This window comes from Hibiscus syriacus, unplaced genomic scaffold (assembly GCF_006381635.1).
Source record: "Hibiscus syriacus cultivar Baekdansim isolate YM2019G1 unplaced genomic scaffold, ASM638163v2 tig00003041_pilon, whole genome shotgun sequence".
In the NCBI taxonomy this organism is placed as follows: domain Eukaryota; kingdom Viridiplantae; phylum Streptophyta; class Magnoliopsida; order Malvales; family Malvaceae; genus Hibiscus; species Hibiscus syriacus.
This window is the reverse complement of record NW_024061960.1, coordinates 3,149,206-3,293,384: the sequence shown is the minus strand read 5'-3', so window position 1 is coordinate 3,293,384 and position 144,179 is coordinate 3,149,206. Positions and strand designations below refer to the sequence as shown.

Here is a 144,179-nt window from a genome sequence, read left to right as displayed (position 1 = left end):
TAATATTCTTACAAAATAACAGAACATTTGGACTTATATTAAGGAAATACAAAAATATACTGTTGAATTATGTTTCATTATAACAAATTTGAAGAAAAATGTTTTTATGAATAGTACTATACTGTATGAATAGTACAATGAACAGTACCGATGCTAAAAATTTCCCAGAATTCTTCAGAGGTATCGATACCCTACTACAGTGTACCGATACCATGCTACAGTAATTCCGACCAACTTATATCAACTCGTAAAATTTAAACTTTCTTTACTATACAGTTACCATTTACATAAATACGTTTAAAACATTACAAAACTCAATCATATGATTTTACAAAACTGATTAGAGCATATCGGATTCAAATCTTTATTTACATGCCAACCACAATTAGTATTACAAAATACATATTATTCCATTCTTTTCTGATCTGGTCTTTGGAAAGGAGAAACTGACATGTCTTGCTTAACTTTACTCTTTCTTCTTCTCGGAACCTAAGTGTGAAACAATCACACGCTAAGTCGTTGACTTAGTGAGGCATATAATAAAGAATTTCTATAATTATAAACAATTCATACTTTAATATCATACAAAAGTATATATCCTTTCATATAACCAATACACACATATACATATATCATTAACATGCTAATAAGTACTTATATTATTATCAATAATTCTTTTTTTATTATATAAGCATATACTGAACATTTCTATACTCACCATCGAACATCCATATCATTTCACAACAGAGCACACATAGTATTATATCAAGCTATTTATTATCTCTAAAGCCCATGTACACTTATGAGAACTCCAGGTGTGTGAGTACTTTGAGGTTGTACAAACATATGCTGTCACCACAGCTCGTATAATAATTTGTCCATATGTACCAAAGAAAATAGGTAATTTGTCCATATGTCCCGAAGAACATAGGTAATCATGTCCATATGTCCCGAACGACATAGGTAATCCTGTTCATATATCCCGAAAGACATAGGTAATCCTGTCCATATGTCCCGAAAGACATAGGTAACCCTCGACTCTTGGCATGCGAACTATACCCCTAGCTCTCATATCACATAACATGGGCACTATCATTATGATTCATATATATCTTCTTTTTTGTCACATACCACATGTATGTATAACCATCCATCTCATATCATATAACATATATCACATATTGCATATTCATGTAGATCATGTCACATTCTCATGTGGTCACATAAATCATATCACATATCTGATATATTGTTCTCATTTCTTCAAATAAATCTTATAACATATAACTCCTCATCACATAACTTATATAACAGTTTCATATATGCACATAGTTCAGTTTTATATATCTTATATCACACGTTCATATAATCCCTTATGTCCATATTACATATCTTAACTTATATCATATTATCATGTGTTCACTCATATCATGGACACTTAATATGTATTATATAAACATATATTCTCATTGCATTCTATAATTCAATCTTATTTATTTTCTTCAATTCTCCTTAAATCATATGACTCTATTATTTATATAAGTTGCTATCATTTCTCATGCATTCATTTTCATCATATTCTACTGTTATTACATATTTTCTCATAACCATATATTCACATAAGCCACATGTCACATACAAGAACATATCCACTCATATAATCAAGCATACATACATTTCATGTCATTCACATACTTATAATCGAGACTTCATTCACTATAACTATCGGAAATAGACTTATCACAAGTCCAATTTCCATATAATTCTATAAAAATAAGATGCACTCACCTTGACACTTTATATATATCCAAATCCACTTCTATGATAAGATGCACTCACCTTGACACTTTATATATATCCAAATCCAATTCTTTGATAAGATACACTCACCTTGACACTTTATATATATCAAAATCCATTTCTATGATTTATCTCTTTGGATTGATCCTAACTTTGCAGCCGGTTCAGAACTTTCTTGTGCTCAATATCTACATAAGCATGATTTCCAACACAATTATCAGAAGCCTAAACCTTATAACTTGATGTTAATAACTTAAGCTAATTTAATGAACCAAAAATTCACTTTTTCCTTTAGGGGGTATCGATACACTCCTTAAGGTATCGGTACCCTTATTGTATTCTGTGATTTTTCGTTCAAGAGGGAATCGGTGCACATACATAGGGTACCGATACACTCTACCCAAAATGACTTTTTCACCCGAAAATTCATCAACTCGTCACTGAATTTCCTCATACAAAGCTTCTTTAATACCACTAAACTCAACTACAACCATTTTAAATAACTTCTATCATTCCCACACCTTATTATCTCCCATACTTCATTCAAATTCTTAAAGCTAAGAATCATACCAAATTTTCCATATTATCCAAACTTAATTCTAACACTTATACTTCTTATTCACACCTATGACAAGTCAAATTTCATCTCAAAGTCTTTTATTAACTCTTTTTCAGAAGTTCCCTTAAAAACCTCTTCTCTTTAATCTTTCATAACTTCTTAATCTTTTGATTTTAAGACAACTTAAGCTTTCTTTAAGCTTAAGTATTACCTAAGGATCCAAACCCCTACTTAAAATCAATAAACAATTAAGAAATCAGAAAACTCACATTTGCTTGGCTCTCTCTCAATATGAAAAAGAATAAGAAGAAGGAAGAGATTTTTGGAGAAATCTCTCAACCTTATCCCCTTATATATCATTATCTTATCATTTCAAAGTCAAATAACTATTTTGCCCTTCAATTCCTTTAAAAATTACTAACAACACTTCAGGAAATATTTTCAAATAAGTCATTAAACTATTTAACTTTTCTACTTTAATCACCAAATTCAAAAGTTTTACAATTTAGTCACTAACCCGCAATTTGGGATGTTACACAGTTTCATCATCATCTCACATCAAACAGTAAATGGGAGACCCAAATCAAAAAGAAATAATCAAATCTTAAATCTACCATAATCCCAAAAATTCAGGGAATTCAAAGTTCTGGTTCTCCTCACTTAACCCACACACTAACCGAACATCATTACCCTGCCATGGTTTTCACCAAACACACAAGTATAAGAGAAAAAGAATGAGAGAGATTCGAGGGATATTTTAAAAGAAAATTGAAAGGACAAAACGGAGAGATGTTGGAAAAGGAGGGGTAATCTGGAAGAGGAAAAAATGAAAAAACATAGAAAAAAACACAATAAAAATAAAAAGGAAAATAAAGAAACAGAGAAAAGAAAAGAGATAATATGAGACTTACCTCATTTTGATGGTCGTTAGAGAGGCCCTAGTCCGCCAGGAAGCTCAAACGTTGACGAGATCTAAGTGATCGAGAGGTATAATCCTAGATCTAGGGTTTTTCATTGGGGTTTTGGAGAAAATGACTTTATTTCAAGGTTTAGGGAAGAAAAGGGGGTACTCTGAAGTGTTTGGTTAGTTTCCGGCCACAGAGAACGACGGTCGGTGGCGGCAATAGCTGGTGATCTCCCATATCGGAGAAGAGAATTTTGAGAGAAAATGAAATCTCTCTCTCTCTCTATTTGGTTTAGAGTGAAATGAAAGTGGGGGAAGGCCTTGATTTGGCCATGTAGTGTATGTATATATATAACTCAAAACGAAGTCGTTTTCCTTTAACCCTTACCCATATTTTTGATATTTTAGGGGATAATAGCACCCTAGTTCCCTCATGTTTGTAACTTCTTTATTTCAGTTATGAAATAAACATGTTAATGTTGTGTTTGATCCTTTGTATCTTATACAAGTTTTTTTAGTCACTCTTTATTATCATAGTATTATGGGATATTTACTAGGAAATGATCTATGATTTTGTAGTATTTGTCTCTAGTCATTATATGATGTTTTTTATTTTCTGTTTTGAGCTTCTAATTTTATATAATTTATGCTTTGGTCACTTTAATAAGTAATATTGTTTACTTTAGTTTATTTGCATGTTTGGTCCTCACTCGAGATTATTATGCTTCTGATTTGGCCCTATTACTTTACGTGTGTGTTACAATTTGGTCACTTTGAGCTACTGACTTTTATTTATTTTAATTTCTATCTGGTAACTTTAACTATGTTCATTTTAGTCCTGAATGATTGAAGTTGGTTTATTTACGATTGTAGTACTCATATTGTAAAATATTCGCAATGGTTGCCTTTATTTATTGTTGATTGTGTAGTTTAATTCCTAAAATCACTATTCTTTATTATCTTGATCCATTATTTACATATTTTTTAATTTCTTGCTATTTATAATATTTTCAAATAATATTTTACTCAAGGAATTTATAGAAACGCGTCTTAACTGACAATGAGTGTGTTTCCAAGAATTGTTTGAATAAAATAATACATTTTACATTCAAATGAATTTGTTTTTTAATATAATTAATATATATTTTGGGCAATATTATTTTGCATGGGGAATTCATGGAAATACCCTCTTAACAAATAAGGAAGGTATTTCAAGAATTGTTCGTGCGAAATAACAACCCTTATATTTTTTCTAAAAATGATTATAATTTAAATGTATATTTGAATTCGTCAATTTCAATATTTAGATGACGTATAATCATTTAGGTACCGATTTCGGACATTGTGGGGGTGTTAATCCTTCCCCACACGTAATCGACTCCCTAACCCTTTTCTAAAACGAATTTCTGGCAAATGCAACAAGGAATTGACCCTAAAAATAACTATTCCTTGAACAATTCTTGAAAAACCGACAATGTCTTGGTATACTGGAAAGTGAAAATATGGTCCATCTGTAAGTTGTCCAGCTCCTACGCGCATCTGGGTACTGCATCATCTTCAAAGCGTCTACTTTGTCTCATACTATCAGAAATCTTTCGAGCTGGTTCTTGATCTTCAACTATTGCCTTCAGTGTCGAATGATCTTGAATCTAACTTGTTACCTCAGCAGCTATACGTCTCGCTTCTCAGCAGGTAAACTCTCTCTTGAAGTTACTCAATCTACGAATAGCATCTTCGAAATTCTACCGATCCCAGAGAAAGGCATTGTTGTGGGTATTGTTTTTAAAGAACCTTCTAAACGATCAATTATTTAAGGGATCGATACATTTGAAGGATATGTCATGTCCATACAAAAATGCAACAAGAGAAGACAAAAGGAAATCATTGTTAGTAGAAACAAAAAGAATCAAGTCAGTTTGAATGATTAGTTAAAGAAATGTAATCTTAGCAACAATAACTAAATTCGACTCAAATTTCAGACTGAAACATAAAGCATACAAAGAAATTAATAGTCCTAACCACAGGCGTTCTAGTTCTCCTAGGTTATCCACATGGCACTAGCGGGGTAGGTTCACTAAATTCTCTACATGAGGCTGGGTTCTAGAAAAGGTTCATGAGCCATATTTATAACCTATTAAGGTTGACTCTAATTCTAGCCCATTATAGACTTGCAAATCGGATTCGGCTTAAGGGGTCACACCACTAAAAGCATGCCTCGGATCTGATATTCGAGTAGGAAACTTAGGATGCTTTCCAAAGATACTTTATCAGACCCACACAAGGAAGCCCAACGCTCCTCGTGAGGTGTTACGTTTCTATAACATCGCAAAAACCAAGTAGCGACTAAATTGTAAGATTATGAAACATTAGGTCTAATTTTAAAAAATTAGAAAAGTTTAAGGACTTAAAGTGATATATCTGGTTATTGGATTAAATAGTAAAAATGGAAGAAATGAAGGGTATTATGGTCTTTTAGTATAAAAGATATTTTATCTTCTTTATTAAGAGATAAGCACGTGGGATTTGGGAGAGTTATCTAGAAGCTATTTCTTCTTGTCTTCTTCTTCTTCCCGTTAGCTTCATTTCAAATGTGAGTTGAATTGTAGCTGTTTATTTTTTAAAATTTTAAGTTGGTTCTTGTTCTTTGGGTGTTATATAAGCTTAAGGAAAGCTTATATAAGATATAATCAACAAGAGGAGAGAATTAGAAAGGAATTTGAAAAAAGGGTGTAGAAGTGAATTGTTGATATGATGTTGTTTTTGAAGTTTTGTTGATAAATTTGACTTTTCATAAGTAGGAATAAGAAGTCTAATACATTAGAAATAAGTTTAGATCATGTTGAAAGTTTAGTAAAATTCTTAATTTCAAGAGTTATGGTGAAATATTGAAGAGGATGATGTGTTATAGTGATAAAAGATGGTTTAAGTATATGTACTTAAGTTTAATAGCATGAAGAGAGTGGTATAAGTGGAGTTTAGGTAAAATGGTGATAAATTTCAAGTTATTGAAGTAGAATCTGGGTTGGTAGTATTGGTATTGGTTGAGTAAGTATCGATACTACAAGGATATATTAAGTGATAACTATGTGTGGGTATCGATACTACATGAATAATATCGATACCATAAGGCAAAAGTTTGTAAAATCTTCATGGGGTATCGATACTGAAGTGATAGTATCAGTACCATGGGTATCGATACCAATGTGGAAGTATCGGTACCATTCTTGTGATGAAATTACAGAATCAAGGAAAGGTATCGACACCGTGTTAGGGTATCAATACTACAAGTATTGAGGTATCAATACTATGCTTGTAGTACCGATACTACTTAAGTTAGAATTTAGAAATTAGTGCACTGATTAGTTTGCATTAGTAAGAATCTTTTCGAGTAATTCGAATTCTGATATTTATTGAATTGTATATTCGTGTACATATCGATTGAAACCAAAGTATAGATAAGTCAGCTAAGTAAGAGTTGTCGAGAGAGAGATAAGAGATTGATATTGAATAGTGAGACCAAGGTAAATACATGATATTATGTATAGGTTATTTTATGGAATTAAGACTTGCAATAAGTCTAATTCCTATATTAAATTACATGAGTACATTAATACAAGTATGCTATTAAGATGGTGCTTATGTGTATATGAGTATATGCATATATATATATATATATATATATATATATATGTTAAGTGCATTTCTATACATGATTTACATGAATACATGTTATGTGATATGATATATATGACTATGAGCTATGAGAATGTTATATGATCTACACAAGGATAAGTTATGAGACTACATGTAAAATGAAATGAGTCATATGAGTACATGTATATGTGATGAATTGGTTGACTATGTGAATATATGTCTATGAGAATACATAAGAACAAGATATAAGCCATAGTGACATGTGAATGTGAATCATATGAAAATGTGTTATTTTTAAGTGATCTATGTGCTTATATGAATATGTGAAATGACATAAATGATAATGCTCATGTTATGTTATATTAGAGCTAGGGGTAGTTGATATGCCAAGAGTATAGGGTTCTATGTGGTCCTTTGGGATATATATGTAATCTTTTAGAATATATATGTGGTTCTTTGGGACACATATTTGGTTCTTTGGAATATATATGTGGTCCTTAATGAGATTTCTATGTGGTCATTTGGGACATATATGTGGTCCTTCGGGACATTTCTACGTGGTCCTTCGGGACAATTTTATATGCCCATAGTGGGAATTTATACGAGTTGTGGTGATAACATATGTGCACAACCTCAATGTACTCACATTCTTTAGTTCTCAGAAGTATACATGGGCTAATAAAGAGATAAAAACAAATATATTGTATATGATGTATATGCTTTGTTATGTGAAATGTGTTATAGGATTTATGTATTATTGTGTGTATTGTTTGTGTAAATGAGTCATATGATGGTTAAGAATGATATTAGAAGAATATATGATTATAAGGACTAATGATAAGAGTGTTAATAATGATAAGGATAGTATATGTACATATAAGCATTTTGTTATAGGAAATGTACATGCATTGTTAAGTAGTTATAATTGATATTATTCGTTTACATGTCTCACTAAGTCTGTGACTTAGCGTGTGAGTGTTTCACACGTAGGATCCGAGAAGCATTAAAGAGAAGATAGGTAGCAGAGACAGCTTAACATCATCGGAGATCAAATCAGAAGAAATTTATCAGTATGTTTCTTTGTTGTAATATATAACGTTGGCATGTACCTAAATGATGAAATTGTATAAGCTCTAATTAGTTTTTGTAAACTTTTTGATTTGATGCATGTAAATTATTCAATATGTTTAAAGTAAGTCTAAAATTTTCTTCTATTTTTATATAAGTAAATAATTTGAAAGGTCGATGTGACATCTCAGACTCGTATCCGAGTCAGATACTGGTTGGGGTATTATATTTAATGGTATCAGAGCTAAGGGTTAGCCGATTCTAGGCTTAAACCGAAGTCAAAAATGTTTTAAAGAGTATGTATTCCAATAAAAAGTGAAAGCTTCTGATCTGATAGAGTAATGAGTATGTTGTCTTCTAATAGAGTTATATGGTTATGTCTTAGATGTCTAATCGTGAGAGTTCCTGAAGTGAAAAAATAAGTGATATACCTGAAGGTAGTTACAATTCACCTGCCCTGTCAAGACAGGGTGAAGAGCGAACACCTCTGGTAGTACCTGTACAAGATCAATGGTTGTTTTTCAGGATGTTAAACGCTATCCTGATGCGTTTTCAACCTCCTGCTCCCTCAACTCCTATAGTGAATATAGCTAATGAATTGAAAGGTTTAGGAACACCCGAGTTCAAGGGTAAAGCTGATGAAGGTCATGTTGTTGCGGACCTATGGTTGAACGATGTTAAGATAATGTTAGATGGAATCCACTATTCTGAAGTAGAGAAATTAGATGGAATAGTTTTATTGTTGCGGGGTAAAGCTAGAGTAAGGTGGAAAAATGTCACCATAAGATTGAGAAGTGATCAAATGACATGGTCATTCTTTTTAGAAGAATTCAAGAACAAGTTTACAAGTTTATTAGGCAAATGAAGCAAGAATTTATAAATTTGAAACAAGAGGATTATACGGTGTATGAATATGAATGAGAGTTTAATAAGTTGAGTCATTTTGTTGCTGAGCTTATTCTGACTAAAAAGGATGTATATGATTTGTTCGTGGAGGGCTTGCGCCCTAGACTGAAAGAGTTGTGGTTGGCTTTGAATCTGTCATTGTTTCAAGAGGTGGTCAATCGAGCTAAAGCTCTAAAGAGAGAGCTCAGAATGAGAGGTTTGGAGAGTAGAAAATTTAGATGTCTAAGAGAGTTGGTGCTTCGTCGAGTTCAGCACCCTCAAAGAGAAGTAGAGATTCTAATTCTCAACCTCATAATATGTCTGAGTCAGTTGCCTATTATGCAAAAAGATCAAATCTAAGTCAATCAAGACAATGTTCACATTGTGGAAAGAATCATACAGGAGTATGTCGAGTGGTTTTAGGAGCCTGCTTTAGATGTGGTGATATAGGATATTTTATTTGAGATTGTCCGTTTATTATTGATGAAACTGTACAAAACGAAAACGGTCTGTTACGGTTATGGTATCTCAGAGAAGTAGAGGTAGAGGTGGTGGAAGAAATCAATCTGAGTCATCCACTCAACAGGATATATATACAACTGCACAAGTTTATAATTTAAGGACCGACGAAGATTTTGAGGATCCAGAGATTATTGCAGGTAATTTTCAATAATGGGTTAAAATAGTTGTGGTTTTGATAGACTCGGGATTAGTATAGTTATACACTAGTGGAAAATTAGTATGAGGATTGAAAGTTTTGATTTGAAGCAATAAGCAATAAGTTAATAGAGACTAAACAGTAGTGCATGGTTCTCGGGTGAATATGTTATGTTGAATTTGTATGTGTTATGAGAAATTATTCTGAAATATATAAGGAGCTTAGATGATTATTAATGAGTAAAAGTATAAAACAAGATTTTGTGCAAGTAATGGTGACTATCAGGGTTATATGTATTAAGCTTCGAATGAGGACTACATATGCGTAAAAGGTTAGTAATGAGAGTAACCTAGGATTGGTATAGTGTTATACATAAATGATTGGTCCATCTCTCTGTGAAGTGAAAATTTGAGGAAGAATTTTCTTAAAAGGGGGGAGATTTGTAACATCCCAAAAACCAAGTAGTGACTAAATTGTAAGATTTTGAAACTTTAGGTTAATTTTGAAAAATTAGAAAAGTTCAGGGACTTAAAGTGAAATATTTGGTTATTGGATTAAATAGTAAAAATTGAAGGAATAAAGGGTATTATAGTCTTTTCAGTTTAAAGGATATTTTATCTCTTTTATTAAGAGATAAACATGTGGGATTTGGGAGAGTTATCTAGAAGCTATTTCCTCTTGTCTTCTTCTTCCTGTTAGTTTCATTTCAAAGGTGAGTTGAATTGTAGTTGTTTATTTCTTGAAATTTTAAGTTGGTTCTTGTTCTTTGGGTGTTATATAAGCTTAAGGAAAGCTTATATAAGATTTAAACAACAAGAGAAGAGAATCAAAAAGGAATTTGTAAAAAGGATGTAGAAGTGAATTGTTGATATGATGTAGTTTTTGAAGTTTTGTTGATAAAATTGACGTGTCATAAGTAGGAATAAGAAGTATAAAGTATTAGAAATAAGTTTAGAACATGTTGAAAGTTTAGTAAAATTCTTAATTTCAAGAGATATGGTGAAATATTGAAGAGGATGATGTGAATTGCCTGTCCAGCTTAGTTGGTAGAGCACAAGGCTCTTAACCTTGGGGTCGTGGGATCGTGTCCCATGGTGGGCAATTCATAATTCGGAGGTCTTCCACGGAAGCTGCTCTCAACTTGGTGTGGGGGGTAGCCTACTATCCTACCCTCCCCTTTACCCCATTACATATGGTAATAAGGGTCAGCTAATTTTTTTTATTGAAGAGGATGATGTGTTATAGTGATAAAAGATGGTTTAAGTACATGTAATTGAGTTTAATGACATGAAGGGAGTAGTATAAGTGGAGTTTAGGTAAAGTAGTGATAAATTTTGGGTTATTTAAGTAGAATCTGGGTTGGTAGTATCGGTACTGGTAAGTACCGATACTACAAGGCAATATTAAGTGATAATTATGTGTGGGTATCGATATTGCATGAATAGTATCGATACCCTAAGGCAAAAGTTTATAAAATCTTCATGGGGTATCGATACTGAAGCGATAGTATCGGTACCATGGGTATCGATACCAATGTTGAATTATCGATACCATTCTTGTGATGAAATTACAGAATTAAGGAAATGTATCGATACCGCGAGAGGACGTCGATACTACAAGTATAGAGGTTTCAGTACTATGCTTGTAGTACCGATACTACTTAAGTTGGAATTTAGAAATTAGTACTTTGATTAGTTTACATTAGTAAGAATCTTTTTGAGCAATTCGAATCTCGGTATTTATTGAATTGTATATTCGTGTAGATATCGATAGAAAGCAAAGTCTGGACAAGTCGGCTAAGTAAGAGTTATTGAGAGAGAGATAAGAGATTGGTATTGACTAGTGAGACCAAGGTGAGTATATGATATTATGTATAGGATATTTTATGGAATTAAAACTTTCGATGAGTCAAATTCCTATATTATATTACACGAGTACATTAATACAAGCATGATGTTAAGATGATGCTTATGTGTATATGAGTTTATGCATATGTCTATATGTTAAGTGCATTTCTATACATGATTTACATGAATACGTGTTATGTTATATATGATATATATGACTATGAGCTATGAGAATGTTATATGATCTACACAAGGATAAGTTATAAGACTACATGTGAAATGAAATGAGTCATATGAGTACATGTATATGTGATGAATTGGTTAACTATGTGAATATATTTCTATGAGAAGACATAAGAACAAGATATAAGCCATGTGACATGTGAATGTGAATCATATGAAAATGTGCTACGTGTAAGTGATCTATGTGCTTATATGAATATGTGAAATGATATAAATGATAATGCCCATGTTATGTGATATGAGAACTAAGGGGTATAATTGGTATGCCAAGAGTCGAGGGTTCTATGTGGTCCTTCGGGACATATATGCAGTTCTTTGAGACACATATTTGGTTCTTTGGAATATATATGTGGTCCTTAAGGAGATTTCTATATGGTCATTCGGGACATATATGTGGTCCTTTGGGACATTTCTACGTGGTCCTTTGGGACATTTCTACGTGGTCCTTTGGGAAAATTTTATATGCCCCTAGTGGGAATTTATACGAGCTGTGGTGACAACATATGTGCACAACCTCAATGTACTCACATATCTTTAGTTATCAGAAGTATACATGGGCTAATAAAGAGATAAAAACAAATACACTGTATATGATGTATATGCTTTGTTATGTGAAATGTGTTACAGGATTTATGTAATATTGTGTGTGTTGTTTGTGTAAATGAGTCATATGATGGTTAAGAATGCTAGTATAAGAATATATGATTATAAGGACTAATGATAAGAGTGTTAATAATGATAAGGATGGTATATGTACATATAAACATTTTGTTATAGGAAATGTGCATGCATTGTTAAGTAGTTATGGTTGATATATTATTAGTTTAAGTGTCTCACTAAGTCTATGACTTAGCGTGTGAGTGTTTCACACGTAGGATCTGAGAAGTATCAAAGAGAATATAGATAGCGGAGACAGCATAACATCATCTTAGATCAGATCAGAAGAAATTTATTAGTATGTTTATTTGTTGTAATATATAACGTTGGCAAGTGCCTAAATGATTAAATTGTATAAGCTCTGACCAGTTTTTGTAAACTTTTTGATTTGATGTATGTAAATTATTAAGTATGTTTAAAGTAAGTCCGAATTTTTCCTCTATTTTATATAAGTAAATGATTTGAAAGGTCGATGTGACATCTCAAACTCGTATCCGGGTCGAATACGGGTTGAGGTGTTACATTTTCTCCCTACTTAGGTAAATCGGGTTTGAGATCGGGTCAAATTATGAAGGTTAAAGAACCTAGAGGCACAAACCTAGAAGTGTATGTTCTAATATTAACACTATTTGATTTTTATCAATTATTGAATCGAATAACCGAGATGGTCCCTCGAGCATTTACGTGAGGCCTGACTCAAATTATTCCCTCTAGCTAAAAATGGAGGCTCTGTTTAACCTATATAATGACTAAAAGAATAAGGAACTAAATCAATAAATTTTAAAGTTGAGGACTAAAACTAAACTAAAAACCTAATTTTTATCTAAATTATTAAACCTAAAGTATTTTTTTAGAAAATATTAATTATTAATAAATTTTAAAAGTCGAGTAATTGATTCAAGTAATCGGGCATCTTATGCGAAAACTATACTTGAATTGCTCTCTAATTAAACTAGAATGTCATCCTAATTTCTAAGTTCGATTCGGGTGTTAATATAATCTAAAAACTAAATCTAATGACTTAAACTATGAGATAATCAAAACGATTAATAAACTTAATTTTAAAAAAATTAAAATAACAATGACAAAAAAATTAATAAAACAAAACATAATGATAAAAAGTGTGATAAACCAGAAAAGGGTCCAGTGACCAAAACGTGTAAACACGACAAACATAGGGGGACTAAAAATGAGAATAACCCAAAAAGTAATAGACACTCAAGAAAATGGGGAAATTACAGAAACGATCCCCTCAGGTTACTGTGTTGTAAAAACACGCTAAAGGTGAGGAACCACATCATGATTTCCCCCGAAAATATTTTATAAATACAATTTTTTTGTTTTTTCTATATTTTTCACTTTTCTCGTTTTTAAATTTTTTTAGAGAAATCTGGCCAACGCCAATGGTCGTTCCTCCTCTGGTCGCTGCGTCACGGCCATCATCGATGGCCACCAAATTTCACGAGGATTCCCATCTGGAAGTCACGATCTCGAATTTGGCTGCGGTTTTGCGAGATCTGGCATCTATCGTCAAAAAAATGGTCGGCAACCATTTGGGTTCTTTGCTCAAGATCTCGTCATCGAACCATTCGATCGCCTTGGGTCTGGAGTATGTCGTTCTCCTCACCACTGCACACATACTCACTGTTCGAATATTGGAAATGAAGCCCCAAACGCCGACGAAGCTCCGACTGAAGTTAACCTCTTTAATCTTTTTTTTTTTGTATTTTCAAAAGCTAAAAGGTTTTTTTCTCTTTTTTTCAGTTTCAAAAGGTAAAAAAACTTTTTTATATGGTTTTTCGAATCTGTAAATAATATATATATATATATATATATATATATATATATATTATATATATATATGCTTGCTTGAATGCTTGTGTATTGCTTTGAAACAAAGTTACAGTAGTGTTTTTTTCTTGACTGCCAAGAGAGATTACAAATTTTGCTTGGCGTTTTATACCTATTACAAGAAAAATTGAAATGATAAATATCTTGTTTTTTCCTTGTTGTCTCTGATGTAGTGGAGTGTTGGTGATGGCTTGATGGTGGAGTGGAGCAACAGTTCTTCTTGTATTGGGGGCGGCCAACAACATAAGCTGAATGGGGGATTAGGCGGCTACCTGGTATTGGGTAGGGAAATGGTGGCCACGGGTTGGGGGAATTGGGCGGCTGCTAAGGTTGTTTAGATTCGGGTCGGGTTTGGGCCCCGGGTCGAGTTTTGGGTTAGGTTCTGAGTAGTTGGGCTTAAGGCCCGTTGGTTGGATTGGTTGAAATGGAAAAATGTGCTTACAATAAATTATAAACGAAATTGATCAAATTAAATTTAGTTTAATTTTCTTTTGAGCTTAAATAATAACATTCAATCAAAAATTGAACTGAGTTTTGAGCAATGAGTTCCAATTGCTACCCTAAAAGAAACCGTTGAACTGTTTAATATCGGAAGCTAAAGTAATAATAAATAGACAATTGGGCCACAATAAGATCAACTCACCCGTTTAGGATCTTATAAGCAAAACCAAATTGGACCATTCAGTATGATTTATCCATCAGTACGAGACCCGACCCGGCTTACGTTATTGTTTCCCTTTTAGGCAGGTGCATTTTTGGAGTTGACAAACGGAAATTTAGATCAAGCGCCAAGAATCTAAGACTAAGAGAGAAGAAGAGATGAAGATCTTTTGTTGGGTCTGTTTAGTGTTTGTAATTGTTAGTGTCGGTGCTTTTTCTGAAGAACTCCAGCTAAGCTCTCCTCTTGTTGTTTTCCAGGTTCTTTCTTTTTTTCCTTGTCACTTCATTTTCCCCTATATGTATCTTAACCCCACCAATTCCAATATTTTCTTTCCCTTTTCGTTTGTATGAATTGGGTCAATTTTTTTTCATCACTTGTGTTTTATATACTGTGAATTATGTAATAAGTGGGATTTTCTTGTTGTTGATGACAGTAGTTGAAATGTATCTAATTTGTGAGTTGGTTTGATGCTTTTTTGAAGAATTATTCGTTGTAATGCCGACAAATTATGGAGATATTGAATTTGGATTTTACTCAAGTGTTGCACCCAAAACTGTTGATCACATTTTTAAGCTTGTGCGTCTTGGTTGCTAAAACACCAATCACTTCTTCAGAGTAAGTGTTAAAACTTGAAAAGAAAAAAAAGAAGAATGGATTTCGGAATTTGGTTGCTTAGTCGGTTAATTAATTAATGTGATTTTAAGATGTGGGTGAGGATAATATTATTACTTTTAAATTCTTGTAGGTTGATAAGGGCTTTGTAGCCCAAGTGGCAGATGTTGCAGGCGGACGATCAGCTCCCATGAATGAGGAGCAAAGAAGGGAAGCTGAAAAGACGATTGTTGGGGAATTTAGTGATGTAAAACATGTGAGAGGTATTCTTTCTATGGGGAGGTAAAAAGACCTTACTAGTTTCAATGTTCATGTTTAATTTAATTTTATATGTTTTTCTATGTATTTATATGTCATCGAGTTCTGCTTTGGTGTAGATATTCTGATCCAGACAGTGCACAATCCTCATTTTCAATACTTCTTGGAGATGCCCCTCATCTTGATGGGCAGGTATTCCAGTCACACTTGCTGAGCATCATTGCAATGATTATTATGATGATTATTTCTGAATCTTATATGACATATAGCGTACATATTACATATTATTTCTGTCTATCTTTTCAGTATGCAATATTTGGTAAGGTTACGAAAGGAGATGATACTTTGAGAAAGCTTGAGGAACTTCCTACCCGAAGAGAGGGGATCTGTGTAATGGTATAAATATGATAGACTTTCTGTTTTCCTTTGTAATGCAATAGAAAATTCAGGATGTCTTTCCAGGGTTGATCCATCAGTTTCCGTGATGGTTAGGTATCCTTGTTTCACCTTTATGGCACCGTTCCGTTCATTCTCGTAAAGCGGGAATTTGCCTCTTTTTATTTTATTTTCAAATAATCCATAAAAGGGGGAAAATAAAAAGATAAAGTAAGAGGGGAGACACTAACATGAGCAAAGTACTGTTCAAATCAGGAACTGGCAGTTACATACGTATATGACTCTCACATTGATGTATAGAGCTCAATTTAGCTAGTTTAGTGATCAGTTATAATCTTCTTATTCAGCACTCATACACAAAAATCTGTTCTGTCATTGTTTATTCCTTTGTAAATGTAACCGTAAATTATATCTTAAAAGTTTACCTTTGTTATAATCCTCTATCCAATTAGTCTGATAGGAATTTAGAATGCAAGAAATGCTTATTTCAATTTGTGGCTGATTTTAATCCATGTTCTCTGGTGTGAAATATAATTTACTTTTGTTTATCTTTTCCAGCCTATGGAGCGCATCACAATTCATTCATCCTACTATTACGGTGAGAATTAAGTAGCCTCTTGTGGCATTTTGTGGCTGATTAGTTTATGGTACATTCATGCTTTTACTCATTGCTGCAAGATTTCCATGCAATAATTCCTTACAGTAACATAAACTAATCCATGGAAAAAAAATTATTAACTACTGCATTTGGAAAATATGAGAACTTTAGTTTTACATGATATTGTCAAGCTAGTGATATATTCTATTGACAAATTTTGATCACCATATTGCATTAAAAAGTTTGAGCACTTTAGCTTTCCAGGATATTGTCAAACAGGTGATATGGTACAGTTATCTGGTTGTTTTTAAAAAATGTGCAATTTGTAAATCTGTTCTGCAGCATTGACAAGATATTAGGCTCACTAATCTACAAAAAAATCACTAAGCTCAGTCTGTTATTACACCAAAATCACTATGCTCGGTTCATTATTTTCCCATTTTATACTTTGACTAGGTATGAAATCTATTATTACACCATCCAGTTGTTACCTGCGCTTGGAAGGAACCAAACATCTGCTGTTTACAAAATAATATTGTAGCATAAGATAAACCATTATGAGATCTTCTACCAATCCACTATCTTTCTCCCATTGATCCCTTTATTAGCTAAAGAAAACACAATTACATGCTTCTGGGAAAAACAATATTTGGATGCTAATTTTTGAGATTGGTTCTAGAGAAACGGACAAAGTTGTGGGCCTTCTTGAAATAGCTAAAGAACATAGTTCTTGGACTTTTTTTGTTAATGAAAAAAGATAAATTCTTAAGAGATCAACATGGTTCCATTTGAGAGTTAAAGCTAAAGTGAATATTGAAAAGGCTTGTAGTGTAATCGAGTTTTCTATTTTGAGCAATCTTGAACTTCCTTGGACATTTAGACAAAAGGAAAAAACTTCTTTGGATGATGGCTAGTTTTGTGACTGGTATAATTGGATGACCTACATAATGAGTTTTACACCTCAGCCATATAGAATTTAAATGCACATACAAAATAGTTTACTTTTCACCTGCTTACGAAGTACTTAGTTCAAAGATTTAGAGATAGGCATGATGCATTTTTATATTACACTAGTTTAAATAGTAGTAATCTTTGGGATCCAAGGGTCTATGGCTAGAAGATTCATTATTATTAAATATTAATGTTTACCTACACCTAGAAGAATCATAACACCAGGAAATTTCTTAACCTACACCTAGAAGAATTGGTGTTTATTTCGCTAAATTCAAACCTCGACAGTCCTTTTGGAGAAAGTCCTCGACAGGTGTTCTTCGCAAGTCCGGGATGGAAGATGTTTCGAGGAAGAATCATTATAAAGTTGAAGGTGTTATAGATGAGGAAAAACTTCATGTGTTGAGCAATTGTCTAGTGGGGTGGTGCAAGGACTTTGTCAAAATTGGTCATCTCGCCAGAAAAATATAAGCGAAGGGCCTCATTGGCTTCACCTTAATGAGAGCTGCTGATAATGCGATTTTAATGATTTTCGAAGACAATGTTTCATTGAGAAGCGTGAAGAACGATAAATCAAAGATTCTCGCAGAGTGGTTCTCCATAGTCGAAGCTTGGTCAGAGAGTTTGGTAATGGAGTGTCGTCGAGTATGGTTAGTTTGCGAGGGTGTTCCTTTTCACGCATGGAATTGGGATACTTTCAAGAACATTGTTGATAAGTGGGTTTTATTACTAGCTATCGACGAAAGTTGTCAGTCTCCATCATCCTTTGATCGGGCAAAAATTCAAGTCCTCACAAAGGCTGATGCGAGAATTGATGCGATGGTGGAATTGAAGGTTGCTGACAACTTCTTCAAGGTCATAGTGCATGAGATAGAACCTTCATTCAAACCAAACTCTTGGGCTCCTGAAGAAGACTAGTCTCATTAGATCTAATCTCTTCAATTGTGGTTGTTTTAGTCTATATGGTTGTAGGTGTTGCTTTTAATTTGTATTATGTTCTGTTTTTTCCTACTGCTGGTGGTAATTAGAAGTAAGGTGATTGACTGTGGCTTTGGATGAGGTCATATGAGGTTAAGGTGTTTGTTGTAATGGTTATCACCATGAGAGGATATTCCGTGGTATCTTTTGTATCGGGTATTTATCAATAATATTGAGGTACTCTTTTCTTCCTTCCAATGTTCGTTAACATACCTTTAGTATGTGAACAAATACGAAGGGAGTTTTTAATGAGACCTCCAACTTCTATCAAAATAAAGAAGAATCATAACACCAGGAAATTTCTTAACCTAGTTATTCTTTGTATCTAACATGTGAAACTTTCATTTTCAACCTAGAGTATGTGGATTCTGGAAGTAAAATGTATTACCTGGAATCAACAATTCATATGCATGCATGACTTGAGTTCTTGAATGCAAAAATTTATGAGTCTCACATGATAACTAGGGTTCCAAAACCAGGTTAAAATTCTTGTAAAAAAGGCCTCTCAATGCATGAGGCTCTCGCGTTGTTGGATTTGGAATTTCCAGTTCTTGGAGGTTGGCTCACAACCTGAGCCTGTCACTTCTAGGATCACAATCCTGTAACCTCACTTATGCACCAAGGTTTACTCTCCTGGTTAGACTTTTCGGTTTGTGTAACAATCTTGTAACCTTACTTTTGTAGCAAAGGGTCACTCTTTGGACCTCGTGGCTTGTGTAACAAGATCTGAAGGTTAAATAGTATCTTTCTTAGCTAGGCTTCATTGACCATCCTCATTTTGGTCCATTCTTCCCATGGTGTAATCAAAGGTTGGAAGGAACTCTCTCCAGAAAGTTGGATAGAGTGCTAGCCAACCCCATTGGTATGAGGCATTCCCAACCTCCAAAGTCTCTTTTCTAACTCGTGGTATGTTGGATTATTGTTCGAGTTTACTCAAGTCTGAAGAGTTCTCTCCTCCCAAGCCATGGTTGATCAAGTCTGAAGAGTTTACTCAAGTCAGAAAGTTTGAAGTTGGTCGCAGAAGCTTGGACATCGCCTATAAGAGAACCCCCAACGAGTAGGTTTCTATTTATGAAATAAGGCTGGTCCTTAGTTAAAGGGTCGATGAAATAATAAAATCCTAAAATTTCTATTAAAATATCTTAAAGAGATATGGGCCTTTCTCTAGCGAGTCATAATGTTTTAGTCTCCCTTTGATGAGTTGAATTATGTATTACAATAAATCATAACATAGAGTGACCTGGGAAGTTATTTTCCATTCAAAAGGCTGGGGGATGCCTAGAACTGAGGAATTTTCAGCTTTGGGATAAGATTTGTTTATTAGGAATATATAACTTGTCTCCCTAGCAGGCTTTCTATGGGTAATATGGGTAGAGAAGTCTATTTTAAAAGGAAGAAACATCCTCCAAGCGAGGATGCAGTTTGTTCTTAAGGGTATTTAGAAATTGGAAGTGTTCCTTCCCCATACCTATACAGGGGACAAGACTACAAGGGTGCTGGAATGGAACCCACTAGAATTCAGCAGCAATGCGGAACACTTAGCAGCACAAGTAGAAGAAAGGAATTTGGCATAAAAGGTAGGAAAGTTTGTAATTTCTCAAGGAAGTGACAAGAAACGAGAGAAAATATTAAAGAAGCAAAGCTATTGATGAATCTGATTGCTTTACTCTATTCCCCACTGTACATAATTGGGTATATATATATCAAGCAACTTCAGCTGTAAAGTGTAATCAGCTAAGTGCTATTAACAGCATAACCAATTTACAACAAGCTGACTAATTACAATTGCACGTATTAAATGGTATAATGCTCAGCTGTCAGTTTTAATGATTAACATAAACTGATATGGAGTTGGTTTAATGTTCCACAAGACTCCTTTTTTTTTTCTTGGCTTGCACTTTTAGACAGATTGCCTACTAGAAGCAAACATCAAGGCTAGGGTCTCTCTACTCCTATTGAGTGTCTACTTTGTGGATCTAGCATTAAGAAAAGGGACTATATGTTTCCCTCGAGTGTTCCATTTTTAGCCAGCATTTGCATATGATATTTCAAGCTTGTGAGAAAGGCCATAATCTCCAAATCTGGAAGGTTGAATTAGCATGGCTGATTGAGAATATTACGAGCAAATCCCTGATGTTAATTATCCTCAAATTGGATTGGAAATCCTATGATATTTTGTTTAGCAAGAAAGGAATTCTCGATTACATGGGAAGCAGGGCAGGCAGGTTACTGATTTGTTTAGGCTGACTAAAACTACAATACTTGATAGACTCTTTACTCAGAGTAAACTCCGACTAGTTCCTAATCAGATCAATAAAGCTTTACTTATAAAAACAATAGAGAAGATTAGAATACAACTTGCCAATGGAGAATGATGCTACAAGTTAATGAGGCCTGGTCATAGTGTTATTTCTGCTCAAGTTTGACATGGAAATGAGAATATCATTGATTAGGAAATTCTTTGGTTACTCATTTTTAATGTTGCTGTTATTGTAATTGATTTTAGATACCGAGTTGGAGATCTGCGAAAAGGAAAGGGGTATCTTGAAGAGAAGGCTTGCTGCATCTGCTGTTGAAATTGAACGACAGGTAAGGTGTTTAGGAGTATTCATTGCTGTGTTATTAAAACCAGCACCATTTGATTTTCTGTCGGTAAGGTTTGACTAATATTGTGCCGGTGTAGCGAATGAAATGCTTCCCTTGAACGTCTAAACAACGGCTGGATCGGAAAAGGAAATGGCTAAGACCTTGCTATTGTAAAAAGTCAGAGACAGCATTACAGATACCAATTCTGGTAGAAATTTGTTGACCAGAAAGGTGTTCTATACTTTGTACCTAGCCCGTTTGAAAAGAATGAAAGAAAAATGTATCTTGACCTGAATTCCTATGGTTTTGATTTTAATTGATCTTGTGCTGAGGGCATGGCTTTGTGAGAAATAATAATTGTTGTTGACCTACTGAAGTTGTGTCACCATCAATAATACTATTATGAGGGATTATGTAGGTTCCTGGAAATCGAAACCCTAATCTTCATTTGTTTCTTCAATAAACTCTGCATATTTTTCTTACATGAATATGGTTTTGTGCGTCTCCTCTATTGTTTTAAAACAGTCGGGTATTTATGTTATAACAAAAATTGAGATATTTTAAAAGAATAAAATTTCATGATTTTAGAGACATCATAATAATTCTGTTTACAAGTCATTATATACGAGTTGACGAGTCGAATTTATGTGAACAAAAACTAGTTTAATATTCAGGGTAAAGTGTACAAATAATCTATTGATTATAGAGTGTTATTTTGTTGAGTCTTCTGATTATTAAAAATTATAAAATGGTCTTTTGACTATAAGGTGTTGCTTTGTTGAGTCATCAACTACTAAGAGTTATAAAATAGGCATTCGCCTATTTATATATTTCAAACTCATCATTTTCTGTTAAAAAATTAATGACAGTATGAGTTGTACGTTAACCTGCTAAAAGAGATATGCTAAAATATAATCTCGGAATCTCACACAATTATCATATATCAGTCAACATGTTAACATCTAGCTTAGACAACTGCCATTTTTTTTACAATAAAAGATAAGTTTGGAACATATAAATAGTTGGGTGACTATTTTGTAATTTTTAATAGTCGATAGACTCAACAAAACAACATCATATAATTAGAAGATCATTTTATAACTTTTAATAGTTGGGAGAATCAACAAAACAACGTCCTATAGTCGGGAGACCATCTATGTGCTTTTACCCCTGATATTTATATAATGTTTTTATTTTATTGAATATTTTTAGAACTTAGTAATAATAAACAGTTTAATATTTTTAAATTTAACTAGGATAAAAATGTTTTAATCACTAAAAGTTATTTTTAGTTTATTTTAAAAAATTTAAAATCTTTTGAACTGTTTTTAATTATTTTAAAATCACTTACCTTGATTTTTGTACTCTTGCTATTTTTAATCACTACTACTATAAATATCAACTCTCGTTTTGATTCTAAACATATTAAAATTGAGATCGGTTCTCTCACTTGTTCTCTTTCACTCTTTTGTGTTTGTTGAGTATTCGTATCGAAAATTATTGTTGATTCTGAACTCCATTTTTATAACAAAGGAGTTTCTGCTATCCACACTATCGATACACATGGCCGTTCTTGCCATTATTGTCGAGATGCTGTTCGTGCACTAACACAATTGATATCCATGTAATTATAATATTTGAATTACTGCTAAAACAAGTTTTACCATTACATAATGTCGAAACAAGTATGCATTGTATCAAATAACTTTGTTTCACTATTAATTTTTGCTTGTAGTAATAATAAGAAATGAGTTGTTTTAAAGTGAGATAAAATATTAGTCTATTAACATTGTTTGTCTTATGCGGTTGGAGTAATATCAAAATGATTATAGCTCAATTTATGTCAATCTCATGAAATAGGTTTATATGAGTAATAACACGTCTTTAGTTAATTTGTTGAGCACTGTAACATTTTGTCCCCACCGCGTTAAGTTTGTAAAGATGATAAGGTTAAGTAAAATTCTTATTCAAGTTCATAACCTTCATAGATGGTATATTGACATGTAGAATATAATTGATGACTTGACCTAAATTACTGTAAAGTGAGGATTTTTTTATGAGATTCATGACCTAAATTTGTAAGGATGGTAAGGTTAAGTGAAAATCTTCTCTTCTGTTATTGTGAGGTTGTGTAGAGAATTTGGTAAAGATGGTGTTTACATTGGAATACCAATATCGTCCTCCCAGATAATGTGAAAGATTTACTCTTTATATGATTAAATCGCTTTCAAACCAATATGGAAGATGATGTTCTTCGGTATAATTATCGACGTGTAATTTACCCAAACCATAACCAGATAAATATGTGGGTGGATCTACTACAATATGGGGGATGTATGATTGAGTTTGGGTATATAATTTTGAGACTCACTTTCACTCAATTAACCGTTTATGTCTTCTCCCTGCCACTTTTCAATTAATTAACTGAAAAAAAAACACTACATGTGCTGTCTCCTCCTGTTTTGAGAGATCAAACTCAACTTTTCCCTTGTTTGACAAATTTGGATTCCCTTGTCCCCATTGATGTATCCTTAGAATATACATTACCCCATTTCTTCATCCTTCATCACATTTCTTAGAAGCAAAAAATACTGTGAAATCCAAAATGAAAAACAAGTTAAGCTAATTTACTAACTTATCATGAATATGTTTCAGCTAAGAAGCATGGGACGGCAAAGGAGGCCCATTTCAAGTACTTGATACGTTTCTGGTACGGGGACGGTTCGGGGGTTGGGGTACGTATCGGGGACGTGCCATAGTGGCAGGGTACGACTGACCAAATTGGGGGATGATCAAAGCTTATCCGGAGATGTTTCGGGGACATCCCCAAGGGTAATTTTGACTGCAACACGACCCATGACGACGACGGATGAGAGCCAATTGACGGCGAGGGTTGGGGTCGCAACATGGAAGCTTTTGGACGATGACTGGTGACCTACTTACCTTAGATCAGTAAGAACGGCGACGGAGTGACGATTGTGGTCGAGCGTTCGTGAAACAACAAAGGAAGAAGGGAAAACGAAGGAAGAAGAAGGAAAAGAAATAGGGGAGGCGCGTCTGAATGTTAGAATAAAGGTAGAGATTTGTGATTATAATAAAAATGGAATAATCTCATAGATAGTCCTCAAATATTATATGTTTACTGAAAATGTTACATAATTTACAATAATTACAATTTGGTCAGAAAAATAATTTAGGAATTTTACTGTTTTAAACTTAATATTGTGGTTTGAATCTTGATATTTGACTTTATTTATGATTTTTTATATATATTTATAATTTTAAAATTATTTTATATGTTGTACCCTTGATGTTCCCGTACCCTATAATTTTAAAAATTGTCGTTTCCCGTCCCCGTATCCGTATCAGTGCAAGATAGGGTTTTAGATTGCTGTCTCATCTTGAAAAGAACGACAGAGGAAACTGAACCACATGGTTCTAATTTCCAATAATATATATATATTGCACATTTTTAAAGTAGAAAGGTTGTTGCAGTCTTAGGATGCATAAGTTGAAGCCCTTGAAGATTGATGTCTGAATTGAACATCCTCGCATGGTTAAATTGTAAAGAGGAAATGGCTAGAGGTTTGGTTTTCACATATGAATATGGACCACATCCATGGCGATTTGGGTCAGTTTCAAGGGGGTTGACTGTTATCAGACAACAAAGCTAACAGTCACATGAATAATATAGACTATGGAGCAAAACATTCACATTTTAATGTCTGGTTATGGTGTCCACATCTTTTACTTTTTTTTGGGGGGAGTTTTTTTTGGGGGGAGTACAGGTGTAAATGAACTGGCCTTGATCGAATAATGTTATGTTCTTTTGTTAATTTTTAAAAGTGTTCATGTTTATGTTTTGTTAGTCTTCGTCTTCATTTTCGTGTTCATTTATTTATTTTTGAAGGTGTTTGTGTTCAGTTTATTTAGCATTCGTAAATATGTTCATTTAACGTTCATGAACATGTTCATTTATATACTCATCAACGTGTTCATTTAATGTTTGCAAGCATGTCTGTTGCACACTCTTTTCTTACTCTTTTATTTGCCATTCGAAGAAAAATGATGAAACTATGCCACTAGTCTTTAAGATCTTTAGAATTCACAGTTTGAACTCCAATGTTCACATTGTATTCAATTTAGTCCTTATCTTCACCAATATTTAAAATGTAAAAAAAATTAAAAGAAAAAAAGAGAACCGGGTAAACGAACTTGTTCGTGAACATAAACGAACCAAACACACATTTGTTCATGTTATTTCATTTATTAAATGAACATAAAAATTTTGTTCATACTCATTTATTTAACTTAACAATGAAGATATATGAACATTATAAGAACAATTCATAAAGAGTTCATCTAATACTATGTTTATTTGTACCCTTAGAGAAAGATACATTGTTAAAAAGATTTAAATTAAATTCATTAAACTTATATAAAAATGTATATTTAATTCATAATCTTGGTATTTTATGCTTAGGTTATTGTCGTAACCGTCTTTCGGTTGGGTCACGGAATTGGGCTTCGACTTAGGAAAATGTGGATTGGAGTCGCCACCGATCATTTATTTAAAAATAAATGGGTTGATCGGATACCCTATTTCTTACCTGATCTGCGTCTTACCAGAGATGTGTCGGATTCGGGAGTCGGTTACAGTCAAGGAAGGGCTAGCACCCTTGAACTGCCCTTTCGGTACTGTGTAATTTCCAGTTGTCTTTAATTAAAAATTGAAAGTTAAATTAAAAGTAAAATATTGATCCAAATTGCTTACCACTGATTGTTTGAAGTTCTCTCAAAAAGCCAAGGAAGGGTTAGGTAATGAAAGTAATAAAATAGAAAATAAGGCGAACAAACGAATAATATAAAAAAACAATGTATACAAAAAAAGAAAGAATGAAATATGACTAAATATAAAAAAATATGCAAAGGAAAAAAAACGAAAATACAATAAAGAAAAAGAAGAAATATAATAAAATAAATGGATAAAAAAATACACATAATAAAATAAAATATAAAGCAATGAAAATGAAAAAAAGAAAAAATATGCGTATATACATATAATAAAAAACAGTTATAATAGTAAAATAGTATGCAATAATAATGATGAAATAATAAATAAAATATATATATATATGTAGAATATAAAAATACATAAAGATATATAGAAATAAAAAGTAAAAAAAAATAGTAATACATATGCGTATATAATAATAAAAAATATAATAATAGCATAAATAAAAAATAATAATAATAGTAAAAGTAAAAGGGGAAATAAATAAAATAAAAATGGAATAAATAATTAATTAATGAAACAAGAAATATATATATTAAGTATTAAAAGGAAAAAATATCAATAATAGGTAAAATGAATATATATAGATATATATATATATATATATACATACATAAATACAAAAAAAAATGTTAATAGAAATATAATTATAAGATAAAATGAGTAAGGTTGGTAAATAATAAAAAATACATATATAACGTATAAAATTATAAGATGTAGTAGCTAGATAAAGAGAGAAAAAAAGTTAATTAAAATAATATATGTATTAACACTAAGTATAGAAAATATATAGAAAATACGTATATATATCTATATAATTACATGATATGAATAAATAAAAAGGTTAGTATAAGTATTAAATTGAATCAAAAACAAGTTAAGTGGCTAAATTGAAAGAAAATCAGAATTAGAGACCAATTCAAAAGCAAATTCGGGGTCAAAATAACTCTTTAAAAGCAGCGAGGGACCAAAAGGGTAGTTTACCCCATTTTCTTTAAAAACACGCAGGTTCTGGGGCGTATATGTGTCAAAATCTGGGTTTAAAATTTTATTTCTTTCCTTCTCTCCAAACAGAACGCCCTTTCACTTCTTCTCTCCCTTTTCTCTGGTTTGTTCTTGAATTTCAAGAACAGGGGCCGTGAGTTTCCAGAAACCGGCCATCAACCGCCGCAAGCCGCCTCACCGCCGCCGTCGAACGGCGACGGCCACCGTTCATCGGCGGCAAAATCACGAAAATATTTAGTTTTCCAGGAGCTTTTCTCCTCCTCGTTTTGAAAATCAAGTTGGTTTTTCAAAAAAGGCCTCGGGTTTTCGTAGATCTACAAAAATAATCTCGAACGAAAACGCCTTTTCATCGGCAAAAATCTTCTCTATTTGCTTCCTTTCGACTCAAAACAACACGGACGATAAAACTGACATGCGAAGGATCAAGCGAACGAAAAGGTAAACAACAATATACCTTGCTTTTATTTCTTATTTCCAAATGTTGTACAAATGTTCCGACTTTCTTTGTGCTTGCTATGGTAACTTTATGCGTGTGTTTGTAGTTTTTGTGTAATTTGTGTTCTATATTCTGTATCCCCCCAAATGCTTGGGTTTACACTTATTTATAACAAAAGAAAATCCTATTTTTAGACTCCTAGTTAAATTAGAACTCTAATGTGTTTGGGTTGTTGATGTGTTTCACATATGCATGCCGTTGGTGAGGGCCGAGAAATCTGACGTTATTGAGAGACGTGCGGCCGTGGGAGGTTGAAGGGGGCGTGAGGCGCGGCTGGAACCTTGGCTAGGGTTTGGAGGCTACCCGGATACCTTTGCTGTGGACCGTTGGATCTCACCTAGATCCAACGGTCACTATTGCTGGCGGCTGGAACAAGAGTGGAATGAGCTAGGGTTCTGGGGACCCCTAATCTGTTACGTGTTTTGGACCTGGGTTGGACCAGGATCTTCTGTTGGGCTTTGTAGTTCCTTGGGCCTGTAAAATAAATAAATATATTATTATAAGGTCGAAATAAAGCGTCTACAGCTGCCCCTCTTTGTTCATTGTTGTGTAACGAAAATAGAGCAAAGATTAAGAGACGCAAATTTCGGCCATATCGAATACTCTCTGTCGTAGAGTTAAAATTCAATATTGAAACTGGTTTAAATCACAAAATGACTCCCTCGTCGTGAGGTTGAGTTGAACTGGAAACTTCTGAGCACGATATCCTTCGTCGTGAAGTTGAAATCGAACTCAAAGCTTTTGGCAAGTGGCTCCTAGATCATCTTCTGGCTCAAGATACTTTGTCATGATGATGAAACTCGACTTGAAGACTTCGGTGTTGATGTGTCACAGATGACTCATTCGTCCTGAAGTTAGGTCAACCTGTTAGGGTACGATACCCTTCGTTGTGAAGTTGTATATGTATATGGCCCCTCCGTTGTGAAGCTGAGCCTGAGAATTGGATATCCTTCGTCGGGAAGTTGAAATCCAAGTATTGTTCCGAGCCCAATATCCTTCGTTGTGAAGTTGAAATTGGCTCTGAATTTGAGAAATGTTTGTTGACAACCAGCGGTCCCTTCGTCGTGAAGTTGAACTTGCGTTGTCTGGAGTCCAATATCTTTTGTTGTGAAGTTGAAATTGGCTCTGAATTTGAGAAATGTTTGTTGACAACCAGCGGTCCCTTCGTCGTGAAGTTGAACTTGCGTTGTCTGGAGTCCAATATCCTTCGTTGTGAAGTTGAAATTGGCTCTGAATTTGAGAAATGTTTGTTGACAACCAGCGGTCCCTTCGTCGTGAAGTTGAACTTGCGTTGTCTGGAGTCCAATATCCTTCGTTGTGAAGTTGAAATTGGCTCTGAATTTGAGAAATGTTTGTTGACAACCAGCGGTCCCTTCGTCATGAAGTTGAACTTGCGTTGTCTGGAGTCCAATATCCTTCGTTGTGAAGTTGAAATTGGCTCTGAATTTGAGAAATGTTTGTTGACAACCAGCGGTCCCTTCGTCGTGAAGTTGAACTTGCGTTGTCTGGAGTCCAATATCCTTCGTTGTGAAGTTGAAATTGGCTCTGAATTTGAAATGTTTGTTGACAACCAGCGGTCCCTTCGTCGTGAAGTTGAACTTGCGTTGTCTGGAGTCCAATATCCTTCGTTGTGAAGTTAAATTGGCTCTGAATTTGAGAAATGTTTGTTGACAACCAGCGGTCCCTTCGTCGTGAAGTTGAACTTGCGTTGTCTGGAGTCCAATATCCTTCGTTGTGAAGTTGAAATTGGCTCTGAATTTGAGAAATGTTTGTTGACAACCAGCGGTCCTTTCGTCGTGAAGTTGAACTTGCGTTGTCGGGAGTCCAATATCCTTCGTTGTGAAGTTGAAATTGGCTCTGAATTTGAGAAATGTTTGTTGACAACCAGCGGTCCCTTCGTCGTGAAGTTGAACTTGCGTTGTCGGGAGTCCAATGTCCTTCGTTGTGAAGTTGAAATTGGCTCTGGGTAAAACCTGCAAAGATGTGCCTATATGCGATGGTATGGATGTCATGCTCTTAGGTATGCCTAAAAATGTATGGGCAACATATGTTATTCTGGGCTCTGGAGAAAAATCTTGATTTCTGGTGGCCTGTCGTTGTTGACTCTTGATTTTGAAAGCTTGAAGTTCCGATCTCTGATCTTGAATTCTTCAAATGTCTGAATCTGATGTGCACATTCTGGTTTTTTTTTTTTTTTTTTTTTGGAGATGCTCCTCAACCATCTCAAGCATGTGCATGAGCCTTGATCGGATTCTGGGTACCTGTATTTTTCAATGAATCTTTGTACAGTAATATGCAATTATCTTTCATAAAAATAAATAAACCATTAGGTTTCAATCTAATTCAAGATGCTCGAAAGGAATTGGAGGAAATATGGTCTTTATTCATAAGGGAGGAGAAGAACAAATAATACATGGCAAACATTCTAGAAGACGAATACACAATGATGTGTAAATGAATGTCTTAGATCTCGATAACGTGGGCATTTCTGAGCTGAAAAGTCGTTTGGTGACTTTGAATGCAGCCTTTGCCAAAGGATCTTTGAAAATGCGACAACGTTTGGGAGGGTGCAACATTTCTCCGATTTGTTGAGTTCGTAGAAGATTCATGTGCCGGGATGTTTCCACCGTTAATATCCAAATCGCCCTTTCCGGGTTTTCAACTTGGACCCATCCTTGGTTGCAAGACGCCCTTTGCGGGTTTTCATCTTGAACCCACCTTATTTTCTCTTCTTTTTTCCTCTTTTTTCTTTTTTCAATTTAGGGTGCCCTTTCGGGTTTTCACCCTAAACGTTCTTTTTTTTTTTTTCAACTTAGGACGACCTCTCGGGTTTTCATCCTAAGCGAAGTATTTCTTGACTGCGTCCGAGTTAATGGGATGTGGCAGCTCAGGTCCGTCCATTTCAGCCAGGATAAGGGCTCCTCCGGAGAAAGCCTTCTTCACGACATAAGGTCCTTCCCAATTTGGCGTCCACTTTCCTCGGAAATCTTTCTAGACTGGCCAAATTCTTTTTAGCACTAGATCCCCTTCACGGAATATTCTCGGGCGCACCTTTTTGTCGTGTGCTCGGATCATTCGTTTCTGATAGATTTGACCATGATGAATGGCTTTCAGTCTTTTTTCATCTATCAGATTAAGCTGATCATATCTGGATTGTGCCCACTCTGCATCATCTAGTTTGACTTCTGACAAGACCCTGAGAGACGGAATCTCGACTTCAATGGGTAGCACTGCTTCCATTCCATAGGCTAGTGAAAATGGAGTTGCCCCAGTCGATGTACGTACCGAGGTTCGATAAGCGAACAAAGCAAAAGGCAACTTCTCATGCCAGTCTTTGTAGGTTTCAGTTGTTTTCTCCACTATCTTCTTAATATTTTTGTTTGCTGCTTCTACTACTCCGTTCATCTTTGGTCTGTAAGCAGTGGAATTGTGATGTTTTATGTTGAACTATTCGCAAGCAGCACTCATCATCTTGTTGTTCAAGTTTGTTGCGTTATCGGTGATAATCCTTTCGGGTAGACCATACCGACATATAATTTCTTTCTTTAGAAACTTGCAAATAGTGGATTGAGTGACACTGGCGTATGACGCAGCCTCTACCCATTTCGTGAAATAGTCAATTGCTACGAGAATGAAACGGTGACCATTCGAAGCCTTCGGATGAATTTGCCCGATAACGTCCATGCCCCACACAGAAAAAGGCCATGGTGACGTCATTACATGAAGCGGATGGGGTGGAACATTTATCTTGTCTCCATAAATCTGACATTTATGACATCTCCTAGCATAGTTGATGCAATCGCTTTCTAGTGTGGACCAAAAATATCCGCATCTCATTATTTGTCTTGACATCATATGCCCATTTGCATGTGCTCCACAAACTCCATCATGTATTTCTTCCACTATCATTTTTGCCTCTTCAGCATCGACGCACCTTAGCAGAACTTGGTTATGGCTTTTCTTGTATAAAACCTCTCTGTCAAGGACGTATCCAGCTGCCAACCTTCTAAGGGTTCTCTTCTCGATTTCAGTGGTTTTTTCTGGATAACTCCGATGCTTGATATACTGCAGAATATCGTAGTACCAAGGCTTAGTGTCTTTCACTCCTTCAATTTGGTAACAATGAGCTGGGTACTCATACGACTGCATGTTAATTGGCATCATTTCAGACTCCCCGCCAGCCTTGAATGTGGCTGCCAAGGTAGCTAAAGCGTCAGCCATTTGATTTTCTTCTCTAGGCACGTAGTGAAAGGTGACTTCGTCGAACTCTTCGAGTAGATCCAGCACTAGTCTCCGGTACTCTAACAGTTTTATATCCTTAGTTTCCCATTCTCCTCGGAGCTGATAGATTACTAAGGCTGAGTCTCCATACACCCGCAAATTCTTTATATTTTGTCCCAGTGCAGCCCGAATTCCCAAGACACAGGCTTCATATTCTGCCATGTTATTGGTACAATCAAAGTTCAGTCTGGTAAACGGGTAGTGACTCCCTTCTGGGGAGACTAGGATTGCCCCGATGCCATGTCCTAGTGCATTTGATGCCCCATCGAAGTGCATTCTCCAGGAACTGTCCGCTGAAGTGCTTGCTTCCTCTAAAGATACGGCCATTAAGTCTTCGTCTGGGAAATCAAAGTCCAGCGACTCATAGCTCTCATCAGTTCTGCTTGCCAAAAAATCGGATATGGCACTGCCTTTTACCGCTTTTTGGCTCACGTATTCGATGTCAAATTCAGACAAAAGCATCTGCCATCGGGCTAACCTTCCGGATAGAGCAGGTACACCCATCATGTATTTTAGTGGGTCTAACTTGGAAATCAGCCAAGTGGTGTGATACAACATGTATTGTCGAAGTCTTTTTGTAGCCCATATCAGAGCACAACAAACCTTCTCAATAGGAGGATATCGGACCTCGCAATCGGTGAACTTCTTGCTTAAGTAGTAGATGGCTCTTTCCTTCCAGACTCATCGTGTTGACCCAGAACACACCCCATGGAGTTCTCGAATATGGAGAGATACAAAAACAGAGGTTTTCCTGGGATAGGGGACATCAGGACAGGAGTGTGAGACAAGTACTCTTTTACCTTCTCAAATGCAATCTGACAGTTTTTATCCCATGCTCCAGGGCTATTCTTTCGGAGGAGACGAAAGATGGGGTCATATTTGTCGGTTAACTGAGAGATGAACCGAGCTATGTAGTTTAGTCTGCCCAGAAAACCTCGGACTTCTTTTTGGGTTCGTGGTGGAGGTAGATTCTGGATAGCCTTAACCTTATCAGGATCGACCTGTATGCCTCTCCTGACTATAAAGCCTAGTAGTTTTCCAGATGTTACCCCGAAGGTACACTTGCTAGGGTTTAGTCTCAGTTGGAACTTTCTCAATCTCTGGAAGAGCTTCCTCAGATTCTTGACATGTTCATTCTCGGTCTGTGCCTTGACAATCATGTCGTCGACATAAACCTCGATTTCTTTGTGCATCATGTCGTGGAACGGGGTCACCATAGCTCTCTGATATGTTGCCCCAGCATTCTTTAATCCGAAAGGCATCACTTTGTAACAGAAAGTTCCCCACATTGTGACGAAAGTGGTCTTCTCCATGTCTTCGGGATGCATCTTGATCTGATTGTACCCCGAAAATCCATCCATGAATGAAAAGTAGGCGTTCCCGGCCGTATTGTCCACCAGAGTGTCTATGTGTGGCAGAGGAAAGTTGCTTGGGACTGGCCTTATTAAGGTCCCGGTAATCGACACACATGCGTACTTTCCCGTCCTTCTTCGGCACAGGCACTATGTTGGCCACCCACTCAGGGTATTTGGCCACTTGGAGAAAACCGGCGTCAAATTGCTTCTTGACTTCTTCCTTGATCTTAAGGAGCATTTCTGGTCGCATTCTTCTCAGTTTTTGCTGCACAGGTTTGAATTCTGGTTTGATTGGCAGTTTGTGAACTACCATATCTGTGTCTAGTCCCGGCATGTCTTGATACGACCAAGCAAACACATCTTCGTACTCCTGAAGTAAGGCTATCAGGTTTTTTCTTGCTTCAGTCGAAAGAGTTGTGCCGATTTTAACCTCCTTTCGATCTTCCTCAGTGCCCAAATTTAATATTTCGATCGCCTCCTCATGTGGCAGTATTTGCTTTTCTTCTTTTTCTATCATTCTCAACAATTCGGTAGGCAAGTTGTATTCTTCTTCATTATCGCATTCTTCAAATTCCCCAAGACAAATGGTTGATTCAAAATCCACCTCCGGATCAGGATCATTAGTGCCCCCATTATCGTTATATGGGAACCTGAAAGGAGGAAAATGTGCATGTGTGAGAGGATAATATCCCACACGGAACGGTCAAGAACTAACTTTGAGAGTAACTGGAAATGAAGTACTGGAATGAAGGAGATAGAGAATGAATTCAAAATAAAAGAAAAGTTTGTTTGCCATGGAAAAGAAAATGCATCTTTATTAAACTTAAACAAAATATTTATTCACCCTTACAAAAGATCACCTATTGCCCCGGGTATAGGCAAATAGGGATAGTTCGAATATTACTCTGAAAGATTCTTGTAAACCACAGGTAGTTCTTCCACCGACCAACTGCTAGGCACGAACCCATGTGGCAGAAGGCATATCCCGGATCTATCTCCGTTGTCAACATCTTCTGTGGTCACGGCATTAACGTTCAGATCTTCCAGAGCCGTTTCTAACTCGGATGTGGTGGTCTCAAACACATAACCACCTGACTTGAATGTTCTGAAAAGCGGCGGGAATGTCATGGGCTTCCTTTGAAATTCGTTCCCAGTCAATCTGGTCAATCTTCTCTCCCGGTTCTTTTGGATCTCCTTTCTCTTTTCATGATAACTGGGCTGAAAACCGAGCCCAAATTGGTCTAATTTTGAGATAGGAATGACAGGATTGATCATCCCTTGCAAATATTTCCCAAAACCTCTCCCGGTTCTGGCGCCTCGGCCTAGGGTTTGCTTGATCTCCATCCTTGTGCATTTGGAGAGTCGAGGTCTTGGGATTCTCTTTCCTTCTGCCACAAATGTGGCATTCATAAACTCCAAGGAGCGGAACGAACATTCTACCACTTCCTCGTCTACTTCGATGTATGGAGCCTCCGTGGTCACGCTTGCCACGATATCTTCCTCAGCGTTGATAATTACCAAGGCCCCGTCAATGACAAATTTAACTTTCTGGTGCAACGTGGAGGGTACTGCACCTGCTTGATGAATCCACGGCCTTCCCAAAAGACAGCTATAGGACGGCATGATATCCATCACAAGGAACTCAACATCATAGGTGGCTGGTCCGATGGTCAATGGTACCTCAATCTTTCCGATTACCTCTCTTTTGGTCCCATCAAATGCTCGGACCACATTCTGACAAGCTCTCATATGAGAGGTATCTATTGGTAGCCTCTTCAATGTAATCAAAGGCATCACGTTCAAGGCTGAACCATTATCGATTAAGACACTTGGTAAAGCGTGCCCCTTACAGTAGGTAGTAATGTTACGCCTTCGTTCGGCCTCTTCCTCCTGATGGAATCTCATTATCTGAAAACGAGATGAGATTATCAGCTTGAATATTGTTCACCAGTCGATCCATCTTGCTGACTGGTATGTCTTGTGGCACGAACGTTTGATTAAGGACATTCAACAACGTTTCTCGGTGTGCTTCCGAGCTTAAAAATAGTGCTAGCATTGAAGTACGTGTAGGTAAGTTGTGGAGCTGTTCTACAATGTTGTACTCGCTGTGCTTCAAGATCTTGAGGAACTCTTTAGCTTCTTCCTCCTTTATAGGTTCATTGACGACTAGCACATCTTCTTTGAATGGCTCCAGTGGTCTTTGCCCCACTTTACTATTACCTCCTCCGGAAGTGCTCACCTGACACTCGTACTTCCATGGCACTTGCCGATTGTCCTTATATTGAAAAGGCCGCGGTGCGGAGATTACCACCTTGGCTGGTGTTGTCACTGTCATGCTTGCCTTAGGGGTAATTATCAAAGGACTACCCCTACCAAATTTTCTATCTGATGATTCTCCGGTGGCACAAACATCTGCTTCCCAAGAATCTTGAATTTCTTCGTAAAATTCCAACTCCTTTCGATCCATCATGAGCTGGACTAACAATCTGAACTCTGGGCAATCTTGCACTTTATGCCCTTCTTTGTTGTGGTAACAACAATGGTTACCATCTTCATTTCTATCGTATCTGAATATGGTGCAAGAAATCCTGCCTTTACCATTTGGCTCCATACCCAAGCCAAAGGAGATTTAATTTCTGAAACCCTTGATTTAATTCTCCTTCCCCCTTCAGTAGTAATGGCATTAATTCCTGTCTCCTGATGATTGGGCAAGGGATTCTGGGCGACATTTGGTGCTCCGGAGTTGAAAGTGATCCAATTCTTGTTTCTCATCCGTTGCACAAGTCTCTTGAATGCGAGACAACTTTCAATCGAATGCCCCTGCACACCGCCATGATATTCGCAGTGAGCGCTCTCGTCATACCATTTCGGGTAAGGGGGATTTATTGGATTCATAGGATAAGGCGACACTGCATGAGTGTCGAAGAGCTGTTGGTATAGTTCTTTATACGTCATGGGGATGGGATCAAACTGCTTCCTTTCCCTTTCTCTTCTTGGTTCCCTCTGGTTCTGTCTAGAAGTACCGGATGGTACAGCTGCTGTGGAATTTGAGCTTGAGATCGTAACCCCCTTGTTGACGTTGTAGGTGTTCACATTGTTGATCTCTCGCTCCTTGTTTTTCATGGGAGGCTTTTTACTGGAGTCTCCTCCTCAATCTTTCCTTGTTTAATGGCCAACTCGATCATTTCGCCAGCCATGACTAAATCTGAAAAACTCCCCGACGTGATTGCTACCAAATGCCCGAAGTAAGGTGCCCTCAGGGTCTGTACAAACAGCTTTCTAGTTTCCTTTTCATCCAAAGGTGGATGAACTTGCACAGATAAATCCCTCCATCTCTGTGCGTACTGTCGGAAACTCTCATTGTGTTTCTTCTCTAGGCTTTGTAACATGACCCGGTCTGGTCTCATATCGTTGATATGCTTATACTGCTCCAAGAAAGACTTGGCTAAGTCTTTCCACGTCTTGATATGAGTTCGGCTAAGCTGGTTGTACCACCGAATAGCTGAACCGGACAGGCTCTCCTGAAAACAATGGATCAGGAGTTGGTCATTCCCGCCATATCTTGTCATCTTTCGACAGAACATAGTGATATGGGCTGAAAGGCAACTGTTCCCGTCGAACTTCTCAAACTCAGGAATTTTAAACTTTGGTGGAAGCACCAAGTCTGGAACTAGGCTCAGCTCCATTGCGTCCACTCCATAATAATCATGGTCTCCCTGGACCATCTTTATTTGATCTTCTAATATTTTTATCTTTTCTTCCATCTTTTTGGCTTTATCTTCCTCGTCAAAGTATGGGACCTTATAATCATCCGGATGATCATCAGGGATGATTGTAGAAGTTTGTATCTTCACAGCAGGTGCAACTTTCGCTTTGGTAGCGAATGAGTCCCCGGGTAGTGCTGCTTTCCCTTTAGTAGCAGATGCGTCCCCGGGTAATATTCCGGGTGAGAGAACCACTTGCGGGGTTGGTGGTATGGCCACGACAACTTGGCTACGATTTGGTCGACCAAGGACTCCTGATTTTCTTGATGGATTCAAGAGTACTTTCACTGTTCTGAGCCATCTTATCTTCTAGTTCCTTTTGAAGTCTTGCCATGTGCTCTTCGATTTTCTCCATTCTGGCTTCCATTTGTCTCTTTTGCTCGAGTATTGTGCGGGATGTGTATCTGATGCTTGTGGTGGTAAGCTCGGTGTCTGAGACATGTTCTGTTAGTTAATACGAATGTAAAAACATGGAAAAAACATGAAATATAAAATGCAAGAGATGCAATGCATGATGTATGCAATTGGAGGCATTGATCCAGAAACGTGTTCATTATATATAACCCTTGTTCAGACAAAAATGTCTTATCTTTTAAGAGACATAAAAAAAACAGATTAAAGGTACATTTGGACTAAATCCTCTAGACCCCGAACAGCTTCCAGTAGGTTGACAAGTCTTCTGCCTTCATCTGTCACTGGTTGAATGCCTTGTCGAACCACACCAGTTTCCTTGCTAGGTGTGAAGATGACGGGCTGCTTTTTGTACTTGATCAGGAAATCGGATGGTTGCGTCTCGGGCCCTCACCCTTCGCTGTGCTGTTCCCAACGGAAAACGCCATTGTAATCCTCGTCGAAGGGCACCATCTGAAGCTCGTTTGCTTGCCTGTTGAACCCATCTACAATAGCTTCTAACTCAGCTATCGTCTTGCATCTTCTATGCTGTTTCTCTAAGTCAGCTACCCGAACTCTCAAGCGCTGGTTCTGATATTGACTATCTGCCAAGCGTCTTTGGGCAGTCTTCGTTTGTTCTTTCCAAGCTCTCTCATCAGGCCCTCGAACTTCCTCTTTAGGTTATGAGCTTCGTCTTTCCAGTATTCAGAGGTTACCTTCAACTTGGAGTTATCTTTGACCTTATCTTGATACCCTTTCTCAAGTCTTCGAGCTCAAAACGGACTCTTTTTTGTTCTTTTTCCAGTTTTTCTGCCGATCTTTCTGAGAGTCAGCATCAAGCTTCCACTGATAACGTTCAGCTTCAAGTTCCTTTATCTTTGCTTCAGCTCATTATTCCGGCTTCAAACTCGGTTTTGGCTATCTCGAGTTCAGAAGGGACATGCCTGAGATGTTCTTCCATGGTTCGGGTGTCATCACAGTCTGGCACAGGGATATTGTCATTCTTCTCATCTGCCACTCCACATAATCCGGAGAGCATGCTTCTGGCCGCTGCAACATCCATCCGGAATACTTTCCTCCACGAATCGGCTACTTCTTTGATCATCTTCTTATAGTTGTCGCCGTGATACTCAAACTCTGACCTAGCTAACCCGCATGTTGCTGGAACAAACTGGCGTGCTCCATACTATCTAAGTGCTAATAGCGGAGCATACCCGACTGCTCCCCAAAGTCCAAGTAAGGTCACAGTGTCGGAGTCACCACATCGAAAAAGAACATCACTGAGGAATAACCAAGGGGCTCTCCAGACAATATCTCGGTCTTGAAGATGCGTAAAGACCTTCATCCATTTTTCTTTCGAGGCGCCTTCATGCCATTTTAAGGTTATAAATTCACCTAGAGGTGAATAGGTGGTGCTGAAACGGCGGTAGGCAACCCCGTCAGTCTTCCAGAAGTGGCTGTGAATCCAGACTTGAAGGAGCTGAATGCACCCGGTGAATCTTCCTCCGCCAGTTCTTCGGCAATGATTGAGAGATCGAAAGGTCTCACCAAGATGGCTGGTGCTGGATTGACTCTTCTCGAGAGTTGTTCGAATAGCTCCACTACGGTGGCATCGATGTATCCCAAGGTCTTTGGGAATAAATTAGACCATACAGACCTAATGCAAACAGGTCTATTGTCTTCCACTCATCGGGATGGTGCTTCATTAGTTGTTTGATATGAAGCCAAGCGATTCCTTCTCCACTACCCTACATCGAGCTCGGTCAGTTACCCATTTTTCATCAACTCCGGCAACCTTAGCTAGTGCATTTTTGAAAGGTTGACTTTTAATGTGCTTAAGGTAGGCCCGCTCGAGTTTGATGTTTTCACAATGCAGCAGTGTAGTGTATTCTTCTATGGTGGGCACCATGTCTTCCCGGTTAAAGGTGAAGCAACTGTATCTCGGGTTCCAGAATTGAACCAAGGCTCTAATTAAGGGCTCATCAATCTTAACATGAAGCAGTGCAACATCACCGTACCGTTGGCTGAACTTCTGTTTCACCTCATTCTTCCAACTGTCCCAGATGTCCCGGAGCTCTTGTATGTCATTCTGCTTTAGGCTGATTGAGGCGTAGCTAACCAGCTCTGACACATAGCTGTCTTGAAGACTGTCTCCCTTTTCCTTCTGAGTCTTCTCGGACCATAGTCGTACCTCAGGGTTTTTAATCTCTTGTATTACAACACCTTTATCCATTAATTCAGATTATTTTGTGCGTAATGAACGTCTTTTTAGGGATCAATGGCCTCTTGTTATGATGCAAATGCTAAAACAAACACAAAGGCAAACAGTTAGTAAAATAAAAATAAATGGAAATAAATAAAAACAACAAGAAATAAATGGCAATAAAAACATAAGGAAAAACAAATGGTTAGGAAAGAATTGTCTTAGGTTTTGGAATGTGGTTTTGGGGTAGGCTCTATTTCTTCGAAGTCTCCTGGTTTAGGTTCTAAAAACGGTACCCGAGTTCTCCTTGCTGGTGCCCCCTTGGGCTTACCAGACCCTTAGTCCTAAACCCATCACAGGCTTGTGTGGACTAAGTTAAACTCGAGGGGACACATTCCCTTATGTCTATGCGGAGAATAAATTCACGACAAACATAAGGTATATCCCGAAGGCTACTTGCTAGGCATATGCGGTGAAAATTCACACGAATGCGTCGCTTTCACCCCCCACTTAAGGGTTCGGAGCTCGGGTATAGAGCCTTTGAATGAAAAAGTTTGGAAGACTGAAATCATTAGAAAACGGTCAGTCCAACTATTTACTCGAAAAAATATAACCAAAAGTAAGTAATAAGGATCGAAATATTACCTTAAAGTTCAAACTTACCCTTTTCATTAAAAAGACAACTGGAAATTACCTTAGCCTGACTCACTTACCTGTGTCCCCAGCGGAGTCGCCAAGCTGTCGTAACCGTCTTTCGGTTGGGTCACGGAATTGGGCTTCGACTTAGGAAAATGTGGATTGGAGTCGCCACCGATCATTTATTTAAAAATAAATGGGTTGATCGGATACCCTATTCTTACCTGATCTGCGTCTTACCAGAGATGTGTCGGATTCGGGAGTCGGTTACAGTCAAGGAAGGGCTAGCACCCTTGAACTGCCCTTTCGGTACTGTGTAATTTCCAGTTGTCTTTAATTAAGAAAATTGAAAGTTAAATTAAAAGGTAAAATATTGATCCAAATTGCTTATCACTGATTGTTTGAAGTTCTCTCAAAAAGCCAAGGAAAGGGTTAGGTAATGAAAGTAATAAAATACAAAAATAAGGCGAACAAACGAAAATATAAAAAAAACAATGTATACAAAAAAGAAAGAATGAAATATGACTAAATATAAAATAAAATATGCAAAAAAAAAAAAACGAAAATACAAATAAAGAAAAAGAAGAAATATAATAAAATATAAATGGATAAAAAATACACATAATAAAATAAAATAAAGCAATGAAAATGAAAAAAAGAAAATATGCGTAATATACATATAATAAAAACAACAGTTATAATAGTAAAAATAGTAATGCAATAATAATGATGAAAATAATAAATAAAATATATATATATATGTAGAATATAAAAAATACATAAAAGATATATAGAAATAAAAAGTAAAAAAAAATGAGTAATACATATGCGTATATAATAATAAAAAATATAATATAATAGCATAAATAAATAAATAATAATAATAGTAAAAAGTAAAAGGGGAAATAAATAAAATAAAAATGGAATAAATAATTAATTAATGAAACAAGAAATATATATTAAAGTATTAAAAAGGAAAATATCAATAATAGGTAAAATGAATATATATATATATATATATATATATATATGTATATACATAAATACAAAAAAAAATGTTAATAGAAATATAATTATAAGATAAAATGAGTAAGGTTGGTAAATAATAAAAAATACATATATAAACGTAAAATTATAAGATGTAGCTAGATAAAGAGAGAAAAAAAGTTAATTAAAATAATATATATGTATTAACACTAAGTATATAGATGAAATATATAGAAAATACGTATATATATCTAATTACATGATATGGAATAAATAAAAGGTTAGTATAAGTATAAATTGAATCAAAAACAAGTTAAGTGGCTAAATTGAAAGAAAATCAGAATTAGAGACCAATTCAAAAGCAAATTCGGGGTCAAAATAACTCTTTAAAGCAGCGAGGGACCAAAAGGGTAGTTTCCCCATTTTCTTTAAAAACACGCAGGTTCTGGGGCGTATGTGTCAAAATCTGGTACATGATATGGAATAAATAAAAAAGGTTAGTATAAGTAGTAAATTGAATCAAAACAAGTTAAGTGGCTAATTGAAAGAAAAATCAGAATTAGAGACCAATTCAAAAGCAATTCGGTCAAAATAACTTTAAAGCAGCGAGGGCCCAAAAGGGTAGTTTACCCCATTTTCTTTAAAAACACGCAGGTTCTGGGCGTATATGTCAAAATCTGGGTTTAAAATTTTATTTCTTTCTCTCCTCCAAACAGAACGCCCTTTCTTTCTCTCCTTTTCTCTGGTTTGTTCTTGAATTTCAAGAACAGGGGCCGTGAGTTTCCAGAAATCGGCCATCAACCGCCGCAAGCCGCCTCACCGCCGCCGTCGAACGGCGACGGCCACCGTTCATCGGCTGCAAAATCACGAAAATATTTAGTTTTCCAGGAGCTTTTCTCCTCCTCGTTTTGAAAATCAAGTTGGTTTTTCAAAAAAGGCCTCGGGTTTTCGTAGATCTACAAAAATAATCTCGAACGAAAACGCCTTTTCATCGGCAAAAATCTTCTCTATTTGCTTCCTTTCGACTCAAAACAACACGATGGACGATAAAACTGACATGCGAAGGATCAAGCGAACGAAAAGGTAAACAACAATATACCTTGCTTTTATTTCTTATTTCCAAATGTTGTACAAATGTTCCGACTTTCTTTGTGCTTGCTATGGTAACTTTATGCGTGTGTTCGTAGTTTTTGTGTAATTTGTGTTCTGTATTCTGTATCCCCCCAAATGCTTGGGTTTACACTTATTTATAACAAAGGAAAATCCTATTTTTAGACTCCTAGTTAAATTAGAACTCTAATGTGTTTGGGTTGTTGTGTGTTTCACATATGCATGCCGTGGTGAGGCCGAAATCTGACGTTATTGAGAGACGTGCGCCGTGGGAGGTTGAAGGGGGCGTGAGCGCGGCTGGAACCTTGGCTAGGTTGGAGGCTACCCGGATACCTTTGCTGTGGACCGTTGGATCTCACCTAGATCCAACGGTCACTATTGCTGGCGGCTGGAACAAGAGTGGAATGAGCTAGGGTTCTGGGGACCCCTAATCTGTTACGTGTTTTGGACCTGGGTTGGACCAGGATCTTCTGTTGGGCTTTGTAGTTCCTTGGGCCTGTAAAATAAATAAATATATTATTATAAGGTCGAAATAAAGCGTCTACAGTTATATTGACGTATGAAAAGAGAACTATCGAGACGGGTTTATATTTTGAGGACTAGGAAAAAAAGAAATAAATAAAATAGGATTAGGAGGGTGAAAGGTGGTGGTGTATGTGATTGAGGTCATGGACGAATATAAAATTTTATGTTAGAGAAGAATGAACTTATAAAATTTTAAAGATAAAAGAAGATTATCAATAAAAACTATACATAAGAAAATCTAAAAATATAAGAAAATTTTAAAAGATACGACTACACCCATCCGTCTTCTCGTTGCATCCTGCTTGAGTTTGTCTGGGGTTTGAACAACATCAAATGGTCAGCCGTCTGGGCAGCAAATGGCTAGTGTCGTGGCTTTGTCAATTGTGATACATATTCATTGCCCAACATGCCTCCCTCCCTCTTCTATTATTATTCACTCCTTATATCCATTAATTCAAATTTTTAGTAAAATCCTATTATTTTCCATAATTTATTACTAATATTTTCATTTCCATCTATTATCTTTTAAAATGTTATTTATTATTCATGCCCTTTCAAAAAAATTACCATCCATCATTTTCTATCAGTCAATTGTTAAAGGTTTTATTAGAAGTTGTTGTTGAACAGAATTATGAATTTTTCTCATTCTCAATATTAGTATAGCCCATAATATAATGAAAATGTCATTACCAACAATAACGATTAAAATATAGTCCAAATTTCAAAATCAAATTATAGAAAATTAATAAGGAAAAAAGTTTAGAAATTAAGAAAAAAACTGCAAAGTTTAAAATCTGTTTATCCCAATTTATAACAATTGATTAAAAAAAGATGACACGATTTTTTTTAAGAATTATGATCGGGGACAAACGTAAGATTTAATGTCATGGGTGTAAATCTTTAAGAAGTTATATTAAAAAATTAAAGGGGTGTGAAATTACATAATTTCAATAGCTCGAAATTAGATCATAAATAAAAATGCAAAGAAAATACTTAAATTATATGAAACTTTGAAATTTTTAAGAGGTGCAACTGTCCCCAACACTCCCTCGATCCATTTCTAGTTGTGCTTGATTAAGAACGGATGTATAATTTTATATTTGGGGGACAAGATTCTAAAACTTTAAACGAACTTATAAAATTCTAGGAGGTAAAGATATATTTTTAATAAAATAATCCACAGAAAAAAATTTAAAACATATCGTAATTTTAAATTTCCAGGGGAGCGATTGGCTCACCCGCCCCTCAGTACATACCTGTGCTTGATAAACATCAATTTTGAAAGATAATGGATGAAAAATGAAACATTAGTAATAAGCTGTGAATGAGAAATACTATTTTAAAAAATAATTGATGAAAATGAACTTTAGTAATGAATAATAGACAATAAACGAATTTTACTTTTTTGAATAGGAAAATGTGAAAGTTTGGTTACATGATTTCACGTGTAAAATTATTGACATTGATTCTAGCCAAACTTTTTCCAAATGATTATTATTTAATTTGAACATAAAACTTCCATTAACTTAATAATTTAGTATGTTTCTTTACATTAAGCAATTAATAATGCAGTGGGTAAGTATTTTTTAATATTATGACATAATTATAAGATAGTATTTGTTCACAGACTTTTAATAATTTGATAATGAACGTTCATACTCATGTATACTCTATGCTCGAACCCAAAACTTTGAGAAATAACAATAAATCTCTTAATCATTGAGTTCATTTGATTCGTGCCGTGGTTAAGATTTGTTTGAGAAGTTGGGGGTAGAATTTAGTCCTTACCTTGATGGCTGCCGATTTTGATGCAGAAAGTTTTGGTTTGGGAAGTAGGATTTTTCAACGAAAGCACATGGAACACTACGATTACTTCCCACGCAAAAACACAAATTTAGGACGACTCCGTCATTCATTAACAAACTAATGCTTTCACCTCATCTCATATTTTCTTAATGCATGCTGTTCTCAAAGGTGAGCTACGTCGTTTCCCACGACTTCTTTTCAAAACACGAGAATAACAATGTACTGACAGTCAAATAGTTATTAATTGATATTTTTTATCAACGGAGTATGATTTTACGTTAAGAAAATAAATTTATAAAATTTCAAGGAAGAGCGAACCTATAAAATTTTAGGAAAGAACGAAAATAGATTTTTAATTAAAAATATAAAAATATATCTAAAATTTTATTTTCTTGTTAAAAATATAGTATGATCTACTGTTGCAATATTGATGCTTTTTTACTATATATTGATTTCTATCGTGGAGAATCCCATAAATTACATTATTGAAGGATCTTATTAAAGTTTTTTTTTCCTTTTAGAGAATCCTATTGAAGGTTTTTAATTATGTGTTAGGGTGATTTTTAACTCCATGGAAAGTTGACCTTGTCAAAACCCAAGAATAAATTGTTTACCATAGCTAAAAGAATATGTTTTGCAGTGGTAGGTACATATGTATTTGAGGATTAACATTGAAATCTGAAATTTTTTTATTTAGTTAGGGATGGACACGTGGTTTTTTGTTAGAGGGGGCAAGCTTATAAAATTTTAAAGGGGAGACGAATTTATAAGATTTTAGGGGAAAAACATATTTTTCACTTAACATACAAAGAAAATATCTAAATCATATAGGAATTTAAAAATTTTAGGGGGCAACCGCCGCTACTCACCCCTTCTAGTTCCATCCCTTATTTTAGTGAAGGTACCCACATTGAGATTTTGTTTGTGTCCACCTCATTCAAAAATTTTATGTTATTAGCAATGTTATTAAAACCGGACCGGACCGGTCGGTTCGACCGGTTGAACCGTGAACCGGTGGCATGTCCGGTCCGATTAACTCCCAAAACCGGATTAGCACAGAACCGGCTGAAAACCAGGAAAATCGGGGTGAACCAGCTAAAAACCAGTTTGAACCGCCGGTTCACTTTTTTTCTTTAAAAAAAAATTAAACCAAACGACGTCGTTTGTTCAACAAGCCGAGTCAAATTCGAGTATTGTTGAGCTCAACTCGAACTCGAAAACTTTAAAAGTAAGCTCAACTCGACTCAAAAACTCACGAGCTAAAAATTATCAACTCAAAATATAATATTAAAACTTGAAATCGAAAAGGCTCGAACTCAAAAAAAAATTTAGAAGTTCGATTGAAGCCTAAAATTTGAGCTCAATTGAAGCGAAAGAATAGTTTGCTTTGTGCTCACCAAAAGGCTCCATGATTTTGAATGTCAAATTACCTCTATTATTTATAGAAGTAGTTGGGATGCTCTTCTATGTTTCTTAGCCATATGGGATTGTTTTGTTCTCATATTTTTACTCTTTAAACTTTTGGGATACTCTTCTATGTTTCTTAGCCATGTGGGATTGTTTTTTTTAAACAATTAGACCAAATGACATCATTTGTTATAATTTTTTTAAGCCCCAATTTTATTTTTTTGATTATAGTTATATAATTATATTTATTATTAATATGTTTTACCTTAAATATTATGTTGTTGTTGATTTGAATCATTTTGTTTCACTTGATTTTATGGTTTTTCATTTATACATGTTATGACTTGTGATATTTTTATACCTTTTAATATTGTAAACTTAAAAAAAGTGTTACATATATATTAATATTGCTTTGAATATATAAAATTAAAAATATATATTATTTTATATAAAATCCAGTTCAACCGCGATTGAACCCGATTGAACCAGTGAACCAGTACCTTCACCGGTTTAATGTCCGGTCCGATTTTAAAAACATTGGTTATTAGCATATATGTGCTCACAAGGGCGTATCTAGGCCTAGGTTATTGCCCATTCCATGCCAAAAAAGGGTAAATTACTTATTTAGTTATCCACTTATTATTTAGTTTTTATTTTGGTCTTCCAAATATTATTTTTTTTAATTCACACTTAATGTTACGTTTTGGTTATATTTTGATCACTCATTTTAAAAATATTAGCGGCGATGTTGATGTGTCATAATAAGATAATGTCACATCATGATTGAAGAATAATTAAAAAAATATCATGTTAACATCAATGTTAATTTTTTAATGGTAGGTGGTCAACATAGAACCAAAATGTAAGGTTATATATGATTTCGGGGGAAAATAGTTGAGCGACTAAAACATAAATTAAGTAAAATTTCAAGCCGAATTTAAATTTATAAAGTTCAAATATTTGAAAATGAAAATAATGTCGTTTTGGTCTTTAGCTAAGCAATTTGATTATTTTTGTTTTGGTTCTTAATTCTCTTTTTTCTTTTCAGTTTATCATTCGTTTTAAGTATTTTTTACGATATTTTAATTACATGCTCCTCAAAGATGTAAAAAGATAGGGTAAATTATCTATTTGATCACACACCTATTACTTAGTTTCTATTTTGGTCACCAAATTATTTTTTTTCAAAATCACACCTAATGTTACATTTTGGTTTTATTTTGGTCATACGCCATTAAAAGATTAACGGTGATGTTGACATGTCACCATAAGATAATACCACATCATCATTTCAAAATAATTTTAAAATGTCATGTCGGCATTATAGTCAATTTTTTAACGATGAGTGACCAAAATAGAAACAAAATATAAAATTATGTATGATTTCAAAAATAATAATAGTTTAATGACCAAAATAGAAACTAAAAAATAGGTGGGTGGCCAATAGGTAGTTTACCCTATAATATGTGTAACTTCACTTCCTCTTTTTGACTATAGATTTTTTCTTTTCTCAATTTAATCCATTGTTTAATTCAATTTGATCCTTTGATTGTGACTCTTTGTAAATTATTTCTTCTCATTAATTCTTTGCCTCTTTTATACTCTCATCAATATATTGTCCTCAAAATCTCTTCTTTAAATAATTATATTATAAATGTATTATATAATTTTAAATTTAATTGATTTATCAAAATAATATCATAAATCTTACACATGTGAAAAAATATTTAAAAAATATATTTTTATATTGTATATGGTTATAAAGACTGGTTTAAATTGAAATCAATCGATATCATAATATTATAAATAGTTATATTCAAATTTAAATAAAAACTTTAAAAATATATTTGATTTTACTCAATTTTTGTCAACACGATTTTATTAAAAAAATTAAATAAAATTTAAATAATAATATAATATTAATAAATTTCAATAATTTATTTATTTTTAAATTTGACTCAGATTGCATTTTTTGAAAGATGTACATAATATCACATGCATGGATTATGAGAGGAGACGTGGCAAATAGTGACCAAAATTACGGGGGATGGGAGGATTGAGTGGATCGTAGAACGTGACTCACAGAGCGGTCAACAAAGTCGCTACCATGCCCTTACCTTCCCCGATTAGGCTACCTCTTTTCCCTATTCCTTTTTTTTTTTCCGACTTTCAGACCCCAACGACTTACCACTAATATTGTAAACAAATCTAATCGAGTTATTTACGATATATCTTATCTCATTTATAATCCTATCCATCACGTTAATTCATTCTCCTCTAATTATATATCCTTTTATTTTCTGAGATTTTAGTATTTTATAATTATATGGGTCTTAATTGCATTTGAATTCGGATATAATTAAACATTTAATTAAAAGTAAAATTCTTACAATATTATTTTTTCCATCCATAAAATTTACATATAAAAATTTGATCAAGGTATATTAAACCCCTTAATCTTTACCATTTAACTCAATAAATGTTGATCACTATCTCAGCCGAATAGGAAAAAAAATCAATTAAGGAAGGAAGATTTTGTTTTTCAATGAAATTGAAAAATTTTGAAAAACAAATAACGATATTAATGTATTATCTGATAAATTAAGTTTTAAATATTAAAATGTTAAATTTAAATGATAAATTTATTTAATATTTTACTTAAAACTAAATAGGGATAGAATTAGGTTATTTTATAAATATAAATTTAAAGCATAATATGATTTTAAGAAATAAAAAAATTAAAAATATTCTTCATTAATTGACAAATAAGTCTCTAATTTTTTACTGAAAATTTATAATTTTGAAATATTAAATTATTGAAATTAATATTGTTTTAGTAAATTAATTTTTAATAGGTTATTAAACATATTCTTAACGAAGTTGAACTCTGAAAGGAGAGAACAATAATATTTTTTTGAATAAGGGAGGAGTTATTGGGATTAAACTTAAGATTTGATATTATTTAAAATTTAAATGATATTCTTTATCAGCATACCATAGAATTAATCAACTAAAGAAATATTTATATATAAAAATATAGTATATTTCAAATATAAATAAGTGCATAACGCTGGCTTGCACGGCAAATAGACTGAAAGGAGGGCCTCGTAGTTGGGTGATTATATGGAGCAGATCACATCTTGCCCTTAACTCGCTTGCTTTTGCCTACTACCCCAGTTTGGGGACATTTTTGGCAAGGACAGTATGGCATACATTTCTCAATTTCCCTTTTTGTTAGACATAATTTCAATCATGTTGCATTCTAACCCTAAAACTATTGGCACGTTTGCTTGTCTTTATTTTTTAATAGATTGAAATAAACTACTAGATAATATATGTTCATAAATTTTTCTTAATTATTGATAACGCATACACTCTGCAAATGTAACAGCTCGACCCGATACATCAAGAAAGAACAACACTCTTTTTAACCAATGAAAGTCGCTCAATGAATTCACATTTAATTATCTTTAAAATAATATAACAAATCATTTATTATATAAGTATTTGTTAAGGATGTAAGTAATTTGATGAAATAATGGTAAAAAGAGGAATTTGTTTTCATAGCAAAATCTAGTTTTCAATGGAAATGGTATCTTATCTTATTCTTACCCTCCAATCTCTAAATGACTGGCGGTGAAAATCATATCAAGTGGACGAATTTTCTTTCCTTTTCTTGTTTCCCCTTCTTCGGTGCATGCACACTTAAAATAGCCAACCCTATTTAAGAAGCAGCATAACCCACGTAGTCTTCCAAGCACTTCTCTTTTCTATTTATTCTTAACCCTATTCCCGTCCCCATTCCCATTTTTCATAGGTTTTGTCTGCTGACAACTCCATCAAGAGTTGCATATATCCTCAGTTTAAACACAATGTCAGGCAGAAGATCACGTTCCAAGCAGTCAAGTGTTTCCAGGATCACCGACGATCAGATCGCCGATCTTGTTTCCAAGCTGCAACAGCTTATCCCCGAGCTTCGTCGACGCCGCTTCAACAAGGTGCCAATCACCACCACCACCACTCTTTCTACATTCTTCTCCTTCTTCCCACTTCCCCTCTATTTCTCTCTCTTTCTTTCTACATTTGAAATTCAAAAAATAATAAAATAATGAATAATATTAAAAATAAATCCTTTCTTTTGTGAGGACTGGGTTCACTTTCGTAGATAAGTCTTGCATATCCCAAAGCCTCATATCTAGGAAACAAGTTGAAGGTGTGGGACTCAACCTGTTCCTTTTTAGAACGTCATGTAATCTACAGCCCATCACACTCAAATATATCATCGAAAACTTAATTTAATTTCATGTTCCAAAAAATCTCATTACGGGCTTAGCTTAATCATTCTTTTTTTAATTTTATATTCAGGTATCATCTTCCAAGGTCTTACAGGAGACTTGCAACTATATCAGGAGCTTACATAGAGAAGTGGACGACCTAAGCGACCGGTTATCCCAGCTGTTAGCTTCCACAGACAGCGATAGCGACCAAGCAGCCATTATCAGAAGTTTACTTATGTAATACTAATAATATTCAGCCTTCAGCACAGCACCTTCGGTTTTTACTTAAAAATATTTCCATGTCTAAGGATTTGATGCTGTTTCATCAGTAGTAGTAATGCAGATTGCAGAGAACAAGGATATGATTCTTGTCATCTACAGACTTTGTATATTATTCAAGTCTATTTAAATAATAATTAAGCACGATCAGTGCTTTATTTCCTTGAACAAAGAGAGAAATTTGTTATATTTTGAAGAATATGTTGGTTCAATGAACATGGGAATTGGCAAAGTTTCAAAGTACGTTGTGTTTTTGTGTTAATGGAGGACTGTTTAGATATTGAGAAGTGGTGGAGCCAGAAAGGTCAGCCTCAAAAGGCTGACGGGAGTCGCTGACACGTGATTTTGCGGCACACCAAATTCTGCTCCAGCGTCCTATGCCATTATCGATAACCATTCTTTTCGACTAGTTTTGCATTTTGAACCCGTGAATTCGTCATACTTGGTTTTCAACATATTTAATTTATTTGGACAAAATCAGCCGTCAAATTTATTTTCTAAAAAATAAATACAGAAAGAAACGATAAGGGTTATTGTCAGACATCTGGAACCGAAAAATATTTAAAACGATATCAATATAAAATAATACATACGAGATATAAGATTTAACGTGATTTGGTCTTATTTATTTCTACTAATGAGAACAATAATAATTCACTATAGATATATAGATATAATCTCATGTATCTTAAAATTCTGTACCTATATCGAAATATGAAATATCTCAAATCACTCTTTCAATATCTTTACAACATAAATCTCAAAAGTTACAGAGATCACAAAAATATTATATCTCTCTAAAATAATTATTTCTCATCTAATTCTAAAGGCTAAGACATATTCTGTATTTATAAAGTTGAATGTTTGATCACCGAGAATTTTTATTCCATAATAATTATTGTCTAAAATAAGTAATATTTATTTGTTAAATAAACTCAATTACCAAATAATTTTGAACCACTAAAATTATAATAGAATCTAACTTAATTATTAACTATAATTTAGGTTAAAATATACAATTACAAATTCAGAACATATTTTAATATAAGAAAAAATAATCCATTCAAAGAAGTCAATATTATAAGATGTGTCTATTTATGTTTGGTATTGATTAATTTGGTTTGAAATCGATTAATTAACCGAAATCGTTAAAAAATTTATGTTTTGCATCTGTTTTGTTTTAGAGACTTTCGGTTTAAGGATGTGTTTATTGTTTGGTTTTAACTGAATTAATTGATCGAATTGAAATTTAGTTCAATAAATCAATTAGTTAATTAGATGTTAACTCGGTTAATGGTTAAGAAAACTTTTAAAGTTTGGTATTGATTATTTTAGTTTGAAATCGGTTAATTAACCGAAATCGTTAAAAAAATTATCTTTTGCATCTGTTTTGTTTTAGAGACTTTCGGTTTAAGGATGTGTTTATCGTTTGGTTTTAACTGAATTAATTGATCGAATTGAAATTTAGTTCAATAAATCAATTAGTTAATTAGATGTTAACTCGGTTAATGGTTAAGAAAACTTTTAAAGTTTGGTATTGATTATTTTAGTTTGAAATCGGTTAATTAACCGAAATCGTTAAAAAAAATTATGTTTTGCATCTGTTTTGTTTTAGAGACTTTCGGTTTAAGGATGTGTTTATTGTTCGGTTTTAACTGAATTAATTGATCGAATTAAAATTTAGTTCAATAAATCGATTAGTTAATTAGATGTTAACTCGTTAATGGTTAAGAAAACTTTTAAAGTTTGGTATTGATTAATTTGGTTTGAAATCGGTTAATTAACCGAAATCGTTAAAAAATTATGTTTTGCATCTGTTTTGTTTTAGAGACTTTCGGTTTAAGGATGTGTTTATTGTTCGGTTTTAACTGAATTAATTGATCGAATTAAAATTTAGTTCAATAAATCGATTAGTTAATTAGATGTTAACTCGGTTAATGGTTAAGAAAACTTTTAAAGTTTGGTATTGATTAATTTGGTTTGAAATCGGTTAATTAACTGAAATCGTTAAAAAAAATTATGTTTTATATATATTACACATATATTTTAAGCTCAAATCCTTTAAGAATTAATATCCAACTATTTTTAATCACATTAGATTATTAAACTTTTAATAGCCAATCAAAATTTTAATCTAAATGAAGAAAAAATACTTCTTATAAATTTAAATTAATCTAACTAAAAAATATTACAAAAGATTTCGATAAATTCAGATAACTGAACAAATTAACTAAACTTTATATGATTTCATTAAAAAAAATTAAAAAAAAAATTAGTTTGATTAACGGTTAAAAAGAAAAATATAAATTAATAAAATTTAAATAATTTAATGTGATCGGTTAACTGAACTAACTGATTAAACACCATACTTTTTTTCCTTGTAACTTGCTTTATTTTGAAAGGCCCAAAGTGCATTTTCTGTTTAGGGCTTTAAAGGGTAGGATTATGTTAATTTTTAATGTTTTGCTTATTTACATTGGGTTACTCACCTGTTGGGTTATATATCCTTGATGAGACTTGAGAGCTGCAAATGCAATAGCCTCTAAATCACCTGTTCATTTTTTTTTTAAAAAAAAGGCTTAAATGTATTATTATTTCTTAAAGTATATTATTTGTATCGAATTATTTTTTAAAAAAATTGAGACATTTTTTCTCTAAAATTTAAATTGTTACTTTATTTGTCTCAAATTGTTAACTCCGTTAAAAATACAAGGGTAAAAATTATTCTTATGATTATATTTTGGTAACCAAACTATTTTTCTCAAAAACCGTCACTAAATTTAAGTTTTTATTCCCAATTCAATTTGATTTATTTTTTTATATTTATAATATATAAAATTTATTTATATCATATACTTTTTACTCGACACGTAAATTTAATTTATAATAATAAATAATATTATTTTTTAGTACAATAAGCTGAAATACACAGGATTACATCCTTAACACACCATCCCCTCTAGCGTCTGCCTCTAACAGAGGTCTTAATTCTTCTGGTGGATATGTGAAAATGGAAAATTTATTTTCTTGACCCGTCGCTATATTAGCCAAACAGTTCATACACTTATTCTCTTCTCACCATATATGTCTGATCTTACAAACTCAACCTTCTCTTATGATTTTCTTACGATCATTTACCAGTACATTGCAATTCTCTTATAAAAAATAATATTATAACGTATGCAATAAATATTATATTAAATTATTTGTACATAAAATTTTAATAAAAGAAATGCTAAATATTAAATTAAAATGTCATGAATAATTTAAGAAATAAAAATATGAACAATTTTTTTTTTGGATAATTAAAATTTTATTACCCAAGAATGCAGTAAACTGCTACAAAACAATCCAATCAAGGAACAAGAAGGAAACCTATTTACAACAAAAAATTAAACTATACCCCATTGATTACAAAGTGTTAAATTAGTGCTATCTAATCTATTAACATTCCTATTACTTAGTTGAGCTCCTACAATCTCCTTAATGGAATTTAAAATTTCATCCTCTCATTTGGAGTTCCCTCTAAGCAGTCTTCGGTTGCTTTCCTCCCATATGAAATAATTGAAGGCACACCAAACAAGCTTCAAGATAGTTGTCAGAAGAGATTTACCTTTCCATGCATTGCACGCCCAATCAAATAAGTTAACCCAAGTCAAAGAATGTCTGCTCAAGCCAAAGAGGTGTAGAATAGAGCTCCAAATGATAGCAACCATCTTGCACTCAACAAAGAGATGGTCTGTGGTTTCCAAAGCTTCTTTACAAATAACACATTGCCTATTATTTACTAATCCAAAACGTTAAAGTCTCTCCCTAGTTGGAAGTCTATCCAAAATTATCATCCAGGAAATCATGTTATGTTTAGGGATATGAAGGGGAAACTAGATCAGTTTTTGCCATGGGTTTGATACCTTTGGTCTGAACCTCTTCCCAAATTTCTTTAGCATTCTTTGCTCCTGTTGACAAAACTGGTCGAGCAACATTTCGAAGCTTCAATTAAAATTCTTCTGATGCACCAACTAGAACTTGATGTTTCTTCTATGAGCCAGAATTCCTGATTCTTGATTATGTAATTATTGATCCAAGCTACCCACAAGGAGCCCTCCCCCGCAAGAATATTCCAAATAGGGTGTAACCTACATGATTTATTTTATGTTTTGATGTCCTTAAGATCGAGACCTCCTTCAGATTTTGGCAAGCAAATATTTTCCCAACTAACTCTGGCTCCAGCAGCAGAATTATCATAACCTTTCCAGAAGTATCTAGAGAAAAGCTACTCAATCTTGTTGATAATATATTTTGGCAAGATTAATTGCCTGCACCAGTAATTAGCAACATTGAAAAGGACAGTCTTCACCAGTTCAAGTCTGCCTGCATAACTCAAATTCTTTCTTGACCATTGATGAATTCTGGACTTGATCTTGTCAATTAGGACCTGAAAGTCTTTTTCAGAAAGTTTCCTTGTGACGAGGGAAACCCCCAAGTATCTAACAGGCAAGCAACCATGTTTGAATCTAGAAAGTTTAAAATAGTCTCAAGATTATGAACTGAGATTTCTGTAGTGAATAATTCGCATTTTGCAGCATTAAGCCTAAGACCAGATAATTCATAAAAGCAATCCAGGACTGTAATGACTCTCGTAATAGATTTAAGGTTGCCTTTGCAGAAGATTAATAAGCCATCAGTAAATGAAATGTGAGTGAGGCCTATCTTCTTACATTTAGGGTGGAAGCCGAACATCCCTCCAGTAGCAACAATATTGAGAATTTTGGATAAAACGTTCATTGCAAGAACAAACAAAATAAGGGAAAGAGGATCACATTGTCTAATTCCCTTAGCACCCTTGAAGTAGCCAATCAAGCTTCCATTGAATGAGATGGAATATCTCACATCAACATAGCAAGCTTCAATCCACCCAATGAATTTACTTAGTAACTCTAATGCCTTAAGTACAACAGAAATGAAGCCCCAGTGGATTGAGTCAAAAGCCTTTTGGAGATCAATTTTCATATGAACAAATTATTATTGATTTATAAATATATGTTTGGTAAAATTAAAATTTCACACTTTGAATCAAATTTTAAAAATAAATCTTTGGATATGCTTACAACTCTAAAGCAGGAGCTTCCATTCAAGCATCCCTTTTCAGTTTCTCATTATGATCTCTCTTTGGATTTGCATCCACTCCCTCTTTTTTTTTAGTACCATACAAATTTTCGATAGGGTCAGTAGACATCATTAAAATATGATTTTATTATATCCAATCAGCATATTAATATCTAGCTGAGACTAGCGTCAATTTTTCAATAGAAAATGATGAGTTTCGAATATATGAATAGTCAAATGATCATTTTATAACTTTTAATAATTAAGAGATCATTTTATAACTTTTAATAGTCAATAGAACATTTGTGAACTTTACCAAAAAATTATTTATTCTAATGAACGGGTGAAAACTACCCAAATTGGATCAGAAAATAAAAATGGGCTGAAACCGCCTTCAAAACTAAAGTAATCACCAAACCATGAGGGACTAGTAAAACCCCGGTTCACGCGCTCCTCATTTCCTCCCCGTCATTTGAAATCTCAATCTCTAATCTCTTCAGGTTCGCTTTTTTTTTCCCCTTAATTATTTTACGAAATTAATTATCAAATTAACTCTACTTTTGTGCATGATTAGTTACTAACTGTTCTTCCATTCTCCTATTTCCAATTCCATCAATTTAATTTCAGTTCATTCTCATGATTCTTGAATTTCTGTATAATTGTCTTGTTTTAAAGCTCAATTTTCGTGATCTTTTTGACTAGGTTGAAATCCTCGATCAGCAGTCTTTCTTGTAGAAATGAATGATTTTGGATATACAGTAGAAGTGACTGGCCTGTCTCCCAAAGCTACTGAGAAAGATGTTTATGATTTTTTCGCCTTCTCTGGTGCCATTGAGCATGTTGAAATTGTTAGGTACTTGGAACATTCCATCATAATTAACTGTGTTGTTATATTTATCCTTCCTATTTGCATATTCTTGAAGGTAGTCATTTGGGTTTTTTTTTTTTGGATGCAAGCAGGTCTGGTGAATATGCAAGCACTGCCTATGTGACATTCAAAGATGCTTATTCTCAGGAGACTGCTATCTTGCTTACTGTATGTATTCCGATTATTTCATTCAGAAGCTTTAGATTACCTTTTAGATTATTGCCTTCAGGGCAGCTTTCATCTTTGCATCTATAAATCTACCTATTTTATCATGAAATCTATTGCCTACATCACTTTTCTGGTATAAGTAAAGGTGAACTTTATGTGACTGGTGTAGACTAATCGAGTATGAAATGGATACTATCGAATTGATTATATATGAAATGGATTCAAGAGAATATATATCTGCACTTTATGGGAGGCGTTTTAATGTATTGAACTTGTAATTGTAGTTTCAAAAATCGATATTACATGGCAAATCGATAATAAGTGAATATAAACAATTAAAAGAAGTATTCTACTTTACCAACTACCAATTGGTCTAGCAGGATGATGTGTTGGTCTCTTAAGCAAGGTCAGTAGTTCTAATCCTGATATTGAGAATGGTACAAATATGGTTGAGAGTGTCGTCCTTATAATGGGTCTCAGCAGTACCAAATTTTGATTAGTCGGCCAATATGTTAGATACTGGTGATTATACTAAAAAGAAAGAAGTATTCTACCCTGGTTCAATAGTAGGACTATTACCTTGAACTCAGAATATGTCCATTCATGTTTTGAGGAAAATATATCATATTGGATTTATACATGTACAGCTTTTTTCCTGCAGTTATGATCCTGGTGTTCTTTTTAAAACTGATGATTATCCTGTTGATGTTACTTCTGTTGTGTGATCTCTTTATCTCTGTCTTTTATTGCTATATCAACCTTTGGGCATTTTAACCTATGACTGCATCAATTAACCTTTGAGTGAAGTATATCTTATTGATCTATTTAGTTCCATTCCTTTTCACATGCTACTATTTGTTTTCAGGATAATATTGGATCTAATTCATGAATTGTGCTTCCCACTCCATCATGATGATTGTTTAATCTGTTTGTATTTTTACTCTTAGAATATCTTATCATTGTAGGGTGCGACACTTCTTGATCATCGTATATTCATATCGCGCTGGGGGCAATATGAAGAGGAATTTGATTTTACTGGCCCTTCAAGAAGCCAAGAAGATGAAGCAAGTTCATGGGTAAGTTCACTTATCTTTTTTGTGCTCCTGAATTGATCCTTGTGAATTTTAATTTAGTAAATTGTATTCTATATTCTCATTTGTTTGCCCCCTTTTGTAGCAACCTCCACTAAGAAGCCAATTTGTATCTCATGCTGGAGAAGCTGTTTCATTCGCTCAGGATGCTGTGAAAGCCATGTTGGCCAATGGATATGTGTTAGGCAAAGATGCTTTAAGCAAAGCCCAAGCCTTTGATGAGTCTCATCAGGTTTCGGCAACCACTGCAGCTAAAGTTGCTGAACTAAGTGAGAGGATTGGCCTCACAGATAAACTTCGTGTGGGTGTTGGTGCTGTTAGATCTGTGGATGAGAGATACCATGTATTGGAGAACACTAAATCAGCCATTTCTGCTGCAGGAAGAACCGCTGCTGCTGCTGGAAAAACTGTAGTCAGTAGCAGCTATTTTTCCCAGGGAGCTCTTTGGGTGTCAGATGCATTAGAACGGGCAGCTAAAGCAGCAGCTGACTTGGGCAATCGCGGTGTTCATCAGTAATGTTTTGATAGCAATACATACACACAGTTCTTGGTTCTGTGGATAAGCACCTTCGCATATGTACTCAGTTAGCAGTTTGATGTTTATATTCATTGAAAGTTTGAAAATATATATGCTTTGTTGGGTATCATATCAATCGCTAGTGGATTTGCCATTACAATCCACAAACCCCTTGCTATGTAGTGGGCGACAGGATGGATTACGGAGGAAATGGGATTCCATTAGAGTTAGAAATTGATGTGGATACTCTATCATTTACTTTGTTGTGCCCTTAAAAGATGAAAGTGCTACCCTTGGCATATTGCAAAATGAATACACGGAAGAGTTAACTTGTGGTGGGAGAAATGTCACGGTTCATTTTTTTTTAATTTGGATGGAAAATTATAGTCAATGAATTTATAAAGAGAATAAAGAATAAACGATTTGAAAAGATAATTAATAGTGAGAGATGTTGAGAGAAATAGAGAGTCTAAATTCCTTTTTCTAGTTTTGCATAGTGAATTATAAATAAACACTTGGTGTTGGTATGAGGTTTATGGTGGCGATGATTATTTATAGGTTGATAAGTTAAGTAGATTTGACTATAACAAATCATGTAATCAGTTAATAAATATGTTTAGAGATTATTTTCGCTTGAAGGGTATAAAATTTTAAATATCTTTTGAAATTCCAAAAACTTAGATGAAAAAAATAGATAAAAACACAATTTACGCACAAGGTCAAGAGAAAATACAACAAATTACAGGTCTATTTGGTATTGTGTCAAATCCAATTGACCAAATGTACATGTTAAGAGAATATTAGAAAACATGGCGGCTAATATATCGTTGAATTAGTAAGGGTAAACTACACGGGAGACCACCAAACTATGATCATTAATCAATCTTTCCACCAAACTACTTTTTGTCTCAATTCGACCATCAAACTTTTTAATTGATTCAATCAGACCACTCTCCGTTAAAAAAAATCGGAGAGTCCGACATGGTTGTTATAAACTAACGGTGATGTTTTTATATTATTATTAATGCCAGCTGAGTACACACGTGGAAAACCAATAGGTTTTTTTCAAACAAAACCCATTTGCCTTCACCTTCATACCTTTTGCATAACACTCGTTGAAAGAGTGAAAACCCATTCACCTTCAACCTCCTCGTCTTAAAATCAAACTGGTTTAGAGAGATTTTGAGAGATTTAGAGAAACAAAGATATTTTCTTTCTTGGGTTTTAGGGTAATCGAAAGGCTTAGAAAATTTTAAAAAATCTTATTTTGTGGGTTTTTGGGTAAACACTCGCTTGATCGAAAAATCTTTAAGGTCTTCTTCCGTTTAACAATTAGATATTATCGTGTAGAAGAAGACTCAAACGCGAGATATGGTAAGCGCTCAAAAAATCTTTAGGGTCTTCTTCTGTATAAAAAAATATTTTTAAAGCTCCTCAAAATAAATTTGAAAACTCTTATTTTATTATGTTAAATTTGAAAACTTTCTTCTGCAATTGTTTAGTGGTTTCTGATATTAAAATGTTATATATGTTAGGGAGTTTATATGGGTGTACTGCTTAATGTTAGTATAAATGGTTTTACTGCTTACTGATTACAGGAATGAGAATAGTATATATGAGATTATATGAGTTTAGTGGGTTTACTGTTAGTATATATGTTAGGGAGTTTATATGAGTTTAGTGGGTTTATTGTTAGTATATATGTTAATATATATGTTAGGGAGTTTATATGAGTTTATATGAGTTTAGTGGGTTTACTGTTAGTATATATGTTAGTATATATGTTAGTATATATGTTAGGGAGTTTATATGAGTTTATATGAGTTTAGTGGGTTTACTGTTAGTATAAATGGTTTTCATGCTTACTGATTACACGAATGAGAATAGTATATATGAGATTATATGGCTTTTTCTTATGCTTATTGCTTACTGATTGCACGAATGGGTTTGTTGTTAGTATACATGGGTTTACAGCTATATATGCTTACTATTTTATAAAGTATATGTTCTGGTATGTTTATTTGGATAATTTATGTTTATTGATATAATATATGTAGTGATAGAATTATTTGTTTGCATGAATATATATGTTTTGCATGAAATCAATGAATGTGAGTACTGCATGTATATGTTGTGCATGAATATATGTGTTTAGTGAATTTCAGTATGTTGACTTTTGCATGAATATAGGTACTGCATGAATATTATGTTGGGGTTTATGGAATTAATATCACTTTTGCACTTTTGTAATTAATTTTTTCACATATTATATTTGTCTATTTATATCAGTTTTGCAGTGCACATATGCAAACATGTAACTTTGCAATTTTTGTGGTCCCCATATGTTATGTGTTGCTATTAGTATAGTATTTTGAATGTGATCCCCACATGTTATGTGCTTGAATCTATTATTTGAAAAGTTCTTTTTTGTCTCTTTTGATATATTGTTAGTATATTCAGTTGTAGTTAAATATTCTTTAATTATTTGAATAATAGTGAAATATTTTCATTAACATATTTGAATTCTCGAAAATTTACAACTTTAGTACATCATGGGGGTTTTTTGTTAAGAGACCAAGGCTGGAATACACTGGTATACTTGTGGACTACTTTGACAACTGTGATGTTGATGAAATGTTCATCTTTGTAATTATTGATATGATAACCAAATTAGGAATTAGTTATTCACTTAAGATGTTTTGGCAAGTGTCAAACATTCCACTAGAGGTCAAACCACTCTTAACTGATAGTGATATCCTTGAAATGCTTAGGGTTTTACCTAGTGACCATCACATTCACATTTTTTTGGAAGGCGTTGAAAGACTTAATGAACATAATCAACACTGGTCTGAACATAATCAACCTGAAATTGATGAAGCAGAACCAGTTGAACCAGAAATTAGTGAACCCAAAATTAATGAACCAGAACTAGGTGAGCCTGAAATTAATGAACCAGAACCAGCTGAGCCAAAAATTAATGAACCAGAACTAGCTGAGCTAGAAATTAATGAACCTAAAATTGATGAACCAGAACCTACTGAGGTGAGGATAGATTCTGAGTATGAAGCCCCACAGATAAGTAGTGAAGAATCTGACTTTTCTGGTAGTGATAATGACTTTGAAAATTCAGAAGTTGAATTATGTGATTTGAATACTGAGGTGGAAGCTAATGAAATGAGGGTTGTTAGTGACTCTAAAGATGGAAATTTTGACTCATTATACAGTGCAGATGAGTCAGATGGTGATGGTTCACATAGGAAGCCTAGACACCCTGAATTTAATATTACTATAGATATTGTAAACCCTAAATTAAAGGTTAGACCAATCTTTGCTAACAAGACAATATTAAGGGTAGAAATCAGAATGTATGCAATTAAAAATAGGTATAATGTGAAGTTTAGAAGAAATAACAACAGAAGAATCCAAGTAAGATGTAAGGCAGGTTGTCCTTGGGTTTTATGGGTCTCTCCACTTACCCCTATAGATCCTAGTGATGGTACTTGGAAAATTAAGTCACTGAATGATGAACATACATGTCTTAAGGGGTTTGAAAATGCTAATATAATTGCTAAGTGGGTAGCAAAACAATATTTTCAATCATTCCATGTTGATCCCAATTATTCTGTTAAATCTATTAAGCAAGATGTGTGTAATGATTATGGCATCATGGTATCTACATCTAAGTGTTCTAGAACTAAGTGTATAGCCCTTGAAAAGCTACATGGTAACCACACAGAATAGTACACCAAATTGTATGATTACCTAAGTGAGCTTAGGTACACAAATCCAGGCACAACCACTGTTTGTCAGTTGGATGAGAGAGTTTTCAAGAGGGTTTATATTTGTATGCAAGCAACGAATGATGGGTTCAAATCAGGGTATAGGTTGATTATATGTTTGGATGGGTGTCACCTAAAGGGATTTTTTGGGGGTCATCTACTAGCCGTTGTTGGAGTTGATGCAGATGACTCTATTTATCCATTAGCCTTTGTAGTTGTAGAGAGTGAGAATCAATCATCATGGTTCTGGTTTTTAGAATTACTGGGTAATGATTTGGAGTTGAATAATTCTCACATATTGACATTCATGACTGATAGACAGAAGGTATTTATTCTCATACTTTTAAAATTCTATTTATTTTAAATCATTCTAATTTTGATTTCTAATCTTTTATTTTGCTGTGTATAGGGGCTAGTAGAAGCTGTGGCAGAATTGTTCCTCAATGTAGAACATAGAACATGTGTGAGACACTTATATTCGAATTTTAAGAGCAATGGTCATCACAAGGGGAAAACATTGAAGGACCAACTATGGATGGCTGCTAGGGCAACATATGTTAGAGAGTTTGAATATGCCATGGAAGGAATAAAGGTATATATATTTTTGGTAAACTTGTTATTTTACATGTGTTAATGTTGATGAAGAGTATAATAAAAATAAATTATTTCATGCAGCTTTTATCAGGGACAACACACAAGTGGTTGTCAGAGAATAATCCTAAACAGTGGTCAAAGTCACACTTCTCTTTCAAAGCCAAGTCAGACATGCTGTTAAACAATCTTTGCGAGTGTTTCAATAAGGTGAATATGACAAACCAATTTATACAATTTTTAAAATATTGTTATTATGTAATCTAAGATGTTTTTTTTTCATTTTGTGATTAGTTGATACTTGAAGCTAGAGACAAACCAATTATTACATTGTTGGAGTCCATTAGAACAATGTTGATGCAAAGAATTGCAAAAAAAAAAAAAGATCAAGCTAATAAGTTTGTTGGGTTTGTATGCCCTAAAATTCAGAAGAAACTATGCAATGCAATATCACAAGCAAATAGGTATAACTTTTTATATTTTTTCCATTTGTTTTGATTGCATATTGGTAATGCTTTTGTATGCTTTGGTTAACTTGCTAATACATATTCTTCATACATACTGTTATTATATATTGTTACTGCATAATGTTATTGCATATTGTTCATGCATAATGTTATTACATATTGTTCATGCATATTGTTATTGCATATTGGAATAATTGAATACTGTTATTACATAACTTGTTAGTGCAGACTGTAATTGTGTTATGTTTATATATATTTTTCTTGTACAGTTGTTGGCCCATTCATGTTGGTGTACCAACATACCAAGTTTCATGTGGTCCTTCAAATCAGCATTATGTCAACATTGAAACTAGAACTTGTTTATGTAGAAAATGTGAACTAACAGGTAACTTAATGTTTTATTAATATAATGATATTTCTTTTCTTTTCTTTATTTTTTATAATAACTAATTGTTTTTTAATCTAGGTATTCCTTGTATACATGCAATTTCTGTCATAGTCATGAATCATGAAAACCCAGAAAACTTTCTGGACCAATGCTACTTAGTGAAAACCCAAATGGACATATACTCACATTTTATCAACCCGGTTAGAGGTCCTAATCAGTGGACTCCTATTGAAACAATGGAGTCTATCTTACCACATACCTTGAGAAGGCCACCGGGAAGACCACATAAGAACAGAAGAAGGGAGGCTGATGAAACACCCCCTTATACTCGTAGGGTGACAAAGAAGGGAGTTAAAATATTATGTAGAAAGTGTGGGGGTTCTGGACATAATGTCAGAACATGCAAGGGTCAGGTTGGTCGCAATACAAGTCCCCTCCAACAAACATCTGCTGCAAGAAGATCAAAACTACCAATATGTTTTAGATTAGCTTTGTTTTAGCTTGCATTTATTTTAGATTGATTGGAGCTTATTCGTTGAGTTAATCGATCGATGGAATTGGCCAAGAGGGGGGTGAATTGGCAGTAAAAAAATTAGTGGAAGCTTTTGCAGAAAATTGAAAATATTTGCACAACGATTTAGAGTGGTTTGACTTTCTCAACCAAAGTCTACGTCCACTACCTTAGCTATCCACACTAAGGATTTTCCAACAAATTCACTAATTTGTTCTTTCTTTTGAGGTCAAAGAGTAACCTTACAACTCCCTCAAGAATTATACCCTAAATTCTTGAGCACACTCTTTTTCAAAGAGAAATACATAAATTTGCAAACTTACAAGGAAAACCTCACAAGGTAGATTGTTTGCACAATTCTAGAACAAAGAAAGAACACTTAAGGATAAATACAATAGAGCAAAAATGGTGTTCTTGAAAGAACAATGAATATTGAATGAAAAATAGGCTTGAAGTGCTCAAACAATGAGTTTGATGCTTTCTCTTTGATTCTCTCTCAATTCTTGATAATTGTTGTTTCTTGTTATTGATCAATGGCTTCTAAGCTTATTTAAATACTCCTTTAATTGATTCTGAATGTTGGGGATGATTTGTAGAGTCAATGGAGCCGTTTTAGTGTAAAATCAATTAATAAAATAGCTTGGAGCGTGGGGGGAATCGATACCCCCTCATAGGGAATCGGTTCCCTAAGTGTAAAATTCAAATATTTCGACCGTTGATCAGGGGGAATCGGTACCCCTCTGGGGGGGAATCGGTTCCCTCCGAGCATTCTATTTTTCTCGGAGCCAAACCATTCAGGGGGGAATCGGTACCCCCTTGGGGGGAGGGAATCGGTTCCCTCTGGACATTCTGGAATTTTTGGCTTTGAAACGGTTCGAAATACTTTGTAAAATTATTTTGAAATAATTTTAAGATTAAAACTTAATTTTACACTTGAGTAAGGATTAAAATGACTTTTGAAAGATTTGGAGTAATATTTTGATATTCGAATAATTATATCGAATATACTTAAAAAATCTTTTTGGAAAATCTTAAAATTCATTTATCTTAATTTGTTATATCGAAATATCAAAATGTTTTCAACAATCTCCCCCTTTTTGATATAACAAAACATTTTAGTAATTTTAAGATTTTGAAATCAATTTTTGAAATTACTCCCCCTTACTCTAACACTTCTCCCCTTTAAAAACACAAACATTTAAAAACACAAACATTAGTTCCATAATTAGCCAATTGGACCTTTAAAAGGTTTTAAATAAGTTTTTGAAAAACAATTAGCCAATTGATAACTAAATATAGCGTAAGCTGCTAAGATCATAATCAAGAGAAAGATTAGTCATTAGTTCCATAATTCAATATTCATAAACAATGTGAAATGACAAAAATTGGTCATAATGCAAGTAATATGTAAATGATGCAAAAATAAACATTAAGCTCAAAATGAAAGTGAAAATCAAACCAAATATATAAGCATGTAAGTTCAAATATCCAATTATCTAACAAATTCAAACACCCAAAATAAAACAATCCATGAACATCAAAATGTTTCACAATTAAAAGTTCTGAGTTCGGGACTATAAACCCATTGACCCAAAGACCGAGTTTGATAAACAAATTACTAAGGATACAACCATAAACCAAGGTTTCTATATTGTTGGAATGAACAATGTTTATGGAAACTCAGTAAAGATGATTTGTGGCAGATTAATCTTCTTTTTATGTTGGATACAATATATCCACCATATATCTATGTTCCTAAGGGATGAGTACCTACCTCCGGATGGTCTAAACCACCAAGAGATCAAATAATGAAGGAATCTATCACGATGAGTTCTTAGGGTACTCTCACTATCCTTAGACTTATAGGGTGAATCCACAGTCTCTTTTTCATTAAACCTGAGTTATCTAGTCCAAAATGGGTAGCGATTGTGCCGGAGTCAATAAAAATGAATTGTCCTAAAATATAGGTTCGAATTCCTATAGTTTCAGATCGGCGCTCGTTTTGGACACATACCATATTGGAATAGAAAAATGCAGACTAATTGATGATAAACCAAAGGTTTGAGTTTAAAGAGTTTATCAAACTTCTAGGATTTAAGAGTAGGAAGATATTGGAAGTCCATATCTTCTATAGCTTGGATCGAAGGGATACGCTCTTCCAGATTTTATATGACTCAAAACAAGTATGATACATATGGTATAGATCTTGTCCACAGCCAGGTACGTTGAAACAAGAGTTCATAATGGTCATATTTGGGTTATTTGGATTGGGTAGAGGAATAAGAGGTCGATTTTGACTTGAGCTACTAGACAATATCCTAGGTCGTTTAGGATTTGACATGGTTTAAGAATCAGAATAGAATATGTAACCTGTAAATTTAAACACATGTATGCAATATAATCAAACCCAAAACTCAAATGAGTCCTCAATATTTCAAGGTTCTCTAAATCGAATCCTAAAGGGCAATGTTTTGAAAGACTATTTGGAAAATAATGTTTGAAAATCATAATACGTATAGTTTTTAAGAAAACATAATTAAATCAAAAACATCAATTAAAACAACAATTTTCGCTTTTTTTATTTCAAAATTTAAAGATAGTTTTGAAAAATTGAGTGTTTTTGACGAAATTGGTTGTAAAATCATCATATAACCAATGCCCGATGTAATGTTCATCTTAGAACTAATCAAAACTAGTCCTAAGTTAAACAATCAATGAAATAGAGGATTTTGAAATATTACCTTGAAAATTTGGATTTTATGAGAATGTGATGTTGTTTGCAAGGATTAGAAGTTGAAGAATGATCTAATTCCGACTTGTATTTGATGATTTTGGCAAAAATGGAGATTTAGAGAGAAAGAGAGGATGAACGACGTTTAAGAAAGAAGAGAGGTTTTGAGAGAATGGGTTTTCTGGTCGTGATATATCCAGAACCCGCGGGAGGTATCAATTCTCTCAAGGAGGGAATCGGTTCCCATTCAAAGGGGGAATCGGTTCCCCTTCAAGGGAGTATCGATTCCCTCTACACTAAAACTGCTAAAATTTGATTTTTAAACACTCAAAATGCTAAATTAATTTTCTCTAGTGGTATTGGCAACTCATATATTGAAAATTAATCATGTTCAATCAATCAAATTTATCATTAAAATTTATTTGAACATAAAGTTAATTTTCACCAAGAATCATAAACTCCCCCTAACTAAAAGTAATGAATGCAATCAAAAATATTATTATATGCATTTTTCATTTATTCTTAAAAGTGCTAAAATTATTTTAAACACTAAGTGAAGATAGGTCAGTTAAACCTAATTCTCTCCTAAGTGTCCAAAAACGTTCTTTGTCTAAAGGTTTTGTAAAGATATCCGCTAATTAATGCAAAGTATCAACAAATTCTAGAACTACATCTTTCTTAGTGACATGGTCTCTAATGAAGTGATGTCTTATTTCAATGTGCTTAGTTCTAGAGTGTTGGATGAGATTTTTAGTGAGACAAATAGCACTAGTATTGTCACACTTGATAGGAATGGTACCTACTTCAATTCCATAATCAAAAAGTTGTTGTTTCATCCATAAAACTTGTGCACAACAACTACCAGCTGAAATGTATTCGGCTTCAGTGGTAGATAATGCAACACAATTTTGTTTCTTTGAAAACCAAGAAATCAACATATTTCCAATGAATTGGCAAGTACCGGAGGTGCTTTTCCTATCTAATTTGCATCCTCCATAATCCGCATCAGAAAAGGCATGCAAGCTAAAGCTAGAGTCTCTAGGATACCAAAGTCTTAAACTAGGAGTGTCCTTAAGGTATCTAAAGATTCTCTTAACAGCTAGTAAATGTGATTCCTTAGGACATGATTGAAATCTAGCATATAAGCAAACATTAAACATAATGTCCGGTCTACTTGCAGTTAGATAGAGCAAAGAACCAATCAATGACCTATATAATTTAACATCCACACATTTACATCATTCATCTATGTCAAGCTTTGTTGATGAGCTCATTGGTGTAACATCCGCAATACCGGGTTAGTGACTAAATTGAAAAGTTTCAGAATTTGGTGATCAATTTAGGAAAAATTAAAAAGTTTAGGGATTTAAAGTGTAATATTTTGATAGTGGATTAAATGGTAATTATGGAAGAATTGAAAGGGTATTATGGTCTTTTTATGTAAAAGATATTTATCTCTTATTTAAAGAGAGAAGCTTATGGGTGAGGAAGTATCTGGAAAGCTTCATTCTTCTTCTTTCTTCTTCCCATTGGTTTACTTCATAAGGGTGAGTTTAATTTCAGCTTCTTAATTCTTGAATTTATAAATTAGTTTTGATTCTTTGGGTATTAAATAAGCTTAAGGAAAGCTTATATGGGATTTAAACAATAAGATAAAGGAATTAAGAAGGAATTTGTAATATGAGTTTTAAGATGAAATTTTGATATGGTATGGTTGTTGAAGTTTTATGGATGAATTTGACTTGTCATCAATCTAATTAAGAAGTATGAAGTGTTAGAATTGGAATTAGAACACATTGAAAATTTAGTTTGATTCTTGAATGCCATGTAAATGATGGAAATTTGAGTTTAAAGAAGTGATTATGGAATAGAAATGAGTTTAAATATGTGTATGGAAGTTAGGAATATTAAAGGAAGTAAAATATGAAGGTTTAAGCTGAAATGAAGTGAATTTCGAGCTCAAAAATATGATTTCTGGGCAAGGGGAATCGGTACCCATTCAAGGGGAACCGATACCCCTTCAAACAAACAAAAATTTCCAGAATGTCATAAGGGAATCGATACCCCCATAGTAGGGAACCGATTCCCCCTAAAGGAAAAATGTGAATATTGGTTTAATAAGTTTGTTTAAGTTGTTAGTATCCAATTACAAGGTGTAGGTATCTAATGATTGCCTCAAAATGTACATTTATGTACTGCGTGTAAAGCAATTCCAGAACATTTGACAAGTAAGATCGATCAAGGGAAAGATAAGAGATTGGAATTGACTAGTGAGACCAAGGTGAGTGCATATTAGTATTATATGATGTTAAATGGAAATAAGACTTGCGACAAGTCTATTTCCATAGTAAAATGCATGAATGCATAAATAGAAGTATATATGTGTATGATTTATATGTGTTGACATGTTATTGTATATATGTATTATATGGTTGATATGAATATGTGATTATGAATAGGTAGAAAGGAACCAAATGATGATATAAGAATCTATTATAAGATATATGATATGAAAATATGATAGTGAGCTATGTGAAAGAACTATGAGATATATGAGTTATATAGAAAATATATGCGAACAAGATATGACATCTATGTTTATATGAAACAATGCAAGGTGATATGAGCTATGTGAGATATGAATATAAAATCATATGAGAAGTGAAAAGAATTACATGAAAATAGACTAAGTGATTACATGTATATGTGAAATAAGCTATATGATACGATCTATGTGATTACATGCAACATATGATATTAGATATATGTTTACACATACATGTGGTATGTGACAGAAGAGAAGGAACATGTGATTATGAGATCAATGATTACACGTACATGTGATACGTGACTGAAAAGAAAATATATGTGTTTATAATAGAAAGAATATGAATAAGTAATGTGAACTGTTATAAATGATAATGCCCATGTTATGTGATATGAGAGCTAGGGGTATAGTTGGCATGCCAAAGGTCGAGGGTTTACCTATGTTCTTCGGGATATATGGACTATTTACCTATGTTCTTCGGGACATATGGACTGTTTACCTATGTTCTTCGGGACATATGAACTGTTTACCTATGTTCTTCGGGACATATAGACTGTTTACCTATGTTCTTCGGGACATATGGACTGTTTACCTATGTTCTTCGGGACATATGGACTGATTACCTAGGTTCTTTCGGAATCTATGGACTGGTCCTTCGGGACATTGATCGAGCTGTGGTGATAGCATATGTGTGCACAACCTCAATGTACTCACATACCTTAAGTTCTCACTAGTGTACATGGGCTAATAAAGTGATTAAACAAGCATACTGAATGTGATATTTATACGATGGGTTTATAAATGGTTATCAAAGGTAAGTGGTTTGAAATGTGTTACATGAACCATATGATCTTATGTGTGTTTCTTAATGATAATGATGGTATATGTTTATGTATGCTTTATGTTATATGAAATATTATATGTTTTATATGGCTCACTAAGTCATCGACTTAGCGTGTGATTGTTTCACACGTAGGTTTGGAAAGCGAAAAGAAAAGTAAAGAGGAACAAGACAGGTCAGTTACTTCTTACCGAAGATCCGATCAGAAAAGATCTCTTGAATTAGATGTATTCTGTACATTGAAAATAGTTGGCATGTAATTAATGTTTTTGAATTGTATATGCTCTGATCGGTTTTGTCAAAAACATTTAAGCTCTGAATAGTTCTGGAAATATTTTGAATAAGTTACATGTACAAAAGTTTTAAATTACTCACTATTTTATACGAGTAAAGGTTTTTGAAAAGTCAATGTGACACTTCGGACTCGTATCCTGGTCGGATACGGGTTGGGGGTGTTTATCTAAAGATTCTCTTAACAGCTAGTAAATGTTATTCCTTAGGACATGATTGAAATCTAGCACATAAGCAAACATTAAACATAATGTCTGGTCTACTTGCAGTTAGATAGAGCAAAGAACCAATCAATGACCTATATAATTTAACATCCACACATTTACCTCCTTCATCTATGTCGAGCTTTGTTGATGAGCTCATTGGAGTGTCATAAGGTTTCCCATTTTCCAGTCCAAACTTCTTGAGCATATCTTTAACGTTCTTAGCTTGATTGATGAAGATGCCATCTTTTCTTTGCTTGATTTGGAGTCCCAAGAAAAATGAGAGCTCCCCCATCATGCTCATCTCAAATTCACATTGCATTAGCTTAGAAAATTCTTGGCAAAGAACATCATTAGTAGAACCAAATATTATATCATCAACATAAATTTGAACTACTAATAAATCTTTACCTTTATGCTTTAAAAACAATATAGTGTCAACCTTCCCTTTTGAAAAACCTTTTTCAATTAAAAAGTTTGACAATATTTCATACCAAGCTCTAGGAGCTTGTTTTAAACCATAAAGTGCTTTTGTCAATTTAAGAACATGATTTAGAAATTTTAAATCTTCAAAACCAGGAGGTTGTTCAACATACACTTCTTCCTTTATAAAACCATTTAAAAATGCACTTTTAACATCCATTTGATATAATTTAAATTCATGAAAACATGCAAATGCTAATAACATTCTAATTGCTTCCATCCTAGCTACGGGAGCGTATGTTTCATCATAGTCTATGCACTCTTCTTGAGTATACCCTTGAGCAACAAGTCTAGCCTTGTTTCTCACTATATTACCACTTTCATAAAGCATATTCCTAAATACCCATCTAGTACCTACAATAGATTTATTACTAGGCCTTTCAACTAATGTCCATACTTTACTTCTCTCAAATTGATTTAACTCTTCTTGCATAGCCATAATCCAATGTTCATCATTTAATGCTTCTTTAATATTCTTAGGCTATATGCATGAGATAAATGCAACATAATTACAAATATTTCTAAGAGAAGATCGAGTTGTTACCCCTTTGGATGGATCACCTATAATCTCACCATCCTTGACATAGTTGTACTCTCTTGGATAAGATACTTCCCTTTCTTCAATGGTTGGATTCTCGAGAGGATCATGAGTTTCCTCATCTTTCGTTTCTTCCTTTGATGATGGTTCTCCAACGTCGTGTCTAACGTCATTTGTATTTATAATACCTACATCATCATTCAAACAAGAATCCTTCCTCGGAAGGAGATTATCATCGAAAACAACATGTATAAACTCTTCTACAACCAAAGTTCTTTTATTAAATACTCGATAAGCTTTAGAATTTAAGGAATAACCCAAAAAAATTCCTTAATCACTTTTAGCATCAAATTTGCCAAGATTATCTTTACCGTTGTTTAAAACAAAACACTTACATCCAAAAGGATGAAAAAAACTAATGTTATGCTTTTTATTTTTGAAAAGTTCATATGGAGTTTTCTTTAAAATAGGCCTAATCATTGCTCGATTAATAAAATAACAAGCGGTATTTGTGGCTTCCGCCCAAAAATACTTTGGCAAATTGTTTTCACAAAGCATGGTTCTAGCCATTTCTTCTAAAGTTTGATTTTTCCTCTCAACAACTCTATTTTGTTGAGGGGTTCTAGGTGCTGAAATATAATGGCTAATACCATTAGAATTACAAAACTCGGTAAATCCAAGATTTTCAAATTCAGTTCCATGATCACTCCTAACACTAGTTATAGAGTAACCTTTTTCGTTTTGGATTATTTTTGAAAACGTGATAATTTTTTCTAATGCTTCATCTTTAGTACATAAGAATAGAACCCAAGTATATCTAGAATAGTCATCTACCAAGACAAATGCATATTGTTTTTGTAACATCCCAAATCAGGTCAGTGACTAAATTGCAAATTTTAAAAACTATGTGCTCGATTTTGAAATAAGTTAAAAGTTCATGGATTTAATTGAAGGAAGTTGATGTTGGATTTAATGGTAAAGTTTGAAAATAACAAGGGTATTATGGTCTTTTCTAACAGAAGATTTTTATTCTCTTTTTAAGGGATATAAAAACGTGGGAAAGGAGATAATTTCTCCAGAGTATTCTTCAGTCTTCTTCTTCCTCCTCTCCACCGTGAAGCCTTGTATAAGGTAAGTGGGTCTTCAGTTGGTTAATTCTTTCGTTTTAAAGCTTGTTTTGATTCTTAGGATGTTAAGAAAGATTAAGAAAAGCTTTAGGTTGCTTAAAACTCAAAGATTAGCAAGTTATGAGAAATTAAGAAAAATGAGTTTTTAAGTGAATTTTTAAAATAGAAGGAGTTAATTGATTTTGAAGTTTAATTTGACTTGTCAAGGGTTAAATTAAGAGATATGAAGTGATAGAATGAGTTTTGGAACATGTTGGAAATTTAGTGTGATTCTTGAATGCCATGTAAATGATAGAATTTTGAGTTTAAAGAAGTGATTATGGAGTAGAAATGAGTTTAAGTATGTGTATGAAAGTTAGGAATATTAAAGGGAGTGAAGTATGAAGTGTTAAGCAGAAAATAAAGTGATTTTCGAGCTAAAAATATGATTTCTGGGTTAAGGGAATCGATACCCATTCAAGGGGAATCGGTACCCATTCAAGGGGAATCGGTACCCATTCAAGGGGGAACCGATACCCCTTCAAACGAACAAAAATTTCCAGAATGTCATGAGGGAATCGATACCCCCATAGTAGGGAATCGATTCCCCCCTAAAGGAAAATTGTGAATATTGGTTTAATAAGTTTGTTTAAGTTGCTAGTATCAAATTACAAGGTGTAGGTGTCTAATAATTGTCTTAAAATGTATAATTATGTAGATTCAGAGCCTAATCAAGTTCCGGAATCATTGACAAGTAAGATCGATCAAGGGGAAAGATAAGAGATTGGAATTGACTAGTGAGGCCAGGTGAGTGCATACAAGTTAGTTTATAATGTTTAACGGAAATAACACTTGCGATGAGTTTATTTCCTGAAGTGTTACATATGAATTCATGATTAAAGGCATGAGTTGAATATGAGTGTATGTATGCTTGATTATCTGAATTGATATGTTTTGTATGTGCCATGTGGTTTATGTAAAAACACGATTAAGTGTTAATGAGAATATAAAATAGTTATGAAATTATAGGAATATAGAAGATAAGTCAAGAGATGTAGGGAAATGGAAATAGATGTTTAAAAGTCATAGGAGAACAAATATAAGTAATATGATACTGAATATAAGACTATGTGAATACATGGTTATGAGATAAAATATAATAATAGGAAAATATATGAGTTCATGAGAAGTGATATGAACTAGGTAAACATGGGTAACAGTATATGCATAATGGAAACATGAGTTGGACAAGTACATAGTGGTATGATTTATTATGAGAATTAGTATAATAAGGCTTTTTGATTTAATGAGAGTTAAGGGAACTAAATAAGATTGAATTATAGAATGAAATGGGAATAATATATTAATTAGGAAACTTGAATATAAAGGGACGATACGAATATGCAAGATAAGTTATATAAATATCTATGGAGCTATATGAAAAGATTATATGAATATATGAAATTGAATTAAGTAAAGAGATTAAATTGGTACCTAAATAAAAATACTATTAAATGATATATGTTTAGAAATACGACATAATTTATAATCTAAGGGAATACAAAGAAATGGAGCATAAGGTAGATAATATATCAATTATTATATCTATATGATATATCATCAGATAAAATGAAAGGACTCTGAAAATTGATATAAGCTATGAGAAAGTGTTCTAGGTGTTTCTATGTGTTATATGAAGCATATATCATATGTGAACAAGATATGATATGTATGTTTATATGAATATCTGAGAAATGATCTAAGCTATATGATATGATATATGTGATTATATGCACTTTGGGATATATGTTATATGAAATGGATCTATGTGACTACGTGAGAAAGTATAAAAGCTATGTGATATGTAAATGTGAATCATATGAAAATGTTCTATGAGTAATTGAACTATGTGTATATATGAATATGTGAAATGACAATGCCCATGTTATGTGTCTTGAGAGTTAGAGGTATAGTTGGCATACCAAGAGTCGAGGGTCTACGCGGTCCTTCGGGACATATATGTATTCCTTGGAACATGTGTGATGTCTTTTGAGACACATACTTGATCCTTTGTATATGTATATGATTCTTAAGGAATTTCTATGTGGTCCTTCGGGACAAATTCTACGCGGTCCTTCGGGACAAATTTCTACGCGGCACTTCGGTGCAAAATTCTACGTGGCACTTCGGTGCAATTTATACGAGCTGTGGTGACAGCATTAGTGTACAACCTCTATAGACTCACATATCCATAGTTCTCACATGTGTACATGGGCTAATAAAGAAATACCAACAAACATATTACATGTGACTTGTATGCTTTTGTGCTATGAATGATAGTATATAATTTATATGATGAGATGTTGATGGTATGATTAAATGAGTCAATGTTGGTTAAAATACTAGGTATAAGATGATATGTATTAAGTGATATAAACGATAATAATATTGATAATGAAATAAAGCTTGAGATGGAAATGATGAGTGACGAATATATGTGTGTGTATATATGTTCTTACATGTAATGATGTATTGCATAGGTGTTATAGGGATTTGTTACATGAATCAGGGTATGAGTGGTAGCATCATGCATGATTACAAGCTATAGTTTATATTACATGTTTATTTGCCTCACTAAGTCGTCGACTTAGCGTGTGATTGTTTCACACGTAGGTTACAGAAGCGATAAGAGAAGCGAAGAAGAGTAAGTCAGGTCAGCACCTCCCTTACAAAATTTCAGATCAGAAAATAGAGGATTTAAATGATTTTGGTCATTTTGAATATAGTTGGCATGTACTAATTGGTTGAATTATGTATACTCTGAATGATTTTGGTTATTATGGTCAGTTTATGTAACTAAACCGCTTTTACTTTAATGAAAGATTTAAAGTTTCTTTGAATTTTGTCAAGAGTCAAAGTTTGAAAAGTCAATATGACACCTCAGACTCGTATCCGAGTCGGGTACAGGTTGGGGTGTTACATTTAATGGTATCAGAGCAAGGTTTAGCCGATTCTCGGCATAAACCGAAGTTCAAAGTGTCATAAGATGTGTACATGCCAAGATAAGGTGGAAAAAAAATTTATGATCTGATAGTGTAAGGAGTGTGTTGTCTTGCTAATAGAATTAGATTGTTAATTTATAATAGAAGTACGATTATAGTAATTTCAAAGTGAAGTAAGAGGCGATATTCCTGATTGTGATAGCAATTCACCTGCCTTGGCCAGGCAGGGGGAAGAGCGGACACCTCAGGAAGTGCTTCATAAGATCAAAGACTGATTTCAAAAAGTTGAAATCATATTAGAATAGTGATAGAAAGTTTTCACAGGTCTGAATCGAAAAAGTGATATGAAGTATTCTTATTATTTCAAGGATGCGATTGAATATGGTGAACAAGTGTCACCATAAGAAAGTTAAAAGATCTAAGGATGTGGCTAGAATGGTAGAAGAGTTCAAGAATAAGTGAATCAGTGACCAGTTTATAAGATAAATGCAATCAGGTGTGATGAATTTGAAATAAAGAGATAGTACTGTGTATAAGCCAAAATGTGGATATTATAAGGGTTTGTATTCTAGATGAAAAGAGTTAGCGTTGACTAACCTGATTATGTGACGAAAAGTGTATTGGAGTTAAAAGATTTGAAGATATTGTTATGATAAGTTAACCGAATATGAAACGGATATGGATATAGTTGTGTATCTCGATTATTTAATTGTGATGTAGTGAAGAAGATAAGGATTTGTATGGTTAAGGAAAGTTATAAAGTAATAGAAAAGTTTAAGAATCAATATATCAGCAATCAGTTTATAAGACAGAGAAAGTTAGAATGCTTGAGTTTGAAAACAGAGGAATCGTAACGTGTAGGGATATGAATGTAGTTTGATAAATCGAAGGAATTGTTGTTAAGTTATTTGAAGGAAAAATGATGTATGTAAGCGTGGTATGGAGGGTTTGTGCCTAGATGAAAAGAATATTATTGATGTTAAAATTGTTCTTTTCAAGAAGTGATGAATTATATTAAAGATCTAGAGAAATCTCAGAAGAATTAAGAGAATTTGTATCTCATAAAACAAATCGACACTATCAAAGAGAGACATAGATTACAATTGTCAATTACAGATTCGATTTGAATTAGTTGTATTCCATATCAAAGGATCAAAACTTGATGAAAGAAAGATATGCTTGAATAGTAGAGTATGGTACTGGAAGATTAAATAAGGACTTTACAAAGAATAAGGTATGTGCAAGGAGTGTTGATTATCAAAGTTATGAAGAGATGATAAAGATTAGTAATCAGAGATGAGCATAAGTGAGAGGAAAAGAGTATGTGAGCATGAAAGAAAATATATATATATGATTTGTGTATAGGGAGATTTTGATTTTTGAATGAATAAAGGAATAATGGAATAACGAAATGAAGGGAAAAAGTTTAAAGAATCAGATGTGATAAAGGTTATGCTTCTTGGTCAATGAGATTTAGTCAAAGGAATAAAAGTTCGTTATTATTGCAAGGTAATTAAAGATTGATAAAGAATTTGATTGATTAATGATTTTGAGTGATAAGAACTGATGATATTGGTTATATGATAAGTGACATGATAAGGATGTATAAAAAAAAAAGTTGAAGAACTAAGGGAAAGAAAGATTAAGTAAAGGAAAAACATGAGAACATTAGCAGGCATGTTCTTATCAATGTGTGCAGTGAAAATTCGAGGATTAATTTTCTTTAAAGGAGGGGAGATTTGTAACATCTTAAATCAGGGTCAGTGACTAAATTGCAAATTTTAAAAACTATGTGCTCGATTTTGAAATAAGTTAAAAGTTCATGGATTTAATTGAAGGAAGTTGATGTTGGATTTAATGGTAAGGTTTGAAAATAACAAGGGTATTATGGTCTTTTCTAACAGAAGATTTTTATTCTCTTTTTAAGGGATATAAAAACGTGGGAAATGAGATAATTTCTCCAGAGTATTCTTCAGTCTTCTTCTTCCTCCTCTCCACCGTGAAGCCTTGTATAAGGTAAGTGAGTCTTCAGTTGGTTAATTCTTTCGTTTTAAAGCTTGTTTTGATTCTTGGGATGTTAAGAAAGATTAAAGAAAGCTTTAGGTGGCTTAAAACTCAAATATTAGCAAGTTATGAGAAATTAAGAAAAATGAGTTTTTAAGTGAATTTTTAAAATAGAAGGAGTTAATTGATTTTAAAGTTTAATTTGACTTGTCAAGGGTTAAATTAAGAGATATGAAGTGATAGAATGAGTTTTGGAACATGTTGGAAATTTAGTGTGATTCTTGAATGCCATGTAAATGATAGAATTTTGAGTTTAAAGAAGTGATTATGGAGTAGAAATTAGTTTAATTATGTGTATGAAAGTTAGGAATATTAAAGGGAGTGAAGTATGAAGTGTTAAGCTGAAAATAAAGTGATTTTCGAGCTAAAAATATGATTTCTGGGTTAAGGGAATCGATACCCATTCAAGGGGAATCGATACCCATTCAAGGGGAATCGGTACCCATTCAAGGGGGAACCGATACCCCTTCAAACGAACAAAAATTTCCATAATGTCATGAGGGAATCGATACCCCCATAGTAGGGAACCGATTCCCCCTAAAGGAAAATTGTGAATATTGGTTTAATAAGTTCGTTTAAGTTGCTAGTATCAAATTACAAGGTGCAGGTATCTAATAATTGTCTTAAAATGTATAATTATGTAGATTCAGAGCCTAATCAAGTTCCGGAATCATTGACAAGTAAGATCGATCAAGGGGAAAGATAAGAGATTGGAATTGACTAGTGAGGCCAGGTGAGTGCATACAAGTTAGTTTATAATGTTTAACGGATATAAGACTTGCAATGAGTATATTTCCTGAAGTGTTACATATGAATTCATGATTAAAGGCATGAGTTGAATATGAGTGTATGTATGCTTGATTATCTGAATTGATATGTTTTGTATGTGCCATGTGGTTTATGTAAAAACACGATTAAGTGTTAATGAGAGAATATAAAATAAGTTATGAAATTATAGGAATATAGAAGATAAGTCAAGAGATATACGGAAATGGAAATAGATGTTTATAAAGAGTCATAGGAGAACAAATATAAGTAATATGATAATGAAATATAAGACTATGTGAATACATGGTTATGAGATAAAATATGTAATAATAGGAAAATATGATGAAAGTGAGTTCATGGGAAGTAATATGAACTAGGTAAACATGGGTAACAGTATATGCATAATGGAAACATGAGTTGGACAAGTACATAGTGGTATGATTTATTATGAGAATTAGTATAATAGAGCTTTTTTATTTAATGAGAGTTAAGGAACTAAATAAGATTGAATTATAGAATGAAATGAATAATATTAATTAAAACTTGAATATAAAGGGACGATACGAATATGCAAGATAAGTTATGCTAATATCTATGGAGCTATATGAAAAGATTATAGAATATGAAATTGAATTAAGTAAAGAGATTAAATTAGTACCTAAATAAAAATACATTAAATGATATGTTTGGAAATACGACAATTATAATCTAGGGAATACAAGAAATGGAGATAAGGTAGATAATATGATATCAGTTATTATATCTATATGATATATCATCAGATAATATGAAAGGACTCGAAAATTGATATAAGCTATGAGAAAGTGGTCTAGGTGTTTCTATGTGTTATATGAAGCATATGATCATATGTGAACAAGATATGATATGTATGTTTATATGATATCTGAGAAATGATCTAATATATGATATGATATATGTTATATGCACTTTGGGATATATGTTATGAAATGGATCTATGTGACTACGTGAGAAAGTATATAAGCTATGTGATATGTAAATGTGAATCATATGAAAATGTTATATGAGTAATTGAACTATGTGTATATATGAATATGTGAAATGACAATGCCCATGTTATGTGTCTTGAGAGTTAGAGGTATGGTTGACATGCCAAGAGTCGAGGGTCTACGCGGTCCTTCGGGACATATATGTATTCCTTGGAACATGTGTGATGTCTTTTGAGACACATACTTGATCCTTTGTATATATATATATGATTCTTAAGGAATTTCTATGTGGTCCTTCGGGACAAATTCTACGCGGTCCTTCGGGATAAATTTCTACGCGGCACTTCGGTGCAAAATTCTATGTGGCACTTCAGTGCAATTTATACGGAGCTGTGGTGACAGCATTAGTGCACAACCTCTATAGACTCACATATCCATAGTTCTCACATGTGTACATGGGCTAATAAAGAAATAACAACAAACATATTACATGTGACTTGTATGCTTTTGTGCTATGAATGATAGTATTTAATTTATATGATGAGATGTTGATGGTATGATTAAATGAGTCAATGTTGGTTAAAATACTAGGTATAAGATGATATGTACTAAGTGATATAAACGATAATAATATTGATAATGAAATATGGCTAGAGATGGAAATGATGAGTGACGAATATATGTGTGTGTATATATGTTCGTACATGTAATGATGTATTGCATAGGTGTTATAGGGATTTGTTACATGAATCAGGGTATGAGTGGTAGCATCATGCATGATTACAAGCTATAGTTTATATTACATGTTTATTTGCCTCACTAAGTCATCGACTTAGCGTGTGATTGTTTCATAATTAGGTTACAGAAGCGAGAAGAGAAGCGAAGAAGAGTAAGTCAAGTCAGCACCTCCCTTACAAAATTTCAGATCAAAAAATAGAGGATTTAAATGATTTTGGTCATTTTGAATATAGTTGGCATGTACTAATTGGTTGAATTATGTATGCTCTGAATGATTTTGGTTATTGTGGTCAGTTTATGTAACTAAACCGCTTTTAATTTAATGAAAGATTTAAAGTTTCTTTGAATTTTGTCAAGAGTCAAAGTTTGAAAAGTCAATGTGACACCTCAGACTCGTATCCGGGTCGGGTACGGGTTAGGGGTGTTACAGTTTTCCACCCAAGCTAGTAGTTCTAGATGGCCCAAAAAGATCTAAGTGGATCAATTGTAATACTCTACTAGTTGACACATCATTAATGGATTTAAAAGAAACTCGCATTTGTTTTCCTTTAGCACAAGCATCACAGATTTTATCATTATCAAATTTTAGTTTAGGCAGCCCTCAAACCAATTCTCCTTGAACTAACCGTTGCAAAACACTCATACTAGCATGTCCTAGTCTCCTATTCCATAACAAATTATCATGCTCATCCCTAGGAACTAGGCACAAAATAGTCATATCAATAAAATCTAAATGCATCATGTATATATCCCTATTTTATGACCAACAAGCATAATCGAAAATAGATGCAATGTCAATCAATTTTGCAATCATTTAAAATAAAAAATTGTATCTTTTATCAAATTTATTTTTCAAAAGATTATGCTTTTAACCCATTCACATATAAAACATTATGCAATGTTGATTATAGAGATTAAGAGCACATGCATAAAGTTTTTGAAAATGTTATGCATTAAAACTTTATAATATTTAAACAAAAATCTATGCATAAACATTAAGAAAAATTTCAGGTCAAAATTTTGCAAAACCAAAGTTCTTGAAAATCGATATCAATTGTTAAAGAGATATCAATTAAATTTTAAAAACAATTTTGACCAAAAATTAATATAATGAACTAGAGTTTATAAAACATTACCAAAAATTACCATGTTCATCATACAATATTTTCCAACATACATGAGATAAAACATAATTCAACATTTTAAAACCTCATGCATGCATAAACTAAATGAGCAACCAAATAATAAAAATATTAAGTTTAGAGGTTACCCATTCCCTTTTTATGTGTGGCTAGAGCATCTTGAATATCATCATCTTTATCACCATGGCTCTCATACACCTACAAGAGACATTTAAGTAGATTTTGGTATCCAAATTGCTTTGGATCCTTGAACATTAGTTTCAATGCCTCTTGTTCCTTTTGGAACCCATACTTGTCTAATTTTAAATCGTTTTCCTTTCTTTAAAGGACAAGTATGTTCCTTATGACCATGATAATGACAATGTGAACATATTGTCATTATTGAACTAGATGAATTATTTAGAATGATCTCTTTTTCTCTTGTTAAACATTAAAGCTTATCTTTCAAATTGAAATTTTCTTTTTCAATACTTTCAAACTTCATTTTTGAGAGTTCTAAATCCTTCTTTAAGATTTCATTTTGATTTTCAAAATCCATTTTCATTTCTAGAAGAAGTTTGTTTAATTTGAAAATTTCTTTTTCAAAGTTTTCAAATTTTATTTTTGAAAGCTTTAACTCCTTTCTCAACATTTCATTTTGATTTTCCAAGTTTGTTTTAGCTTTCAAAAAGAAGATCATTTTTAGCAATAAATTTAGAAATCAATTTATTATATTTGGAGTTCATGGTCTCAAACTCCGAAAAGAATTCATCATAAGCATCTTGTAACTCATTAAAAGATTTTGAAGTTAATCTATTTGAGTTAGAAGATACATTTGGCTCTGTGAGAGCTAATAGAGACATCACCTTTATTGGTTCTTCTTCTTCCTTGTCTCCATAGATCTTTTCAAGCTTATCCCACATCTCATTGGCATTTGAACAAGAAGAAACTCCTTTATATACATTAGGATCAATTTCACAACACAACATATGCATAGCTTTTGTATTTTGTTGAGCTTTCTTCCGTTCTTGATCACTCCACTTCTTTGTCTTCTTTGTAGGAGAAGAATATCCTTTCTCGATCATCATCCAAGCTTCCATATCAAATGCTTGGATAAATATCATCATAAGCTTCTTCCAACGACGATAATTTGTTCCATTGAAGTGTGGAGGCATGTCAATTGGTCTGGATTCTTCCATGGATAATGAACCGGAAGTGGACGCCATCTTTATCGATTTAACTCTTCCCGGATCTACTCAAGAGGAAGTTAAACCTTCAAATGAGTTAAGCTTTGATACCAATTGTTGAGTTAATCGATCGATGGAATTGGCCAAGAGAGGGATGAATTGGCAATAAAAAAATTAGTTGAAGCTTTTGCAGAAAATTGAAAATATTTGCACAACGATTTAGAGTGGTTCGACTTTCTCAACCAAAGTCTACGTCCACTACCTTAGCTATCCACACTAAGGATTTTCCAAAAAATTCACTAATTTGTTCTTTCTTTTGAGGTCAAAGAGTAACCTTACAACTCCCTCAAGAATTATACCCCAAATTCTTGAGCACACTCTTTTTCAAAGAGAAATACACAAATTTGCAAACTTACAAGGAAAACCTCACAAGGTAGATTGTTTGCACAATTCTAGAACAAAGAAAGAACACTCAAGGATAAATACAATAGAGCACAAATGGTGTTCTTGAAAGCACAATGAATATTGAATGAAAAATAGGCTTGAAGTGCTCAAACAATGAGTTTGATGCTTTCTCTTTGATTCTCTCTTAATTCTTGATAATTGTTGTTTCTTGTTATTGATCAATGGCTTCTAAGCTTGTTTAAATACTCCTTCAATTGATTTTGAATGTTGGGGATGATTTATGGAGTTAATGGAGCCGTTTTATTGTGAAATCAATTAATAAAACAGCTTGGAGCGTGGGGGGAATTGATACCCCCTCATAGGGAATCGGTACCCCTCTAGGGGGAATTGGTACCCCTCTGGGGGGGAATCGGTTCCGTCCGAGCATTCTATTTTTCTCGGAGCCAAACCATTTAGGGGGAATCGGTACCCCCTTGGGGGAGAATCGGTTCCCTCTGGACATTCTGGAATTTTTGGCTTTGAAACGGTTCGAAATACTTTGTAAAATTGTTTTGAAATAATTTTAAGATTAAAACTTAATTTTATACTTGAGTAAGGATTAAAAATGACTTTTGAAAGATTTGGAATAATATTTTGATATTCGAATAATTATATTGAATATACTTAGAAAATCTTTTTGGAAAATCTTAAAATTCATTTATCTTAATTTGTTATATCGAAATATCAAAATGTTTTCAACATTATTGATTGTATTTGTTTTTTTATTACAGTTTAGAAGATCAAATGAAGCTGTCATGCAAAATCAAACAAGTAGTTCAAGGTCACAAAAACCTGCAGGGGTTCATACTATTAGATGCATGCCCACTCCCACTATATCATTGAGTCAAGATAGTTGTGTCACTCAATCGTCTCCCCATCAACAAGTTCCAACACTAAATCAAGCTGCGATGCAAAATCAAAGAACTAGTCCAAGGCCTTCACAAGGCTATACTGTTATATGGATGCCTACCCCTACTGTCCACATAGGCAACAAACGTTTTTGAGTCATTCATCTCCAAAGAGGCATAAAAGTGATACTTCAGGCAACCAACCATCTCCACAAAACTAGACCTTTTGTTTGATATTTTGAATAGTGCATTTGACCATACACATTATAATGCTTTGATCAGCTGATATTGTTAGGTTTTATGGTGATAGCTGATATTGTTAGATTTTGTTGTGATAGCTGATATTGTTAGGACATGTGAGGGATAGCTGATATTGTTAGGTTTTGTGGTGACAATTGGCAATAACTTATGTATGTCGAAATAATTGTTCTCTAAATCTTTTGTGTATTTGCTTATGTGTAGTGGTCAAACATTCAATGTATGTCATATACTGGCTTGAAAATGAATTCAATGATATTTTTTGTATGTTTTATATCCTTATATTTGAAACATTTCCTTAAAACAAATCTATCTCACAAATTTAACATTTCATTAATACTTAAAGCATTACACTGAAAATAACAGGTTACATACATTGCATCTTCAATTCTAACACAAGTCTTGCATCTTTAATTCTAACACAAGTCTATTAACCCATACAATGTAGTTAACAACACAACATAATATTACCCTAAATTACTCCCACAAAAAAGACAAAAAACAAGACTTAAGTGATTATAATTCCCACTATCACTCCCACAAAGAAAACAAGACCAGAAGTCAAAATCCAAGCAGATTTTCGTTTCCTTTGTTCATCCTCCATAGCTCCAATCTTTCTTAGAAGACCAACAATAATAGCTTTTGACCGATAACTTACTGGTGGATCATTCCAGCAAAAAACTTGCAAACCCGAGCCCTTTTTCCATAATTTCCACAACCCAAAATCTCCTACCAGGATTTTCGTCGGTACATCCGATTGTTAGCGTCGAACGAACTCCACATAAGCATATCCGATTCTCATTTTCTTCATCCATGTTTCGAAGCAGTCTTCTCTTCTTCTTCCTTCACTCTTTGTTTCTTCAATTTCCAATATCTATGTTAGGGTTTTTAGAATGATAAAACATTTGAATTTTAAACTTTGGGTGCCCTTTAAATGGTTTTTTTTTTCTTATGCTTTAATTGAGGTGGCGTGATGCATGTCGATGACGTGCATGTCAAACCTGGAAACAATAAGCTTAGTCAGCAGCCATGTCGGACTCTCCATTTTTTTAACGGAGAGTGGTCTGATTGAATCAATTAAAAAGTTTAATGGTTGAATTGAGACAAAAAATAGTTCGGTGACAAGATTAATTAATGACTATAGTTTGGTGGTCTCCCGTGTAGTTTACCCAATTAGTAATATGGCACACGTAGAGTTCTTCACTTATCCACGTGTGTGTATGCTTATTGTTTAAGAAAATCATTTTTATTATTTTTTTTAACTTTAAATTCTATTACCAAGACTCAATAAACTTCTTTTCAGCCGGCATTCTCTCGCCGTCGGTGGGCTTCCCTTTTCAAAAAGAAAAGCATCCCTTCAATAAACAAACGGTTCTGATTACATCCTTTTTACCAGAGACTGAGACAAAGAGGCTATGGCGGGAATGAGTGATTCGGTGTCTATCAGGGTTCCCTACAGGAACTTAAAGAAGGAATTGGAGGTTGAAATGATCGAAGATCCTCATCTTCGGATCGATCTAAATGCATCTCCTAACTCTCCTTCAACTTCTTCTTCCTCGCCTCCGTCTAGGGTTCCTAATGGAAACACCGACTTATCGTCGCCGATCGACGCCGGATCTAAGAATTGTAGCTTGATAACTCTGGTTCTTAGTTGTACGGTCGCCGCTGGGGTTCAATTTGGTTGGGCTTTGCAACTATCGCTATTGACGCCATACATTCAGGCATTTCCAATGCTTTTTTCAGTTCCCTTCAGTCTTGTAATTTGTGTTAGTACAAGTAAAATTTAACGGGAAAAAATAGATTATTGACTATAAATGTTCTAAAGATTGAATTCAATGCAATGTGGTTGTGTTACGCTTAGTTTTATCAATTAATGTCATCTTTGTTGGTATTCTTGAATTAATTAGTTTGTAGATGCGACAATACTTTTTCATGATTGTTTAGTGGCAATTTTCTTTATTTGAAATATCAAGGGCAGTGCTTAATATCAGCTAGGTAACAGATACATTTTGCATGTTGATTATTTGGCATGCCTGCGTATCAGAGAAAATTGTTGTGGCCGTTTTTTGAGAACATTTTGCATGATAAAATAATTCTCAAAATCTTTTGTCAACTTCATGCGCTTGTTATAGTATCTCTTTATTTATCATTTTTATCATTAGCTGTATTTCTTTTCGAGTGCTCTGAGCTTCCCTTGAGCTTATAATGCTTTCTTTTCTTCATAACCGTATTTTTATTGATTCTTGCAGACACTTGGAATAGAGCATGCTTTTTCTTCATTTATTTGGCTTTGCGGTCCAATAACTGGTCTTGTGGTAGGTTGTGGGAAACAATATTGCATATAATTCTATATTATTACCATTTCATTTTTTATGTTTAACTTGATAGATCTGCTTTAATAGTTTGTGTTGTGTGTTAAACTAGCTCATAAAATAGCTGGGGCTAGCTTTCATGTATCCTGAGCCCTTCATACCCCAGGGATCTTGTAGTACTTCTAATGCTTATCTGTATTTACGATTTATTGGGTTGCTTGCATTTTGATCTTAGGTTCAACCTTGCGTTGGTATTTGGAGCGATAAATGCACTTCTAAATATGGAAGGAGGCGGCCTTTTATCCTTGCTGGAGCGCTCATTATCTCTCTTGCTGTAAGCATTGAAGAAGTGTTTTATCTGTGAAATAATTCATTCTTTTATGCTTAGTTTAGATTTTTATATATTCTAAACTAGGTTTTGCTATCTAGGTGATAGTTATCGGGTTTTCTGCAGACGCTGGATACATATTAGGTGATACAAAGGAGCACTGCAGGTTTCCTCTTCTGCCTTTGATTCATTCTCTTCTCTTATAGCCAACTCCCCATCCCTTTTTCTTCCTACTGCAAAATATGAAGAGATTGACCTAATAATGTCTGCAATTTAGTACATTTAAAGGTACAAGAACAAGGGCAGCCTTTGTCTTTGTTATCGGGTTCTGGATGTTGGATCTTGCTAACAATACAGTGCAGGTAAAGTCTTACATGACAATTATTTCTTCATTTTATGCACTTGAGCTAATAATGGAGGTCTTTTTCAGGGACCAGCACGCGCCCTTTTGGCTGATCTATCAGGTGAATCCCCTTAAGAATAGTGGAAACAGAAAAACAGTTAGTCTATACATAGTAATATTGTGATGTCTAGCATCAGCGGGCAGGGTTCAAGCCCTGTGCATCCCATCCTCTTCCCCCAAATTTGTAGTGATAAAAAATACCTACCACCAGTGGCCAGGTTTCAAGCTCCGTGCAACCCATTCCCTTCCCCCAAATTTGTATTGATGAAAAAATGTAATGTCTAGGTTGGATGCCTATCACTTACTAGGCCTTATAATACCACACTTATTTGAATACTGTACATGACAAGATGCTGGATGCCTATTTTTTAGGTCCTGATCAACACAACTCTGCAAATGCTATATTTTGCTTGTGGATGGCTGTTGGAAACATCTTGGGATTTTCAGCTGGTGCTAATGGGAATTGGCACAGGTCGAAATCTTTTAATGTGATCTTCTTGTGATGTAACAAACAATTATAGACACATAGTAATTTGGAGCATTGATGAATAAATATCCAATTCTTACGAATTATGTTGACACAGATGGTTTCCGTTCTTGGAAAGCAGAGCTTGCTGTGAAGCCTGTGCCAATCTTAAAGCCGCATTTCTTGTTGCTGTGGTAAGTAGCAATATCCGTTGAAGTTTTACTAATAAAAATTTATAGGATGTTAAAATTGAAATTCTTCATATAAATGTTAACTGAAGTACATTTGTATGTGTCAGTTTATGCGTTGGATTATGGTATGTCACTTTCACATGCTTACTGACTAGAGAAAGAGTTTTAAATACAAGCATGACATTTTCTGTGACTGAAGGTCATCTAAAAATGCCATTTTCTTTGCTTATGTTGTGGACCATTTATGGCATTTATCATATCCTTCTAATTCCATCATCCATGAGCTATGAAATAATTTTTTTTTTCCATTTTTGTTGTTGGGATGTATATTCACTAACAATGTAGACCTGTAGTATAACTTCTCTAAACTTAAAGTGCTTTTCCAATAGCTAGTTCTTGTGATTGATTGTTAGTTTTGTGTTTTTTTGGTCTAATGTTTTCTTATCACTTAATTTGATGTCAACATGTTTATGCTTAAAAAATTGTTTTGCATTTCTGCAGGTCTTTCTCTTATTCTGTACTATCGTGACTCTATGTTTCGCTAAGGAGGTTCCACTTCTGCCACCAGCAAAGCAGCCAACTCATTTATCAGATTCTGCTCCTTTGTTGGATGGTTCAACACAGAAGGGCTTTAAACCCTCAAAATCAGAAACGGATGCATCCATTGTTGCCAATGATAATAGGAACATTACTGGAAACGGATATGAACGAGTGTCAAACTCCAATCATGCTAACTCCCAAGATAACAATGCTCAAAATGAAGTTTTTAGTGATGGACCTGGAGCCGTACTGGTAAACTTACTGACCAGTTTAAGGCATTTACCACCTGCAATGCACTCAGTGCTTGTTGTCATGGCCCTTAGTTGGGTAAGTTTCGACATTTTCTCTATGCTTTGATACCTTAGAATTGGGATTGAGTTATTTATATGTTAATTGATAGTGGAGTGTTACGATTGTGTTTTAGGGATTAATAGGTTACTTCATGAATGAGAGACTGAAACCTTAGGACTTGTTAAAGAGAGACCCGGACCTCCTTTTAGGATTTTGATAAAAATTCTGCTCATCTTCCATAGGTCCCTTTAAACAGAGATTACAATAATTAAAAAAAGTCCTACCAAAACACACCACCTATTCTAGAAGCCCTAAAACAATTAGGCTCCGTTTGTTTTCGAAAAATGTTTTATGTTTTTATTTTCTATTTTCATTTAAAAAATAAATTTTAATTTTTTTATGTTTTGGAAATTGAGAAACATGTTTGGTAAATAGAAATTAAATTTTGTTTTCATTATGAAATTACGAAAACATGACATAAAATGAAGAAAATCCCTTCATTTACATGGATTCAAACCAGGGCTAGAGATTTAATATTTAAAAATAGAATATTTTGTGTTTATATGGATTCGAACCTGGGTTAATTTATTAAGTTATAAAACCATTGTTAACAACTTTTTCAATTTTATAAAACATTTTTAGTGAAAACAATAAAAACCTATTATTGTTTTCTAATTTTCACGTATTTTCATTTTCAAAAAGTCATATTCAAAGTTTTCAACCAAACAAGTTTTCTTTAGTGTTTTCCATATTCTAAGAAGATGAAAACTAAAATGGCCTATGTTCCTGAAACCAAATGGAGCCTTATTTCTCCTAAGAATAATAGAATAGCTTCTTTTATTAAGAGCCCTACCTAACTTCTAAGAAAATTAAACAACTTTTATTAATTATTCCTACGTTCACAGCATGGAGACTCAAGTATCGTTAACTTGTTCAATCTGATGGTTGGCTACACTACCCTTTCCCCAATGTTATAAGAAAAGGAGGAAAAGGAAAGAAATCATTTATTTTATTGTTTTCATGTGTATTTGGTTATTGTTCGCAGCTTTCCTGGTTCCCGTTCTTTCTATTTGATACAGATTGGATGGGAAGAGAAGTATATCACGGAGATCCGAAGGGGAATGCTTCTGAAATTAAATTGTATGATCAAGGTGTCAGAGAAGGTGCATTTGGTTTGCTATTAAATTCTGTAAGAACAGAAAATTGATCACAGATTTCAAGTTTCTCTTAGATATTTTCCTCCATTATTTGAAGATGATATATTGGTATTATTGTTGTGGCTGTAGATGATTATATTTCTTATTTATTTCATTAGTTATACTTCTGTAAATTTTTGGTGTAGGTTGTTCTGGGCATTAGTTCTTTCTATATTCAACCAATGTGCCAAAAGATGGGATCAAGACTTGTTTGGGCAATGAGCAACTATACAGTCTTTGCCTGTATGGGTGTTACAGCTATCATTAGTTTGGTTTCTGTCAGAGAATATTCTCAAGGGATTGAACACGTATTTGGAGGAAGTGGAGCAATCAAGATTGCCGCTTTGGTTATATTTGCTCTTCTTGGCTTTCCTTTAGCTGTATGTTTCAAATGACTTGCAGTAAATTTCTATATGCTTAAGTGTTTGTTTAACAATGTTGTATTTTTGCTCATTTATTTGTTCTTTTCTTTCAGATTACCTATAGTGTTCCATTTTCCGTTACAGCAGAGTTGACTGCCGATTCTGGTGGTGGCCAAGGTTCATAAGTCATTTTTCTTCCATAGAAAGTGCTTCTTACCGCAGTTGTCAAATTCAGAAAATTGTAACAATTTGTATGTCTGTGCAGGATTGGCAATTGGAGTTCTGAACCTAGCAATTGTTCTTCCGCAGGTATGTAATTTGATAAGTCATCACATTTAATTTTACCTCAAACAAAATCGTTTCAGAAGATGTCTTACTATTTACGAAGTTTGGTTTTTCTTTTCATAGCTTATATTGTACTTAATTTGAGGTCCAAATATCTAAGTGTTTTGGCGCCTTCTGTTTGCTTTATGTTTTTGCTATATATGTTTGTCATATCAATTTGAATTTTGATGCATTGTAAGTTGAATGAATAAAAGGTACCATATATGCTTTCGCAATTACGTTAAAGTTTATTAAAATTTAGTTGAATTCGATTTGTAATATATAGTTGGTTTCTTCAGATGATTGTATCTCTGGGTGCTGGCCCGTGGGATGCTCTATTTGGTGGAGGAAATATTCCAGCCTTTATTTTGGCTTCCTTCTGTGCTCTAGCTGCTGGGATTATTGCAACTCTCAAGCTGCCTGATCTGTCAAGTTCCTTCAAGTCATCTGGTGTTCATTTTGGCTGAAGAGAAAAATGGCGAAAACCAATCTATATAAGATGCTTGGAAATGTGGAAATGCTGCCGTTTAGTTTCAGAAGATGGCTATCATCATTGGTATGTATAATTTTCTTATCATAAATAGATGAGCATTACATATCCAAATTCATTCATTTCCCCCACATTTTGTAGGTTTATGTACTAGATGTAGAGTGTAAATTTCCGATCATTATATTGAAAAGGATATACACATTCTAAGCATGATTGGTGTCTAATTTACTGAGAACTGAATTTGTAGCATATCTAGCATTATAAAAGATCAATTCTCATTAACATCAAGCATTTGGTATTTAATGACGTGAATGATTTAGCAGCATAGCTTGTTTGGTGTTACTTTGGTGAGCATCCATTTGCATTTGTAGTTTCGATGCAACTCTTGTTTGAGTATAAGTGGGCAGCATAGCTATTTTGGGGTTGGTATTTCTGGATGACGTGTGATGATGTGCACAAACAGTGGGTTTGGTTAGGGTTGGATCATGATGCCTTAATTGTCAAGTAGGTGCAAATTCTTATTTATTTCTATGGTTCGACTGTACTATAATGTCTGCTAATGCAAGGTCTTTCGGCATTGTTACGTATATTAAGCGTCGTACCTACCACGATAAACATGGTAACCTCCTCTACCTGTCCAAAAAATGTTGAGATGTCTCACGTTCCAAAACCGATCAAAAAAGTCGAGTCTATAACAGAGTGTTGAGATGCGGATATTTTGTTAATCTGAACGAATCAATGCCTCCAAAATTATATCTTTCGTCCCCACAGGAGCTGCTCCTACTCCTCTTACTGGCGCCAAGACGCTCCTGATACTGAACAAGTCTAAGTTACTTTATGGTATTCCCTCGATCAAGGAGGACTTGTTATACCCCCAAAAACTTCTAAATCTTGTCAATTCTCCATCAGTCAAGGTCTTTAAAACAGACCTCTTCGCTTATCGTAGCTATCGAGGAGTTTACATCCTTTGGTATAGTTCCTCGCGTCAGACACAGTACTGGATAAGAATTTTGACAAATTTATGATATACGACTAGATCTATTTTATCTTTTAACTTACATATAGCTATAATTACCTTAGGTCTGATATCACTAGACTAGTCATTATAAATCAATCTCAACATGACCAAGAGAAAGGTTGGAACAATCACATCTTATGTATCATCTCCTTCATCCTTCGTGACCAACTCTCTTCAGGACAAAACCATTGTTCAATGATTGTTTCCTCATCAATTGTAGTTCACCGTCCAAATCAGAAGTGGTGAACATTCAACGACCAACGAAACAAACTTGTTTCCATCAACAAATATAAACATTTAAGTTCGCACGTTATGACATAAAATCATGTATTTGTCACTAGTTATTACTCGATAACTAATAAAGTTGTCCCCAAAAAAAAAACATCCAATACATTTTCATGTTTTTGTCTAGGGTGAGTGTTTTATTGAGTTAAAGAATTTCAAGTTATTTGAGTTGATGAGTCATATTTTATAACTCAAATTTGATTTGAAATTTTTCGAGTCGAGTCAAGTTGTTCAAGTTTCTATTTAAATTTAATTGTAAATATTTATAATTTTATGCTATTATTTGATTTCAATTTAAATGGTTTTCTATAACCATATATATATTTCTTCATATATGATATACAAATATTATATAGAGTTGAGGGATTTGGCTCAAATTTAGAAATCAAACTCCTAATTGCTAAAAGTTAAGTTTCAAGTTATTTAAGTTACTATTCGAGTTGTATTTTATAACGTGATTTGAATTTAAATTTTTTTAGTTAAGATTATGAAACTACAAATCGAAATATATTTGAGTAGAGTCAAAAAGATCAATTTTTTAATCGAATCAAGTTTTATTCATCCCTATCTCAATCTATGTTGTGCATTGACTTGAATCATATATACAAAATATAATAAGAAAAAAAAAGGTTGATGTGATCACCCTGCATTCCCGGTTATTACAACAGGGGAATGTAGATTTCATTCTCATGGAAATCTTAAATTTCACGAACCAAACAACCCCTAACCAAGTCAAATCCTTCGTATCCTTAACTCATTATGGGTAAGTACCGAGGTGCCTATTAATCTACATGTATATTTAGTAGGGATGATTGGAGAACCTTTTAGCACCCAAACCACATATAATAAACCTGCTAAAGCTTAAGTTTATTGCTTCTAAAAGTTAATTGTATGCTTACAGAAGGTACTAAATAGTTTTTTTGGATCCATTTTAGATATTATGTTATAAATTAAAATTAAATAATTGAGGATAATTGGAAATTTAGAAATTTAAGCTTTTTGAGGTTAGGTTGAAAATCAAATTTTCTTTTTCCGGTAAAAAGGTATAGATTGAGATAAGAACAGTACACAAATCTAATAGGAGGAAAAGATTACCTATGGTAATATCAAGGAAATAAACGAAAACAAAACAATCAAGACAATGGAAAAGTTAACGCAAATCCAATCAACAACCAGCCAACAAAATAACAGCCCCAACACTAATGATTCACGCTATCAGCAAGAAGGAGAGGCTCCACCCATGCTGGAGCAGAAGCAAGAATAATCACATCAAGTAGATTGAAGCTTGCACTTTTAGCTAAAGCATCAGCCATTTTGTTTTCATCATGACGGACATGCTGAACCTTAACAATCCAGTTCCGATTACGAAGATCAGATAAATGTTTACTCAACGGATGAAGACCGTTGTAGTCGTTTCGAAGAAACCGAAGAACTTCCAAACAATCAACTTCAAGAACAATATTTCCACAGCCCGCTTCCCAGGCCAACAAAAGACCAATGTATGCACCCCGCTCAGCATCAACCACCGAGCAAATACCAATAAACCTATGGAACCCAAATTTCCAAGAGCCAGTGCTATCCCAAGCGACATTACTTATGGGATAAAAAATCACTTTTCTATTGCTAGAAGTTTTTCCGAACCGGTTAAAAGTTGATCAATTTCCTCAAAAATATTTAAAAATTCATATTGTGATCAGAAAACTCTTGAAAAAGGATAGTCAACATCTTCTAGAGAAGATTCAAGGAAGGATAATGCATTGGTCCAAAAACAACTAGTCCATGCTGCATATTAAGGCTTGTTCATTCAATAGTTCTTAGTATTGTAAATTACTGGCGTAAACAACCAGTGTTTCTTAAAGTTGTGCTCAACAAAATCAGTCAGTTATGCACCGAGTTCTGTTAGAAAGGCCAATTGTTTCATTTGTTCGGGTTAAAGCCAATTGTCAATATGTTTTCTCATTTATATTAGAGGGTGGTTTAGGATTGAAAGACATTCATTGTTGGAATAAGGTTTATCTAGTATTGTTTATATAAAATATCCTTGCAAGGGAAAGCCTCGTTTGAGTTGTATGGATTCATTCTTATGTATTAAAGAAATTTGAATTTCTTTATGTTAGTTATTCATTTTACTGATTGTGTCTACTCTGAAATTTTATGTGTCTACCCCGTAAGCAAAATTTCTGTACTTTATATATATGTGTCCACCTTCAAAAATATTTTTGAATCCATCACTCTTACTTGATGTCCCCAAACATGGAGTTATTTCTTAGCTAGCCATATTAGACGTGCTTGCTACAAAAGACAAGCTGACTAATTAAGATGAGTACTTCTTACATTCCGCCGTTGCCAGAACCAAATACTTCTGATATCAGAAGATTTGTCATAACCAAATCTACATATTAACAATTGTATTTAAATACGTCGTTGGCTTACATTTAGATAATAATGACTTTATATTTGACACCAACATGCAAGATCAATATAGAGCCCTTATAATAAACAAAGAAGTTTTTTTCCTTCTTCTGAATCTTCCTCTCGGGCTATTTCTATCTCAAAAACTCTCCTTTTCTTTGTTATTAACATCACTGACTAACTATTCGTTTTATTACCAACTGTAATTCTCAACTCAAATAACAAAAGATAAACCATCTATAATTCAACTTATTTCATTAATTTAAGTTTGACGAGGATAGGACATGAAATGAGTATTGGGATAGAGACGGGGGCTCAAAGACAAAATAGACCAGCTCTTGTTGGGTCCGTTTTTGTTTCGGCTTTTCAATTTTAGACGATGTGAAAATTCAGAATTAAAACTTATAGTTTGAAATGGATACGCATTCACATACAGGGGACTGAAACTGGATGGGAAAGAGGCCTGATGATGCATGATCCCTGTTGGTGGTTAGGTGGCAGTCTCAGTCCCTGCTCCCATTCCCTACATTCCTTTCCCTTTACTTCCTTCTCTTCTATCTCAAATAACCATGTACACTAAACTCAACTATGGAATGAACACTCTACTTCGTATACCTGTGGATGCTTCATGAAAATTTTAACATGTCCTTGTATTTCAAGACAGCTGTCTTTGCTGAGAAAAACTCCACTATTTTGTCTCCCAAGTGTGGGAAAAGAAAAAAGATGAAATTTTTTTAACCATGTTTTCTCTCTCTTGTCCTAAAAAAGAAAGCTTTTCCCTCTGCAATACCAAAGGTCCTATATTTATAAAGCAAATAAAAGTAAAGGTCCTTTTTTTCTTTCCTTTAAATCAAAGAGAAGTGAAACTCTATTAATCATTCATGCATATCTCTCTCTCTATCTCTATCTCTATCTCTCTCAGCATTTATTTTATACAAGCTATCCCCTTTTAACAAATCACTGCATCACCCTTCCAATTCAAAAATTCCCAGTTTTTTTTCCTTACATCAAAAATCAAATCTATGTTTTCTTGCATTGAACTCCGTGTACAGTCCGAGGATCTGCTGCCTCATGAGACGATGAATATAGAGTTCTGTTAATAGTATTGGAAAAGGCTTATTAGAACCCCTCCTTCTTGTTCATGTCTTGCAATGGGATGGCTTTTTTCCCAGCAAATTTCATGCTCCAAACCCCTCAAGACGAAGATCATCAACCCTCAACTTCTATCAATCAAATGCTTCATTCTTGCCCACTCCAAGACTTCCACGGTATTTATATTCATCTTTCTTCTGATACTGATGAAACTATTCACACATATATGTATATGTATATGATTGATGATGGTTTTGATTTGGTTTTTAGGTGTGTCATCGTTTCTTGGGAAGAGATCAATGTCATTTTCAGGGATAGATGTGTGTGAAGAAGCAAATGAGGAGGAGGATTTGTCAGATGAGGGTTCTCATGCGGGAGAAAAGAAGAGGAGGCTTAACATGGAACAGGTGAAGACTCTTGAGAAGAACTTTGAGTTGGGTAACAAGCTTGAACCAGAGCGAAAAATGCAGCTGGCTCGAGCTCTTGGGCTGCAACCAAGGCAGATAGCTATTTGGTTCCAAAATAGAAGAGCTAGGTGGAAAACCAAGCAACTTGAGAAAGACTATGATCTCCTCAAGAGACAGTACGAAGCCATCAAAGCTGATAATTATGCACTCCAAGCTCAGAACCAAAAGCTTCATGATGAGGTATTAATCTTAACCAAAAGTCTTTGTTTTATGTTAAGAAAAAGCTTCATGATGAGGTATTTATCTATGATTGGATGCAGATAATGGCACTGAAAAGCAGAGAACCAACCGAGTCAATCAACCTCAATAAAGAAACCGAAGGTTCTTGCAGTAACAGAAGTGAAAACAGCTCAGATATAAAGTTGGATATCTCTAGGACACTGGCAATTGACAGCCCCTTGTCGACTCATCCGACAAGCATAACCTTCTTCCCAACATCCAATATTAGACCGACAGGTGGTGGAGGTGGTGGTGGTGTTGCACAACTATTCCAGGCCTCATCATCAAGGCCGGATCACCATCAATGCCAAAAGATGGATCAAATGGTTAAAGAAGAAAGCCTCAGCAACATGTTATGCACCATTGAAGATCAAACCGGGTTTTGGCCATGGCTTGAGCAACAACATTTCAATTGATCATGGTACCATATATAGTATTAATATCAATGTTTTGGTACCTTCAGAGTGGTGCATAAAACTTGAACTATATCCAGACTCCAGTTAAAACTGTTGGTGTGAAAAGATAGTTATGGGGGGAATAAAAATGTTGTTTGTACTGTTGAGTGTTTGAGGAGAAAAAGAAATGCTTGAGATTTGCATTGAAATAGAGCCCTTTGTGATGGATTTTACAGATTCAATCCTTCAGTGAACAAAATATACTCAAAGTTGATTATATCAAACTATATATTACAGGGTAAACTACAAGTTTGGTCATCCATCTATTTTCTTGTGCATATCCTACACACATTTCAAGGGAAGAAGAAGACAAGGAGATGAGGAAAAAAACAAGGGGGAGTTGGAAAATGCACCGCATCCTCGTGAAGGGGACGTAGGCAATGGCAAATCCTGTGCTGACAAACAACGGAAATGGCATCCAAATGCCAATGTAGGCCTCCTTTTTTGAGCGTTTGATTGCTGCAGCAAACCAAATTGATAATAATAATAATAATACTAAAGACTCGTGTGACCCACTTACTGTCACCCCCCTACAATCCAACACAGTCCTCTCTTTACCCCACTTTCATGAATCATGATTCTCCCTTTTCTTCCTTTGCTTTCTTCTTCTACGTTCTACTACTTTCATTTTCTTCTTTAATTTTCAGTGACAGCTACAAATTAATTGTCAATTGCATCACTTCTTTTTTCTCACTTTCATCCAAATCAATAATGCTCATTTACAGTTTAGTCCATGTGTTTGCCATCTAATTATCTCATCTTCTACTAACTATACGCATTGTAATAGTGTAAGCATGATAATAACGAATATAAAATAATTGCTAAATAAAAAATATGAAGATTTAGTGTGAAAAAAAAACCTTTTCAGAAAAAAAATCATATATAGAAGAGGAGAAAACTCACCGTATCAAAAAAGAGTACAAAAAGGTTTATATTTAAACATGATTTAGGGTTTAATCAAAGTATATCTAAACCCTAATATCTAACATCTATTTATAGGAACAAAGTTGCTTGTTTATAAATAAAACTTACATTGAAAGAAATATACTCAATTGAATTTTGTACTCTTCTTTAATGCACAAAAAAAAAAGTAGAACATAGATTGAACTGCTCCGTCCTCCATTACATATCCATATTTTAACCTCCATTTTAAGTGAGTCATACAACTCTAACACACATGATCCCTAGTTAACTCGTTAAATTATAAATCACCACTCAGGTATTCGTTAATTATCATATCTAGCAAAATTCAAAGTCTTTTTCTCTGCTTTACTTCATAATCAAAACATATTCTGTGAACACCCAAATTGGGACGTCATAATATTCATATATATTATATGTGGATAAGAAAAATTGTTGGAGTTTGTCACTGTACAGTCCCATTGCTTTCAGCTTGTGATTTGGACTTGGTTTTTATAAGCTAGTGCCGATGGAATAGGATGGATGATCTGTATATGTCAGGCTACTACAGTGATATTAAACTGATGAATTCTTTTTAATATATTAATTGGGGTTGCCCACAATGTCCACATGGGAACAAGAAAAGTACAACTAGGGTTTCGGTTCCTGCTTGGTAGCCCACCCTTGCATAGGATTCTTTTCCTTTGTATTTGTATATGTAATGTTAAAAGCCTATAATGCAGATTAGCTGTGTATATTATTAAATGTAAATTCATTTGGTGGACTCCATAAACAAATACGCTAACAGATGGATCAGAAAATCATGCAAATAAACATAGATTCTGGGGCTATAATTTGCCAATAACCCTATTAGATATGTAAGAAAATTGTATACTTTTAAAATAGATTAGGGCAAACAACGTATTTAGTCACCCGCCTATTCTCGTGGTTCTATTTTTGTCATTTAACTATTTTTTTTTCAAAGTGAATCATATCTAAAGATTACTTTTTTGGTCTGTTTTGATAACCCATCGTTAATTTTTTAACGGTAATGTTGATGTGTCATCATAAGATAATTAATTTCACGTCATCATTTAAAAAGATAAAAAATATTATGTTGACAATTCTATTTATTTTTTACCGACGGGTGATCAAAATAGAACTAAAACGTAATGTTATGTATGATTTCGTGAAAAAAAAATAGTTGAGTGACCAAGACAGAACTGTATGAATAGGAGAATGACTAAATACATAGTTTACCCAATAATTTATTTGAAATATTTTTATACATATATGTTTTATGGGATCATGTGAAGAGATTTGAGGTAATCTTCGTTTGGCAACATGTCCGGAAACCTTGGCATTTGGTTAATGCAGTTTTAAAATGCCAACATGTATTAGTGATTTTTATTTTATTTTATTTATCTCGAATAATTACAAGACAATATATGTTTAAAGATAACTTTTAATCATTTTATATTAAATACTTACACTTTTGGCATTCATGGTGCTCGAACTTAGGACCTAAAAAAATAACAACAATTCCTCTACTTCTGAGATCGATCGGGTCACGCTGATTAGTGATTTTAAATTATGTTTAGGGGAAAAATAATAATTAAGAAATGGGGTAATGCTAGTTGGGTAGAGCTTGTTTCCCGGCCACGTGCATGCTGGTTTTAAATTTTTAATGGCTTTGATTTGAGGAAAGACTGATTAATTATTAAGTATTAGCAAAAAGGAATATCGGATGATATAATTAAGATAGAATTTAAGAAGATGAGAATTCGGATCCCTGCATGTATGCGATTATTAATTAATTAATTACTACATATCTTTATTAATTAATTAAGCAATGAATATTTTTTCCTTCGTAATAACCTGAATTGTGGGTTGTGTTTACTCGACTGAGTCCAACTTCTATATGTGATTAAATAAAAGAAAAAAATCATCAAATACTAATATTTAAAAATATATTTCAGTTATATTAATTTGTTTAATATTTTTTCATATAAAAATAATAATTGATTTTGTCTGCCCTTTTAACATGGACCGTATTTACTCTTAAAATATGTCTTTTCTTTTCTCAGAATTAAATCTTACATTAAATATAACTTAAAATATAAATAAAACATATTTATTTATTAATCAATTATAACAATTGTTTAGTAATATATGTGTTTTTATAATCTCCAATTTTTTTCTATCATCATTAATTGTATTATATGATAGGGTGCTTAGTCATTTTCTCGAGCTCTGAGTATATTATTACCGGAATATATTATTATGACACATGTATTTATAGCATTGAAAAATTAAATTTATTCAACTAAAATAAAAATAAAAGTATTAACATCAAATATGTGTAATTTTATCAAATTTTAACTGTTACATCGACTCTATCAAATGTTAACTGCACATGACTCAATGGGTCATAGGTTCGAAACCCCTTAACATCACTTACTTTTGTAATATATTATTGTGACACATGTCAATATCTAATTGAAAATTTGAATTTATTAAATTAAAAATAAGATCAAATTGATGAAATATGTAAGTATTGATTATTAAATCTATAATTATATCAATTTTAATTATCACATTAACTCTTCCATAAAATGTTAACTTCATATGACTCGATGGACTTTAGGTTCAAAACCCTTTTAGCATCACTTCTTATTGTAATATATTATCGAGACACATGTTACTATTTTATTAGAAAATTAAATTTATTAAATTAAATTAAAGATAAGACAAAATTAATAGAATACGTAAGTATTAAGGACGAAATGTGCAACTATATCAATCTTTAACTGCCATATTAATTCTTCTATAAAATGTTAACTTTAGATGGCTTAATGGTACAACGACGAATGATCGATTTGTTATAAATCGATAATATCAATGACTAAATCTTTACTTTTTGAAACATTAGCGAGGAAAAGAAAAACCTACTCACACATCAATGACACTTATGTAATTTACTCAACAATAATTTTTTAGTAATTGAGGTAAATGCATGGTAGTATATGTTTAAAAATGACTCTCAACTATTTGATTTTGGATGCTCACATCTCTGACATTTGTGGTATTTGAACTCGAAATTTCAAGAAAAAACATCAATTCTTTTATCATCAAAGTCATTTAATTCGTGCGGAATCAACTATTTAAATGTTTGCAAAGCCCAATAATTACGATTTAGGTTTACAGTTAAAAATTAAGCTTAGGGATAAGAAAAGTGTTTCCCAACAAAATTAAGATTAAAATTGAGCTTGGGAATAAGAAAAGTATTTAGTAAAGACAGATATAGCTCGACCGGTATAAATTGTTTGAGAATAACTGAATCCATAGACTTGCAAAGTCGATTTTTAAAGAAGCCAGAGAGTAATCAAAGATGGAAATCTATTGAAAAGATTTACACAAATTAAGATCAAGTAGAACTTGATTCGATTCGAAAATTTGATATAGTTCAATTCGAATTTTATATATTTGAGTCAAAAAATTTTAAATAAAGATTGAACGATGAAACATGACGTGTCAACTTGACTAACTTTAAATTATTTAATCCGATTAGTTCAACTAACTCGGATATTTACCCATAATTCACCTGACATTTTGAACCCATTTTTGATCAAATTTAAATTACATACTCATGTAACACTATATAATATCTATATAACTTCAATTCTTATAATATATATATAACTTTAATTCATATTTTTAACATTAAATTTACTCTTTTTACAATTTAGTCCATTGACTTTGAATTTTATTTAAGTTATATTTTTACTGTTTTTTTTAAATTCTTTCTTTTTCATAATTTATTGACTCTTTTATACTATCATCATTACTTTTTTTCCAGCCCGTAGCTGAGCCTGGACAGGAGAGCATCTGTCCAGAGCTCCCTCTTGTCTATGGCCCAAAATTTTGAATTCCAACATTAATTAAAACTGATAAATTATCTATTTAGTCATTCATATATTATTTTATTTATGTTTTGGTCTTTTAATTATTATTTTTTTAAAATCATACTTAACGTTACATTTTATTTCTTTTTTTATTACTCGCCATTCAAAAATTTACGGCGATGCTTAGGTTATTTTTTAAAATATTTTCACTTTTCACTTAATTATTCTTTTATTATTTTCTGACAAGATGGAGAAGATTGAAATCGAACATGGATCTTCTTAATAGATGGTCATCTTGTTTTGTGTGAGTAGTTAAGTGTTTAATAAAATTTCTTGATATTTTATATTTAAATTTTGATGTATATATTAGATAGTTTATTAAACATAATAAAGAAAACAGTTTACAAGCAATTTTTTTTTTATTTTTACTTATTCTTATAATTCAACTTTTTTCGATATTTATTATTAGAGGTCTAATTCCTATATTCGTCCCAAGCCCCACAAATATATGAAATGATCCTACTTTTCACTCAAAATACCTTTCAAACAAAATTATAAGTATAAATATATTTTATAAAAAAACAACATATAAATATTAATATTATTAATAATTTAATTTGAAAAATTAAAAATTTAATATATTTTTTTTCGAGTTACTCATGAGTTTTTCGATTCAGATATCAAGTAGCTCATTTGATTCATTAAAAATTCGAGTCAAATTTAAGCACAAGAGAATCTATTGGATACGAATGTTGATCTAAATTAACTGAATTGAGCTAAAATAATTTACTATGTTTCTTATCTCATTTATCGCCCTAGTTGATATTTATACCCACCACGTGCGCATTATAAACACAATAAAATTATGTCGATATCCAATGTTTTAAAATTACGCCTGGAAGCACTTTGCATAACTTTACAAATTGTTGATGAGCCACAACATAAACAATCAGGCCCAAGAACTCAATTCAAAAAATGTTAAATTAAATTTGATTCTACTCGAAAACTTATTAGCTTAAAATTGTCAAATTCAACTCGAACTCGAAATAAAAAATTAAAGCTCGTCTAAACTCAAAAGTTCGCGAGCTTAAAATTTACAAGCTCAACTTGAAATAAAATTTGAAGCTCGATTCAAGCTCAAAATATTCTTAGAAGCTCGAATCTAAATTCTTGAGTACATGAAAGCCTTAAATTGTATTTAAAACAACAACAACATATATATGTTAATATTATTAATCATTTAATTTAGAAATCTAAAATTTTATATATATATATATATATATATATATATATATATATATATATATATTTGAGTTTCTCTCGAGTTTTTTGAGTTAGATATCAACTAGCTTGCTTCAGTTCATTAAGAATTCGATTTGAATTCAAGATTGAGTCCACTCCATTCTATTTGAGAGTTGACCGAACTATCATCGAGTTGATCTCAAATAATTTGTGATATGTATCGTCTTATTTATAACCCTAATTTTAACTATGCTTATTAGCTTTTGTTTTGTTTTTTTAAAAAAAAGGAAAAGAAAGAAACCTTTGTTTTTTAAATAAAAGTAAAAGGTCATTTTGTGCCATTATCAAGAGACACCCTTACCTAATGTATGACATATGTGACTACTCCAAATAGATCATTATTATAACTTCTAATCAACCTTTAACTTACCATAATTAACTTCTTAGCCTTGAATTTACAACATATTGTTGACATACTAAATCAAGAAGGTCAAAATGTTTAGTTGACTCGGGCTGAACACGTCCAACAAAGCCCAAAGAGAATAGTGAAGAAGACCCCATATTTGTACTGGTTTTGAATCCAAAGTTGTTCAAGGACAAGACCCATATGCATCTCCAGGGACACTGTAATCATGACATGGGGTTGGAGCCTGGCTCCATTCCAGTTATGCCTCACATCCCTCATATTGAGTGGTGAATGGGGTCCCCATAAGAGCTTTGAAAGTGAATCATTCATTCGACAGACATGGACTTCAGTTAAAAAAACTTTGAAAAAGATTGCTGCTCCAAAGTAATGAGATTTACTCATTATAATCTGACAGATAAATGTGAAAAAAGTAGGCAATCATGCAAAAGAGTAAGACCGACAATTAATTCACCACACTCAGAGTGAGCATGCTTCTATTAACCTCTTAAAATAACACTAAAATCTTACTCAAATTTCTATCCTGCTATAACATTTCAGTAGTCTGGCAATAATAATTCCACTGCAGATCTAGAGGGTATAAAATGTAAAGCATGTGGGAGAACAGACTACTGCTACATACATGCTACTTAGAGATAAGTATTGATGGAGTCGAATTGAATCAAATCAAAATGTTTTAAGTTATTTGAGAGTAATATTTTACAACTCCAATTTTTTTTATTATTTTTTTTTGAGTCAAGTCGAGTTTATAAAATTTGAGCCGAGTCGAGTCAAATTGTTTGAGTTTCTGTTTAAATTTAATTATAAATATTTATAATATTATGATACTATTTGATTTAAATTTAGATGGTTTTCTTTAACCATATACGATATATATAAATATCATACAAAGTTAAGAGACTCGACTAAAAATTGAAAATCAATCCACTAATTACTAAAATTTTCAAGTTATTATGTGAGTTCTATTTTATAACTCGACTTAAATTTTATTTTTTTGAGTCAAGTCGAGTCGAAAGGATCGATTTTTTTGAGTCAAATTTTGCTCACCCCTAACATCAGCAGTGGATTTATAAATATATTTTAGGATAGAGACTTATATTAATTGCATAAAATTTGTATATGAGATGGATATGAATAAAATTTTAAGGTGGACACAATCAATAAAATATATACTAATTAAAGAAAATTCAGATTTCAAGGTGGACACTTATCCAGGAAACTATAAGGAGCGACATCCTAATTTAAGGCTAAAAAACGACGATTTTGAGCGCAACTGAAAATTCAATAAAAATCATAATATTTTAGGTTGGGTGCAACTTAAAATGTTACATTTTTACTAACATTTTCGGTTGAATTGAAAATGTTATTAGCATTTGAAAATATTACATTTTTCGTAAACATTTTAAGTTCAACAGAAAATGTTAGTAAAAATGTAACATTGTAGGTTGCATTCAACCTAAAGAGTTATAATTTTTATCATATTTTCTATTGCTATTTAAAATTATGATTTTGTAACCTTAAATTAATTTGTCACAGTGCAAAACTACTTCACTTATGCAACCTAACATAGATATACCTACCCTAACTGAGTAGGCATCCGCCACTGGGCTACAACATTAATATCATACGTACAAAACAATTGAAATGTGTCAAAAACCAGTGAAGAAAAAGATAGAAATTGGGGATTTTAGAAAGGTAGAAAGATTGAAGATGAAGACTTTCATTTAAAATCTCAGCATATTTCTCAATTACAATTCTGATGCATATATCTAATGACAATATCCAATTATTTGTTTACAAGTGTCATTTTATTTGTCTTGTAGCATAACCGTTTGTTCCTGCTGGATTCCTTCAAATCTACTGCTTCATGGGCTCCATAGGTGGGCTGTATATTATCTTACTAGGTCCTTCAGCAGCTTCAGTCAATCGGATCTCTTCCTTGGGCTGCTCCAAAACATCTTCCCCTTAGGTAATATTTCATCTGTTTCCTTTTTCACCAAAATCCCTAATTTCTGATTCCCCAATTCCATGAGCCCTAATTTTATTTTCCCCCAAACTTATTCTCCATTTCGCCATCTATCATGAGAATACCCCCACTTTAGACGATCTTTGACCCCAAGGATCAAAGTCTGGAAATTGCGTTCGCAGAACTGTGTAATCCTCCCACGATGTGTCTTCCTTTCCCAAGTTTGTCCATTGAATCAAGAGTTGTGTAACTGCCTGATTATTATGTTTCACGATCCTTTTGGCTAAGACGCCAGCTGGATACACCTTTAAATGGCCTTCAACATCAATTTCCGGTAGGTCGATAGAGGTAATCTCTTGGTCACCCACCTTCTTCTTTAAGAGACTAACATGGAAAACAGGGTGGACTTTCGAATGGTCCGAAGATTTTAATTTATAAGCTACTGATCCCACTCGTTGAATCACTTCGTAGGGACCAAAAAATTGAGCAACCAATTTGAGGTTCTTTCGAAGTGCTAAGGACGTTTGTTGATACGACTGAAGTTTAAGGTAAACTCTATCCCTCACCTGGAATTCCTTATCTGTGCGTTTTTTGTCTGCATAGGTTTTCATTCGTATTTGGACTTTCTGTAGCTGATCTTGTAGAATTTTGTTCATGATATTTCGCTGCTCTAATAACTCTTATACTGTCTGCACCATAGAGTGACCACCCCAAGATAAAACTTGAGGTTTATAACCATAAATAGCTTCAAATGGGGTTACACCTAAAGCAATATGATAGTTGGTGTTGTGGTAACCAATTAACCCATATAGTAGGTTTAAGGAAACAAATACTCCACAAGTATTGTTCAACACACTAATTTACTATTTCAGTTTGACCATCCGTTTCAGGATGATAGGCAATGCTGAAGTGAGTTTCTGTGCCTACTTGCTTCATAAATTCTTTCCAAAAAACACTTGTAAATAATTTATCTCTATCGGACATAATAAACATAGGATGACCATGTAGTTTATAAATTTGAGCCAGATAAAACTTTTCCAAATCAGCTGCTGTGTAGGGATGTTTTAAAGGAATGAAATGACCATATTTTGTAAACATGTCCATAATAACCCAAATACAACTAAATTTCTTTGAAGGTGGAAATCCTTAATAAAGTCCATAGAAATCATATCCCAAGCCTGGTGTGGAATTGATAATGGTTGTAGGAGACCAGCCTTGTGAGAATGATTAACTTTAGTCATCTGGCAGACTTCACACTGAGCAATAAAGTCTTTGATCTGTTTTTTTAACCTCAGCCAATAAAAATAAAGTTGAACCCAATAAACAGTATCCTGAATTCCCAAATGTCCTCCCAAACAAGAGGCATGTAAAAGGGTCAAAAATTGTTACCTCAATCATCCAGTTTCACCCACATAAACTTTCTTGTTAAATCACAAAACTCCCTGAGTAAAAGTCCATTGGTTGTCTGCAGCAGGGCAAACACTTAATTCTGCAATTTTTGCTTTTGCAAAGTTATCCTCCATATAACTCTTTTAAAGGTCTTGAACCCATTGTGGAATAATAGTTGTGACAGTCAGCTGTTATAATTCAGCTTCAAATTTTCTAGACAAAGCATCTGCTGCTAAATTACTTCTTCCCTTTCTGTAAAGAATTTTATAATCTAACCCCATAAGTTTTGTAAGTCCTTTATTTTGGATAGAAGTAGTCTATCTTTGTTCCAAAAGATGTTTAAGTGCCTTATGATTTGTTTTGATGACAAATGGAACTCCTTCAAAGTAGTGTCTCCATTTAGTTACTGCCATAAGAATAGCTATATATTCCCTTTCATAAAAAAAACATATCAGAATGTTTAAGACTTAGGGATTTTCTTAAATAAGCTATAGGGCGTCCATTCTGAGATAAAACAGCTCTAATACCAGTAGAACCTGCATATGTTTCCAAACAGAATGGTTTACTAAAATTAGGCAAGACAAGAACAGGTGCATGTGATATTGCTACTTTAAGTGTTTCAAAAGCTACCTTAGATTCGGGTGTCCATGTGAAATTGTTCTTATTTAGCATATTAGTCAATGTCCTACTAATCATCCCATAATTTTCTATAAACTTCCTGTAATAGCCTGTGAGACCAAAATATCCTCGCAGGGACTTCAAATTTATAGGCAACTTCCAAGTCTTCATAGCATCAATCTTTGTAAAGTCATTAGCCACACCTTGAGCTGAAATTATATAGCCCAAATATTCCACCTGAGTTTGTCCAAAAACACACTTACTTTGTTTTGCAAACAACTGATGCTTTCGCAAGGTCTCCAAAACAAGTTTTAAATGTGTCTTGTGTTCTGTCATAGACTTTCTATATATGAGAATGTCATCGAAAAATACCAGGACAAATTTCCTCAAATATGGTCCAAAGATTTCATTCATAAGTGTTTGAAAGGTCGTTAGAGCATTTGTCAATCCAAATGGCATGACTTTGAACTCAAAGTGGCCATGGTGAGTTCTAAAAGCAATCTTCTCAATATCACCATGTCGTATTCGAATATGCCAATACCCTGATCTGAGATCAATTTTAGAAAAATATTGAGACCCAGCCAATTCATCCAAAAGATCCTCTACCACTGGTATGGGAAATTTGTTTTTAACAGTCATTGAATTCAACTGTCTATAATCAACACAAAGCCTCCAAGAACCATCTTTCTTCTTAACCAACAAGAAATGAGAGGCAAGAGGACTCTTACTTGTTTGTATAATGGAAGAGGCTAACATCTCCTTAATCTATCTCTCAATTTCTGCTTTTTGATGGTGAAAAAATCTGTATGGACATAGGTTGACAGGTTGAGATCCCTCTTTAAGTATAATTGCATGGTCTTGACCTCTCTTAGGTGGCATACCCTCAGGTTCAGTAAAGACATCTGCATATTGTTGTAAGATTGGTTGTAAATCTGCTGAAATAAAAAACTGATCCTCTTCTGTAATCATCAAATAAAATTCACCAGCAAAAGAAACATCTTTAGCAACCATTTTCTGTACTCTATTCTTAGAGAGTAATTTAATGGTTGACATCATTTTCTCTCCCTGTAATAGAATTTGTTGGCCATCCTTTTGGAATGCCAATGTCAACTTATTAAAATCCATCAAAATGGGACTGTACTTTTGCATCCAGTCAACCCCTAGAACCATGTCACTCCCTCCCAGTTGTAAGACTCTGAAATCATGTTCAAAGAGGTGTCCCTGTATTTTCCATTAGAGTTATTTACTGGTGAGTGTGCTGTAAAGTTTCTCCCCATTTACTGTAGTAATGGAAAGAGGTCTAGTAGAAATAACCTCTTCCTTCCTTAGCCCAACCAGCAGTTACAAAACTATTTGTGCTTCCACTGTCAATCAAGATATTTAAGGGTGGAAAAACTAGCTTGTCTATTCAAAGCATTAATAGAAATTTCTAATTCTTTGGTTCCTGCAATTTGAGTTGCAGATTCACGTAATTTTGTTTCCTGAATATTCTCCTCTTTCATATCTTCGAAAAATTCACCTTCATTCATACAGTTCAACTGCTTCAGTTTACATTGGTGTCCCGGAGTAAACTTTTCTCCACATTTAAAACAGAGATTGTTAGCTCTTCGATAATCTAAAAGACTCTGTTTAGTGTTGTTAAGTGTAGCACTAGGCTTTGGAAGATTTGTATAAGGTAAATTCTTCACCATAGAATTTTGATTTGAATTGTAGATATTCCGAACAAGAGTCCGAATGTAACACCTACAACCCGTATACTTATACTAATACAAGTTATAGATGTCACATGAATTACTTAAAACATTACCCAATTCAAAAGTGACTTGAAATTTATTTTCTCCCAATTATAATAGAAAATATAAAATAATAATTCACATAAAATTTATGTATAATATGTAAATATCAAATACGTCCATTTATAAAAGTAATACTAAATAATATCATCCATGATGAAATATAATAAAATAGTTTAGTTTAATCATTACAACAATTTCCATAATAGTTAACAAAGCAAATAGAACCTTTATAAGTACATGCCACTAAATAAGTCAAAATCACATCAAAGGATGTCTTACTGATATTGTATTATACTCCTCGATGCTTGATGTTTCTCTGTACTCCTTACTTATACTCCTGACGTTTACCTACGCGTGAAAATCATCACACGCTAAGTATATACTTAGTGAGGCAATTAAGATAATAACAATCCTTTCATGCATAAAATTTAAATGTCATCATCAAATACCATAAGATTTTCTTACCTGCCAAAATCAACATGACATGCTATAAATATAATCATTTAATCAATAATTATAGTCCAATTTATTAATCTATGAGGAACCCGGTATAGGAGTCAAAGAATGCGTAATAACGCTAAGGTCGAGCCATGCTCACCTAATAAATTGCACCATAGTGCTGAGGTCGGGTCTTCCCACCTAACTTGTACTATGTGTCTCACTATACACATTAGGACTACTTAAATTTTTGTAGTTGCTAGACTCTATGGCATGCCATTAATGCCACTGAACCTCAATAACATACTTGGGCATTTAGTAATGAATTAAATCATCCATGGCAACGTATAACATTAGGGCAGTTCATACCCAAAATAACATCCATGTCAAAATTTCATGCTGATAAAACAAGGTAGACTTATCACAAGTCTTCCTGTCGATGTATAAAACATCTATGTACATGATGTATAAAACATCTATGTACAATGTCATGCATGTATTGCACTCACCTTGACACTTTATAATTCCAAAAGATTTTACTTCACTATGCTCCAATTTAGTCCTTTTTATATTCTAGTTGCTTTGAACACAGAGTCAATCACGATCTATACAAAATCATAAATTCATATCGGTACATATGTTAGTATTGTACTAACATAAATACATTTCCAAAATAAATTCCATAATCATAGTTGAAACCTATTTACCACCAAATACTTTACCACTTATTAATTCTTTTTAATTTTGGCACCAACTTTTCCAACTTATATAAAATGGTCCTTCGGCATTAAAAATCATTGCACATTAAATATAAAAATTTCAGCATTCAATAATTTACTCAAATAATACTTCTTCATTTAAAAACTTGCAAACAAGTCTCCAAAGTTTTGGAACCTTTCAAATTCCACCATCTAACTATTAAAATGAATTCTTCTCCACATTTCCAATTTATTGAAAATGGTCTCTTACCATTTAAATTCAATTCCAAGCATCCAAAAATATACTCAACATTCAAATCAAACATTTAAACATTACTCTTCAGTTTCTATTCCATTTCCACTTGAATTCTAAAATTTCCATATTTAGGCAACTCGCACTACCTTTAAAAAATCAGTATTTTATATTTATATACACACTGGAATTTAATTACGTTTCTACCTATGAAAACTAGTCTCGAATACAAATCTATCGATATAAATAACTCCTTCTAGTTACTTTTGTACAATTTATGGTAAATTTTCAAAGCTGACCGACAGAATTTGTTTTGTGCAGAATCTGCTTCTCCGTTTTTCTGACATTTAGTCGGTTAAAAGTTAATATCTTTTTGTATATACCTTGAAATTGATTCCCATTTATTTTAAACAAAACAATATTGATATATAAACACAATATATAAAAATAACCTCCAAATAATTTCTATAGAATTTCTGGTGAATTTTCAAACTCAGTGCTAGATTAAAAAATCTAAACAGTTTTCCTTAATTTGCATCCTTAGGTTCTTCATCAATTCTTACAACCAATTCTTTAAAGCCACTAAACTCTTCATAACCCAAATCATAGAATCTCATCACACATTTATCTTCACCATAAATTTTGGTACCAATTGATAGAGAATTTCATGTAGATTAATTCTCTATTTAATAACTAAACTCAAAAATCAAGTAAATAACTTCAAAAATTGAAAATAAAATTCTTACCTTGAAGAACTTCAAGTGTCGGTGGAGAGAACTTGTTGCTGAAAGATGTTCAGCTTTCTTGAATATAATAATAATTATTATCTTAGCACATGGCTTAAATATAATTAAATTGAATTTTTTATTCAATTTAATAGAAAATTTCAGTTTTGCCATTAGTGAAACTTAAAAATTACCAATTACCATGGTCATATTTTCCATTAAAATATTCCTTGGTCAAAGATGAATCAACTTGACTTTGACTTACGGAATTTGCCATACAATTTTCAAAAAATTGCGTTTTAGTCACTAAATTCCACTATTTCGGTCAAATTTGAAAAATTGCACATTTCTAAGCCAAATTTCTCTTATCTAAAATATTAAAATAATATTTCCAACCATTTTATAACATCCTTAAAATTTTTGTAAAATTCCAATTCGATCCGAATATTCGATTTCAATACCGAACTTTACTGCTTTATAGCTTTTAACACAATTCTCGTACCAAGATCTGATTCCCACTAAAATCTATGTTTTAATCCAAACTGTTCATTTACAGGCTAAAATATATAACTTTTAAAATTTAAAATTTTGATCCTTAAACTTTTCAAAGTTTATACTTTGCCACTAAACTTTCAAAACTTACACTTTAGTCACTATACAAAATTTGGGATATTACACCGAAACCTTTTACTTTCGATTTCACCAGCAAGCTCATGAAGTTTAGCTTGTTTAAAAGTGGCAGCCAAAGATTTTGGTTCATGTGCTTGAACTCTATGCTTTAATTCATCCTTTAACCCACTAATGAAGCTAGAAATGAAATACTCTTCCCCAAGATGAGGATTTTGTTGTATAATGAAAGGCATTAATTCATCAAAACATTATTGATACTCTTCTACAGTACCCTTTTGAAATAATTTGTTGAACTAATCCACCACATCAATAATATGTACTACTGCCAAATCTGTGACACAAATCAGCTTCAAACTAATGCCAAGTGACCTTATGTTTGTGCATACGATACCCATCAAACCATGTTTCAGCCTTTCTAGTCAAATACATAGAAGTTATTTCAACCTGTTGAGATTCAGGAATAACAAATATTTTGAAATATTTTTGACATTTTTGCAACCAACTCCTAGGATTTGAACCATCAAAGAACTGAAGTTCAATCCGTGGTCTAGAAAACAAAATAGAAACACCAACATTAGCAGGAATAATACTAGAATGCTCCCCTGAGTCATCTCCAGTATTAACAAATCTCAAAGATTGAATAGTTGGCAGAGTAGGCTCAGATGGCTAATCAACAGGTTTAGATGTTAAAACACATGGTTCTCCAGGTTTAAAATAGTATCTTATCTTTCATGCTCATTAATCATAGTAACCTCAAAAGGTTTCTTACCTTCTATTTTTGGTGTAGAGAAATTAACTCCTTTCTTGCTGTTTGTTGGAGTTAGTTGATCACATTCTTCTGCACTTTTGGCTATCAACTGAAGAATCTGCTAAAGATAACTCTTATTCTCTGCAGATTGTGCTTCCAAGGTAGCTAAACATTCATCCCATTTATCTCATTGAACTACCCACCATCACGGTACTTCCTCTGGCGCCTCTTCAGGTATGTTTTCTGTTGTTTCGATCGGATTTGTTTCAGCTATTTTGGGCATCCCAAAAAAAATTCTCGATTTTGGATCAAGTAACTTGGCTCTGGATACCAATTGTCACAAACCAGTGAAGAAAAAGATAGAAATTGGAGATTTTAGAAAGGTAGAAAGATTGAAGATGAAGAACTTCATTCAAAATCTCAACATATTTCTCAATTACAATTCTGATGCATATATCTAATGACAATATCCAATTATTTGTTTACAAGTGTCATTGTATTTGTCTTGTAGCATAACCGTTTGTTCTTGCTGGATTCCTTCAAACAGACTGCTTCATGGGCTCCATAAATGGGTTGTATATTATCTTACTGTGTCCTTCAGCAGCTTTTGTTAACCAGATCTCTTCCTTGGGCTGCTCCAAAACATCTTCCCCTTAGGTAATATTTCATATGTTTCCTTTTTCCCCCAAATCCCTAACTTCTGATTCCCCAATTCCATGAGCCATAATTTCATTTTTTCCCCAAACTTCTTCTCCGTTTCGCGAACCATCATGACAAAATGGTGACAGATTATAATGATTTTGAAGCATAAGATAACTGTTAGCTACAGCATCAACATCATCAATTCGTATATACAAACAATACTAACATTGACAGATATCATAATAATGGCAAAAATAAAGGGTTTAGTCTTATACATGGAGATGGTTCAAGTGGATGGGGTAGCACAGAGTTTTGATAGCTGCTTCAAAGGGGTAGGCATATTACTTTCGTTATAGGCTCCAAAGTTGATGACTAGCTAGCCCCATGCTTTGGTTATCAAATGCAGTGATCCCTACTTCACTCGGGCAGAGTTAAAGGAGAGAAAAAATGGCCCATCCTCTCTTAAGGCTGGGGTTATCAATTCATTATAGATGAGTATACTTTTGACCAAGTTTCAGTACTCGCCCAAACTTCTTTTTCAGTTCCTATTTGTTTATGTAAAATCTCTGCTATTTTGTGTAAGGTGAGCTGTTGTATACAACACATCTTTATTGGAAGTAGGTAAAGAGTGAGACACCAGTTCAGTGTGACAGAATGTAAATTCATCTGCAATTCCCACTTTGCAGGTATAAAACTGAATATTTAGCCTTTTTTTTTTTTTGGTATTCTCAACAGTGTTACCATCTAATGAATGTAACAGTGCAAACATCTTTATATGATTGGGACTTGGGAGATTAATTGGCTCTTAGCTCTTTTAAGGATTGAAATCGAAATTAATTAATATTAATGGCATTGAGAATTATGTACATTACTATTACCACATTGAAGGAAAAAATAGCAAATGGAGCAAGGCCCCATAGTAGGGGGTATGATTTGAATTGGCGTTTGATTAAATATTAAATGAGGATCATAGCCTTAATGATAAAATCTATTAAGGGACCATTAACTTTATAATTCTTGTGATTTGATTTTGCAAAGTAGCATATGGACATGGTAGTAGGTAATGGTGTATTGTCTTACCCAACAACCCCAAAAATGGTTATTCATTAGCATCTTTGCAAAATTTGTTTGTTAGGCAATAGTATACTTAAAATGGAAAGTGTGTAGAAGAGGCACGGAAACAAGATTTTAGGTTATGAAATGAATTTATAAAATTTATAGGACTAAAATATATAATTAATAAAAATATTTAAATTATATAAAAAAATAAAACTTTTAGAAGGTGTGACCACCCCACCAGCCTCCTCGATTCATCCCTGATGTAGATAATTAAGATTAGTTTGATTGATATTATTATCTTTATTATATAAAAGGATATAGACTCAGAGTATATTTAATCATTTACTATAATAAAGGCTCACTTGCATTAATTTACAATATTAATATTTATAATAGTTATATATATATATAGACTCATGCACCCACTTTCAAATCTAGGCTATTCATTTGGAATTTCAGCCCTAAACCATCCAGGCAAACCCTAAATATCATAGTTTTAGTTTAATAATAACATTTAAAGTATTGTATTGGTTTTAAAACCCAAAATGATATTATTTAAAGTGGCATCTTGACATTAATATTACATTAATAAAATACAAATTTTAAAACTTTTAAAATATTATAATAGTTAATCCCATTAATATTTTACTTTTAAAATACTAATATTTTTATTATAAAACATTTATCGGTAAATATTTATAAATTATCATCTATGTTTTATTATTAAAATAGTAATGTAAAACATTTTTCATTAAAACACTAAGGATGCTATTTATTATTAAATAATATTTTTATTAAAATAATAAATAGTATTAATTACATTAGTAATTTGGTATTTATTATTAGTATGAAATTTTTATATTATAAATTATTAAAATATAGATGTGTGTATTTAATAATATTAAAATAACTTTATATTAACATATAAAATAAATTTTAAATTTTAAAAATGAAAAAATATCATTAATATAACACATTTGAATTAATTCAAATTAGAATATTATTTCTTATGATTAATAATAAGTAATTTTCTATTACCAAAACTATTTTCTATTAAAAAATCTGAAAAATATATTTTCCAAAAATTACTTTTGTCTGACAAACTTAATTAATCCAAATAAATGATTTAATTCTCCCTAAAGAGAATATTTTATTAGGCACTAAGAGAATAGAGTAATCAAGCTTATAGGCCATTTTAAAGTATTTTTTAACAATAAAGTATTTCTTTAATTAACTGCAAAACAGGATGTTAATTTAATTTCCATGTGATACACTGACACTGGATTATTCTGCTAGATTAAGTGAGTCAAATGCTAAGTTTGACCACATATGTACCCTTATTCATACTGACTCTATGTCAATTAATCATTTTGCTTTACAAATAATAAAGAGAAAACTACATGTTTGGTACCTCATATATTCATGTATTTTCATTTTAGTTATTTTTCCTTTAAAATCATATTTAATGTTACGTTTTATTTCTATCGTGGTCCCTATTTAAGTTTGATCATTGTTAAACGAAAATGATTATGTAGCATGATAAAATAATAGTTTTAGTCCCCAAAACTTATATATTCTACCAAATTGGTTCTAATTTAAAATAATTCAATAAATTTAAAAAATCTATCAATTTGGTCTTCAATTTAATTTGAAATAATTTAATAATTGCTTATTAGTTTAATAATTTTTTTTAAATATTAAGAATTTATTGAATTATTTTGAATTAAGATCAATTTGATAAAAATGTGTAAGTTTTAGGACTAAAAATGTTATTATACAATATCAAATTAATCACCATTTTCATTAAGTAAATGAACAAACTTAACACCAAGGCATCAAAATAAAAACAAAACGTGACCTTATATATGATTTTGGGGAAAAAATAAGTGACCAAAACAAAAATACGAGAATAGATAAAATATCAAATAGGTAGTTTATCTACTAATAAAATGTCAAACAATATTAATAACTCGAATTAGACTTGAGCTTAAATTTCAAATTAAAAATATTCTTGCCATTTAAAATAAGGTCTCATGGAGGCATGGAAAGTAGAATTTGGAATGATGAATTAACCCTTTTCTCGATCCTAACTAGCTAATTATACGAAGTTTGAAAAAAAAACACATAACATGCATATGAGAACCTAGTTAAGCTAGGCATGGCAAAAAGGGTAAACTCACAAGAAGCAAATATAGTTATTACGGATCATAAACATTTAGTGTAATAGTAAGATATATTGTATTTCGAAATAGATAATTTAAATTCGAATTTTATAAATAAATTAAATCAAATCTCAAACATAAACGATAAATCAGATAAAAGAAATAAATTATTGGTGAGAAATATAGGAAGATACATGGCGATGGATGGCATAGGATTCCAAAACCCTTTTTCCTTTAACAAGAGCTAGCGTGCTTTAATATATATAGAAAAGATGAGTGAAGTGAAGATCGGAGCTAGGGTTGAAAAGGTGGCTCAAATATCAAACAAAGGTGCCCCACAAACATGTAGGAATCCCAAGCAAAGGGAGCCCTCAACATGCACATAAAGCTAAATATAGATAAAAACTAGTGCTGCATATGCTCCAAATTTTGTTCCACACGTGGGGCCTTTACACTTTCTTTTTTATTTCCTTTTAAATGGGATTAAAGACTATTCTCCCACCCCAAGAATAAGGCTCAACAAGAACAAGATTTGTGTACCTCGACTATGTCACGTTTTAACCTCATGCTTCATTTTAAGCTGAAGAATCTCTTGACCAACGAAGTTGAAATTCAAATATGCACTTTTGTCAAGATTAGCTGGTTGATGACTCAAAATATGATTGCATATGCAAATGAAGTGTTTGTTTTTATATGTATAAATGATTGGTATAACAAGAAATAGGGAAAAGTTTCAATGTAGACTAATATTATAATATCTACGTTTGACACCGCAAGGGTCATAAACTTCTCGAAAAAGACTGAAAAAGGAGGATTAGAGATCCATTATTCATCGACTCTCTTATAAGGAAAAACAAGGTATCTAGATACCGATCAACCGAGATTTAAGCATCGGTTCTGACTCTCCACTTAAATCAGAAAAGGTGAACTTTCAACGGTCAATCTAACCCATTTATTCCATCACCGTAACTGAACATTTTCTTAACCAATTTATCATAGGAGAGAAATATCATAATACCATAACCAAAGGAAATTGATATGTATTAGAGGAAGAAGCAAGAACTAGTTAAAACTTGAGTTAATTAAAGAGATACTAAAACTATAAATCTTTAAGAATAATGATTAACATTAACATAAAAAATAGTAGAAAGTGGCGTGTACTCTTGGTATAGTTTTAATTTTGTTTGTAGGGTAAAAACTCACTCTTTTTCCGGCCTACTTTCTCCACCTTCATATTTACCTTTTACTAAGTCTCAGCTTTGAATAATGAAGGGGGAGCGCTAGCAAATCCCAAATTTGGGGCCCTTAGAACAAAAAGGAGAGATTAATTCCAGTGAAATTGCTTATCAATGGCCATACATTATGACACACTGCACAAACAACTAGACAAATTAGGAACTACTTAGCTAAAAAAATAAAATTAAACCCAACTTTGCATTGTATTCTACCAAAAAGGCAGCTCCGGATAAAGTTTCCTCATTAACAAATTGCTTTTTTCTTTACGGAAAACAGTATGGCCAAGTAATAAATTATTTTTTTATAATCATCTATATATGATTTATTGATTGATTAATTTGGATTAAGTATTATAGAGTTATGTTATTGAGGCTGGCTCCCAAACCTCATTTACTTTATTCATAACGTTAGGATTTAAACCTTTAATCTTACTTCCCACTAAAATCATATTGAAATAAACAAAACATAAATTAGGGTTAGAAGTATGCTAGAGTAGGTGATTTCGATTAATTATAACATGGTTTCTAGACCATCTTTTCCCCTTCCTTTAACTTTAAAATTGGGTCTCTCTTTAATTTCCTTTTGTGCTATGGCCTTCAAAAATTGAAACTTGAAACGATCGGTCATGGACCCTTGCAATTGGAAAAATAGGTCGTAAAAGTCAGACTTGTCATCCATGTATAAGGGGGAAAAGAGGGGTATTAGGAGATGTACCCTAATTTCTTTACATGGCCCCAAAGTAAACCAAATTTCTCAAAGATTGAAGGCTCCTAATTACAACTTTTGAAATGATCACCACTCGATTTATATTAAAGCATAAAAGCTTAAAATACACTTTCTTTGTTTTTTTTTCACATCCAATATAGTGGTTAATTCGTTATTCATATAAATCATTCAAAGATAATATAAAAAAAGTAAGTATACTATAATATAACAATATATCTAAAAGGACTAGGATCCAATTATACAGTGTAAAATTTTTTAATTTTACACCTTTTTAGAATCGTTGGATGAAAGAAAATCAAATGCTGAGATTAACAATAGAAAATAAAAAGATATTCAGCAAAAAAAACAATTGAGGGTATATTAATGGAATGAAGTAGCTATATCGAGCCCATTGATTAAGCACTACTTAGGTTATTAATAGTTTAAAGCAAAGCAACGAAAAACATGTAATGATAAGACGATTGAATATTTTTGTACTTAAATCATTTTTACAATTCCTTTATGGGGAGCTTATAAAAGGCCCTCGTGCTTTTAAATTTACCCTGTTATTAGCGCAAAAAGAAAAGGAGATGATGAAAAGGGAGAGGGAGGAGCGTATGAGACACATGGCTCGCAGCAATTGATTGTGAGAGCGCTCTACTTGACCATGATGAAAGAGCTCATCAAAAGAAGATAGAAAAATACAAGAACCCCCCCCCCACCCCCACCCCAATCTCATCACATATCAATCTCTTTCGGAACTTGGGCCTCTCCTCTCAATCCTTCACTCATTTAGATTTTCATTTAAGAGATTAGTGCAAATTATCATTACATCTTCAACTATATACTTTATAATTTTATTTTGTTACCTATTGGTGATGATTCGAGTGGAAAGAAGATGGTTTTAAACAATTCATCCTCTTTAAATTGAATGGAGAGTCGTAGTCGATAATATGGAGAAATGAGAGAAAAAGATTGAAAAAGATGAATGAACAATAGGTGTAGGGTTGGAAATCCTTTCTTTCAACTTTATTTGTGCGAGTATATATGTCTTTGTACTAGACAGTATAATAATTGGTACTAATCTTAAGATTGATGGTTATTAATGGATAGATAGATATGTAGATTCGACTTGTCAAATAATAAATTTAACTGGTGATGAGATTTAAAACGATCATGGTGAAGGATTGTAACCAAGTAAAGAGAATGATAGGTGTCAATCTTTGTTTGTGCGGGTATATATGTCATGACACTAGGTAATAGGGTTATTGGTGTCAATTTTAGGATTAATGGTTATTAATGGTTTAGTAGGGGTGTAGTTTGACTTGTTAAAGAATAAATTTAACTAGTGATGAGATTGAACGGTCATGTCGAAGGATTGTAATTAAATGAAGAAAATGATAAATTATCTTTGAATGAATATTGAGAAAACTTTGAAGGACTCATGACCCTTCGTATGAAAGAGTGACAACGGAGGCATACGAAGAGGTACAATACCTCTAAATAGTAGTGCATGCATTTGCAAAGTTATGCTCTTTCCTAGGCCAGTCAAATTATTCCTGCAAAGTCGGTTGGCCGTGTGGAAAATTTTTATGAACGAGGCTTCTTTGTTAGGGACCCCTATTGCCTTTAGTAACGTCAATATTTTGAGACTAGCAATAATTCCCCCATGGCCAACCAAGTTTTTATTATACACAAGTAATCAAGTTGATATTTAAAAAATCTCTCTACCATCACATTGTGGGGATTGAAACTTTGGCCCTCTCCTCCTCTGCCTGGTTAATCAATTTCATGAATAGAAATATATAAAACAAAACGATGATCATTAGATGCACAAGAGGAGATCTATAAAGTGAAATGCAAATATATATATATATATATATATATATATAGGTATAGAGTCAAGACAAGGGATTGATCCACATGACTAAAGGTTAATGTTTCATTCTGTCAATGAAGCCGAAAACTGACAAAACAAAGGCATGGTGGGAGGATAAAGAAGGAATGAGAGAGATGTTTTTTTTTTCTGCTTCTTTTTCAAAATAAGAAGTGGCTATATAGTCTATGGGAGGTGTGTGTATATACTATTGCTTTTTGGAGAATTTCTTTTTAAAAAGTTTGTATTTTTTTATAAAGAAGGATGGGTTTTAAGAGAGGTATTTAGCAATTGAAACTTTTACATAGGGTTCCACAAGGTCGGTCTTTTTATGGGTCGTCTTGCTCTTTGATGGCTGCTTGTGGGACAAATATATGTCACCCCTCTCCACTTCCCCTACCTTTCTTTACGTATTATCATTCTCATATGGCTTCTAACACTATTCAAACAACCTTAAACAGCTCTCGATTGTTTTAGTAGTTGTTGATGGTCAAATATAGGTTACGACAGGATGTGGGTAATTTATCCCTTTTGATTTGAGCGGAGAATCACAAATGATGGTTCTATAAACGTCAAAAGAAAAAATGAACCGATTAAATAAGATAATAAACAATAGTCTTATATTTAGATTCAGGGAGAGCCTCCTTCAACTTTGCATAATAATTTATATATGGGCCTTTAGTGCTCGTGTAAGACTTAGGGTGATGATTGTTATTTGTAATCAGCAAAGTTGATCATCACATAGTAGATTTTATGAGCTATAAAATTGACAACGATTATGTTCAACTATATATATATATATCTAAATACTTTATAACATGATGAATATGAATTTGAAATATGGTATCTTATATGTTATCTTTCTGCTTAGAATCGTCCATATATATAAGATAAAACATGAACCGACGTGAGAGGGTCTGTCTTGCTTGAACCGATACATCATTTTTGGCGGGAGATTTCGCCATCAAGAAAGAGACATGCAAATCGCAAATCGCAATTTGCAAGTGTTTTTGTCTTCGACTAGTGTTGGCTCCCACCACTACATCGATGATTTTAAAAGTTTGAAGTTAGATAAGATGGCTCGATCCACATGTCATGCAATTCCCATGTCCACGTGCCATCAATAAGTAAGCATATAAAATCATTTAATTGAGGTATAAGTGAATATCCATGACAAGGTTAACAGGTAAAAAGTAGATAATACAAGAGCAGCAGTAGACTAGTAGTAGTTATTGTTAGCATATAGGGTTTCAATAGGCTTTGAACTCCAACAAGGTGACCTAGGTTCAGTATATTACACATTAACATTATCATAGAAATATATGTAAATTTTATGGGTAAAGTACACAAATGATCCCTCAACTATAAGACGATGCTTTGTTAAGTCCTTTAACTATTAAAAATTATAAAATGATCCTCCGACAATATGGCGTTGCTTTGTTGAGTCCCCTAACTATTAAAAGTTACAAAATGATCCTCCAGACTCTACTATTTTGAGTCCCCTAACTATTAAAAGTTACAAAATGATAACCTGACTATTTTTATGTTCCAAACTCATAATTTTTCATAAAAAATGGGCGACCTTCTGAGTTGTACGTTAACTTGTTGACTGTGATATGATAAAAAAAATTGGTCCCATGACTATAGAGCGTTGTTTTGTTGAGTCAGTAAATTAAAGTTCAGCTCAGAAGATTGTCAATTTTTTAACGAAAAAGGACGAGTTTGGAACGTATAAATAGTCAGGTGATTATTTTGTGGTTTTTAATAGTCAATGAACTCAACAAAGCAGTACACTATAGTTGGATGACATTTGTATACTTTACCCAAATTTTATACTTAGAGTTTTTTTTTTTGTTTATTCAATCAATTGATCGACTAATCTAGATCAGATACATAAGAAACTTATTATGTAAAAGATCCTTCTAATCCAATTTGTTTCATTCATAACATCAAAATCCAAACTCAAGATCTTATTTGAGAGAGATAATATATTATCGTATTAATAAAATATGAACACGGCCTAAAAAAGTGTGTGTTTTTTTTTGGATTTTTATAATAAGAAGAAGAGATTGGCCGGCTATGGTAAGACCCACACGGTTTATTGTTACAATATTTCAACTTAATCAGTTTCATAAAGTTCAAATTTAAGGAATAGGATTGGGTATAGTTAGGTTTGGGTCACTTCATGGAGAAAGACTTTGTGTGTTCATGCATTATGAGCTTGGAAGTGGAAGTCATATTTTTCTAGTACACGTCGAACAAATATAGCTGATATGTATACACCTATACAAATCAAATACATATACATTAAGGTATTGTTGTAGCTTCCTCTCAAGTAACATCTATCATCCATATACATTTAACTATTTTCACGGATAATTTTAAGTTATAATGTCATTTTCAGTGGTTGTTAAATGAAGGTATGATATATATGTTAAGAAAAATAATTTATTGTAAAACGAGATATTAGTGCTGACTAGAACAAATGAATGAATAAAGATAGAATAAATTTTATTGTGTTGTGTAATCACTAAAATTAGATGTTGCCCCTAAAATTAACATAGTCTTTTAAATTTCGTACGCTTAAAATAAAAAATTAGATCTCTTAATAGTATTGGTCTTTTCTTAAAATGAAGGAAAGTGAGAATTTTAATTGGAGTAAACATGGTCGAAAAAAGAGACGCCAAAAGCCGTTGCACAAAAAAGAAAATGCGTGTGAAGGATCGCAGAAAAGGAAGAGAGGGAGTGAGTGATTAAAATTGAAGGAGAGGACCTCCTTCTATGGCTCATATTTGCAGGAATTTTGAATTTTAAAATTCAAATAAAATATCATTGGTCAGATAAATCAAGAATAAAATTAATTGTAATATTTAATTGAGAAAAAAAAATAATGTGATTGGCCCTCAAAAAGATAAGCGTGTAGACGTATCGCAAATACACATTTACACAAACACAGATCGAACGCTCAACAGTGAGGCACGCATATGTAAACTTTTTTATTCAATATAAATAAAGTTAAACATTAATATATAAATCTTTCACCATTATTACATTCAAGCAACTTCTTTACATTATTATTTTACCAACAATATATATATTATACCTCCATTAATTAATTTTAGTTTGTTTAAGGTAAAAATATTCCATTTGGAATTTATATTGTCATTTTCTTGAGTATAGACGAAAGATTTTTGTATTTATTTTGTGTAATTTCTCAATATCCAAAACAATAAGGAGCAAGAGAAGTTTCCTAGTTTTGATTTTCATTTTGGATTTTCCCTCTAACATCTAAATGGAATTTATATGCTTCACATGATCAAACTAAGGGTATGTTTGTTTGCTGTAAAATGAATTACGAAACTGGTTTTCCCCGAAATCCCGTGTTTGTTTCGTATAATTCGTTTTTCGGAAAATATTTTTCCTTGTTTGTTTCAAGTAATTTGTTTTTACGAAAAATGTTTTCCCGTGTTTATTTCACGTAATTCGTTTTCCGGAAAATGTTTTTCAGTGTTTGGTTGGAGGAAAACTGGTTGGTCAACGTAATTCATTTTCCGGAAAATGTTTTCCAGTGTTTGGTTGGAGAAAAACTGGTTGATCAACGTAATTCATTTTCATGGTCAACATAATTTCCTTTGTGTTTTCTGGAAAATTGCTTACGGTCTGATTTTCCGTAAGTCATTTTCCGAACTTTTCATTTCAAAGAATAAATACTCAAAATAATTTTATTTTATGAATTTAATATTAATAAAATATTTTAATATCATTTTCATCAAAATATTAATATTTAAAATATATTTATTAATATTTATAATAATATAATATATTATATTTATAATATTATAATAAAATAATCAATTATATTATAATAATATAAGATATTATATTTTTATTTTAATAAATATATAATAAATTTTTTTATATATTTAATAATGAATAGTATTATTTCTATATTTAATATTAATATAATAATATTTTAATAAAGATATTTAAAATATACTAATTAATATTTTTAAAATATAATATAACACTATTACTTTAATAAATAATTAATATAATTTATAATATTTTTATTTCACTAAAATATACCAAAATTAATATTTTTATTAATAAAATTATAAAAATAATATTTAATAATAAATAAATTATTTTAATATTTTAAAATAATAATATTAAGTTTTATTATAAATAATATTATTTATTGTATTTAATATTTGTAATAAATATTTAAAAAAAACTCATCAACTAGTGGAAAAAATGTTTAAATAACATCTTCCAAACATCATAAAACGTTTTCCAGATGTTTTTTTCAGAAAAATGTAATTTATTTTATGAAAAATATTTTCCGAAAAACGTTTTCCAGAAATGTAATTCATTTTCGAAAATTCAAATTCCAGTAATTTATTTTCTAATAATTTATTTTTCAAAAAATCAATCAAAGTCAACAAACAGACCCTAACTAACAAAATGCCATCTTCAACTCGTTCTCTACACACAACACAACAACCACAACAACAACAAACTAATTGTGTCATAAAATTGGCAATATCGCAGAGAATTCACGTGGACTACACTACCCAATGAAGACCTGCAACGTTGACCGACACGTCGGCATTAAATCCAATAAACGCACGCGTTTCCTTCACGTGAATGCCCTGCGCCTGACAATCGTTTTCAAATTTGAAAACTAAAATTCACCCTCTAAAATAAGAAAATGAATGAACTTATATGGAAAATATAATAAAAAGGTAAAAAAAAGAAAAGAGCTGTGATGCGAAGAAGATGAAGATTCATGCATGTACTCTGAAATCATCATATTTTTTTAATAGTTTGTGAAGATTATAAGATCGTATATATTCAGAGCGTTTTTAATTAATTGACAACACATACATATTTTATAGGCGTAATTATTCGAATTCGAAATTTTAGAAAGAACAATATTTTCGTTTACCATTAACAACATGATGAATTCAAATTCATCATAATTGATAATTCAGAAGGATAAATTATAAAATTATGAAATGAAATAATAATGGTAATAAAAAAAATTAGAAACAGGGTTTTGCTTTAGGAGCACAGTGGGGATAGTCTCCAGGGTATTCATTAAGAACACGCAACAACAGTCATGAGATTCGGGGATATTTATTTAATTATAGATTTCTTTTTCTCTTTTAATATTTTGAAACTCTCCCTCATACCCGCGCACTAAAGCAAGAATCCGTTGATTTAAATTAATATTCTAACCCTATTTTCCATTTGTCAACAGGTTTTTTTCCTTTCCAAAAACGTATATTTCATAAGGACAGATCTTTTCATTTTTCCTTATTTTTCTCTTCAAAGTTTGAATCTTTTATACATTTTAGATCTACCCTTTTCGATTGTACGTGTATACATGTACTTTTGAATCACAAAGCTCAAGCCTTTTACTCTGCATTTAACTGGTGAAGACGTTGGGATCCCATTTTCTAAGTATTAGCATCCGAGGAATAATGGAGTAGGAGGAGGAAAACCAAGCATAGAGTTATGGATTCCGTTTGAACCCAACAGTGAGTTTTGTTGTTATAGAAAAAAGATAAAAGAGAGGGAAGTGGAAGTATATATTCTTTTTTCTATAAAGGATTTGTAAAAGGGTTGGCTTTTTGAGTATACGCCACTTGGGTTTTAATAAAAGGGAAGGGAGCGTCAAGGATTGGGAAACACAGAGCTTTGAGTGAAATAAAAAATATGCAGGAAACAAGGAAGAAGAAGAATGGTGGAGCGGGTGGCAATGAAGATTCGAAGAAGAAGGAGCGTCATATCGTGACGTGGACTCAAGAGGTTTTCTCTTCTTCTTTACTGACCCTCTGTTTTGTTTATTGATTGATTCTTTGTTTTGGGGGATTTCTTATTGATTTGATGGGTTGCAGGAAGATGATATACTTCGTGAACAAATCAGTTTACATGGAACTCAAAAGTGAGCCTTTTGTTTCATTCATTTGAAAGTGTGTGCCATTTTTTTAACCATGAAATGAAATTGAAGGGGTTTGTCTCCGTTTTTAATCTTTGAGTGCAGTTGGGCGATCATTGCTTCTAAATTCAAGGATAAAACCACAAGGCAGTGCAGAAGGAGGTTGGTGAAAGTGAAACCATGATGATTCCAAAAAGTTCATTGACGATCTTTTGTTTTTTGATCCATTTTTATCATTCAACCTTATTCTTTTGTTAATCTAATATGATGTCTTTGTCAAAAACGCAGATGGTACACATACTTGAATTCTGATTTCAAGAAAGGAGGATGGTCACCAGAGGAAGATATGCTTTTATGTGAGGTAATCAAAAAGTTTATGTCCTCCATTTTCCTTCAAGTTTAAATGGAACTACTGTTTTTTTTTCTCTCCCATAAGTAAAACTTCAAATGATTTTTTTAAGAACTTATTTTCTGGTGATATATTTGGAGAAAATGTTACTTTCATTGATCAGTTGTATCAGGCTATTTCATGTTACTGGTACAACTTGTCTTTCAAAAGTAGGACTTAATTTCAATTTGGACAAGTGTTGCTGTAGATCCTTGAATGTGGCTTCTGAGCTGATGACTTATGGTGATTTGCAGGCTCAAAAAATATTTGGCAATAGATGGACAGAAATTGCAAAGGTGGTTTCAGGCAGGTATATATATACATACACATATATATGGCTTTTGTGGAAAAAAAGTGGTATCTTTTCTGCTATCATTTTTCCATTTTCTGTTGTAGATTGTTAACTTTGACCGATCATGTCGTTAATGCAGAACCGATAACGCTGTTAAAAATCGATTCTCCACACTGTGCAAGAAGAGAGCCAAATATGAAGCCTTAGCCAAAGAGAACAGTATTTCATGTATAAATCCAAATAACAAAAGAACTGTACTCGAAAACGGGTTCAATGCAGATGGAACAACTGATTGTACTGCTCCTGTTAAGAGAATGAGGTACCATAACATAATGCACAAATGTAACGACATAGAAAGGCTTCGAAACTATTACTCGAGTTGAAATCTTTTATTTTTCCATTCCAGGAGATCTCACATTCCCGATTTTGCTGAAAGTTGCAACTTTGGAGATAGAGCACATAGGGTATCTGGGACAGTAATCAATCAGCAGCTAAGACACCCATTTGCTGTATTGGGTCAAAATATCCACAATGCAAATAACTTGGAGGTGCAATCTCAAGTCAGCAAGGTCAATGAGGTCTCTAATGATGGTAAATCACATGCAAAGACGATTTTTACGTTAGTTAATTGTTTTTCAGTTTAGCCAAAACTGTATATTCATGTCTTCTATTATTTTGTATTCTTCATAATATAACACATACATTCTTTTTCTCTGTTCTTCATTCGCAGCTCAGAATTATAGAACTCAAGGAACATTTTTCAAAAAGGATGATCCTAGGATAACTGCTTTGATGCAGCAAGCAGAGCTGCTCAGCTCACTCGCATTGAAGGTTAATACAGACAATACAGAACAAAGTATGGAAAATGCTTGGAAGGTGAGATAATTTTAGTTTCTATATTGTTTTTGATTCAACAATTCAACATCCAATACTATCAACCTGTAGCTTCCTAATATTGCTAAATCTTAAGTATTGTGGGGGCTTATATAGTCCAATACATGCGTCGTACGTCCCTAACCTTTATCCTAATAAATGTATATTCAGGTCCTCCAAGATTTTTTGAATCAAAGTAAAGAAAATGACACCCTGAGATATACAATCTCTGATATTGATTTTCAAATCGAAGATTTCAAAGATTTGCTAGAGGACTTAAGGAGTAGTAATGAGGGAAGTCAACCATCTTGGAGGTAACAGATAAATCAGTTGACTCAGATTTAGTAGGACTCCTTACACAATACTGACCAATGATTGATATTTTGTAGGCAACCCGATCTCTATGAGGTGTCTCCATCCAGCTCTGAATATAGCACAGGGTCAACACAGTTGCCTCGTCCGGCTGGGGAAACCGGAGAAAAAACTCAATCAAAAATAGATGCACTGCACCCGGATATAATTTCAAATCATACTGGAGAGCAGAGTTGCGGGACTGAGGAGGAAAAAAGGGCTCTTTCCTGTGCAAACACTGATCATGGTAATGGAGTTCTATCTCTGGTATAAAGACCTAGGAATTTCTTGCTCATCACCATACAGTGGTTAAATAAGTTGAAATGATGTTTCTCACGAAATGTGTTTTTGTTTCAACAGTTGAGATAATCTCATCCTCAGATGTCCAAACAAACATGATAGTTGCTTCTACCTCACCGAGCGCAGAGTTCAGTTCCCCAGTTCAAGTTAATCCACTTTTCAGATCCCTAGCAGCAGGAATTCCCAGCCCAAAATTTTCTGAAAGTGTAAGTTATCTTTAACTGTTTAGTATACCAACTATATATCCATTTAATAGTACGAGCGGTAGCATCAATAGAATTTTCCGTGGCAGGTAGTATCTCTTATTATCTTTCTCAATACCATGATTCCATCGGCATCTTTAGTAGAGTTGTGAGCTTATGCAGTTAAAGGATGCAACAACCAATTAACTAATCACTAAAATTGAATTGACAGATGAGTATTTTATACTTCAAGCACATCCGAAATTTTCTGAGAGTTATTGCGTAGATCTCATCATCTATATACAATGGCCTAAGTTCTAAGAAAATTGCTAAGACACTAAGTGAAGATCTTGGTCATTGCCTAAGTAAGCCTTGATCATAGTGCTCCTTGATAGTTATAAAAAGAAAAAAAGTCAAACTGAATCATAAGTTATAGTATGGGTTGTTGTTTTTCTAAGTAATTACTTCAAAAAATATGTTTTAGGATCTTGTTAATGCTCATCGTCTTTACCTGTATTGTTTCTTCTTTTCTATAATCTAAACCAGGCATGAAAGCATACACATGCATATAAACATGTTATCTCAAACTACAATACATACTGACGACCAAGTTTTTGTTTCTTTTTCAGGAAAGGAACTTCCTACTTAAGACACTCGGAATGGAATCCCCTTCTCCGAATCCGGCAAATAATCTTTCACAGCCACCACCTTGCAAACGAGCCCTCCTCCATATTCTATAAAAAAACTATGATCTTCTCTTATACAGCAATCATATCAGTCTATAGTCCACATTTCTCATCGTTTACTCCCATGAGCAACATAGCTCATTTTGAGTTATCATCCTTTTTTTTTCAGTCCAAGCATTGCAGCCATCTTGGCCTAGAATTTTACAAGGCCTTTAATGATCTGCATACCTAGCAACCTTGGCTAGAATGTTTTGGTGCATTCTAGCTTCTCATACACATCCAGTAAGATGTCATGAGTTTCATTAATTTTTCCCTCTAATTTCCTAGAGAGTACTACCTTAATACTCACATTAAAACCAGTGTGTGCTTGTTAGTGTGCGTCAATTCTTTTGTTTTTCATCTCATTCGATTGGTTTCGGGTGTCTTTTATTGCATCTTTCAGCTCCATTTTTTGTTCTTGTTTTGTAATCATGTACAGAACCTACTATATGAAATCCTTAGAGTGTAAGTAATACATTGGCGAGTTGCCTACATATGATAAAGAACAGATGAATTAAGGGGAAAAAAAGAAACAGAAAATGAGGGTTAAGCCCTTGATGTTTTTGGGTGTGCAGAGCCAGAGGGTATAGAATAAGTTTTTATTTTGTGGTTTCCTATTCTGATTTCTGATGTAATGGAACTCTATATGATTTGAGTGAAGATATGTTTTGGCTTTTGGTGTGGAATTAAGCTCTTGCTCTTTTCTTTGAATTCATGCACCATGAAATCCAAGTTACACAGCTGAAAACATAATGCAGTCAGTACGGACACAAGATTTTATGAAATTCATAACTAAAATATATGATAATTTGAAATTTTCAGAGGACGGCAGTAGTGGGCAATGTAAAGTGTAAGGCAGCATACTTACATATAATGCAGAAGAACATCAATCCTGTCTGACCAAACATTAAAACCAATCAACCCTTTCTTTCACTAGCAGAGGAGAGGAGGAAGAATGGTTTTGAAAACTTTGTTATTAAGATTAAAAAAAATGGGGGGTTGGAGGGCAGAAAATATAGTGGTGGACAACTATAATGATGAGCAAAGCAAAAAGAAAGGGAGGGAATCTCATTCAAAATAAAGTGAAGTTCAACTTTTTTTTTCAATGGAAGGTTCGGTTTAGACTGTTTTGACCCATCATGCAAATGATGCACAACCGTCGGCCCAAGTATCACTCGGAAATTACATATTATTAACAAAACACATAAGGTCCTATAGATAGTAGATACATAGTCATGATAAGAATTATGGTATTGTATTTTAAAAACGTTTTGGTGTTGGAATCCTTCTATGATAAAGTTCTATGGATGTCATTCAATCTAATCACCTGCGAACAAAATCATCTGAATGTTAAACTTGATAAGTTCAGTGAAACACAACTACGCTACAATAATTCAAGGGATAAAAGTATATGCATGAATGTATAAACAATAACAAGCATGAATCATCTCAGCACATCACTACTAATATGAATATAATAACACAACAGAGAAAATAATTGGATCATAGGGTCCGATCCATTAAGCATCAAACCAATTATCTATATAATACCCAGTCCACATAGCATCATCAGACATTAAAACGAATTTGGTCCTTTGTTTTCCAATCACAGGAACTCCTCTCTAGGAAACTTCAATCACATCCACTGTTCCTACTATTAAGTATTATTATTCTTAGCCATCAATACTATACAATTAGTATATTGTATTTGTATGACAAAGTCTTTGCTCTCTTCTGGCATACCATCACTAGCATAGTAAATTATATGAATAATTTTGTTTCTAATTATGAAAAAAAAACACCATATCTTCTTCTGTATGGAAGATAGGATCCCATAAAAAAAGTGAAGACTTACTGTCCCTATTGTTAATCTAAAAGAAATTGCTTCTTCTCCAAGGCATTCCATGTGCATCCTTATTCCTGCTATCTAAAACTACCCTCCCCCTAATACTTTATAACTAAATTACCATGTTTCAGCAAGGTATACGGCATCATCACTATTAACGAAACATATTATATTTTCATTTCATACATTATCAGATTTTGTAGTATCATATTTTTGGATATAGGTCTTCCAGAGTCTCATACATTTTGGGAAATTACAATCTTTTGATATTATCCTTGATAGGTTCACTTAATCTGTTAATTTATTAATAATAATCATGATCTTATACATGACACCAACACTAAAGGTAACTATAAAATCTATCTAAAGATTGAGAGAATGATTGAACTAAAAAAAAGAATAATACAGGGGAAGAGGATCATTTAGGGATTAGGTAGAACTAATACATCATTAAAATCCGTGCTTGACAAATTAACAATCTTTTTACTTTCTCACCGACACAGCGGCGTTTCAGACACAGGGGAAACGGCCAAACCGGTGGGCATTGTCTTCTGTAACATGGATGGTCAACATGATGCCGAGTTTACCGTGAGTTTGAAATCAGAGCCAAGAGTTGACTTTAACTCTCACTTGCCTCTTTGAAAAATCCCATTTGCAATTCAAATATGATGGATCTTGAATCTTAGGATCAGGATTCCCTAGTAATAATAGCATATCGCATTTTCATGGTCAAGTTCCCAGCCAAAATTTCATTTATTTTTTCACTTCCTCAGCCATCAGCTTTTCATCAACTTTATAAGTTGTGGCTCCTACTCGATCATTTTTAACCTTTAATAAGTAGTGTTCTGAAACCCATATAAGAAAATTGTCTTTTTTAGATGAAAACTTCATTTATTGGGGTGCTAGGCAAGCTAAAAGGATGTTTACATTCTGCAACTGAAAATATGAAGTTAATGTGATTCTCCCTTTTCCCAGAAATGTTTTTCTAGCACCACTTGCACCACTTGTTAAGGTTTTAACAAAGTAGATAGATGGCAAGAATGGAGACTTCCAGGGTTGGTTTCTGTTTATTGCTTTCTGCAATTTTCATGGTTGTTCCAGTTTCAATAGCTCAGCTATCTCCAAGTGAAACCAGGCTTCTTTTTCAAGTCAAAAGGCTTCTGGAATACCCCCAAGTTCTTCAAGGATGGACCAGTTGGACCAACTTCTGCTATCTTCCACCTTCTTCTTCTCTCAAGGTTGTCTGTTCCAACAGTCGAGTTATTGAGTTGATTATAGTTGGAAACAAGAGCTCTTCAGCTGGACAGACTTTGTCCCACAAGTTTTCCATTGATTCATTATTCACTGTGCTCACCAAGTTGTCTGATCTGAAAGCATTGTCCTTGGTGTCGTTGGGGTTATGGGGTCCCTTGCCATCCAAGATCGACAGGTTTCGTTCACTCCAAGTTCTCAACTTAAGCTCCAATTTCATCTCCGGGGAGATTCCCAAGCAGATTGCATCTATGGAGAATCTAACCAGTCTGGTTTTGGCTGACAATCTGTTCAATGGGAGTGTTCCTGATCTTACAGGCTTAACACTCCTTCAAAATCTGAATATGGGTGGCAATCACCTTGGACCTCAATTCCCTTCATTAAGCAAGAGTCTTGTAAGTATAACGTTAAGCAACAATTCTTTTAGATCTAAAATCCCTTCAGGTTTGAAGAAATTCAATCAGCTTCAGAAGCTGGACATCTCTTCTAATAAAATCCTCGGACCAATCCCATCGTTTCTGTTCTCCTTGGCTTCAATTCAGTATCTTAATTTGGCCAAAAACCAGTTAAGCGGGGCACTTCCTTCGAGCACATCTTGTAGTAAGAACCTCACCTTTCTGGATATCTCAAACAACCTTTTAATAGGAAAACTCCCATCATGCATTGGATCAAATTCCAGGAACATGACAGTCGTTAGTTCATGGAATTGTCTGTCTGTTGATATGTCGAATCGCCAGCATCCTTATTCGTTTTGCAACAAAATAGCAGTGGCTGTTAAACCGGTCGAAAGGAAGGAGCAGGAGCCAGGGATCAACTTAGGCCTAATACTCGGTATCATTGGAGGTGTTGTTTTCATGGCAGGAGCTATTGTTTTGTTAATTTTGGTCATTGTTAAAAGATCAAGAAGTGAAGATGTAGACGATGACAGATCCATTGCAGATAAAATATCCGTTCATAGCTCTCCGAAACCGGCCATTGATTCAAGTAAGACTTATCTGATTTTATGCCTTGTTTCAAAAGCACGGACTCAAGATTTTTAACGTACCAAATTTGGTTGCTTTGCTACACCGCAGGGCGTGTTCCTCAGACAATGAGATCAGCTGCAATCGGGCTTCCTCGATATCGTGTATTCAGCTTGGAAGAAATTGAAGATGCAACCAACAACTTTGACCCATCAAATTTCATGGGGGAAGGATTTCAAGGGCAGGTAAAACATTTGTGTTAAATCTCATTACATGAAGCTTATAAAGGTTATATTGAAGTTGAATAATGGGGTGGTTTTGATGTTTGCAGCTCTATAAAGGTTGGCTTGCAGATGGCTCATTGGTGGTGGTAAAATGTTTGAAACTAAACCAGAAGCATGCACCTCAGAATCTGATGCAACACATTGAAGTTTTGTCCAAGCTAAGGCATAGGCATTTGGTTAGCGTTCTGGGACACTGTATCGTTACCTACCAGGACCATCCCAATATTGCCAGTACAGTGTTCGTTGTTTTTGAGCACATTTCCAATGGAACATTGCGGGACTATCTTACTGGTAAAGCTGCACCCCTCAAACAATTTACTCTGCAAGGAAGAAGTTAAATTTACATTTGATTTGATTTGACAGATTGGAGAAAGAAGGAAATACTGAAATGGCCACAGAGAATGGCAATCACCATTGGAGCTGCAAGAGGAGTCCAGTTCTTGCACACAGGGATTTCACCTGCAATTTACGGAAACGATTTAAAGATTGATAATATTCTGTTGGATGAGACTCTTACAGCCAAGATTAGTGATTACAACATTCCATTGCCACTTAAGGTATGGTAAACACTAACAAATATACACATGATTTCTGAATTTAATATGTCCTTATTGTTCATGTGTTTTTTTGATGAAATTTGCAGACAGGTTCAGAAAGCTCCATTTCCAATCGGCTTAGCAGTGATGAGAATGGTGAGAAGGAAGACATTTATCAGCTGGGAATTCTTCTGCTACAAGTTATCACTGGTAAACTGGCCACATTCACAAGTGAATTGAATGCGCTTAAGCATAAGGTAAACAAGTTTCTTTCTTCGACTTCTTTAATGGCGATATATAAAACACTAAACACTGAATTATATTTGGCAACGCAGTTGGAAGAGAGCTTGGCAGAAGGACCATCAAAGCTGAGAAGTGTGATAGATCCTTCAATAAGGGGCACTTTTGCATATGAGTCGATGAAAACCACGGTTCAATTCGCCATCAATTGCCTGTCCAAAGATTCAACCAAGCGCCCCTCCATTGAAGACGTGCTTTGGAATTTGCAATACTCGATTCAAGTTCAGGAAGGATGGACCAGTAGCGGAAACCTTGCCACACATTTGTAATACTTCATTACAATTTCTTTACCCTTTCTCAGCAACCATAATTTATTATCTTCTGTAACTCTACAGCTGTTGCAAAAATAAATGTGTTTGCATTTCCCACTCGTACTTGCACAAGATTCTTTGGTAAAATCAACATCATGACAAGTTTTCCACGTGGCAACATGGTCCACCATCATTATTTCTGTCAGACACCTTAAATCATTCCCTCATTAATGCTTTTTTTTTTACCCATTGAAGAAACAAGAACACAAAGATACGACAAATCATTTCAACAAAGGGAGCGTGAACAGGATGGTAAGCAAAATACTTTTTGAGATGGGATGATTGTTGCAGTGTAACTAGAAAGACGTCGAGAGTATAATGTGTATTGACGTAATAATATGTCTTTTAGCGGCAATCACAATATATCTTCTGCTTTGCTAATTTATTAGCTTTAGTATTCCTTTTTTATAAAATTTGAGAAGATACATTGTGCTTCCGACATTACAACAATCGCTTCATTTCAGAAAATATTTCTTTCACCACCCTCTATGAACCATTTTTTTCCAACGCCTCATTTAATCGATTTTGCGTTCCATACCGAACCAATCCGTGCGCGAATGAGCTATCAATCAGCAGTCCTACTCTGCTCCACAATCTCACACACTCTCCTATTGTATTCACGCTTATTCTCACTAGACATCCGAGCAGCTTCTTAATTCGCTAAATAATATCATTAACAAACAGCTTTGCAAAAACAGCCAATGTTTCCATATCAACATGAGTCAGGTAGTACTAGAAGCATAGACTATGACTACCTGGAATTGGAATTAGGGATGCCCATTTCACTCGGATCCAATGGTTTCCAATCCAAACCGATCGAGACGATTTTCATTTTAAAAGTTTTAGGTCGAGTTCGGATTTGGGTTGTTTCCAATCCACTCGTATTGACTCGATTCCACTGTAATAATAATATACTTTTCTAGTTTTTTCAATTAGATCCTTATTTTATCTAATAAAAATAAATTATATATATTTAGATTGAATCGAGTCAGATAAGAGTGGATGAATTTAATTTTTGAATCGGATTTGGGTGGTCAAAAAATCTGGCCTTACCCCACTCATAGGAATCCCTAATTGAAATAATATTATACTTTAAACCATGCTTCTCATATATCTACAAATGAATATGATATGAGGATAAGAGGGACAAACTAGTTATCTTAGACAGAGTTGTAGCTATTTTCAAGGTTAGAAATAGACTTGAGACGATATTTTGAATGGGATCCAGACAGTTTAGGATCAATAGGTCTTCTTGCAATAATATTGTTTGTCTATTAGTTTCCAACTGTTAGGTATGGCTCATAAATATACCAGTAAAGAGGACAGGAGATGGAGCGGAGTGAGCGAAGCGAACATCAACTGTCCTTACAAAGAAAGTCTCGTTGTGGGGTTACAAATTATGTGGGTTGAGGGTGCGGGGGCGTAGCCCCCGCGGTACGGTACAGGGTTAATTTTGTAATTATGTACCAGGGTTTTCTATTATAAATAGAGATGTAACCTAGACCTAAAAAATTATTGAATAAAAAAACTTCTAGCGCCGCCTAGGCACCGAGGACGTAAGCACATTGCCGAACCTCGTAAAATTCTCGTGTTCTTTTGTTTTCTTTACCCGTTTTCGTCAACACCAACACATTTTAACCTAGTGTAGAGAGCTCAAGATACATCCATTTCAACGAATACAACGCATGCAAAACTTATATATAAGATTAATACAAGATTTTATGATAGTTAAAATTTTAAATATTTCGTTGATTATTTGTCATCAAATTCAATCTAAGATTTTAATTTCGTTGGTTTAGATAAATTAATATCACATTTATAATTATTAACTTTGTAGTTTAGATGAAGTTTATTTCTTCATTTTAATATTATATTGTCTTTTCTTAATTCAACTGCTCTTTACTTGTAGCCTATTTAAAGACATATTTGTTGCATTGATAAAACAGACAATGAAGATTTGAGTTAACAAAACATTTGGCGACGAGCCTTTTTCTTTTCAAGATTGATTGTTTTACCTTGACTATGTTCTCATTATCAATGTTATTAGGTACAAGTTATCTATAGGGTGACTATTTCAATTATTATTTTTAATCACAAGTTGAATATAAAAAAGTGTAGGAAAAACTATTCTATTACTCTCTCCGTCCCACTAAATATTTATTTTAGTTTTTAAAATTGTCTCATTCACAAATATTTTCTTTTTTACCCTTGCATGTCATACTCTTTAATACATATCAAGATAAATCTATCAAATCTATCCATCACTTTTAAGGATAATTTTATCATTTTCCTTGGTCAAATATATCTCCTGAAACTATGTGCATAATCAATATAATACACAAATTATGGGATGAAGGAAGTGTCATCTTTGTTATTTACAAGTTGATTAAATGAGGTGTAGGATAAACTATTCAATTATCATCTTTGCTAATCACAAATTGATTAAAGGAAGCGTAGGATACTATCAATTTGCTCAAATTTGAGAATTGGAATTTTATTAGAACTAGGGGTTCATATCAACTGGTAATCAGAGCTTTAGTTGGTGTTTAAAACAATTATCTGTTATTGTTTTTGTAACATCCCAATCATCGGGTCAGTGACCAAAATGTAAGAACTTCTAAACTCGATGGTTGAATTAGAATAATGTGATAATTCAATGATTTATGGAGGAATTTTGTGTTGGGTATTGTAGCAAATATGGATGGTTAACATGGGTAAAATGGTAAATTACAGGGAAGGATATTTTAATTGCTTTTTCATTGGATAAGTTGTTGTAAAAGAGAGAAGTGTCTGGAAATATTTCCTTGTTTTCTTCTTCTACGTGAGCTCCCTCTTCAAAGGTAAGAATTTGGATTTTGTAGTTTTACTTTAATCTTTGGTTTGATGGAAGTTTGAGTATTATATGAGCTTAAAGAAAGCTTATATAGGATTAAATCCACAAGATGAGTGAAATTGAATGGATTTTGTAAAATGGGTTTTGAAATGAAATTTTGATATGGAGTAGTTTTTGAAGTTTTAATATGATATTTGACTTGTCAATAGGCTAATTAAAAGTTTAGGAGTGTTAGAGATGTATAAGAGCTTGGTTGAAAACATGGTATGATTTTTAGAGATAAGTGTTTTAATGAAATTTGAGATGTTTGGGAGTAGTAAATGGGTACAAGTTGGTTTGGAAGTGTAAAGATGAGTTCAAAGGCTTAAGGTATGTGTATATGAGAGGGTTGGGAGGATTTTTGGGTGATTTTCGGGTGAAAATGGCAATTCTGGGCTTCGAGTATCGGTACCGTAAGAACAATATTGATACTTCAAGGGCAAAATCTGTGAAATTATTAAGGGTAGTATTGATACCTGTTGAAGAGGTATCGATACTGTAAGGGGTAGTATCGATACCTGAAAGATGGTATCGATACCCTTGAAACATCAAATACCAGATTGGTATCGGTACCTTGAGGAGGTACGAGACCCTTGAACATCGAATGCTATTTTGGTATCGGTACTATGAGGAGGTATCGCTACCCTTGAAGGGAAGTATCGATACTGTTAGGGTAGTACCGAACTTCTAAACATAAAAGGGAAATGTAGGGTTTCTTGTATTCCAAGTTATTCTGATTCAATATAATTGAGTTAAAGAACGATATTGATTTTAGATTGCTTTGTGTAGTGATTGAACGTAATTGACTTCCAGTCAGCTTATCATTTTGAGTATCGATTTGAAAGGATTTGGATTAGACTTTAGTGAGGCAAAGGTGAGTGCAACTTCTCTTTCTTGTAATAGAATTGAGAAAGGCTTGCGATAACCCAACCACCGTGTTTTCGATCGAAAACTTTATATTTATTTTATGTTATATTTCAATGTTTTATTCAATTTACATTATACAAACTATGTTTTATGATTATATGTTATGAAAATATGAACTTTGAATAAGTGAATGTGAACTTTGAACTAGTGACTGCGAACAAACTCTATGAGAAAGAAACTATGTGAATAAGAAATACTTTGAATAATGATTCAATAATATTATGTGATTAATAGCCCAAAGTATATGTATGAGGATTAGAGGTATAGTTGGCATGCCAAGATTCGAGGGTCTTATGTGGTCCTTCGGGATAAATACGTGGTCTTTCGGGACAAATATGTGGTCCTTCGGGACAAATATGTGGTCCTTCGGGACAAATATGTGGCACTTCGGTGCAAACCTATATGGTCCTTCGGGACAATTATGTGGCACTTCGGTGCAAATTACGAGTTGTGATTACAACATTAGTGCACAACCTAATAGTACTCAAATACCTAGAGTTCTCAGTAGTATATCTTGGGCAATTGGAACAAATACCTATAAAGTGAAAATATTCATAAGTATACTTTTTGATATGAAAAATAAGGAGAGTTCTTTGTAAACCATTTTGAATAAAGCAAATAAGATTCTGTTATTTAAGTTAGCACTGTTAGTATTGCCTCACTAAGTCGTCGACTTAGCGTGTGTGTTTCTCACGCGTAGGTTTGAAGAAAGTTGAAGATTGATTTGGGTTGAGGATAACACACACTTTTGAAGATCAGATCAGAACAAATTAAATGTATGTGTTTTGTAATATTACAACTGTTGGCATGTATTAAGCATTTAATTTTCAAATGGTCTGATCGATTTTGTAAACTCCTACATTTTGGTATTTTGTAAAAATGAATGTTAACGGGTTATTTTATTAAAAAGGTTTATGTTGTTTATTTTGTTATAAAACTTTAATTTTGTTTGTAATTATGAATTGTATATGTTTTGAAAAGTCAAATATGACACCTAGATTCGTATCCGGGTCAGATACGGGTCAGGAGTGTTACAGTTTTCTTTAGGAAATTTTTTTAATTAAAAATAGATAATTTCATTTTTCAGTCATGATTTATAAGTTTTGATATTAGCGACACCATAAGAGACTTGATGGTTACGATCAACAATGGTTAAGATTCGGGACAAATCTTTTACAACATGGAAAGAATGATACAATGATAAGAGAGATCAAACTAGTCATCTTAGATAAAAAGTCAAAATATTAACAGACTTTTAGACAACATTTTGAATAGGATTTAGACATTTCTAGATCAATATGTCTTTTTGCAATATGATCGTATATCTCTTAACTTTTTAACGTATCTTGAAACTCGTCAAGCCAATGTTGGGAGCTCAAGATACATCTATTTTAATGAAAACACACATGCAAAAATTCCTAAACAAAATTAATATGTGCCTCATTAAAAAACCTCCCTAATTCTAGATGGAGGAAAAATAGTGCACCAAGAGTTGTCAAGAGTTTGCACCATCCACATATAATTTACATGGCTATAATCGAATAGGCCAACCTCACTAAACTGTACTTGAGGCAAACCCCAAAAAAACCATGACAATAAACCAAAAACCATTCACACTCACTCACCAGTATAGCAGGCAGCAAACGAAAATCTGAACCTTGACTTCACACCCACAAAACAATGCAGCCAACATGGCATCGGCAGAAAGTAGCTTCAAAGTTACATCATTAAGGAGAAAACAACCATCAAATGAAAAAACCAATAACAGTCAGCATCAAAGACCAATTAACACTACACCATATTCAAGCACAAGGAAAAACAAGCATCGAAGATCATGGCAACAACGAATCCAACATCACTCCCCTACACATATATTTAGATAAGCTAATATCATATTTATAACTTATTTATTAGTTTTATATTTTAGATGAAGTTTATTTCTTTATTTTATTATTATATTATTTTTTCTTTGTTCAGCTTGAATTATTTATTTGTTGTAACACTCTCAATCTGGTCTAGTCGAGAATCAAATCAACAATGTTACATTGACTTATCAGAAAAGAAAGTAATAAATTTTAACCTATTTTAAATTTTAAATAATTTAAATACTCTTGTGATTGGTTTATGGAGGGTTTACGACCCCGATTGAAAGAATTATTATTGGCACTTAACCTCTCTTCCTTCCAAGAGGTAGTAAACCAGGCTAAAGCCTTGGAGCGAGCTCATAATGAAAGATTTACGGAGAAAAGGAAATAGTGGAATAAAAGATCGGGTGCTTCATTCGGTTCTTCGCAATCAAAGAAGAATAGAGGTTCAAGTTCTTGACCTCATACCAGGACAGAATCCACATCATCCTCCGATAGAGGATCAAATTCGGAGGAATCTGGAGTGGACAAGCCAAAACAGAGTCAGCACTGTGGAAAAAACCATAGTGGAGTGTGCAGACGGGTCTTTGAAGCTTGTTTTAAATGTGGAGAAGCAGAGCATTTTATTCGAGACTACCCAATGATAACTGGAGAGCCTGGACAAGCCGAGAGATCTATAGCTGTACCGATGAGAGGTAGAGGTAGAGGTAGAGAAAGAAATCAATTTGATTCGACTGCTCAACCTGAAATACGCTCTACCGCTCGGGTGTACAACCTGGAGACCAGTGAAGATTGTGATGATCCAAAAATTATTACAGGTACTTTTCAGATAGCTGGTAAATCTGTTTTAGTTTTGTTTGATTCAGAGTCGAATTATTCCTATGTCAGTAGTAAACTAGTTAAAGATTTGAACATTCTGTTAGAACCTATTCGTAGTGAGATGATTGTGACGAATCCATTAGGAAATAGTGCTCAGGTGAGATAAGTAAAGGGTGTCCCATAAGGATTTAGGGAATTGAATTACATGTTAATCTAATAGAGTTACCCTTTGATGAATTTGAGGTTATTCTTGGGATGGATTGGCTTTATCATTATTATGCCAATATGGATTGTCGACTTAAGCGAGATCAGTTAACAAGTCTTGAGAGATTGGAAGTTAGTGTGGTTAGCGAAAGCATCCATCCTTTAGCTAATGTGATATCGGTGATGTCGGCTCAGAAGTTAATGCTGCAAGAAAGTCAAGCGTACATTGCTAATCGATACAAGAGTTAAAGAAAAGAAGCTTAAAGATATTTCGACAGTCAGAGAGTTTCTATAAGTATTCCCGAATGATTTTCCTGGGTTACCTCCAGATATGGAGGTAGAGTTTCAGATTGAAATGATGTCGGAATCAGCACCAATTTCAATGGCTCCTTACAGGATGACCCCGAAGGAATTGAAAGAGTTAAAGGTTCAGTTGCATGAGCTTTTAGATAAAGGATTCATTAGACCTAGTGTGTCACCCTAGGGTGCTCCAGTGTTATTTATTAAGAAGAAAGATGGTTTAATGCACCTTTGTATAGATTATTGTCAGCTTAATAAGGTGACCATAAAGAACAAGTATCCTCTCCCAATGATCGATGATTTATTTCATCAACTCAAGGGAGTTGCGGTGTTTTAAAATATTGATTTGCGTTCGGGGTATCATCAGTTGAAGATCCAACAAAAAGATGTTCTTAAAACATCATTTAGGACTCGATATGGTTATTACGAATTTGTAGTAATGGTATTCGGGTTAACTAACGCACCTACAACATTTATGGACCTGATGAATAGAGTTTTCCAACCGTATCTTGATCAGTTTGTGGTCGTCTTTATTGATGACATATTGGTGTATTCTACGTCGAAAGAGGAGTATGATGTCCATCTTCATGTGGTTCTTCAAATATTACGAGATAAGAAGCTTTATGCAAAACTATCAAAGTGTGATTTTGTTTATCTGAGGTGGAATTCCTTGGACATGTGGTTTCTGCAGAGGGAATTTGGATAGACCCTCAAAAAGTTAGAGTTGTGTTAGAATGGGAGATTCCGAAGAATGTGTCGGAAGTTTGAAGTTTTTTGGGTCTCGCAGGTTATTATCGGAGGTTTGTCAAAAACTTTTCGATGATATCTCTGTCTTTAACCAAATTGTTAAGAAAAGACGTGCATTTTTAATGGACTCTTGTTTTCCAGAAGAGCTTTGAAGCATTAAAAAAAGTTTTGACAGAAGCTCTGGTGTTGGTGTAACCGAAATCAAACAAGGATTTCATAATTTTCAGCGATGCTTCCCATAATGGTTTGGGATGTGTCCTAATGCAAGATGGGAAAGTAGTTACTTATGCTTCAAGGCAACTTAAGCCTCATGAAAAGAATTATCTAGTGCATGATCTGGAGTTAGTAGTTGTGGTTTTTGCATTAAAAATTTGAGGTCATTATTTGTATGGTGAACGTTGCTACATCTTCACCGATCATAAGAGTTTGAAGTACTTGTTGACACAAAAGAGTTAAATTTGAAGCAAAGAAGGTGGATGTAATTGCTGAAAGATTATGATGCAATCATTGACTATTGTCCCGGGAAAGCCAACGTAGTAGCGAACGCTCTTAGTCAGAAGACTTTTACTGTTTTGCGTACTTTGGATGCTCGAATGATGTTAAAGGAAAATGGTGCATTGATGGCTAAGTTAAGGTTAAAATCATTATTGTTAGAGCGGATCAAGGAGTTACAAAATAAAGATGATAAGTGTTTAAATTGGTTCGAGCAAGTAGAGAAATGTGGACTCAAGGACTATGAGGTTAAGTCGAATGGGTGTTTATACTTAAATCGAGTGTTGTTCCTAATGATTTCGAGCTGAAACGAGATATTTTGTATGAAGCACATTGTAGTCCATTAACGATGCACCCAGGAGGAAACAAGATGTATCAAGATTTGAAAGAGCGTTTTTGGTGGCCAGGCATGAAGAGAGATATTGCAGAATTTGTATCAAAGTGCCTAAATTGTGAACAAGTAAAAGTTTAACATTAGGTGCCTTTGGGTTTGTTGCAACCCATCTCAATTCCTCACTGGAAATGGGAAAACATTACGATGGATTTCGTAATGTGTTTACCTTTATCGCCGGTAAAAAGGATTCGAATTGGGTAATTGTAGATCGCCTTACAAATACTGCGTATTTCATCCCTGGCGAACGGATTTATCTATTAGGAACTATCGAGATTGGAACTACAATAGATGTCGGTCCTGATCAAATTCCTATCACTGTGTGGTTAGCCCTAGGAGAAGAGGGAGTTAAGTGGTTGACTAACATCTTTAATATTATTTTAGAGACTGCCAAGATGCCAGAGGAGTGGAGAGAGTCTACGGTGATACCAATTTATAAAAATAAAGGAGATCCCCAATGTTGTGGTAACTACAGTGGTATTAAACTACTCAGCCATACCATGAAACTATGGGAAAGGGTAATAGAGGCTAGGTTGAGACAAGTTACTAGGGTTTTGGAAAACCAATTTGGCTTTATGCCAAGCAGGTCTACCACTGAGGCGATTCATCTACTTCGAAGGCTTATGGAGAAATATAGGGAAAAGTCG

The 144,179-nt window shown here is 33.4% G+C and overlaps 7 protein-coding genes, 1 long non-coding RNA gene and 1 pseudogene across 17 annotated transcripts; all 9 read left to right on the top strand.

The window, feature by feature from the left end:
• The first annotated feature begins 14,860 nt into the window (after positions 1-14,860).
• LOC120169197 lies at positions 14,861-21,537 on the top strand (annotated as a pseudogene).
• LOC120169206 lies at positions 18,983-20,926 on the top strand. Its single transcript, XR_005520642.1, has 2 exons — positions 18,983-19,229; positions 19,731-20,926. It is a non-coding gene; the product is annotated as an uncharacterized LOC120169206 (long non-coding RNA).
• Positions 21,538-49,767: 28,230 nt separating the features above from the next.
• LOC120166748 (transcription factor PRE6-like) lies at positions 49,768-50,462 on the top strand. Its single transcript, XM_039175963.1, has 2 exons — positions 49,768-49,924; positions 50,292-50,462. The coding sequence occupies exons 1-2, from the start codon at positions 49,799-49,801 to the stop codon at positions 50,442-50,444; spliced, it is 279 nt and encodes a 92-aa protein (XP_039031894.1). The 5' UTR covers positions 49,768-49,798; the 3' UTR covers positions 50,445-50,462.
• A 5,536-nt stretch (positions 50,463-55,998) lies between these two features.
• Positions 55,999-58,441, top strand: LOC120169174 (binding partner of ACD11 1-like). 3 transcript variants are annotated; one of them, XM_039177390.1, is made up of 5 exons: positions 55,999-56,088; positions 56,291-56,441; positions 56,549-56,624; positions 57,590-57,700; positions 57,801-58,441. In XM_039177390.1, the coding sequence occupies exons 2-5, from the start codon at positions 56,326-56,328 to the stop codon at positions 58,230-58,232; spliced, it is 735 nt and encodes a 244-aa protein (XP_039033321.1). In that variant the 5' UTR covers positions 55,999-56,088; positions 56,291-56,325; the 3' UTR covers positions 58,233-58,441. The 3 variants fall into 3 exon arrangements, with proteins under 3 accessions (XP_039033321.1, XP_039033328.1, XP_039033333.1); XM_039177397.1 differs by having other exon boundaries at positions 56,042-56,088; positions 56,324-56,441; XM_039177402.1 differs by having other exon boundaries at positions 56,057-56,088; positions 56,312-56,441.
• A 2,485-nt stretch (positions 58,442-60,926) lies between these two features.
• Positions 60,927-84,005, top strand: LOC120168023. The gene is made up of 8 exons (XM_039176889.1): positions 60,927-61,956; positions 62,023-62,336; positions 62,421-62,603; positions 62,687-62,812; positions 62,897-63,066; positions 63,339-63,454; positions 63,536-63,870; positions 83,733-84,005. Exons 1-8 carry the CDS (start codon positions 60,927-60,929, stop codon positions 84,003-84,005), a joined length of 2,547 nt encoding a protein of 848 aa, XP_039032820.1.
• A 1,481-nt stretch (positions 84,006-85,486) lies between these two features.
• On the top strand, positions 85,487-91,201 carry LOC120169163 (sucrose transport protein SUC3-like). The gene is made up of 14 exons (XM_039177379.1): positions 85,487-85,828; positions 86,357-86,422; positions 86,655-86,753; positions 86,849-86,913; positions 87,025-87,109; positions 87,178-87,211; positions 87,523-87,622; positions 87,735-87,810; positions 88,309-88,674; positions 89,684-89,827; positions 89,981-90,214; positions 90,310-90,373; positions 90,462-90,505; positions 90,820-91,201. The coding sequence occupies exons 1-14, from the start codon at positions 85,523-85,525 to the stop codon at positions 90,985-90,987; spliced, it is 1,851 nt and encodes a 616-aa protein (XP_039033310.1). The 5' UTR covers positions 85,487-85,522; the 3' UTR covers positions 90,988-91,201.
• Positions 91,202-95,630: 4,429 nt separating this feature from the next.
• On the top strand, positions 95,631-113,484 carry LOC120169147 (homeobox-leucine zipper protein ATHB-13-like). Of its 2 annotated transcripts, XM_039177373.1 has the most exons (4): positions 95,631-95,993; positions 96,088-96,464; positions 96,545-96,936; positions 113,479-113,484. In XM_039177373.1, the coding sequence occupies exons 1-3, from the start codon at positions 95,867-95,869 to the stop codon at positions 96,917-96,919; spliced, it is 879 nt and encodes a 292-aa protein (XP_039033304.1). In that variant the 5' UTR covers positions 95,631-95,866; the 3' UTR covers positions 96,920-96,936; positions 113,479-113,484. The 2 variants fall into 2 exon arrangements, with proteins under 2 accessions (XP_039033304.1, XP_039033298.1); XM_039177367.1 differs by lacking the exon at positions 113,479-113,484 and having other exon boundaries at positions 95,632-95,993; positions 96,545-96,996.
• A 12,377-nt stretch (positions 113,485-125,861) lies between these two features.
• Positions 125,862-130,111, top strand: LOC120169100 (transcription factor MYB88-like). 7 transcript variants are annotated; one of them, XM_039177321.1, is made up of 12 exons: positions 125,867-126,184; positions 126,274-126,320; positions 126,420-126,476; positions 126,603-126,675; positions 126,957-127,012; positions 127,134-127,313; positions 127,401-127,585; positions 127,725-127,870; positions 128,039-128,181; positions 128,257-128,465; positions 128,579-128,724; positions 129,330-130,111. In XM_039177321.1, the coding sequence occupies exons 1-12, from the start codon at positions 126,092-126,094 to the stop codon at positions 129,438-129,440; spliced, it is 1,446 nt and encodes a 481-aa protein (XP_039033252.1). In that variant the 5' UTR covers positions 125,867-126,091; the 3' UTR covers positions 129,441-130,111. The 7 variants fall into 7 exon arrangements, with proteins under 7 accessions (XP_039033291.1, XP_039033252.1, XP_039033275.1 ...); XM_039177344.1 differs by lacking the exons at positions 125,867-126,184; positions 126,274-126,320 and having other exon boundaries at positions 126,421-126,476; positions 126,957-127,008; XM_039177330.1 differs by lacking the exons at positions 125,867-126,184; positions 126,274-126,320 and having other exon boundaries at positions 126,421-126,476; positions 126,911-127,012.
• A 1,977-nt stretch (positions 130,112-132,088) lies between these two features.
• On the top strand, positions 132,089-134,951 carry LOC120169090 (probable LRR receptor-like serine/threonine-protein kinase At1g14390). The gene is made up of 6 exons (XM_039177314.1): positions 132,089-133,506; positions 133,596-133,729; positions 133,816-134,059; positions 134,132-134,325; positions 134,412-134,561; positions 134,640-134,951. Exons 1-6 carry the CDS (start codon positions 132,303-132,305, stop codon positions 134,871-134,873), a joined length of 2,160 nt encoding a protein of 719 aa, XP_039033245.1. The 5' UTR covers positions 132,089-132,302; the 3' UTR covers positions 134,874-134,951.
• Positions 134,952-144,179: the final 9,228 nt, after the last annotated feature.

Bases quoted from the DNA above. Each gene is read 5' to 3' on its own strand.
- LOC120169163 (XM_039177379.1), top strand. From the start codon at position 85,523: ATGGCGGGAATGAGTGATTCGGTGTCTATCAGGGTTCCCTACAGGAAC. The intron at 87,623-87,734 runs GTCGAAATCTTT...ATGTTGACACAG, and splicing joins GCTAATGGGAATTGGCACAG to ATGGTTTCCGTTCTTGGAAA. The intron at 89,828-89,980 runs GTAAGAACAGAA...TTTTTGGTGTAG, and splicing joins TTGGTTTGCTATTAAATTCT to GTTGTTCTGGGCATTAGTTC.
- LOC120169100 (XM_039177321.1), top strand. From the start codon at position 126,092: ATGCAGGAAACAAGGAAGAAGAAGAATGGTGGAGCGGGTGGCAATGAA. The intron at 126,185-126,273 runs GTTTTCTCTTCT...GATGGGTTGCAG, and splicing joins TCGTGACGTGGACTCAAGAG to GAAGATGATATACTTCGTGA. The intron at 128,725-129,329 runs GTAAGTTATCTT...TTTCTTTTTCAG, and splicing joins GCCCAAAATTTTCTGAAAGT to GAAAGGAACTTCCTACTTAA.
- LOC120169174 (XM_039177390.1), top strand. From the start codon at position 56,326: ATGAATGATTTTGGATATACAGTAGAAGTGACTGGCCTGTCTCCCAAA. The intron at 56,442-56,548 runs GTACTTGGAACA...GGATGCAAGCAG, and splicing joins GAGCATGTTGAAATTGTTAG to GTCTGGTGAATATGCAAGCA. The intron at 57,701-57,800 runs GTAAGTTCACTT...CCCCTTTTGTAG, and splicing joins AAGATGAAGCAAGTTCATGG to CAACCTCCACTAAGAAGCCA.
- LOC120166748 (XM_039175963.1), top strand. From the start codon at position 49,799: ATGTCAGGCAGAAGATCACGTTCCAAGCAGTCAAGTGTTTCCAGGATC. The intron at 49,925-50,291 runs GTGCCAATCACC...TTTTATATTCAG, and splicing joins GTCGACGCCGCTTCAACAAG to GTATCATCTTCCAAGGTCTT.
- LOC120168023 (XM_039176889.1), top strand. From the start codon at position 60,927: ATGTTTTGGCAAGTGTCAAACATTCCACTAGAGGTCAAACCACTCTTA. The intron at 61,957-62,022 runs GTAACCACACAG...ACACAAATCCAG, and splicing joins AGCCCTTGAAAAGCTACATG to GCACAACCACTGTTTGTCAG. The intron at 62,604-62,686 runs GTATATATATTT...TATTTCATGCAG, and splicing joins ATGCCATGGAAGGAATAAAG to CTTTTATCAGGGACAACACA.
- LOC120169147 (XM_039177373.1), top strand. From the start codon at position 95,867: ATGTCTTGCAATGGGATGGCTTTTTTCCCAGCAAATTTCATGCTCCAA. The intron at 95,994-96,087 runs GTATTTATATTC...TTTGGTTTTTAG, and splicing joins CCCACTCCAAGACTTCCACG to GTGTGTCATCGTTTCTTGGG. The intron at 96,465-96,544 runs GTATTAATCTTA...GATTGGATGCAG, and splicing joins ACCAAAAGCTTCATGATGAG to ATAATGGCACTGAAAAGCAG.
- LOC120169090 (XM_039177314.1), top strand. From the start codon at position 132,303: ATGGCAAGAATGGAGACTTCCAGGGTTGGTTTCTGTTTATTGCTTTCT. The intron at 133,507-133,595 runs GTAAGACTTATC...GCTACACCGCAG, and splicing joins GAAACCGGCCATTGATTCAA to GGCGTGTTCCTCAGACAATG. The intron at 134,060-134,131 runs GTAAAGCTGCAC...TTGATTTGACAG, and splicing joins ATTGCGGGACTATCTTACTG to ATTGGAGAAAGAAGGAAATA.